The 114,968-nt window shown below is 40.2% G+C and overlaps 2 protein-coding genes across 5 annotated transcripts in view; both read right to left on the minus strand.

The window, feature by feature from the left end:
- LOC141512228 (uncharacterized) overlaps positions 1–21,394 on the minus strand; it is a 46,378-nt gene extending 24,984 nt beyond the window's left edge. Inside the window, exons 1-3 of one of the 3 annotated variants that reach the window (XR_012475434.1) lie at positions 21,330–21,394; positions 15,651–15,701; positions 13,986–14,281 (exon numbers count right to left, since the gene is read on the minus strand). Coding sequence is in view for 1 of the 3 variants with exons in the window: in XM_074221071.1 (XP_074077172.1) it covers positions 5,235–6,697; positions 9,212–9,245 (1,497 nt within the window). In the remaining 2 variants the exon portion in view is untranslated. The other 2 variants (XM_074221071.1, XR_012475435.1) reach the window with 2 other exon arrangements.
- Positions 21,395–25,802: 4,408 nt separating this feature from the next.
- On the minus strand, positions 25,803–89,008 carry LOC141511981 (uncharacterized). 2 transcript variants are annotated; one of them, XM_074220922.1, is made up of 5 exons: positions 88,976–89,008; positions 81,406–81,532; positions 79,223–80,369; positions 30,958–31,372; positions 25,803–30,792 (listed from the first exon to the last, which is right to left on the minus strand). In XM_074220922.1, the coding sequence occupies exons 1-5, from the start codon at positions 89,006–89,008 to the stop codon at positions 29,926–29,928; spliced, it is 2,589 nt and encodes an 862-aa protein (XP_074077023.1). In that variant the 3' UTR covers positions 25,803–29,925. The 2 variants fall into 2 exon arrangements, with proteins under 2 accessions (XP_074077023.1, XP_074077026.1); XM_074220925.1 differs by lacking the exons at positions 79,223–80,369; positions 81,406–81,532; positions 88,976–89,008 and adding exons at positions 42,003–42,128; positions 50,684–50,776 and having other exon boundaries at positions 25,812–31,720.
- Between the last annotated feature and the right edge of the window lie 25,960 nt (positions 89,009–114,968).

Genomic DNA, 114,968 nt, shown 5'->3' on the forward strand with positions numbered 1-114,968 from the left:
TCTTTGCATCACAGATTTGCCATTTCCCAACTGGGAGATTGGGTAGGCAGCAGAAATTTGATTTATGCTTGCAAAGTCATTGATTTGGGATAGATGGATGCCCAGCAAGAGATGGAAGACATAAATTGCCTTTCCAGAAGGAGATGAAAGGATCATGATAAGAGGAAGTTCTCACTCTTTTCTTATCTGAGACTGGAGATCAGGGTGCAGGAAGTGGAAATTTTCCTGGCAGTGCAGGGAGAAGTCATCTTGGGGAAAAAAGAAATGAGCTTAGCTCCTTGCTGCCTTTTTTCAGGAGACATGCAGCAGAAGAAAGGTGCTCAAGATCAGAAGAAAGTCTGGCTCCACTTTTCTTTTAACTTGGTATTTTGGGGGCAGCTAGGTGGCAGAGTGGATAGAGTACTGGCCCTGGAGTCAGGAGGACCTGAGTTCAAATCCAGCCTAAGACACTTGATAACTACCTAGCTGTGTGACCTTGGGCAAGTCACTTAACCCCATTTGTCTTGCAAAAGACAAAAAAAGAAAAAAAACCCCTTGGTATTTTGATGGCTCCACTGATTGAGTTATTGCAAATCTGCCTTATTACCAGGTGGCCATGAATGGGCTATAGTTTTGGGGGATTGAAAGCTCCCTATACACCAGTCTTTAGCTTTGGGTGCTTGATTCTTTTGTTCTTATAATTTTCTGATTACAAAAGCTATGGTGATTAGACCCTTGAAAGACACCAAGGTGGGACTACATTAAATGACTTTAGACCTCAATCTATTAGCTCCTAAAACTGACTGCTTATTCTACCAATTTTTAAAATAGCTCTGTGTACATTATTAATCCTTAGGAGCTTCTGAACATGCCAACATCCTTCATCCAAGATGACCCTTTTAATTTGGATGATGCAAGACAGTCTAATAAGATGAGTAGGACACAAGAAGCTTCTAAAAGGGAAATGAATGACATGTTCACCATCATACCCTGAAACTTCTGGTGCTTTTCAAAAATAGATTGTGATTTTGCTGGAGGCTCAAATCTCTGGTTTTATATTTTGCTCCTTCTGCTTACCCAATGGTTACCTGCTAGAAGGACTTGGTTCTCAGGAAAACCATTTACCCTGTTCACAGATGACTCTGTCCACTATGAAAAACATACCTAAGGAGACCTCACTGGTTATTAATCCCATAACAAATGACATCCTGAGAAAAAGGGGTTCTGGCAGCCCTCTCATAAGAGGTATGAGGAAGAGATCCTCTGTAGTTATTCCAGGGTAATTACCATGGATCTGGCTGAGTGATCTGGGGTTGGAGATGCTATAAAGAACAAAAAAGCAAGATTGAGAAATGAAAAATGTTTATGTAGCATGAGGATACAGGAGTAGAGTTGCAAGTGCTTCCCCTTTGTTATGTGGATATTTGTCTACTGAATGGGACAGAAAAAGAACATGATAAAAATAAGCTTGAGAAGAAATGCAGTTCCTGATAAAAGTCCTTACTTTCAAGACCAACAAGAGAACTCCCCCCCCCCCACTCAGGTAAATGTAGTAAGAAGACCTACTTGAAGGCAGAGTAGTGAGATAAAAATGACTGTTGTGTCTACCTCACATCTCTCAGACTGGCCAATATGACCAGAAATGATAATGATCATTGCTGGAAGGGATGTGGTAAATCTGGGACAAAAATACATTGTTGGTGGAGCTGTGAACTCATCCAACCTTTCTGGAGAGCAATTTGGGATTATGCCCAAAGGGTAACAAAGATGTGCATACCCCTTTGATCCAGCAATGCCACTATTGGGTCTATACCCTGAAGAGCTCATGAAAAAGGGTAAAAACATCACTTGTACAAAAATATTCATAGAAGCCCTCTTTGTGGTGGCAAAGAACTGGAAATCAAGTCAATGTCCTTCAATTGGGGGAATGGCTTAGAAAACTGTGTTATATGTATGTCATGGAACACTATTGTTCTATTAGAAACCAGGAGGGATGGGAATTCAGGGAAGTCTGGAGGGATTTGCATGAACTGAGGCTGAGTGAGATGAGCAGAACCAGAAAAACACTGTAAACCCTAACAGCAACATGGGGGCGATGAGCCACTTTGATGGACTTGCTCATTCCATCAGTGTGACAATCAGGGACAATTTGGGGCTGTCTGCGATGGAGAATATCATCCATATCCAGAGAAAGAACTGTAGAGTTTGAACAAAAAGCAAGGATTATTACCTTCATTTTTTTTTAAAGTGTCTTATGTACTACCTAATTTTGCTATCTCTAATATTTTTCTCCTCAAGGACAAGATTTTTCTCTGAATACATTCAATTTCTATCAATGTATAGCATGGAAACAATGTAAAGACTGTCAAACTACCTACTGTGGGGGGATGGGGAGGGAAGGGAGGGTGGCAGAAAAATTGTAAAATTCAAAACCTTACAAAAAATGACAGATAGAAACAGCAACATGGGGGCGATGATCAACCTTGATGGACTTGCTCATTCCATCAGTGCAACAACCAGGGACAATTTGGGGCTGTCTGTGATGGAGAATGCCATCTGTATCCAGAGAAAGAATTGTGGAATTTTAACAAAGACCAAAGACTATCACCTTCAAATTAGAAAAAAACCACATTATCTTATTATGTAATTTTGCTCTTACATTTTATGTTTCTTCCTTAAGGATAGGATTTCTCTCTCATCACATTCAACTGGGATCAATGTACAGCATGGAACCAATGTGAACACTAACAAATTGCCTTCTGGGGGGCGTGGGGGGAGGGAAGCAAGAATGGGGGGATGGTAAAACTCAAAATAAATAAAATCTTTCTTAAAAAAGATAGGCAGAAACTACTATTGTATCTAATTGGAAAACAAACAAAATATTAATTACAAATGAATGGGGAAAAGTATTTTTAAATGTAATTGGAAAAAATATTTTTCAATAACTGCTGTGCATGAGAGTCAGTTGTTTGCAAATTATTCTTTTAAGAGTTTTAGAGTATATATCTGACATATCACAAATTTAAGAGTTAAGGGAAAATGGGAAGTCTTTATGGATTGTTGAGGTCATACATGACAGAGGTGGAGTTTTTGTTTCATCTTATAAGTTGGAGTTGGGTCACTGCTCATGAAGACACCCTGGTTTAAGATAGGAGAAACCAAGAGGAGAGTAAGAGGTGATCAAAGGGAGACCGAAGCAGGAAAAAAAACTGAAGAGGGGGGAGCAGTTGCGAATAGAAGATACAAACTATATAGAGTGATAGAATCTAAATTATGCCCCGCAACTTTTCTGGGAACTATGAAGATCACAACAGAAATGTTGCTTTGCTGAGAGCGGGTCAACTGGAAAAATCCTGAGTCATCTAAAAGAGTTTACTGAAGCCGGACAATTCCTGCAGTTGCTGGAGCCTTATTAAAGAAGAGCTGCTGCTACTCTTGTTTTGTTATCATTTGTCCTTCTTTCTCAAGGAAGACCACATCAGGGAGGAGATGCCATGACACGCACATGAATTGGACTGGGGGGGAGGGGCTGGGCAAAGTTACCTGCCTTACTTTTTCCTCCAGTGCCATCTGGAACCAAAGGCCAGATATGGATCGGGATGACTAGCGATGGCCGTGGATACAGGGGGAGATCTTGATTTTTTAAAACCTGTCTTTCCCAAATTCCTCACAATTTGACCAAGAGGGATCCCTGAATTAGGTCGGCCCATGTAGCCTCTTGGCTTCTGCTTTGCTCAAGGAGTCCTGGAAAAATATAAACCGGATTGCCCTATTCTGGGCCAAGGTTCCATACTCTCAGGGACCCCACATAGACAGTAATGGAAAGTACGCTGAATGAGAATAATTGGGAAACAAATGAATGAGCTTTAAGAAGGAGTTTTCAAATTCTAGTAGTCTCTAATTGAGTGGTCCTAAAATAGTCCTATGCCAGTTAAGTCAGACACACATTTAGGACTGGCCCAAAAATCATTGCAAATATTTTTTGACATATCACACACTCTTGGGTATGAGAGACCTCACCAAAATTGTACCCCCATTCACGATCTTCCTTTTTCTGTGGCTTCTATAGCTTATGGTCTGCACATATAATAAAATATAGACATAATGTATAACAATATACCTCTCCTATATCCACATGTCTCCTTGTATAGTTCTTACACATATATGATGATGGATTCTGATTAGAGACATTCTCACATGTGATCTTCATGATATCCTAACAGGTAGTGAAAGAATTATCAACCTTTGTAGTCAGAGGAGGAAACCAAGGCACATTATGAAATGACTTTCTCAAGGTGTCATAGAGGGTGAGCCAGAATGTAAGATAAATCTTCTAAATTTGTGGCCAGGGTTGAATGAATTAGAATTCAGGCCTGCTGAATTAGACTACCTCTATTTCAGTCGCAAAGTTTCTTTTCCAACAATAAAGTTGCAATGACTATTCTCCCATATGCATAATATGCCTGGGGATTGTTTTTTCCATGTGGCTATCCAGGCTTTTGTTTTCAGCTCAAGAAGAATTTCCCACTTTCACTTTGCTATCAATCTTTCCTTTAGGGGCGGCTAGGTGGCGTAGTGGATAAAGCACCGGCCCTGGACTCAGGAGGACCTGGGTTCAAATACGGCCTCAGACACTTAATAATTACCTAGCTGTGTGGCCTTGGGCAAGCCACTTAACCCTGTTTGCCTTGCAAAAACCTAAAAAAAAATCTTTCCTTTATAATGAACTAACCTTCAACAAGGAATGAATTGCATCTGAAAGCTTTCCAGCATTAATGAACTGGTATTTGCCTTTAATATGATAGTACTTTCCGAGGAAGCTTCTGTTTCCTCTTACAAAAGGTAAAAAGTGTATTCCCTGTAAAAGGTTTTTCTTTTGGTTTTTGCAAGGCCAGTGACTTGTCCAAGGTCACACAGCTAGGTAATTATTAAATATCTGAGGCCAGATCTGGACTCAGGTCCTCTTGACTCCAGGGCCAGTGCTCTATCCACTGTCCCTTCTCTGTAAAAAGTTGTTATAGTAAATAATAGTTTAATTTTGACTAATAAAATATCATTTTTGAAGTTTGTCTATTATTGCCTGAAAGGAAAGTTGTACCTTTAATTTTAATAGCCCAGAACCAACATAGTTTATTGTTCTTTGTCTGTTTCGCTATTCGTAAGTTCCATGTTTATGAATACTTCTGTAGTCAAATATATTATAATTTTGACTGTATTGTCTTCACTGCATCAAGTCTACTCATAGTCCTTTGCACTTCTAGAGGTTCTCCCCAGTGAGAATGTTGATGTCGAATGAGATGTGACTTCCTATTAAAGGACTTGCCACACTCCTTACATTTATAAGGCTTCTCTCCAGTATGAACTTTGTTATGCTCAATAAGGGCTGAACTCCTATTGAAAGCCTTCCCACATTCCTTACACTGATAAGGCTTCTCTCCAGTGTGAATTCTCAGGTGTACAGTGAGGGCTGAGCTTTGGCTAAAGGCTTTCCCACATTCCTTGCATTCATAAGGTTTCTCTCCAGTGTGAATTCTCTGATGTTGAATGAGGTATGAATTCCAGTGGAAAGTCTTCCCACATTCCTTACATTGATAAGGTTTCTCTCCAGTATGAATACTTTTATGTACAATAAGAGCTGAGTTCTGACTGAAGGCTTTACCACATTCACTACATTTATAAGGTTTTTCTCCAGTATGAATTCTCTGATGTTGAATGAGAGGTGACTTCCAGTTGAAAGCCTTACCACATTCCTTACATTTGTAAAGTTTCTCTTCAGAGTGAATGCTCTGATGAGTAATAAGGGCTGAACTCTGGCTGAAGGCCTTCCCACATTCCTTACATTGATATGGTTTTTCTCCAGTATGAATTCTCTGATGTTGTATGAGACCTGACTTCCATTTGAAGGCCTTTCCACATTCTTTACATTGGTAGGGCTTCTCTTCAGTGTGAACTCTCTGATGTGCAATAAGAGCTGAGCTATGGCTGAAGGCTTTCCCACACCCCTTACATTCATAAGGTTTTTCTCCAGTGTGAATTCTCTGGTGTCCAATGAGGTAAGACTTCCAGTTGAAGGTCTTTCCACATTCCTTACATTCATAAGGTCTCTCTCCATTATGCATCCTTTCATGATGAATAAGGTATGAATACTGGGTAAAGGACTTTCCACAGTCCTTACATATATAAGGCTTCTTTCTGGTGTGAACTCTCTGGTCTTGGTCAAGTTGAGAGTATTCCTGGAAGTTCTTGCCACATTCCTCAAATCCCTCACATTTCTCTCCAGTGTGAATTCTCTGATGTTGTGTCATTCCTGCATTCTGGCTGAAGGTCTTTTCAAATTTCTCAGCATCCCAGGATTTCTCCACCCTATGTGGACTTGGGGGTTGAATCAGGGCTGAGAGATCTTCACCCTCATTCTCATTGCATGACTTGTCATATCTGTGGGTGCTCCTGTGGATTTTTTTGTTAATGTCAACACATTCATGGCCTCTGTGTCTATCAGGAATCAATTGCCTGAAATCACTTTGCTGGGAAATAAATTCCTTTGGAATCTCTCCTGCCAGGTTTTGCATTTGCTTCCATAGCCTGGTCTTTTGCATTGGATGATCCACAAAGGTTTTGTTCCTGAGAACATCTTCAAGGAGTCTTTCCACTAATGTCTCTTCTGGTCCTCCATCTTGCTTTTCAGTTGATTCCTGATTCCTGAGTTTAGTATCCTGAGCTGAAACAAAATGGAAACAAAAGTTGAATAAAGAGGGCTAGAAAGCTAGTTCTAGAGAAATTAATATCAAATTCTGTGCAAAGTTTATTCTCAATCCAACTGGTACCAGAATTAGGATTCCTCTACCTTATTCCTCCCCAGGCTACACTTGGGACTTCAACCTCTTCAATCCCAGATTTTACATTTTGCAAAATCTAATTCTAGGAATGTTATCCAGTTTTCTAAACTGCATCATTAAAGAGATGGACAGCAGTCACCCAATGTCAGAACTGGAAAGCATCATTCAGTTATGTCCTTCTCATTTGACAAATGAAGAAAGTGAGTCTCAGAGAAGTTATGGAACTTCCTGAAGTGTCTACAACAAGTGAGCTTGTGTGTATTTAAGCAGATCCACTCCAGAAGGCCTATCCTGCCCTATATGAAGGATGAATTCTTATAGATTCCCATAACTTCAGAATCCAGGATAGGGAGCTAGGTAGATCACCATTAGGTGATCAGGCCTGCTCAATTCTGGACTGAATATTTTATTGTCCTTCTAGAAGCTTAGCATTGGTACAAAGGGTTCTGGTTAGCACTGGCACTGTGGCCAAGGAAGGATCTGATAAAATATCTACACCTCTGCAGAATTATGGATCAATGACATAATGGGTCTGTGCAAGTGCCTGGTATGCAAACCCAAGGCAGCAAAGCCAAGTGTAACCTCAGGAAGCTAATGTAGAAAGAGGTGACTTCAGCACATAAAAGGGAACATATTTTGCAAGAGAAGCTCAGAAAGAATGGGAATGGTATCACAGAGCACTTAAATAACATGGCCTATCTAGTGATGGAAGCCTTGACAGAAGGCCTGGGCTACCTGCTGGGATAGTTTTTGGTCATTATTGGTTTATCTTTTACTCTTCTAGGAAAGGTCTAGAGCAGGGGTTCTTAACCCAGGATCTTTGAACTTTCCAAAAGTAACCTTCAATAGAACTGATTTCTTTTGTAGTCTCTTGTATATTTTATTTTATGCATTTGAAAAGATCATTCCAAGAAAGGATCCATAGGATTTGCCAGGCTGCCCAAGGGGTCCACGAAACAAAAGTTCTAGAGGCTTTTTCCAAGGCTGGTAAGTCTGAGCAGGTCACCCTGGAATGTATCCCTTTCCTGAAGGAAGAATTCTAGAGAATCATTAATCTATACTTTGTCTTCCCTGTCTTGCTATGCCAAAATTTGAATCCTCTTCCTCTTCTTTCTGTCTCTTAATTCTGAGTCTACCAGACTAGGGAAGTAAGACCTGCTTTGCTGAACTGTGTGCAGAAAGATTCCTGTTTTCCAGAACCTTGTACAATCTGTGGTAGTGAGTGCCCTATATATGGCCATATATCCACTGAAAGTGACATGCTCCAGTCTTGCATACACTTTGGACTTTGATCACTATTGGTCATCTTCTTCATCCCCCTACCCTCTGCACACCTACCTGTACCATCCAATGTTTCAAAGATGGCCATACATAAGAGACCAACTGGGCTGCTCCATCTACTGGCTCTCAGCTGACTCCTAGCCTTTTCTACTTCAGACAAAGGGGTGCTTCTTACAGAATGTCCCAATGAATCACATGAATGTAGTTCTTCCTCTGCCTCCAACCAGGAGATGAGGCCTGGCTTGGGACCAGGAAGCCCTGCTCATGGCGGAGAACATGAGATAACTCTGTATATGCTGAAGGTGGAAGAAGATCAGCCAGGAGAGAGACAAGGTATGGTAGGAGTAATGACCAATACAAGGACCAGAGGGCTCTGACTCTGTGATCCTGACTCACAAAAACAGGTCCTTTCCCACCTGACAGGGTCTAAGTTCCCTCAGAAGCACCCCTTTCTTCTGGAACAGTACTCACAATGCATCACCTAGCCCTTGTTCCTAGATTTCTGGTGTCCAGAAAGTTATCCCTTCCCTGGGTCTTAGTTTGCACAAATACAAAAATGATTTTTGCAGACCCTGAGGAACCTCAAACTGAGCTCCAGGAGACCAAAAACCTGCACCGTGTTTCTAAAGTGGCTGAATGAAGAGAGACAATATGATTCCCCTCAACATTCTCCTTAGCTGGTATTTCAGAAATCCAAGCTTAAGCCCCCTATCAGTTATTCCCCTGCAGTGTAACCTTGGCTCAGTCACTTGCTCATTTTTGGGTCAGTTTCTTCCACTTAAAATGAAGGGGTTACAGTAAATGACCTTTAGCGGTTCTTCAAACATCAATGTTATGTAATATTATAGTTTGTAGGGAAGTATTTTATTTCCCTTTCCCTGAAACAAGAAGGATCCTCTCTTCTATGGACATCTCTACAGGTGTGTCTTTGGGAATGTCCCTGACCAAGAAGAGCCCAGTGGAGGTGAAGACAGACCCTGTCTCGGAGGTTAAATGACAAGAGTTTCTGCTTTCAGAAGACCCTCAGGTGAGTGAATGAAGGGGTCCTACAGATCTGTGCTCCACATCCAGGGCAGCCTCGAATTCACAGGGGAATGTAGAGGGAACAACCTTACCAAGAGAGACCAGATTCCTATAATTCTCCAGCATCACATCTCTGTAGAACTTCCTCTGAGTAGCACCCAAACATCCCCATTCATCCCAGATGAAGTCCAAGGCCACATCCCTGAATGTCACTGCTTCCTGAAACACCAAACATTCCTGCTGGTCCAGGTGTCATATGCTTATAGAGTCCCAGGGGGGAAAAGAAGCAAACATTTGTATTCAATAAAGAGCCTAGAATGGATGAAAAAAATAGATGTGAAAGTCTTCTAAAGAAAGGGGAAGCAAATTATAAACAAGATAGATGGAGAGGGGACTGCTCAGTCCTGGCAAGTCAGAAGAACCTGGACCATAGGAAGAGGTCTAGCTCAATCCCCCCCAATGTACAGATGAGAAAACTGAGGTATGAGGAAGGTATCTGGATTGTGCCAAGTGACTCAGGAAATACACAACAGAGCCAGGATTCTGACCCAACTCCTCAGAGTCCAAATTCAGCCTGTGACACTTACTGACCTATTGGTGGACATGGAGCAAGTGATTCCCCCTCTGGCTTCAGTTTTCAGACCAAACTGAGAGAGTAGGACCTTATAACCTCCAAGCCATTTCCCTCATTACCAAATCCATGGAAGAGGCCTCAGAGGTCATGCTCAGCCTGAGGGCATCCTGCTAGTCTCCTCCCTGAGTGCCAAAAGCAAGAGCCTCAGGATGGCAGCCTGGTCATGGGAACCAGGGCGTCCTAGGAAGAGAGGAAACCCCAACTCACCTCTCCTAGTACCAATCGATCCCTGGTGGAGGCTTCATCCTCAGGTTTCCCATCTGGGATGCAGTCAAGAGACATCAGGCCTGTGGGGAGAGAGAGTATAAACTCTGAAGAAAGGTACTTTTTAGTCTCTGAACCAATTAGGTGAGAAATCCCCTGACACCAGCAAGAAGTATTTTATCACCAGGGAGCAGATATATGGGTGTGGATAAACACACACACACACACACACACACACACACTTAGACACTTGCACTTAGAGGAGACAGCTCTGAAATCTCCTAAGGTCAGAAAGCTCTGGAAAGAGGTTGGGGATGAAGTTACAGATTAGGGAATCATCTGCAGATAAGGGATAACTGAGACATAGAAAGGAGGGAGATCCCAAAGGGAGAAATGTAGAGCAGGAATTCTTCACATTTTTCTGTCTTAGGGCCCCTGGGAAGTCAGTCTCATGAAGCCTATGAGCCCCTTCTGAGAAGCACAGTTTTAAATGTATGAAAAGAAATACAAAGAATTATAATGTAAACCAACTATACTGAAAGACAGTTATCAACCAAATCCATGGACTCCCAGGCTAGGAGCCCTGATATAAAGGAAAAAGTCTCCGACTGAGGCTTGAAGGCATCCTCCTTTGAAGAGTGGGACAAGCAGTCCAGAGCAGAAAGCCAGGGAGGCAAAATGAGTCCAGAGAACTGGATATGTGTCTCTGGGCCTCATTCACATTCCTGTGGATTTTCTTGTATTTATTCTGTTTTTTCCCAAAAGAGGAATAAATGAAGGGCTGTCTTCTAGCTGCTCAACAAATATGGTGAGGATGAGTGTTGGTGAGGGAGATGAAGGTCCTCTCACAAGAGAGATGACAGCTAAAATGAGTGAAGTTCTGAGATTGCCAGGTGACTAAACATTATACTTTTTTTGAAGCTCCCTCCACTCCCAGAGACCCAGGAGATCTTCAGTCTGGCTTTATTCACTGGCTCCTTCCCCATTGCTACAAGTATGCCCTGATCTCCCTCATCCTTAGATTATTAATTGTTCCTACCAACCTCTCATTAGATTGCTCTGTTACTCAGTCAAATTTCTAGAAGGGACCACTTGCCTTTCTTTAGACAAAAAAATTTTTTTTTTGCAAGGCAATGGGGTTAAGTGGCTTGCCCAAGGCCACACAGCTAGGCAATTATTAAGTGTCTGAGGCCAGATTTGAACCCAGGTACTCCTGATTCCAGGGCCAGTACTCTATCCACTGGGCCACCTAGCCACCCCCTCACTTGCCTTTCTTGCCTACATTTCCTCTCACTTACTTCATGATCCTTGGCAAACGTGGTTTCTGACCATAGCACGCACGTCTATCTAAAATCAAGCTCTGCCTAGATTCCTAAGTCTAGAGAACTCTCCCCACCCCCATCTCTGGGGGGAGAAGGGCAAGGGAATAAGCATGGATTAGGCACCTCTTTTGAGGCCAGGTGCTTTACAAATGTGATCTCTTTTGCTCTTCACAACAACCCTGGGAGGAAGGTACTCTTTTCATCCTCACTCACAATTTTTTTTAACAATGATATTTATCCTTTATTTTCTTTTTTTGCTGTCAATTAAGGAAACTGAGGCAAACTCAGATGAAGTGAATTGCCCAGAGTCACACAGCTATTAAATGTCTGAGTCTAGATTAACTCAGGTCTTTCTGATTGCAGTATCAAGGTTTTCCCCTCTACATCACCCTGCTGCTTATCCACAGGTTCTTGCAATGTCAAACCCTCCCATAGCCTAGATATTGTGTCATCCTTTGATTTCAGGGGTGATACTCTGCCTGGCTTTCCTTGTAACAGTAAGATCACTCCTAATGGATGAACCTATTCACAAATGTTTGTTTTATTTAAAATTTTGTTTTCTAATTTAAGGCAACGGGGTTAAGTGACTTGCCCAAGGCCACACAGCTAGGTAATTAAGTGTCTGAGGCTGGATTTGAACTCAGGTCCTCCTGACTCCAGGCCCGGTGCTCTATTGGGTGCTCTATCCAGTGTACCACCTCACCGCCCCTTCACAAATGTTTATTGTCCACTGGGAGCCCAGTAGAGGTTCAGAGGCCACAAAGCCAAAATGAGACAACCCCCTGCCCTCAAGACCCTTATCTTCCATTGAGGGACACATGATATCCAGTTACAAGTAGAAGCAATACAGACACAGGAGATGTCCAGTAAGAGGCAGAGGGCAGGGGCACTGATCACTGAGGATCTAGAAAGGTCCTTGGAGGGATGTAGCAGCTAAGAATAGCCTGGCACTTTCTGAGGAAGGCTGTCCTTGAATGACAGAGCCAGAAAGGGCACTCTAGAGTCTTCCGGGACCCCAGAGAGCTGCCAGCTTTCCTTGCATTTCTCCTGGATGCAGTGGGGAACCCCCGCAGGGGGTATTCTGTTGCACAAGGGGGGCATGAGGTGCTAGATTGGAGCTGACAAAGACTACAGAGATTTGCAGATGTCTGCAGGGTGGCGTCCATGTGAGCTGAGGAAATCAGCAGAGGTCTCCCCTCCTAGCATCCTGGAAACAGAGGTAACCCCTGCACCACCCCTCTCCCTTCCCCACCAAGGCCGTGGCCTGTGCCGACTTCTCTGTCTCCCCCTAAGGACTGCCTCCGCCTCTACGGGCCCAGCAACGAGGACCTCGGCCCCGCAGCAGCTCCTTTACCTGTGCAGCCCAGGGGTGCTAAGGCGCTGGCCCGGCCCTGTCCGAGGTGCTGAGCGAGGCCGGCCTGGCCCGGCCCTGTCCGAGGTGCTGAGCGAGGCCGGCCCTGGCCCGGCCCTGTCCGAGGTGCTGAGCGAGGCCGGCCCGGCCCGGCCCTGTCCGAGGTGCTGAAGCCTCCAGGCCCCGCGCGGATGCGGGGCTCCGGCAGCGCTGTCCCGCAGACACCTGTCCGCACCCTCGGCCCGGCCTTTCCCGGTTCCCGGAGGGCGCAGCTGCCGAGGGGCAGGAACCAAGGGTGCGCAGGAGGGAGGCGGCCGGGGGCCCGGCCGGGGGTCAGAGAGAGGAAACCCTGAGCAGGAGCCCGAGGCACAGGCCAAGCCCGGGCCCCCAGGGCCCCCAGACCCCCAGGCCCCCGGCCCCCAGAGAGAACGGAGAAGGACGCACCTGGCCCAGCTCCCTTCCCGACCGGGGAGCGTGGAGTCTTCCTCGGTGGAGACCTCGGGGAAGCGGACCTGCCCCAGGTGGTGGAGGGCGCATGCGCTGTCGGGTATCTGGGAGGAGGGGAGAGGAGGAGCACTTCCGCTGTGGGACCAGGGGTGGGGGGTGGGGCATGAAGGGCGATGGTCAGGCATCAGAGCAGTTTTTAGTTTTGTTTTTTTGCAAGGCAAAAGGGGTTAAGGCCACACCGCTAGGTCATTATGAAGTGTCTGAGGCCGGATTTGAACCCAGATCCTCCTGACTCCAGGGCCAGGGCTCCATGCACTGCGCCACCCAGCTGCCCCCATCACAGCATCTTCCAGGCATTTCTCCCCATCCTCAGATTCATGCCACGGGCCTCCAACCCTTCTGCTTCCCCTCCCCCCAGGCCTCAGTGCCCGTCGCTGGCCAGAGGCTTTCATGTAGGAGCCTGGATGTCCTCCTCCCCCGATGCCCAGCACCCCCCCCCCCCGGGCACCACTTCTTCCTTCCTTGTGAAAGTCAGACCCGGACGAGCCCTCGTCTTGACAGCCCGCACTTGGCAGCTAGTCACGTTCTCATCAACCAGCGCAGCCTACTGCCTGCCAGTCACCATCCTGGTCCCTGGCAATACCAACAGGAAAAGCACTTCCACTGGGTTCAGAGCATGAAGCTTTAGAACGAAAAGCACCCCTTTGGACACAATGGCCCAAGGCTCACTAAAGCTGGAAATCATCACCCAAAGCCATCACCCAAGTTGGTTAGCAGGGAGTGAGGTGGACACAAAGAAAGCAAAACCAGAGTACTCTAATTACAATGACCTTTCAGGAGGCAAAAGATGAAAGAGCAGTCAGTGGTGAAGACCCCAACTTAAATGCTGGTACACAGGGGCCCAAAACTTAAGCAAAAAGCATAAGAACCAGAAGGCCTAATAGATAAACCTTATATGTATCCCTGAGACTTGGTAAGATGAATCCATAATTGAATTTGGCTTTGGATGAGGATTCTTTTCTCAAATGAAAGAAAGCCGTGAAAGAGGAGTAAGGATGTGAAACTGTGTTTATTCATGTGAAGAAGTCTTGGAAACTGAAGTGGGGAGCATGGTCAGTAGGTAGGAAGAAACAGAAGAAATTTTGTTTTGAGGTTTATACCAGAGATGCTTGGATATAAAGAGCTTGAGAGGGAGGGCACAAACCTGCCAAGAGAAATGACACAGGAAGGTTCAAATTGACATCACAAAAGAACAGTATCTATAACATTCTGACTTGCCTTGAACAATGAAATTGTTCAAAAGGTGGAAGGAATATTCTATTCTGGACTGGATCATTATAACCAAGGAAGAATTAGCTACTGCAATGCAAATGATGGGGAACCAGGGAAGTGGTCATTCCTTCCTTGGGTATGTAAAGAAAACAGAAAATCTGATTCATCCAATCATAAAAGGTTTCCTAAATGGCCACCTTCCTCTTGTGGCAAAAGATTTATATTCATCCCAATCTGAGTAAGGATTTTATTCACCCATTGTTATGGGGTTTTAGGAAAACTTTCTCTGATTCATCACACTTTATGATTATATTCCGTGATGTCTGTGATTATTCAAGAAAATAAGAATAAAGTTTATTTGGAGCAACAAAGGTACAAAATGAAAATAATTATCAAGAAAAGGGGTCTAGAATCTCCAGTTGTGGAGAAGAATTCCATTTCCCTTCCCTTGCAGTCAGAAATAGATCATGTCATACCAACTCTTGTGTCCTTTATTTTGAGAGGGCTACTAAATTATTTAATTAAAGGAATCCTGACTATACTTTACCTAGACGCCAGCAACATCTTAATAAAATTTCTTATAGTGCTTTCATATTCATTTGGAGAGATGGAGATGTTTGAACCCAGTGATAATACCATGACACCCAACTTTATGAGGCATCATTAATAGTTAATATGAATTATGGAGTGTCCCATGGGATCTTTGCTAGGCCCTGCTCTGTTTTAATATTTTATCACTGAAATGGACATTCAAAGATAACATAAAGATAAGAGGGACAGCTAACATGTTATTTGTCAGGTTTAAAACATGTTGTTTGCAGGGTTTAGACAATGTCTGAAATGATTTCATAGACTAGAGCTGTGGGGCTGGGACATGCATGGAGGGCCTTGTATATACTGCCACATGGAGTCTTGGGGAGGTTGCTTCTGGAAATATGAAATGACCTGTAATTGAGGGATCTTGCTCTAGGATTCCATGGATATCCAGACATTCTGTGATTGTTTCCTATTCATTTACTGCATAGAGAAGAAAAAACTTTTAGTTGGCTGCTGAGCCAGGACTGAGTGTGTATAAGGAAGGTCCATCCAAATCAAGGTCTCTTTTTCCTTCCTGCTACTCATTAGAGGTAAGGATGACTCTCTGAGCTGAAGAATGCATTTCCTCCTATCTCCCCATCCCCTCATGGTTGGCTTAAAAGTACATGGGCTCAGGGGTGGCTAGGTGGCGCAATGGATAGAGCACCTGCCCTGGAGTCAGGAGGACCTGAGTTCAAATCTGACCTCAGACACTTAATAATTACTTAGCTTTGTGGCCTTGCGCAAGTCACTTAACCCCATTGCCTTGCAAAAACCTAAAAAAAAAGAAAGGAACCACTAGTAAATACATGACCTCAAATGCTTATACCCAAATCCCAAATGTTTAGACAGCAAGTGAGAGGAATCAAAGGTCCTATCAGAAGGAGGCCTGAGATTTAGTGAAATTAAACCACTGAATTGACTCTAGCTCTGAATAAATATTGAAACTGAAAAAATAGGGTAGATTTGTTGTCCTTACATCTCCATTTTAGAGACAAGTTCCATCTGACTGTGGCTGATCATATCAATACAAGCTCAGAATTGTACCCTAAGTCAGGTAGAAATAGTCCATGTGAGTATTTGGGTGGATTATCTACATTTGCACAGCTAACATTTCTTTTGAGCTATTTCAGTTTTGCTTTGCTCATGTAGCACAGTGACTTCTTTCATGCAGGTACGTCATGTTAATTGTTTTTTTGGCAGTGTCTTCCATGTCAATAAAAAAAAAACAATTTTCAAGTTCTTCAGAGAGACCCTGGAGAGAATTGTATCCCTTTGTCTGACCTCCATGTAAGCCCCTGCTTTGTGTGAATTCTTCATAAAACAATCTTTTTAGCAAGTATGTGTTTGCTATTTGAGTAAGTAACATGGCCAGCCCATTGTGCTCTTTGCAGTAGAGTTTGAATGCTTGGCAGTTGATTCAAGAAAGAACCTCAGTGTCTGGTATTTTCTCCTTCCTGGTAATATTCAGAATCTTCCTAAGACACTTCAAATGGAAGAGACTGTTTCCTGGCATGGCACTGGTAGACTCTCCAGATTTCACAGGCATCAAACAATGAGGTCAGCACTAGGGCTCTATAGACCTTCAGTTTGGTAGTCAGTCTAACACCTCTTCTTTCCCACAATTTTCTTTGGAGACTCCTAAGCACTGAGCTTGCTCTGGCAATTACAACTTCATTATCAACGTGTACATCCAGGAGAGTTTACTTTCAAGGTAAGTGAATTTATTCACAATACTCAGACTTTCTTCATTTCCTGTAAGCTATGGCTCCATAAATGAATGATGTGTCCTGACCTGTGGATCACCTGTGTTTCCTCAGTGGTAATTGTTAGGTCAATGTCTGCACAAGTAGCAATCAATCTATACTTTGTTCCATCTCGGTTTCAGAGGCTGCATTATCCTCCGCACAAAACCATGCACCAGTTCTCCCTCCATTTTAGTGGCACCTTTTCAAGTTAAATCAAGTTACGATTAGTGTTTGTAGCTGCCTTTGATGTAGTATTCATTCTCATTGAAGTTGGCTGAGAACATTACTGAAAACATTGTGCTAAAAATCATGGGAGCAAACAGCTAGCTGCTGGTGACTGGGAAAGTGAGAGAGCATCATCCTTTATCTAGAACCCAGGAAAGCATGCTATCATGAATTTGATGTACAATTCTGCTGAACTTCTCTAGGCAATCAAATTTTTTTTTTTTGGCTTTTGTAAGGCAATGGAGTTACGTGACTTGCCCAAGTTCACACAGCTAGGTAATTAATAAGTGTCTGAGACTGGATTTGAACTCAGGACCTCCTGACTCCAGGGCATTTTTCACATTCACTGTGCCACCTAGTTGCCCCCCAGCAATCAAATTTTGATATAACTTTCCGTAAGCCCTCATGACTGACAGTATCAAATTTCTTGTTCCAGTTTAATGCTCTGTTCCTGGAATTTCTCTTGGAGTTGTTGGGCAACCAATACCATATAAACTGTTCCTGACCTTTTCTGAAACTATACTGGCTTTTAGATAGATAACCAGCTTCCTGATGAAGAATCAGCCTATTAAGAAGTACTCTGGCAAGAATCTTGCCAGTAATGACTAAGAGGGAGAGATGCCACCCTCCTCTCCTTTATCTATTTCTTGATACACTCCCACTATAGTGTGCCATTCCTAAAATGTGACTTCCACAACTACAGAGATAATATGATCTGTTTCCTTTACCATTTTAGTGATGGTCCCTTTGGAAATAGACAATGATCAGCATTTTTATTTGCTGTATATCTTAATGAAACTGAAATAATATCAAATATATTACATATGTGAGAGTGGCATATATAGATGTATAATTTATATGTTATAACATTATGCTGATTATCATGCTTGTCTTACTTAATAACTGAATTTTCTTACTTTTTGTATGATGCTAGTCACTTCCCATTGTCGATCATTATTTCCTGACAGCCCTGTAACCCAGACATCCAGCCTATTCCTTATGAATAAAGTACTCTCAGACCCAGATTCTTGTCTCAGGGGTATTTATTAGTCATGATTGACTATAGATGGGATGTTGAGAGCCTCTTCTGCAGAGCTTATAATCGTGTCCATGGGAACTGAGGTAGTCATTGACAGAGTGTTGAAAGACAAGAGACACAGGACAGAGTCTTGTGGGGGACAGGCTTATGCTTAATTGATGGGGGATAAATGATGATCTTTCTGTCTTTAGGGTCTCAGGTCAGATGGATTCAAGGACTATCTCTAGAAAGGTATTGCCCAAATCTCTATGTGCAATCCCTATTTCTCTGTAGAGCTCCAAACAGACTTCACATGAGCAACATAGAACTCCTCTGAGTTTCCCCAAGTTTCCCCAAGAAATGGGGAGTGGGGCAGCTAGGTGGTACAGTGGATAGAGCACCGGCCCTGGAATCAGGAGTACCTGAGTTCAAATCCAGCCTCAGACACTTAATTACCTAGCTGTGTGGCCTTGGACGAGCCATTTAACCCCACTGCCTTGCAAAACCCTAAAAAAAAAAAGAAAAAGAAATGGGGAGTGATTCCCCATTGCCTCTGAGATAAAATTCAAAGGCTGTTGACATTTAAAGCCCTCAATCAGACCCCAGACTCTTCCAGTGTGACTAATTTCAGATTACTTCCCTTCAAACAAGACAAATTAGTCAAACTGAACTGATTTTTACTAAAAATAGCATATTCCCTTTCTCTACTTTGTGTAGAAGAACCAGATGGTTCTGCCAACAAGCCTCATATTTACAAACTTTCTGTCCTGTGAATTTCCTGAGGTTGAAGGAGAGAGGACTGCAAACTGAAGTCTTTCCATATCTACAAGGTTTCTTTCCAGGATGAATTTTCTCTAGTACAATAAAGTTTGATTTGTGACTGAAAGCTGTCTCCCACATTCCTCACATTCAAAAGATTTGTCTTCAGTGTAAATTCTGATTTTCAATGAGGAGAGAATTTCACATTCTCACATGCATAAAGCTCCTCTCCAGTGTAATTTCTTCCGGCCTCAGACATTTAATAATTACCTAGCTGTGTGGTCTTGGGCAAGTCACTTAACCCCATTGCCTTGCAAAAACCTAAAAATAAATGTGACTTCAAACCAGTGTGATTTCTTTGCTGTGAAATGAGGTCTTACTTCCTTTTAAAGATCTCATTTTCCTTAGATTGAGAAAGTTTCTAATACAAACATTCTGTGTATAAATGAGGACTGAGCTGTGGTTGAAGTGTTTTCCACAGTATGAAAGAACACTTTTCTCTCTAGTCTGATTTCTCACACAATGAAAGCCTGCTTTTCCCCTGAAGGCTTTTATACATTCATTATATTAATAAGGTTTCTCTCCAATATGAAATTTCTGAAGTCAACAAGGTTCAACTTTCAGGTGCAGTCCTTCTCACATTCTTAGAGTCTCTCTATTATGCATTCTTTCAGGATTTACAAGGTATAAATAATTGCTGAAGACCTTACTACATTATTTAACATGTAAAAAGTTTCTCTGAGAAATTTCTGACAAAGTGGAAACCTTGAGATTCTTCACACACTAATTGTATTCACAAGATTCATTATGAATTTTATATTGAATATCACATATATTCTGATTTAGTCTTTCCAAATTCCTCAGGATTTCCCTCCCTTATATAGATTCTGCTATTGGATAAGAGTTGTAAAATAATTACCTTTATTATCATTATATGATCTCTTGGGTGTCTAGATGCCCTTCCAAATGTCAATATATTTGTGAGCCATTCTAAGTTTTCCTGTGATAGAAAATTACCTCAATTAATTTGTCTGGGAAACAAATTTCTTTGATATCTTCCCTTAAAATTTTTTTTATTAATTCTAACATCTCCCATAAATATGACTCTGAGTAATATCCTCATTGAGTTTTTCTATAAATGACTCTATTGATCTTACTCTGTTTTTTAGTGGTCTTCTGATTCTTGAGTTTAGTATCTGAAGTTAAAATAAACAGGGGATGAATATTTGGATGATAAGTCCTTACACTCTACTGAGACCAGATTATCCCTGTAGTTATGGAAGTCACATTTTAGGAATGGCACACCTTAGTGGGAGTGTACCAAGAAAGCAGTCCTAGTGAGGGGTCTTGAACTCATGCCGTATGAAAATGGCTTGAAGGTACTCAAGAAGATTCACAGGAGAGGTATTAATTGTCCTAAAGAACTTTCATAGCCACCAAATGGAAGGAAAACCTGAGTTTGAACCCCATCTCAGAGGCTGAGGGACTTTGTGATTCTGTGTTGTCACTTAAATGCCCTTAGTATCCATTTCCTTATCTATTAAGGAAGGGACTTGGACTCTGTGAGTGCAAAGGTCTCTTGCAACTGTAAGTCTTTGATCCCATAATTAAATTTCATTCTCCTTGGATCCCAATGACAAAACAAGGAACAATGCAAGAGAGTTCCCAATGAGCACATTTGGGTTTGATTCACAAAAAGATTTCCCAACAATTGATTCATCTATGAGAGAAATGGGCTTCCTGGGGAAGCTTATTGAAAGTGAATTTTTTGAGAGACCTTAAGTGACTTCATTTTGCTCCATATCCACCATCTTTTGTCCTTCATCTTCAAAAGAAGACCAAAATGACATTGTTATATTGGAATCAAGATACAATGTAGATGATTGATCAGAGCCACAAGAGCTCAGAAGGCTCCGCCATAGGTCAGGCACAAATAGTTCACAGGAACATTTGGAGTGGTGATGTCTTTACATTTGCATTTCTCATGTTTCTTTTGAGCTAATGCAATTCTGCTTTGTTAATAGAACATAGCGCCTTCTTTGATATAGGGATGTCATATTGGGAGATCCTTTGCCAGTATCTTCCATGCCTCACAATCAATTGCAAAGTTTTTCAGAGAGACCTTGAGTTTCCTTGCATTACTTCTTCTGACTATCATGTAAACTCCTACCTTATGTGAGATCGTCATAAAAGACTTTTATACTTTTAGGATCGAAACAATGTGGTCAGTCCATTGGAGTTGTGCTCTCTCTGGTAGTTTGAATGCTTAGCAGTTCAGTTCAAGAAAAGATCTCAGGGTCCCCTGATACCTTATCTTGTCAGGTGAGCTTTAGAATCTTCCTCAGACAATTCAAATGGAAGTGATTCAGTTTCCTGGCATGACAATGGTAGACTCTCCAGATTCCAGAGGTATACAACAATGAAGTCTGAATAATATCTCTGGAGAGCTTCAGTTTTGTTGTCAGTCTACCTCTTCTCTCCCACACTTTCCTATGGAGCCTCCTAAACACTAAGCTAACCTTTCTAGAGATGAACACATAGCTGATGAGGCTGACATAAAATATGTGGAGAGGAGATGGTACAGGATAGGCACAACTACTTAGCTCCTGTCATATGTAGAATTACCCATGGTTAAAGAAACTCAGAGTGCTTACCCTGGAGAAAAGACTCTGGAAAGACTTGACAGCTGTCAACCTTTCTGAATGGCTGTCCCATGAAGAAGGTATTAGACCTATAAAGGCAATTTGGTAGAGCATAAAGAACACTGAATTTAGTCAGAGGATTTTGGTTCAAATCTTGCCTCTGTTTCTCTGAACTTGGGCAAGTAATTTAACCTCTGGACCCAGGTTTCTCCCCCTGTAAACATTGGGGTTGGCTTCAAGATCTCCCAGCCTCCTGCTCTTCTAAACCTGATTTTTGGTTTCAGAGGACAGATCTTGGAGCAATGGACCACAAGTGACTAGGAGGTACATTTTGACTTGATGAAAGGACAAACTTCCCAGCAACTCCCTAAAAGTGGAATGGACTTCCTTGAAAGGTATCATAATATTGTCCTAGGAGGAGGCTGGGGCTTGGGAGGAAGCTCTCAAGAGTTAGGTTTGAATCTCATCTCTGCCAGGTGTGCACTTGAGCTAGTTACTGACCTTCTCTGAACTTAGAGAGCATCTGTAAACAGAGTTGAAAATAATTGTAGTGGGGCAGCTAGGTGGCGCAGTGGATAAAGCACCGGCCCTGGAGTCAGGAGTACCTAGGTTCAAATCTGGTCTTAGACACTTAATAATCACCTAGCTGTGTGGCCTTGGGCAAGCCACTTAACCCCATTTGCCTTGCAAAAACCTAAAAAAAAAATAATTGTAGTACCTACGTCTTATGTTGAAAAATCTTCAGTGGCTTCTTGATTTTAAGAATTTTAAGAATTAAGTCTTTTGTTATCACTCAAAACCCTTCACAATCTGACTCTAATCTACCTTTCTAGACAGAATCTTCACTTTATTTTCTAATCAAATCAATCCATACTTTTTTTTGCCCCAGCAAAACATTCCGTCTCCCAACTCAATTCTTTTGCATTGGCTAATCCCTCAGACCTGGAGTGTCCTATTGCCTCCCCTCCACCTTTAGGAGTCTTCTACCCATTTCATTGGGAACATCTAGGTAGCACAGTGGATAGAGCACTTGTGCTTGGAATCAAGATAACTCATCACCATGAATTCAAATCCAGCCTCAGATACTTATTAGCTGTATGACCCTGGGCGAGTCACTTAACAGTTTTCCTCAGTATAAAAAAATGAGCTAAAGAAGGAAATAGTCAACCACTCTAGTGGTATTTTCTTTGCCAAAATCCTAAGTCACAAATGAAATGGCTAAACAACAAACCATTTCACTTATAAGTTCCCAAGCAAAATGTAGACAATCACTTGTCAGACATAGTATAGAGGGGAATTCTTGATAGGAAATATATTCCATGTTTTTGAGCACACCACTGTTCTTTTAATCATTTTGATCTTCATAAAAGCAAGCTAAGGCTTGCAAAGAGTTTTTACAAAATCTTGTTTTATCCCACAACAATTCTGAGAAATTCATGCTGTTATTATCCCCATTTTACAGATGAGGAAACTGAAGCTGAGGTTGACTAGCCCCTAACTAGTGACTGCTGAGGCCTGATTCAAATTCAGGTCATTCTTAATTTCAAGTCCAGAATACCATCCATTGTGCTAACTTTCTCCCCCATCAAAACTAAATTAATAAAATTGATCTAGTAAGCATTATTAAGGCTTTTAAGACTTGACAGGCACTATGCTATACTGTGGGGTACAAAAACAAAAGATATAGTTCATGAGCCCCCAGAAGTTTATATTCTATTGTGGAGAAAATATATAGGCAGAACCCTAGTTTAAATAGCCTTTACCAAAGATTGTGGATATTGTTAATGGGCCCAGGATGGAAGTTGAGAAATTACCTTTAATGGGTGGCTTTCAGTTAATGAATTTGTCAAAGGCCCTAGGGCTAGGAAAGTTCCATCCTAGCTAGACTGACCTACAAGCCATCCCAAATCTTTAGCACTTCCTAGGAAAAAAAAAGACTTCATGGAAATTTGCCCCCCAAACATGGTCTTTCTCTCGTGTAGCCTCCAACACTCAATGAGAATACAAATATCCTTTGATTATCATATGTGTTTCATGATTAGAAACATTCTTATACAAGATTATCATAATTTTGAGTTAGCATAAGTATTATTATTATTTTTTTTTTAGTTTTTGCAAGGCAATGGGGTTAAGTGGCTTGCCCAAGGCCACACAGTTAGGTGATTATTAAGTGTCTGAGGCCAGATTTGAACTCAGGTCCTCCTGACTCCAGGGCCGGTGCTCTATCCACTGTGCCACCTAGCTGCCTCTAGCATAAGTATCATTAATCCCAGCTAACAGAAGAGGAAACAGACAATGAAATGACTTGCCTTAGGCTCTCCAGAAGCAGAACTCACATGTGTTCCTTCACAGAGTGACTGGGAAAGGAGGTCAGGCAAACACAGGGCAGGATGGCAGGGAGGCTCATCTGGCAAAATAGAGAAGCCAAAGGATTGAAAACAGGGTTGGGGTGCACTGGCCCTGAAGTCAGGAGGACCTGAGTTCAAATCCGACCTCAGACAATAGTTGTTGCCTAGCTGTGTGACCTTGGGCAAGTTATGTAGCACCATTGCTTTACGTAATTTTTTTTTTAAAAGAAGGTGAGTTGTGAGGACAGAGATTAACAGGAAACAGGTCATAGTCTTGGGAAGGAGACATGATGGGATAGTGATGGCAATGGGTCTTCAGTCATCTAGTGGAAGAGGTGGGGAACATTTGATTGGAATGCTGGGGGAAATTAGGTTAAATGAAACTTCTGACAAAAATACAACATAAATAATATATGTTTTCCTAAGTCACTATGCATCTCATAGGGATCTGTTTCTGAGTTTGACACTACATGGACCAAAACAAGTTCAAAGATCAGTAACCTTAACCAAAAAAATCATATTATAAAAAATACAAAACTGGGAGACAACTCAACCAAATACTAATAGAAATCAACAGACCATGAGGATAATTGTGATTATATAAGAACCATATTGAAGAAGGTATTAGGAAAGGATGTGGGGCTTTACACAAGACCTAGAACAGATTGACAAGATGTTTTATCATTGAAGTATTGGGACAGACTACTGTGACAGATGAAATAAGCTAACATTTATATGGTATCCACTTGGCTAAGTACTTTACAAGTGTCTCATTTCATTATCACAACTACCCATGGAGGTAGATACTATTATTACTCCCATTTTAATGTATTACAAATCATTCATTTTCATAATGCTCTCATTTGGTCATAAATTCTTCCCTTCCCCATAAATCTGACTAGAGGTTAAAGTATTCATTGCTCCTCAAACTTGTTTATGGTATTGCCCTTTATGTCTAAATCTGGTACCATTTTGACCTCATCTTGGTGTATGGTGTGAAACGTTGGTCTATGTCTTGGTTCTGTCATAAAATTTTCATTTCCCCCTGCAGTTTTATCTAATAGTGAGATCATATCCCAGAAGCTGGAGGCCTTGGGTTTAGCAAGCAGTAGATTGCTATAGTAATTTACACCTATCTAACATATTCCACTCTATTTCTTAGCCAGTACTACTAGTTTTGACAACTGCTGCTTTATAATTTAGTTTGAGATGACCTTTCTTCACATTTTTTCATTAATTTCCTTGATGTGCTTGACCTTTTGCACTTTCAGATGAATTGTTATTACTTTTGTAACTCTAAAAATACTTTTTGCTAGTTTAGTATAGCACTGAGAAGGTCAATTAATTTAGGTAGAATTGTCATTTTCATTATATGAGTTCTGCCTACCCATTGGTAACTGATATTTTTCAGTGTTTAGATTTGACTTTATTTCATGGAGTGTTTTGTAACTTTTCATACAGTTGCTCTGTTTCTCTTGGCAGTATTGCTCCTGTTTTACAGATGAAGAAATTGAGGTTAAAGTGACTAGCCTAGGATCACACAGCTAGTAAGTGACTGAGGCCAAATCAGAACTCAAATCTGTCTGACCCCAGGCCCCACACTGGGAAGAAGGACTTCAATGAAACTGAATTAAAAATCAAAGGAGGGGCAGCTAGGTGGTGCACAGGGCCTGGAGTCAGGAGGGCCTGAGTTCAAATCCGGCCTCAGACACTTGATAATTACCTAGTTGTGTGACCTTGGGCAAGCCACTTAACCCCATTTGCCTTGCAAAAACTTAAAAAAAAAATCAAAGAAAAACACATTCTGGTTACATACACAACTGACTAGGAGAATTCTTAAGATATATTTTTCTAAAAACTCTACATATGATTTAAAAGATCTCAATGAAATAAAAATCAAATAAGACTAAAAAGTATAGGCTGGATATTATATGAAAGGTCATATAAAAAACCAATTAGTCATTATATCCAAGGAATAGAGAGAATGCCTTCAAAATTGGCAAAAATGATAAAAAGTAAAGTAGAAATATTTATTTTAAATTTCACAACCATGAAGCAGAATGAATATATTATATAGAGTATATATATAAAAAATTAGAAGAAAGCATTGTAGATGAAATAATTTCTCCTATTTATTGCTTGATTTTCATATTGAGATATTAAAAAATTTAATATGGAATTTTCAAATCAGTTCTGAATCATTTTTGCCTTTGTCTTGTTCTATTCTGTGAGTATTAAAAACAACCAATGAATTCCTTCCTTTTATTTTTTTGTGGAGTGATAGAAGACCAATTCTGTTCCTAGTTTCCATCAAAATGTCATTTTTCCATTAAAAATGATCCCCAAGGGTGGCTAGGTGGCGCAGCACCAGCCCTGGAGTCAGGAGGACCTGAGTTCAAATGTGACCTTAGACACTTAATAATTACCTAGCTGTGTGGCCTTGGCAAGCCACTTAACCCCATTTGCCTTGCAAAAACCTAAAAAAAAAATGTTATTATTAACATTTGTTCCATTAAAGTAATTCAGTTGACTCTTCAACAGTTCATGTCACTTTTCTGCCCATCTTTGTTCACTTCCATTCAGATGTTTGTTCAATTATTGCCCAATGGTAGATCACATCTCAATTTCTATTTCTTTACCATAAAAGAAGGAGTTATTATAAATACTTTTTTACTTGAGTCTTTTCCCTCTTTGACTTAACATACATGCATACACTCTAGTGATATCATGAGTCAAAGGGTATTAGTCATTTTGGGGGTTCTATAGCTCCATCATCAGAGAATTAAGGTGCCTACAAGTATTAAGATACATGCTAAGTTAGGTTTTTAAAATTTAAATTAAAAATTAATATTCATTGTCTTTCCCTTTGACTCTCCTCCAGACTCTTGAAATTAATGCATAGTAGTCAAGAGAAATAATTTCCCCCAAATATTTGTCATTTCCATGAGAGTGATGTAAGAAATGAGGGTTGGGGGGAGGCTAGGTGGCGCAGTGGATAAAGCAGCGGCCCTGGAGTCAGGAGGACCTGGGTTCAAATCGGGTCTCAGACACTTGATAATTACTTAGCTGTGTGGCCTTGGGCAAGCCACTTAATTCCATTTGCCTTGCAAAAAAACCTTAAAAAAAAGAAATGAAGGTTGTAGGGAAAGGAAGGATGTATGAATTAATGTAAAGTAAGCAGAACCAGAACACTTTACAAATAAAAGTGATATTGTGAGGAAAAATAAGTCGAGAAAACTTAAGAACCTTGATCAGTGTGATGACCAACCATGTCTCCAGAGAATCAAAGATGATGCTACCAAACTCCTAGAAGAAGGACTTAGCATGCAGGAACATTGTCCCTGATTCATGTTTGTAAATTCCCTCCAACATTTAAGACTGTCATTTTCTTTTCCAGATAAGACTCTGAGGCAAACATAATTGAGTGACCTGTTCAGGGTCACACTGCTAACAAGTGTCTAAAGCCAAATTTGAACTCAGATCTTCCTAAGTTCCCAACGTTCTATTCATCACCTCATTTAGCTGCCCTTCTTAGCATCTTTATCAATCTGAAAATCTTTCTAATTATTAGTGATTTGGATTAGTGAATGAAGATTTGAAGCATTTTTTCATGTTTCTTTTTTTAAAAACACATCTTGAGGGGCAGCTAGGTGGTGTAGTGAATAGAACACCAGCCCTGGAGTCAGGAGGACCTGAGTTCAAATTTGAACTTAAGCATTTAATAATTACCTAACTGAATGACCTTAGGGAAGTCACTTAACCCCATTGCCTTGCAAAAAACAAATAAAACATGTCCATCCAAAGCTTTTGATCATTTTTCTGATGAATTGTTTCCCTTTTACATTTTAGATGCATTCATTTTTTCACATTAAAAATCCACTATTTTTTTCCCTTTAATTTTTTGTATTATGTTCTATATCCGTTTTTTGGTGACACTTTGGTTTGAATACAGGATTGATATACTCATTTTCTTTAATGTATAAGACACACATAATGTGTACAGGCTATTTTTAGGTAGGACAAGAAAATTTAAGTAACTTTCACTTTCTGCAAGGCCTCCTTCCTGGAATACTGGAAGAGACTTTGGAAAGAGATATGTGAACATAATTTTAACCAGAACACAGATTTAGAGTTGTAGAGAAATAGAAATAGAAATAACTGAGTTCAATTCCCTCATTTTAGACAGATACATAAACTGAGGCAGATAGACATTGTTCCTTACCTTCACACAGCTAGAGAGCATCTGAGGCAGGACTTGAACCAAAGTCATTCCAACTCTAAGCCTTGTTCCCTATTCATTATAACATACTGCTTTTATCTATGCTGTTCTGAATAACAATTTGAATGAAAAGTGATTAAATTATTCATGTCATTTAGAACACAGACTTTAGGGGGCGACTAGGTGGCACAGTGGATAAAGCACCAGCCCTGGAGTCAGGACTACCTGGGTTCAAATCCGGGCTCAGACACTTCATAATTACCCAGCTGTGTGGCCTTGGGCAAGCCACTGAACCCCATTTGCCTTGCAAAATCGTAAAAAAAAAAGAACACAGACTTTGCTATGACACGATCTGAGGGGAAACAATAATAATAAATTGACATTTACTTCTAACTTAATGCTTGCCAAGCACTTGACAAATATTGTCTCCTCTGATCTCATCAACTCTTGGCGGTAGGTCTCATTACTTTTATTTTGAAACAGATATCTCATTTATTGTTAATAAATGATTATAATTTATTATGACATTCAAAAATCAATTCAATTTTTAAAAATATCTTTGACATGCTTTATTTAAAAATTGCTGGTAAACCAATAATGACTCATTTTTTAAATAATGTTATTTTTCTCCCCAATTACATGAAAAAACAATTTTTTAACATGTTATTTTTTTTAAGGTTTTGAGTTCCAAATATTATCTGTCCTTCCCTCTCCTCAGTCCTCCCTGAGATAGTAAACAATCTGATATAGGTTAAACATGTGCAATCATTTAAAACATTTTCAAAATTGTCATTTTGTATAAGAAGACACAAACCAAAAAACAGAAATTAAGTGAAAAATAGTCTGCTTCAGTTCATATTCACACAACATATGTTTTTTCTTTGGATAGGGATGGTATTTTTCATCATGAGTCCTTTGGGATTGTCTTGGATCATTGTATGGCCGAGAAGAACTAAGTCATTCAGAATTTTTCAATGTGAAATACTACTGTTACTGTGTACAATGTTTATTTGGCTCTGTTCCCTTCACTTTGTATCAGTTCATGTAAGTCTTTTGAAACTTTTTTTGAAATCATTATGCTTGTCATTTGGTAGGTGCTATTGCTATTCCCATTTTGCAGATGAGGAAACTCAGGCAGGAATTAGTTAAGTGACTTGCCCAAAGTCACACAGCCAGTAAGTATCAGAGACTAAACAAACTCAGGTCTTGTGCATTCAGGGAAAGCCCTCTATCTCTTCTGTCACCCAGCAGGCTAAAAAAAAAAGAAATCATTACAAAAATAAATATTCAACAGATTCCAAAATATTTATCCCAAGACTTTTTGTGCCAGCTAAGATCATGAAACAATGTGAGTACCAATCAAATGGGGAATGTCTGAAGAAACTACGGGATAGGAATGCCATGGCATTTTAGAGGAGTCAGGAGAAACCATAGAATTTCAGAAAAAAATTCAATCCATTTACGGGGCTTTGTGCAGAGAATAAAATTTGCAATGTTTAATGAGACTTCTTGTACAGAAGATAGCTTCTCTTATTAAATTGATCCCTAAGTTTTAACTCTAGCAAGATTTTCCCAATATACACACAAGTATTAATTCCAGGTGAAGGCCTAACCGCAATGACTGCTTTTATAAGGTTTCTTTCTATTTTGTATATTTGATGTCTAGGAACCTCTGCCTTCCAAGGAAAGACAGGACCTCATTAAGCACATTCTTAAATATTCTCTCCACTGTAAATCCTTGCTATAAAGCAAGAGAAGATTTCAGGCTAAAGATTTTCCCAAATTGAGTGCATATAGGGGATATTCCCAAGGTGAACTGCCTGATGCCTAACAAGGTACTCCATTTGGATGCCTTTCCTTATCCATTATAGGGATGTGATTTCTCTGTCCTATGAATGTTCTGACAGGAAACGAGGAATAGCTTTAGCCTCGATGACTTTCCATGCTGATTGTATTAATGAGGTTTTTCCTTTAGAATGGATTCTTTGATGTCTTGTCAGAAGAGAATGTACATTAAAAGTTTACCACATTCCAGACATTTCTAAAATTTCTCTCCAAGGTGGACTCTCTGATGTTTAGCAAGATTTGAGCTCTGTGTGAAAGTCTTTCCACATTCATTACATTTATAAGGTTTATCTCCAGCATGAATTCTCTGGTGTTTAGCAAGATTTGAGCTCTGTGTGAAAGCCTTTCCACATTCATTACATTCAAAAGGTTTCTCTCCAGTGTGAATTCTCTGATGTTTAGAAAGATTGGAGCGCTGTGTGAAAGCCCTTCCACATTCATTACATTCATAAGGTTTCTCCCCAGCATGGATTCTCAGATGTTTAACAAGATTGGAATGCTGTGTGAAAGCTCTTCCACATTCATTACATTCATAAGGTTTTTCTCCAGTGTGGATTCTCTGATGTTCAGCAAATTTGGAGTAACATTTGACATTCTTTCCACACTGATTACATATATAAGATTGTTCTCCAGTCTGGATACTCTGAGACTTAGCAAGAGTAGATCGCTCTCTGAAATTCTTTCTATATTTATTACATTCATAAAGTTTCTCTCTAGTGTGGATTCTCTGATGTTTAATAAGGTTTGAATGTGCACTAAAAGCTTTTCCACATGAATGACAATCATAAGGCTTATCCCCAGCATGGATTCTCTGATGTTTAGAAAGATTTGAGCTCTGTGTGAAAGCCTTTCCACATTCATTACATTCATAAGGTTTCTCTCCAGTGTGAATTCTCTGATGTTTAGCAAGATTGGACTGCTGTGTGAAGGCCCTTCCACATACACTACATTCATAAGGTTTCTCTCCAGCATGAATTTTCTGATGTTTAACAAGATTGGAGTACTGTGTGAAAGCCCTTCCACATTCATTACATTCATAAGGTTTCTCTCCAGTGTGGATTCTCTGATGTTCAGCAAATTTGGAATAACATCGGAAATTCTTTCCACATTGATCACATATGTAAGATTGTTCCCCAGTGTAGGTTCTCTGATGTTTATCAGGAGGAGAACTCTCTCTTAAAGTGTTTGTATGTTTATCATATTCATAATTTTTCTCTCCAGTGTGAACTCTCTGATGTTTAGCAAGATTTGAGCTCTGTGTGAAAGCCTTTCCACATTCATTACATTCATAAGGCTTCTCTCCAGCGTGAATTCTCTGATGTTTAGCAAGATTGGAATGCTGGGTGAAAGCCTTTCCACATTCATTACATTCATAAGGTTTTTCTCCAGTGTGAATTCTCTGGTGTTTGGCAAGATTGGACTGCTGTGTGAAAGTTCTTCCACATTCATTACATCCATAAGGTTTCTCCCCAGCATGAATTTTCTGGTGTTTAACAAGATTGGAGTGTTGGGTGAAAGCCCTTCCACATTCATTACACTCATAAGGCTTCTCTCCAGTGTGGATTCTCTGATGCTCAGCAAATTTGGAGTAACATTGGAAATTCTTTCCACATTGATTACAAATGTAAGATTGTTCTCCAGTAAGGATCCTCTGAGGTTTGGCAAGAGTAGATCTTTCTCTAAACATCTTTCTGGGTTCATTACATTCATCAGATTTCTCTCCAGTGTGGATTCTATTATGTACCAAAAGGGAAGATTTATCACATTCATGACACTCATGAGGTTTCTCTTCAGTTTTTATTCTCTCATCTTCAGCATCACTGGAATTCATTCTCAAAGTCTTTGTAGGTGACCTGCCTGTATTCACAATGATTCTCTCCAGTGTGAATTCTCTCGTGTTTAGCAAAACCAGCCTGTCTTCAGTACAGTCTTTCCAAGAGGTCACTTTTCAGATTAGTACTCTTCTCCTCCGTCAACCCTGGTCTTTGCATCTGATGGAAACAAACAAACATGGACAATGTATAAATAAATCCACTTCTGTTGGCAGAATGTAAAAATGGTTTCCATTTCCCTAGTCAAAAAGAAGAATTTTCAAACTGAAGTGGAATCAATTATTTTAAGATGCTATTAGCTCACAGCAATAAGATAATTTAATCAATACATCATTTTACACAGAATCCAATCATATTGGATCTTCACAACAAATCTGAGACAAAGAGAATTTGAGGGTTAATAGACTTTACAACTCAGACGATGAGGTCTCAGACCATGACTGAGTGATCTGACTCAAATCCCTGCAGATGAGAACTCAAACCTGATGCCTAAGTGTATTCTGTCCACTACACTAGACAGATGGTCTCCATTTAACTCTCCAAGCTTGCTTTAAATGCATTTTTATGACAATTTTGTTCTGTTCAGTTAATCTCCATGCTTTTCTGCAGTGACCAATTTTGATTCTCTGTCATATGCTAATTCTTTGTAAGTTTCATGCTAATCTGAGAAATGAACTTACTCTTCTCAGTGGTCTTATAATAATGTTAAGATATGGTCACATTTTCTTTTAATCTATTCAGATTTCTAAATATGACAGTGAAATAAAATGATTATTTATTACCTGCATTAAATATTCATTTTATTTCACTATCATTTCTTTAAACACAATGAAAATTCCCAGGGAGTCCCTTATAATATTTTTGCAGACTTAAATAAGACCCTCATCATGAGTCCCAATCTTTTCTTTTTTGTATTTTCCCACTAGATTATATTATAGTATATCACTTTTTTTTTTTAGGTTTTTGCAAGGCAAATGGGGTTAAGTGGCTTACCCAAGGCCACACAGCTAGGTAATTATTAAGCGTCTGAGACCGGATTTGAACCAAGGTACTCCTGACTCCAGGGTTGGTGCTTTATCCACTATGCCACCTAGCTGCCCTGATATACCTTTATTTTTAAATTTTATTTCTGAATGCCTCTGTTCTCTAAATAAAAAACCCACAAATCTTTATAATAATCACAATCTTAAAAAAATCTTTTCATTTTCATATCTAAAATATAATTTCCAATTCTGGACTTTGAGTCCGCCATCATTCTGCTAGGAAGTGAAGAGCCTGGTATACTTAGTCCTCCCGCCTTGCTGTTGTTAGTTTTGTCCTTTGTTCTCAAAAAGGACCATGTCATCAGGAAGGTGATATCATGGCATGCACATGAACTGGATTTTAGTGAGAGGGGGCTATGCTAAGTCACTAGTCTCACTTTCTTCTCCAGAGTCGTTTGGGTCCAGTGCCAGATATAAATCAGGACTACTGGAACTGGTCTGGGATGTGAGGCAATTAAGATTAAGTGCCTTGCTCAGGGTTACAGAGCAAACAATTGTCAAATGTCTGAGGCTGGATTTGAATTCACTTCCTCCTGACTCCAGAGCTGGTGCTCTAGCCACTGTGCCACCAAGCTTCCCCTAATCCTTCTCACTTAAGGAATCAAGAAATTCTTAGGAGTTGGTGATGTGGAGGTGTGGCTAGGTGGTACAGTGGCTAGAGCACCAGCCCCAGAGTCAGAAGGACCTGAGTTCAAATTTAACCTCAGACAATAATTACCTAGCTGTGTGACCTTGGGCAAGTCACTTAATGCCATTGCCTTGCAAGGAAAAAAAAGAGAGTTGAGTAGTTATACAGAAATACTGAAAGTTCATAAGATCATAAACCTAAAAAGGGCTTAGGAGTTGGTGATGAGGGTCCAAGGGGTTTAAGCTAAAAATTCTTGAATATAACATTAGATAACTAATAGTGGATTTTGCAACAAATACAGTTTTCCAGTGGAAAATAAAACTTAATAAGAGATAAGCAGGAGAACTAAATTTTGCTAATGCTTGCCATACAAAATGAAATAATATCAATACTAAATATACGTACAGCAATTGGCATAGCATCCAGATTCTTACAGAACAAGTTAAATGAGTTACAGGAGAAAATAGATAATAAAACTATATTGGCAAGGAACCTAAACTGGCCCCTCTTTAAATTAGACTAATCTTACCACAAAGATAACAAAGAACTTAAGAAGATGAACAGAATTTTGGAAAAGTTAGATGTGACAGACCTCTGGAGAAAAATTTAATGGGAATAAAAAAATACCCTTTTTGTGTCTATAAAGGGTACCTTTCAAGACTGTTTTAGGGTTTAAAAACCTCACAAGCAAATGCAAAAAAAGCAGAAAGGTGAAATGGATCCTTTTCAGAACATAAAGAAATAAAAATTATATTCAATAAAGGATCATGGAGACATTGATTAAAGATTAGTTGCAAACGAAATAATCTTAAAGAATGAGTGAGTGAAAGAACAAATCATAGAAATAATAATTTCACTAAAGAGGATAATAATAATAATAATAATAATAATAATAATAATAATAATGATGATGATGATGAGAAAACATACCAAAATTTATGGGATGCAGCCAAACCAAATCTTAGGGATATTTTATATCTCAAAATGCTTACATCAATAAAATAGAGAAAGAACGGATAAATTAATTGGGCATGGAATTAAGAAAGCTAGAAAAAAATATTTAATCCCAACTTAAACACCAAATTGAAAATGCTGAATATCAAGAGATATTAATAAAATTGAAAATGAAGTAATAAAATTAGAAGATGGTTTTATAAAAAAAAACTCAGTAAGATAAACCATTAGATAATTTGAGTAAAAAATAAAGAAATCCGAATTACCAGTATCAAAAATGAAAAGGTATCAAATCTATATAGTCACATGAAAATTTCTTTAAATCATCATTGGATAGAGAAATGCAAATTAAAACAACATTATGATAACATCTTATATCTATCAGATGGCTAAAATGATAGAAAGGGAAAATGAAAGATGTTGGACAGGATGTGGAAAAATCAGGACATTAGTATTCTCTTGATGAAATTGTAAAGTGATACAACCATTTTGGAAAGAAATCTGGAATTATGCCTAAAGAGTTATAAAACTGTATGTACCCTTTGACTCAGCAAAACAACCATTAGGCCCATTTCTCAAGATGATCAAGACAAAAGAAAAATAACCTATTTATAATATAAATATAAATATTTTTGATACTGTCTCTGTGATTGAAGGAACAAGAATTGTGGAGAATCCCTTCAGTTGGGGAATGTCTACATAAATTGTGTTATATCTCTGTGATGGAATAAGATTGTGCTATAAGAAATAATGAGGGTTGATTGCAGAAAAACATGAAAAGGCTTCCATCAAATAATGAAAAGTAGAGTGAACAAAACTAAGAGAACCTCGTACATAGTAACATCAATATTCTTCAAAGAATAACTGTGAATAACCAAGTTATTCTGAGTATTATAAATATTCACATCAACTATAAAGAACCTATGAAGCAAAATGCTATTTACTTCCAGAGAAAGAGCTGACAAACAGAAGTATGCAGTTTGATTTTACATAATTTATTGCATATATCAAAGGTGGTTTTCTCTAGTGTGCAGTGGGGAGGGAGGAAAGGAAACAGTGCAGACCCCAAAATGTCACACAAAATTTTTTTTAATGAAAAGGGTCAATTTATCACAAATGGGAAGGGAATTAAAGCAATTATTAGGAGCTATTTTGCCCAAGTACATGCCAACAAATCTAATCATCAAAGAGAAAATAGGTAAATATTTACAAAAAAATGTAAATTGTCAAAATGAACAGAAAAGGAAACAGAATGCTGAGCTTACTTTCTCTTAGAAAAAATAAGTTGAAACTTTGGGAAGATAACCCAGTAAAGGCAGGGATTCCACTCCAAATACCTTAAATAATGGCTCTAACCAGCTTCCAGAGGGGCAGAATCCACAAAAAGACTGAGTGAAACAATGCTCCAGTCCAAGACAACCTGATATATGTACAGAATGGTCTGTTGCATCAGAGTGAGAAAGGAGTGCAAAGTAGTGGGGGCTGTGCTGGAACAAACTGGGACCAGCAATTCAGAAGTAAGAAATTGGGCAACTGGGTCAGTGGTAGGATGGGGTTTCCAGACCTCTCAGCCTAGAGATTCCCAAGGACAACTTGGAAGATGGGGAGGAAATGGCTATTGCACCAGGGTGGGATTGGAGCACAGTTCGGCACAGGCCTCAACAATGCAGACCTGATCCCAAAAGACCAAGAGCAAGCCTCGGGCGCCCCTGAATCAGCAGTTGCAGCAGCTTTCAGAGCTCTCAGCCCACAGCTGGTAAATGTTATGTAAGAAAATAGTGTGAACTGAGTTAGCTGCTTGATGAAAGAGATATAAAAAATACTGAAGAAAATAACATCTTAAAAACCAGACTGTGGAGCTCTGTCCTCTACCCCTGGAACAGGACACTGGGGTACTGACCACATTCAGATCCTGAACCCAGTCTAGGCCCCCCAGAGAACAGCAGGACCCCCCACCTCAGCCCCATGGCAGAGGAGGGCGCTTATGGTCATTCACAGACCAGGAGGGAGGACAGAGCTTCACACACTGAGACCCTTGTGGGAGTGTCCCAAAAGCTCAGGAAGCACCCCAAAACCAGGCTCAGGCTGGGAAAATGAGCAAGCAGAGAAACAAGAGGAAGACTATTGAGAAATATTTTGCATATGAGCCTGCATATGAGAAGGATCAAAATACTCAGTCTGAAGATGAGGAAGCACAAGCTTCTTGCATCTAAAGATGCCAAGAAAAACAGAAATTGGACTCAGGCTATGACAGAGCTCAAAAAAGACTGAAAATCAAATGAGGGAGTTGGAAGAAAAACTGGGAAAAGAAATGAGAGAGATGCAGGAAAAACATGAAAATGAAGTCAGCAGCTTAGTCAAGGAAATCCAAAAAAATGCTGAAGAAAATAGCATGCTAAAACCAGCTTAGGTCAAATGGATAAAACAGTTCAAAAAGTTATTGAGGAGAAGAATGCTTTAAAAAGCAAAATTGGCCAGATGGAAAAAGAGATAAGAAAACTCTCTTGAGGAGAACAAATCCTTGAACTCAGGTAGATTGATGAATTTACCAGAAATCAGAACTCATTACTTCAAAACCAAAAAAAAATGAAAAATTAGAAGAAAATGTGAAACATCTCATTGAAAAAACAACTGATATGGAAAACAGACTTAGGAAAGATAATTTAAAAATTATTGGAATACCTGAAAGTCATGATCAGGAAAAGAGCCTTGACATCATTTTCAAAGAATTACTACAGGAAAACTGCCCTGATATCCTAGAAGCAGAGGGCAAAATAGAAATGGAGAGAATCCCCCAAGAAAGAGATCCCAAAAAAACCAACCCCTAGGAATATTATAGCCAAATTCCAGGACTCCCAAGTCAAAGAGAAAACATTACAAACAGCCAGAAGAACACAGTTCAAATATTGTGGAACTGCAGTCAGGATCACACAGGACTTAGCAGCAACTACATTAAAAGCTTGTAGGGCTTGGAATATAATATACCAGAAGGCAAAAGAGCTTAGAATGCAGCCAAGAATCAACTACCCAGCAAGGCTGAATGTCCTCTTCCAAGGGAAAAAATGGACTTTCAATGAACCAGGGGAATTTCAAATGTTCCTTTTGGAATGTCCAGAGCTGAACAGAAGGTTTGATATTCAGATACAGGACTCAGGTGAAGCATGGAGATGGAGGAGAGGGGGAGAATATGAGGGACTTAATGAGGATGAACTGCATGTATTCCTGCATAGAAAAATGACACTGATAATACTCATATGAACCTTCTCAGTTAATAGAGCAGGTAGAAGGAGCTTTTATAGTTGAAGCACAGGAGAAAGCTGAATTTGAAGATAAAATATGGAGTAAAAATGGAGTCAATAGAAAAAAAGGAAATGTAATGGGAGGAAGAAAAAGGAGACAGGGAATAGGCCAAGATATTTCATAAAATAAGATTTTTCTTTATTACAATGAGCTACCTCAATGATATGGAAGGGGGGAAAGCAAGGGGGAATGAGGGAATCTTCGCTCTCATCAGAGGTGGCTAGGAGAGGAAACAGCATATATACTCAATGGGGTATAGACATCTGGAGTAAGAAGGAGGGGGGAGCAGGGGGAAGGGGTGGGGATGGGAATAAAGGAGGACAGGATGGACCATGGGGGGAGAGTGGTCAGATATAACACATTTTCTTTTTAACTTCTTGCAAGGGGCTGGGATTAGATGGCCTGTCTGGGACCATAGGGCCAGGTGGATGCTGGGCCTAAGGGGTGGTATATGGGGGCTCAGGGTCTCTTGGCCCCAGGGCCAGGGATCTGTCTGCTGTGCCACTCAGCTACCCTACAGCAGTGTCAGAGTGAAAGGAGAAAATATAGTACATGGTAGTGGAGAAATACTAAAGGAGGGAGTTGCAATCAGCAATGGCAATGGTGGAAAAATATGGAAGTAACTTTTATAATGGACCTAACATAAAGAATGTGATCCACCTGCGACAGAGTTGTTGGTGTTGGAACAAAGAGTCAAGCACATTTTTTATTATTATCATTTTGGGGGGGGTGCAGGGCAAATGGGGCTGGGTGGCCTGCCTGGGGCCACATAGCAGGGTGATCATTGGGTGTCTGAGGCCGGATTTGGACCCCAGTGCTCCTGGCTCAAGGGCCAATGCTCTTTCCACCACCCAGCCACCCCTACCATTATTACTATTTTATTTTATTTGGGGTCTTTTTTTTCTTTTTTTTGGTTTTCGCAGGGCAGTGGGGATCAGGTGGCTTGCATGTCACACGGCTGAGTGATTGTTGGGTGTATGGGGCTGGATGTGGGCTTGGGTGCTCATGGCTCCAGGGCTGGTGCTCGATCCATTGCACCACCTGGCCATACCTACAAATTATTACTATTATTTTTTTTGTTTTAATTTTTTTTCCTCTCCCCTTTACTTTATTGCTCAAGCGAGTCTATATTTATGGGGGGGAGGGGGTATTTTGTTTACTCTTAAACAAGAATATTTTATTAATGTATAAAAATTATTTGTACAAAATGAAAATAAATATTAAATAAAAAATAAAAAACATTAAAAGAAAATAATTTCTTAAATTATAGAATTCGGCAAAGGGAAGCTAATGACTTTGTGAGAATTCAAGAAACCATAAAACAAAACCAAAATAATGAAAAGCTAGAAGAAAATGCGAAATATCTCACTGGAAAAACAAGTGATCTGGGAAACAGGTCCAAGAGAGATAATTTAAAAATTATTGAGGGGGCACCAGCCTTGGAGTCAGAAGGACCTGAGTTAAAAATTTGATCTCAGACACTTAACAATTATCTAGCTGTGTGATCTTGGGCAAGTCACTTAACCCCATTGCTTTACAAAAAGGCCAGAAAAAAATTATTGGACTACCTGAAATCCAGGATCAAAAAAGAGTCTAGACTCCAGTTTTGGATAGTTCTATAGTAAGATTTTAGTTTCAGTCTCCTCCTTCTGGTAAAGTTAGTGAAGAACTGATCAAGGAGCTTTGTCTGGATAACTGTACCCCAATCCCACCCTGATTCTGTCCTAACTTGTCCTTCTTTCTATGGAAGTTCATTCAATAAAGCGACTCTTGTGGTTCAAAAAAAAAAGGAGGAGACTAATGGAATTCAAAACCTCTAGATAGGTTTTTGGAAATTTGGCTAGAGAGGGATTGATTTTAACCTGTGGTATACAATCAGTGGTTTCCATATTGATTGATGTTGGTCTGTTGAGAACATTATGGAATTGCTCATTCCATCTTTCCAGGACCATGTTCTACTCATTAATCAATATGGTTCCATCAGCACTGAGTAGCTGAGATTATTGTAGGGTTTTGGTCCATAAATAACCTTCAGTGCATCAGCAAAAATACATGGGACTGTTACTATCAGTGTGAAACTTTTTTGTTTTTAGGTTTTTGGCAAGGCAAATGGGGTTAAGTGGTTTGCCCAAGGCCACACAGCTAGGTAATTATTAAGTGTCTGAGACTGGATTTGAACCCAGGTCCTCCTGACTCCAAGGCCGGTGCTTTATCCATTTCGCCACCTAGCCGCCCTGTGAAACTTTTTTTCATCTATCTTCTTACTAAGACTCTTAGATCTCTCAAAGATTCACTTGCAGGGCAGCTAGGTGGTGCAGTGGATAGAGCACCTGCCCTGGAGTCAGGAGGACCGGAGTTCAAATCCAGTCTCAGACACTTAATAATTACCTATCTGTGTGGCCTTGGGCAAGCTACTTAACCCCATTGCCTTGCAAAAACCTAAAAAAAAAAAGTAAATAAAAATTATTTTATACTTATCAATTTGTAATTTTAAATTTAGTTTTCAAAATTACAAGAATAAACTTTTATAATTTATAGTATTAGAGTCTAATGTAAATATTAAATTTGGAACTTTGGGGGGGGGACATTATTAATGTCACTACTGTAAATACTTCATACATACTTTAAAAGAATTTCTGAGTATCAGATCAAATGACCAATGGGGATCACAATATACTTTTTGCAGTGGTTGGTGAAAAGGATTCTAAGAAAAAAGAATTAGGAAGCCCCTGCTCTGCTCCGGTATTGCAGTTGTTCATTGCACTGAACAGTGTTGTATTCACAGGAACTATTCTCCTAGTTCTGCTCACCACTCTCTAAATCACTTCAAATCAATCTTCCCAAATTTCTCTGGAACTGAGCCTTTCATCATCTCTTCTGAAACAATAAAGTTCTATTATCTTCTTGGACCATCACTTCATCAGTCATTGGCCAATTCATGGGCATTACCTTTCTTTCTTTACCCCCTTCAACAATAAAATTAGTATCTATAATTTTTCTTTGTGCCAATATGCCTTTTTTTTTCTTCGATCTCTTTAGTTTATAGGTCTGCATGTAGCTTTCACTGATTTAAAGTGAATGATTTGGGGGGCATAATTCCAAACTGTTTAACAGAAAGACATCCTTCAATTTTTTTTTTTTAGGTTTTTGCAAGCCAAATGGGGTTAAGTGGCTTGCCCAAGGCCACACAGCTAGGTAATTATTAAGTGTCTGAGACCGGATTTGAACCCAGGTACTCCTGACTCCAGGGCCAGTGCTTTATCCACTATACCACCTAGCTGCCCCTGGATTCTTATTTCTAATGCAAAGTGCTATCATTGCCATTTTTAGTGGGAGAATTTATCTTATTTATTCTTATTTATGACAATTAACTTTCTTTTCTCCATCATGTCCTCTTATTGTCTATCCTCTACACTGTTGTCTTTATCTTTAGAAGGAAAAAGCTGGTAGATGGGGGGGGATGGGATCAACACTGGTCATCTGTAATTGAAATGGCATGATTCCCATCATTCATCAGACCTTAACTTCTTCTGATCCCAGATCCAGATAATTGGCTATAACATTTTCTTAAGAATCCCTTATTTTTAAAATTTCTCCTAGCTAAAGAAACTTCTCAGGATGATCCCCCAGGAGACAACCAGGTGACCTAGTAAACAGGAATTCTAGGAGTCAGGGAGACTTGAGATCAAATTCAGGCTCAAACACCATCTAGCTGTGTGACAATGGGAAAATCAGAGTCCTTCTTTGTCTCAGTTTTCCTGTAAAATAAGGGTAATGATATCACCTGGTGTTGTTATGCAAATCAAATGAAATAATATTCATAAAGCCACTTAACCCCATTAGCCTTGCAAAAAAAATGTAAAAAAAGAAGACATATTGAAGGCTAGATGAATTCTAATGAGGAAGGAGTCACTTCGGGAAGTGGAAAGTGGGGGAAGTTCCTTTCTTGCTGAAAAGCTGTATAATCAGTTTTCAGAGATTTTGCAGATAAAATTGAGGTTCAGGTAGAGGTCAGGCTACATGTAACCTTGGAGACAAGTTCAAAGTGGAAGATTCTATAATATTAGTTTGATCTTTCACTTGAAACTACCTAGAAACTACGTAGTAAAAACAAATTTAGGAGCAACAAAGGAAACTTGCAGCTTCCTATAACTTAATACAAAGACTTTAAGAAACAATGTGGCATTTATTTGGCCCTTTATATAGTCGGTAGAATCTTATAAATCAGTAGCCTCATTATATTATCTTTTTAGTTCATCCATTACACATAAAACAATTCAAAGCTGAAACATAATTCTAATAAAAAATTGAGGAAAATGAGGAAAATAGAATAGAAGAAATAGAATAGAGGAAAATTTTATGAAAACTATGTAACAAAAAGAGAACCCAATCTCTTAAAGATCAGTACTTTTGACTTTCAAAGAACTGATAAATTCTCAAAGCCCTGCACACCACGTCAGAATTAAGACACACACCTAAGATGGCAGAATTGATTTCTAGAGGGAGAACTCCTTACCTAGAGATAGCAGGTTCTGGGAATTCTCTGCCACGACATTCTTGTAGAGCTCTGTCTGAGAATGGTCCAAGAGGGTCTCTCTTCCTGGGTAAAGTCCACAATCACATCTTTGAATGCCACCAGTTCCTAAATCATGAAAAGTCATACGACTTAAATGCTAAAAAGACGTCAGAATACATCTATTCTCAATCAATTGACAAGAGAAAACTGAAACAGAGAAAATGGATTTGCTCATAGGTCATACCTATTATGAAACCCAGAATCAACACTTAAAACTATTCATAGTTATGAGAAGTTGAAAAATCGTTTTAATCATTTCAGTTAGAAAAAAATTGGGAAATGTCTTACTATGAAAAGCTTCTCACTAGAGAATCAGGGAGATGATCTGGGTAGAAAAAAAGAAAAAGTGACATGAAATTACTTTCTCATTTGATCTGTCATTTAGGTGTTATGTAAAGAACATTCTATTAAGAATTTGTGAAAGCTACCAAGTATTGTGTGTTGTGGGGAATAAAATAATCCTCTGATCAACAAAGGGAAAATAAAAAAAGGAATAATATAAATTCCCAGAAGAAAGAAATTCTTAGCTAGATGAAAAATGAAGAGGAGTTTTATATATTAATTCCATTCTGGACTAAAAGGAGTGGCATGAGACTGTTTCCAACCAAATGTAGAATTATTGTTATGTGAAGGAGGGACTTGAGGTGACTCTGGATAAAACATCTTATGTCTTTGCCGTATTAATGGCATATATTCCTTAGTTTTCATATTTATTTATAGAAAAAAAACAAGAGTACTGTAGAGGGGGAAAGGAGCATACTTTCATTTATGAAAAAAGTACAATATTTTATTGACTGGGTTAGTTTAAACTAATTCATGAGAAAGATATTGACAGTTTATTTATGAAAAATAAACTAAACATAGATCTTGATCTCTGGAACATGGGAGAATGAGTCAAGAGAATGAGTTAAGTGAATGAGTTAAGAGACAACTAATATGTGACATGGGGAGAAACTGAGAGATCTGAAAATACTCTGGTTCCTAGAAGGGGTCATCTATTTCTCCAATATGCTCCAAGTTGAAGATATGTTTGGCCAATGTGCTGGTATCTTATTTTTTCCTATTTTCATCAAATATGGTTCACTTTATCTGATGTTCTATAGCTGGGAGCAATTTTCTATCATATGGATAAAATTATCTTTTTACTTTGTCAACATTTGGCTTTCTTCTTTAAACATCTACTTTATGCTCTATTTATTACCCATATTTCTTTTTTTTTTAAGTTTTTGCAAGGCAATGGGGTTAAGTGGCTTGCCCAAGGCCACACAGCTAGGTAATTATTAAGTGTCTGAGACCGGATTTGAACTCAGGTACTTCTGACTAACTTCTCCCTAACTTTTTGCAAAAGGCAAAAAAAAAAAGGCAGAAAGGAAAGATCCCCGACTCCAAATCCAAAGGTACAACAATATCCACAACTCAGGAGAGGCAGAGGCAATTTATGCTCGAAAACCACAAAAGGAAAGGGTTATGGTAGAGAAAGGAAGTCCTTTTGAAGAAGAGGTTGGACATGGAGGTTTTGCAGGCTGTTCTGCAGGAATAGTTGAATAAAAGTCAGGTTTGTGTCAGTTTGAGTTGCACGGCTCAACAAAGACAGCCAGTGGACATTAGAAGAAGAGTAGGGAAGCAAGCAAGACTTTTGACTCAGATTTCTGAGATTGGCTTCTCTTGACAAATAGGCTTATTCTGTATTTCCTACATCTGTATAGTTAAGATAACTCAATGAAAACAGCCTTAGGAGTATTTTCACATCCATCATTTGCAATGCAAGAAAGTCAAAATAGGATATTCTGTAGTATAAACTGTTCCAGGAAACAGCCAACCCCTCCACCTGACCCTACCTCCCCACTCCCCCAATTTCTTATAAAGAAACTCCTAATGTAGAAACTGGGTGAATGGGTTGTTGCACTAGATAAGCCCGGAGTCCTAACAGGGATCTTTTTCTTTTTTTTGTTTTTTTTTTTCAGGGATCTTTTTCAATGAACTTTTACCCCATCCCCACTCCTCTCTAGACCTGTAAAAATCACTGCTCCCTCCCTGAATGGTGTGAACTCTACATGAGTTGGAAAGTCACCCTCCGATCAAAGTCAGTAACCTTGCCACTTCATGGTGCAATTACCTGGTGATTCCCATCACCTCCCACAGTCTACAATCATAGTCTTCATTTTATCGTTTTTATTCACAGTGTGAACTCTCATTATAAGGCCATCCTTTGATTGAGAAATGATTCTCTAATTCAATCCTAACAGAAGCTATTCTAAATCTCTTTGTAAGCCTCCCTCCTCCAATCCTCAACACCATAAGGATGGGGACATGATTTCCGACTGCCACAGCTCCTCATTTCCCTCTTGGCTCCACTCCTTTGGAAATTCTCAGACTAACTTCTCCCCAGGCTCCAGTGTATAGTATCTTCAACTGGCTTTTGAGTTCCTTTTTCATCAGAAAAAAATAATTTGAGGGTAAGTGATGTTTTCCTATTTTTGTCTTTGAATCCCCAACCCATAGAAGCATATCTGGCATACAGAATATTATGGATCACCCATACATACTCTTAGGGGCAGTTAGGTAGTGCCATAGTGAAGAGTACTGTACCTGAAGTCAGGCAGAATCATCTTCCTTCCATCTGCCCTCAGACAATTACTTCCTTGTGTGAACTTGAGCAACTCATTTCCCATGTTTGCCTCACTTTCCTCATCTGTTAACTGAACTAGAGAAGGAAATGGCAAACTGCTCACTTCACTATCTTTGCCAAGAAAGCCACAATGAGGTCCTGAAGAATGAGACATGACTGAACAATGATAGAAAACTCTCCTGTGATTTGCATGAAGTGATGCTGAGTGAGACGAGCAGCACCAGAAGAACACTGTACACGCTACCAACAATGCTGACCAACCTTGATGGACTCGCTCATTCCATCAGTGCAACAATCAGGCACAATTTTGGGCTAACTGCAATGGAGAATTCCATCTGTATCTGGAGAAAGAACTGTGGAGTTTGGACAAAGATGAAAGACTATTACCCTCAATTTAGAAAAAAATATCTTATTACGTAATTTTGCTCTCTCTCATACGTTATTTTTCTTCCTTAAAGATATGATTTCTCTCTCATCACATTCAACTGAGATCAATGTATACCATGGAAACAATGTAAAGACTAACAGACTACTTTCTGGGGGGGTGGAAGGGAAGGAAGCAAGAATGGGGGGGAAATTGTAAAACTCAAAATAAATACAATCTTTCTAAAAAAAGAAAAAAGAAAACTCTCCTGTGAGGATGTTGCCTCCTTCTGGAACTGCCTCTGCTCTCAGCTCAGCACATCATTCTTTCCTCACACTGTGGCCTCTCCCACCTGGCTTCCTTAATCCTGTCTAGGGTAGCAGTGACTCTGTGGCCCCTCAGGCTCCCAGTCTGGGCAGACTCCCAGAATGCTAACTGTCTTGCTTAGTGGCTCTCTGGTCAAGGCCTGGGAGTTTCACCTGTACAACTTCTCTCAAAGAGAAGACCCATCTCCCCCACTCCCCCAGCCTTGACCTACTTCCATGGTCTGGTGCCTCCAGACTCTACTCAGTCCCCACCATCCCTCAGACCAGCCCTTGAACCTCCTTTCTGCAATAACCTGCACTGTCTCCCTCTGGCCTCTAGGAACAGATACAAAATCCTCTGCTTGGCATTCAAGGCCTAAGTGACCTATTCCTACCTACTTTTCTAGTCTTAGAATTTAGGAACTCATGCCACAGTCTTCAATCCTGGCCCACTTGTCTCCTGATTGTTCCACAAACAAGACAGGATCTCTTGACTCTGGGCTTCTCCCTGAGTTGGTCCCTAGGCCTGGTATGCTCAAGTTACTGCCCTGGCTTGTAGGCAGGGACAACTTTTTGCCTCTTTTTGTAGTTGCACAGCTTAGCATAGGACCTGATTCATAGCAGAGCCTTAATAATTGTTTACTGATTGATTTGTCCTCACAACAACCTAGAGGTGTTATTATCATCCCATTCTTTACAGATGGGGAAACTGAGACAGACAGAGGTTAAGTGACTTTCCCAGGATTACTCTCTCTCTATTTATTGAGTTACCTAGTTGCTTATAATATTCATAAAGAGTAAATAGAAGTTAGTCTCATAGAGGAAGGTACTATGGAGCTTTTGAGCCTATTGTTTTTTTAGGTTTTTGCAAGGCAATGGGGTTGAGTGACTTGCCCAAGGTCACACAGCTAGGTCATTATTATGTATCTGAGGCCAGATTTGAACTCAGGGACTCCTGACTCCAGGAGCTGTATCCACTGCACCATCTAGCCGCCCCCGAGCCTATTTTTGAAGGAAGCCAAGGATTCTTTATTTTTAAAATTTGTGATGAATTTAAGTAATGCTTCCCCTCCCCCAAAACATATCTAGAAACAAAGAAGACAAACTGGATTATTTATAGATGAAATAATGAATCATGCTTACGTTCCACTGATTTTAGAAAGCACAGAATAAAGACAGTTTAAAAGACTTGTGATGACAAATGTCATCCACAACTGGAGAAAAGAACTGTGGAATCTAAATTCAGACCAAAGGAGACGCTTTTTAACCTTTTTAAATTGGTTTTTGTTTTTCCTTCTTGTGGTTTCCCCTTTCATTCTGAGTCTTCTTTCCCAGTATGACCAATATGGAAATATGTGTCAACATGACTGTGCAATGGATCGCCTATATCAGATTACTTGGTATCCTAGGGGGGGGAAGGGAAAGGTGGAAAGAGAAAACTTAACAGAAAATGAATGTTGAAAATTATCTCTGCATATATTAGAAAAGTAAATACTTTTTAAAAAAAGAACAGGATAATTTGAACATGCCCTTTCCAAGCTCTTTGACTTGTCAAACTTTTCCAGAATCATTCTGTTCCCTTCGTTTTTTTGTTTTGTTTTTGTTTCTTTAGGTTTTTGCAAGGCAATGGGGTTTAGCCCTTTGCTCAAGGCCACACAGCTAGGTCATTATTAAGTGTCTGAAGCCTGATTTGAACTCAGGTCCTCCTGACTCCAGGGCTGGTGCTCTATCCCCTGGCCACCTAGCCACCCCCTCAGTCTGATACATTTTTGGAAAAGACTAGAAAGGAAGAGTGGATTAGGTTATGACAAGCTTTGGATGCCAATCAGAGCACATTGTGTTTAAACTTGCATGCAATAAGGAACTGGTAGAAATTATTTTGTGTTTGTTTGTGTGTGTGTGTGTGTGTGACACATGATTAGACAGACCTGCACTTTAGGAAAATCACTTTAGTGACTGAATGGAGAATGAATTGGAAATAGATGATATGATCCCATTTTACCACAAGCTATTAATCAGCTTCTGATTTCACTGGGGAAGTGGTTGTTTGTAATTATTAACAATACACATTTAGGCAGTCAGCTAATCTACGCATGTTCGAGAACAATTAAACAGTAAAGTTTTTCCTCTAAAAGACCTCACACTATAAATTACACAATTCTAAATTTCCTCTAAGTCCACTTGCTTAATCATAGCTAACTCCAAGCCCTTGTCCCTTTCTTCCCATTGAGCAAGGGGTCAAACCCAGGATGACAGAGCAAACTATCATTTCATTGCCCCTCAGGCTTCTATCACCCCCCTTATTGCCCAATGTGGGGGAATGGCTCTGAGCCCTTGACTGATGAATGGCCTAGGTCCCTTGCTAAATTCTCCAAGGAGTTAGGTATCCCCTGGCCCAAACCTTCTCTTCTAGCTCCTTAAATATAGTAACAGGATGCCCCCAGTGCCACTGTGCCTGGGAGTGGGAAGCAAAGCAGCCAAAGGCTCCCTCTTGGCAGGGTTTATCAGACACTCACCAATTTGTCTCAGTTTCATTCTTTAGAAATCCCAGTTGAGACTCAGTTCCTAATCTAACCCAGTGACTGGGTCTACTGGAAAAGAATAGTTTCCAGAACATTCACTGGAGCCACGGTGAAGAGGTCCCTTTGAAATCCTGTTCACCACTCCCACTGCTGCCAAGCTCTGGGAAGTGGAGTCCTGGATTGACTTGGTATTAGTACCACTCACTTGGGACCATGGAGCCCACAGATGACATGACCTTGAAAATCAAACAGCTGACATCTGAGGTAGACTGATGTCCCCAAGACCCATTAGGCTGAGAAAAAGTTGAAATCTGCTGGAGAACGCTGACCCAAGACACCGGATGTGGGCTAATGTTTGCAGTTATACCATCTCTGCACTAAGACTTCCTTTCTCCTTGATACTGTCCACCTCATTAGTATTTCCTAGAAGTAGCAATTTTTTCTAAATATACTTAAGCTTTAAATTGTAGTGAATGATAAGTCTTTGCTAGTTATGGACAAATTTCTGGGACTATAATATGTTTTTGGTTTTGATTACCAGCATGGTTATCTGAATTGTCATAAAGCAATAATAGAAATACTATGTGTGGCAGTCTGAGAACTGATCTGTGTCTACTAAGGGGATATGAGTATGACCTCTGGACTCTATTTCCCCCTTGTGTCATTTCCAAACTGGAAAAGGAAAATTGCCCACCTGGTGATTCTTCAGTCTTGTCTTTAACACCCTGTGACAACATATATGGCTTTCAGATAAGGCCCATGCCTGTAATCAAACAGCCAAAGGGAGTATTTCCCCTTGTCATATGATAAACATGTTCCTCTTTTTCCTTTTATAGCAAATTTCTATAATCAAGAAATTTTATAAATCTATGTCAAATTTGTATTGTTAGCCCTATAAAACCCTGGAAGAAGGGGGTTTCTCAGATCAGGTGAGAGAGCAGAAGTGCTATTCACTAAAGAGAACTGGGTCCCTTTAATAAATGGCTATTGACCATGTAAAAATGTACAGAATTTATTGTTCTTTAGTTCCTTGTGATTTCTCAATCATGTTTACGTTTTTATGTTTTTCTTGAATCCTATATCTGAATATCAAATTTTCTGTTCAGCTTTGTATCAGAAATGCTTAAAATTTTCTATTTCATTTTGATTGATAGAATTCTACATAATTTTGTAGGGTAGATTTTCCTTGTCTGTCATCTTAGATCCTTTGCCCTCTAGAATATCACATTCCACACTCTATTCCTCTAGAGTAGTTGCTGCTAATCTTGGATGATCCTGACTCTGGTTTCAGGGTACCTGAATTCTTCCTTTTTGGCTGCTTACAACATTTTGTCCTTAAGCTGACTATTCTGGATTTTGGCAATAATATTCCCTGAAGGTTTCATTTTGAAGTTTCCTTCAGGAGGTGACCTGTGGATTCTGTCAATTTCTACTTAATCTAAAATACTGGGGTAGTTTTCCTTTAGTTTCTAGAAATATGTCTGGGCACTTTTGTCATTGTCCATGGAGTTCAGGTAGGACGATGATTCTTAAATTCACTCTCCTGGATATATTTTTCTGGCTAGTTATTTTTCCCCCATGAGATATCTGACCCATTCTTTCATTCATTTTTTGTGTCTTTTAATTTCTTTTTTAATATCATTCATCATCTCACAGCTATTATGTTTCTATTTGGCCATTTTTAAAAGTTATTTTCTTCAGAAACTTTTTTGCATATCACATTTTTTTCACTTTTTTTGTTTGCCCCATGGTTTGATTTGGGGTTTTTTTTTGGCCTCATTTTGCCTGTTTCTCTCATTATCTAGGGTTTCTATTCCAGCTGCGCTTCCTTGGAGGGTTTATGGTAAGCACTGTCCAGTCATCGCCTTCTCCTGTGTTTGGGTCTTGAACTTCCCTGGCCCTAATGCAGCTACTTATGATCAGGATCTTTTTTTGTTTTAAAATGTTCTGGTCAAGGGGGCAGCTGGGTGCCCTCCTGGAGTCGGGAGGGGCTGAGTTGGGGTCGGTCCGTGACGCGGAATACTTGCATCTGTGTGACCTTGGGCAAGTTACTTCCCTCCCGGCCTGGCTTCCCTCTCCAAAACAAAGCAACATGCAATCTCCCAGTCCTCTGGGGCGTGCTCATGGGCCCTGGCATCGGTGCCGGCGGCGGCACTTCCCGGGAGTGCCCATACGTCCGAGGCTGGCCCCCGCGCTCGCCCCTGCTCCGATGCCAGGAGGTGCACGCCCGTCTCTCAGGACTGGCCCCCTCTGCCCCTCGGGGCGCCTGCGGCAGAACTTTCCGGACCCCCCTTTCCCACCTGCTCCCAAGTCTGGGGGCCCGGCTTGATTTCAGCCAAGTTTCTTGGCGGGGGCCCATCCTCAGTCTCCTCTACGGGCCCAGTTAGCTTGGGGGGCCCTGGGGGGCCCTGGGCCGCTCTCCGGCCCCTCTGGGCGGGTCCGGCCCTCGAGGCCGCGGGCGGCGGAGGGGTGCCGCTAGGCCCCCAGGCGGGGCCACTGCCCGGGCCTGGCCTTCGGGACCCCCGTGTCTGCCCGCCGTGCCCAGATTCTTTCCTACACCATTGCTGGGGGAGAAGGGCACATTGTGTGCCCCAAACTGGGATCAGCTCGAACAGCCGGCAGTGTGGACGAGGCCCCCCTAAACAGAGCACCCCCAAACGAGCGAGTCCTGACCCCCCCCCCGGCGTTACCTTCCGGGGGCCCGAGGAGGAGGGGGAGGGGCGGGGCCTGGCCGCGTGGGGGGCCCAGGAAGTCGGGAGGGGAGGCGCGTTCCCGGGGGTCCGGCCCGCGGGGCTCCTTACCGGCCGCGCTGCTTCTCGGGGGGCCCCCGCGCAGCGATGCAGGAAGCGGGGGGCGGGCGGGAGACCGCGCTCTGCGCGGGGGGGCGTGGCAGCCAGAGGGCGTGGCTTGCGAGGCGCCCCTCCCCCAGGATGGGCCCGAGCACCGCGGGGGAGGGGCTCCTCCCTCCGCTCCCCCGGATGGCCCCGCGCGGGGGGTCCTGGGGGCGGCCGGGGCGCCGGATCCATGTGGTCACGGGACTTCCGGCCGGGCGCCCCGCCCCCGAGCCCGCCTGCGCCCTGTCTCCCGGCCTGCCCGAGGGCCCCCGCCCGCGTGTCCGCGCGTCCGCGTGTCCGCTGCCCGAGGGCCCTCTGCCCGCGTGTCCGCGTGTCCGCTGCCCGAGGGCCCTCTGCCCGCGTGTCCGCTGCCCGAGGGTCCCCTGCCCGCGTGCCCGCGCGGGGGCAGGGAGGGCACGGGACCACCCGGGGGGCATCGCCGAGGCTCCGCGCTGGCCTCGGGGCCCCTGCAGCAAGATGGAGGCGAGCAGGAGAGGCTGGCAGCACCGCATGCCCAGCCTGCGCCCCCTGCGTCCTCCCTCCCGCGGGAGGCCGGGGTCGAAGATCCCGCCCAGAAGGAGAAGGAAAAACGTTTGTTCCCGGATCGGCTCCTCCACCTCGGCCTCGGCGGGCACCTGGGCTCGGCGCGTCGGAGCGGGCTCTGCCCCATTCATGCAAGCCGACATGAGCAAACTCGCCATTTCGCCATGCCCACAACTAATGGGCATCCCCAGGGTTCCCAGTTCTTTCACACCAAAGAGAGCTGCTGTAAATATTTTAGACACATACACACACACACACACATATATGTATTATATGTATATATATATATATATATATATATATGTTCAAATGATATCTCAAGGTTCTTTAAATTAGCATTTCCCCAATCAATAGTTATTTAGAGCAGTCTTTATTTCACTAGAAATTGTTTTATTTTGGGTTTTTTTTAATCAGAAAAACTACCTGTTCACATTCTTTGGGGAACAACTTCTATTCTTAGAGATTTTCCAAAATGTTTTTATGTATTTGTGATATGGGAGAACTCTATCTGAGAGACTATCCTTAATATTTTTCCACCAATTTTCTGCTCTCTTTCTGATTTTGGCCTCATTAGTTTTATTTGTATAAAATCTTTCTAATTGAAGGTAAGAATTTTCCATCGTACACCACTGCCCTCTATTTTCCATAAATTGTTCACTTATATGTCTGAGAAGTTAATGTTCCATGTTTTTCTCATTTTCCTGTAATAATTCTGTATCCGGGTCATGTATCCATTTTGACTTTACCATGGTAAATGGTATCAAGACACAGGCTAGGCACACTTTCTGCTAATACTGCTTTCCAGTATTCCCAACAGTATTTTGTTTTCAATTTGTTTTGAATGCTTATCCCCAAATATTTTTTTTTTTTGATTTTGCAAGGCAAATGGTGTTAAGTGGCTTGCCCAAGGCCACACAGCTAGGTAATCATGAAGTGTCTGAGACCGGATTTGAACCCAGGTACTCCTGACTCCAGGGCGGTGCTTTATCCACCTAGCCACCCCCTTTATCCCCAAATCTTCAGTCTTTTTCCTGGTCAAATATAAGATTACTATATTTATTTGCTGTTGGAGGTTTTATAGCTATTCTGTTCCACTGATAATTTTGATGACTTCTAGTTTATAAGATCTGGTGCTGCTAAACCTTTTACATTTTAGAAAATAATTAACAATGATGTTCTTTATCTTTTGTCCTTCCAAATGAATTTTGTTAATTTTTCTAATTCAGTAGGGTAAACTTTTTGTAATTTAATTGGGATGGCATTGAATGTACAAATTAATTTATTAATTCATTGTCATTTTTATTATAATTGGTCCTGCCACCACATGAACAATATTTCTTCAATTATTTAATTCTGATTTTATTTGTATAGCTTTTTACAATTTTATTTATATAATTCCTGAGATTGTTTTGGCAGGATTTTTTTTTTTACTATCTAGAGTTATTTTATTTTTTTATTTTTATTTATTTTTAGATTTTTTTCCAAGGCAATGGGATTAAGTGGCTTGCCCAAGGCCTCACAGCTAGGTAATTATTAAGTGTATGAGGCCAGATTTGAACTGAAGTACTCCTGACTCCAGGGCCAGTGCCCTATCCACTGTGCCACCTAGCCACCCTATCTAGTTATTTTAAATGGGGTTTCTCTTATTATCTCTTCTTGCAATTTAGTTTGTGACATAAAGGCAGATAATTTATGTGGATTACTTTAAATACTGCTACTTTGCCAAAATTATTAGTTCTTGCAATTAATTTTTTAGTTACTTCTTTGAGTTTTCTCAGTATGTCATCATGTTGTCTGCAAATAGAGATGGTTTTATTACTTCATTCCATATTCAGATTCCTTTTATTTCTTTTTCTTTTCTTACTGTTATTGCTAGGATTTCCAATATAATTTTGAATAATATTGGTGACAGTGGGGATCCTTGTTTGATCTTATTGGGAAGGCCTCTAGCTTATCTGAATTACAAATAATTTTGCTGATGGTTTTAGATATTTTTATCAATTTAAGGAAAAACCCATTCATACTAATATTTTCATGTGTTTTTAATAGAAAAGAATGTGGTACTATATTGAAAGCTTTTTATTCATCTTTTGATTTTTTGGTAATTGGGATGACATAATCATGATTTTTAAAACTTATTATTGATATAATCTTTATAGTTTTCCCTTTTCATTATGTTAAACTTTCTGCATTCTTGGTGTAAATCTTACTTAGTCATATGTATACAATTTGTAATATATTGTGATCTTTTAGATATAATTTTATTTTAGATTTTTTGCATTTATATTCATTAATCAAATTTGTGTACAATTTTCTCTATTTTTATCCTTCCGGGTTTCCACATCAGGAACATATTTGCTATATAAGAGGGATTGGGTAGGATCCCTTCATTGCCTAATATTCAGAGAGTTCATTTATTACTATATTTAGTTGTTCTTTAAATATTTGACAGAATATTCTTATAAAACCATCTGGTCCTGGTGCTTTTTTCTTAGGAAATTCATTTTTGATCTGTTCAATTGCTTTTTCTAAAACAGATCTATTTAGATATTCTATTCCCTCTTCTGTGAATTTAGGAAATTTATATTTTTGTAAATATTCCTCCATTTCACATTCACTTAAATTTAGTGAGTTGATTGACATATAATTGGACAAAGTACCTCCTTATAATGGTTCTATTTCATCTTCAATAGTGGTATATTCATCCTTTTCATTTTTTTTACATTAGTGGTCTGGTTTTCTCTTTTTTTAAAATCAAATTAACCAAATGTTTCTCTATTTCATTTTTAAAAATAATTGCGGGCGGCTAGAGCACCGGCCTTGGAGTCAGGAGTCCCTGGGTTCAAATCCGACCTCAGACACTTAGTAATATAATGACCTAGCCGTGTGGCCTTGGGCAAGCCACTTAACCCCATTGCCTTGAAAAATCTAAAAAAAAAAAATAATAATAACTGCTATTTGTGAATTTCTCTCCATCTGATTTTACTCACTGTTGTCCTTCTCAGCCTCATTTTACCCCTTAGCTTCTTCTTCATCCTCCTATTATTTATTCTACCCATCCCTTTAAGAGTTCCTTCTCTAACCATCTCTCCCCACCTCCTAATCTTAATCTCCACACCCATATACAATTCCCTTCCCTACACTATCCTACAGTTTTCTCACCTCTCTAAAAGTTCAAAAGTCTTCTAAATCTCTTCAGACATGTGTGCTGTTTTCTCTTCAGCAACATTATCAGTTCTCCACCACCACCTACTTCCTTTGAATTATTCCCTGTTTTGATGAAATTGCTTATTTTACTTGTTTCTACTCGATTTCGATTTTTAGAATCACCCTATCATATGCAACTCAATCCCAACCTTTCCTTCAAACTTCCTTAGGAATGATGACAGTTCTAAGAATTTTGATACCATTTTCCTCTATAAGTAAGCTTGGTGATGTTTTCAAATCATTCTGGGTATTATTTATTGTTTACTTCCTCTTCAGACTGAACTTCCTACCAGGACTGGGCCCTCTCTACATTCTGGAAGAAATGACCAAGATACTCTTCTGCTTTTCTGGGTTACTGAGATTTGTGTTTTTCTTTTTTTTTTCTTTTGGTTTTTGCAAGGCAATGTGGATCTACATAGCTAGGTAATTATTAAAGTGTCTGAGGCTGCATTTGAACTCAGGTCCTCCTGACTCCAGGGTCAGTGTTCAATCCACTAGGCTACCAACTGCCCCTGAGTTTTGTGGTTTTCACACAGCTTTTTCCAAAAAAGCTCATGCTTTCAGTGTCCCCAAGTGGTTTGACTTCTCTCTTCTTTCCCATCATAGATCTGAAAATTTCTGCCTTGTATTTGTTTGGGTGTGAGCAGTATATATATTTGGTAGAATATTACTGGACTCAGTCACCTTAAGCAGCTCAAAAACTATGCTGGTCAAGATGGAGGAATACAGACTCCTTTTTGCATGAGATTTTTTTCCTGATTATTCTGCAGGCTTCAGACTGAGCTGGAAACTGAACCTGAACTCAGCTCCTGGGGTCAGAACTACAGAGCTCATCCTTGCTTTGAATGTGCTCCTTACTTCATACCCATCCTAGACCCAGAACCTACCCACCCACCCCACCCTAGACCTGACACTTCTGGGATTCAGGTCCCTTCAATCTGCCATTGAAGGCCAACTTTCATGTGGATGGCCAACCCAGAATTGGACAATAAATGATAGGGCTGCCAGGTTCTTCCTGTTCCTGAAGATGGCACAAATGGAAAATGCTTTATGCTGACTTTGAGATCATTTTTGGCCTATTGAACAGTCCCTCCCTGCATTGCCTTTCTCAGGGGTCCTTTCTGTGGCTCCTCACACTGACCTGGGCTAGAACAAGGTATAACAGGGTTTCTTGGATTTCCCACTCAGAATTCAGACTGGAACCTGATCTCCAACTGTTTTTCTGTAGGTTGGAGTACTGAGATCTTGGTTCTGTTCCTTTTCCATTTTCTTTCTTAGAGGTTTGAAGGGCAGCTAAGGTGTCACAGTGGATAAAGCACTGGCCTTGAAGTCAGGAGGACAGGAGTTCAAATCCAGCCTCAGACACTTACTTACCACTTACTAGGTATGTGACCTTGGACAAGTCACGTAACCCTGCTTGCCTTGCATCCTGGGCCATCTCCAGTCAACCTAATTCCTATCTGGCCACTGGACCCAGACGACTCCAGAGGAGAAAGTGAGGCTGGTGACTTATAATATCTACACTCACTCAAATTCAATTCAAGTGCTTGTCATGATGCCACCTCCCTGATGTCTTGGTCTTCTTAGAAAACAAAAGACAAACATTATTAGAGGTTTGAAATGGTGACTTTTCTAGTCAGATCAAGTCTCTATTTTGAATTTAACATAGTAGGAGATGGAGACTGGGAGTCTAAATCTGATTTTTACCAAACTGCTTCCAGATTTCTCTGTTGTGCTTATTAAAAAAAGGAAATCCCCCCTCCTCATTTATATTCTTGGATTTATTCAATTCTGGGTTTTTTTCTTACTTTGTTCCCCCATCTTGTATGAACTGGTTGGACAGAAATGAGTAGAACCATGAGAACCAGCTACAATGTATATTATACAAACTCAATAACTACATTAACATTGATGAAGAGACCAAAGCAAATAGCCCTCTGAATAACTGTTCAGAACAGTTTCTCTGAGATCAGATCATGAGAGAGACTTCCCTCTTCAGTGAGGCCCAGGGCAGAATGTTCTTTCCATTAGCCAATGTGACCTGGGATTGGATTTGCTGACTCAGTTGTTTGTCTTTCACTAGAGAGGATTCCATCTGGAGGGAGAGGGATAGTTTATCTCCTCTCTGGTACAAAGACAACATGAATCAAAGCCATAAAAGGTAGGTAGACAAGAAGGCCTTCCCTAGAGCACAAATGTTACATCAGACATTTTAGAATATTCCCAATAAATTTAATAGATGTGGGAAAGCACTTAACCAACATTTATTTTTTGTTCTGACCATCAAACAAATCTTAATGGAAAACCTAAAAAAAAAAAAAAGAAAAAGTGAAATTTTGGGGGCAGCTAGGTGGCGTAGTGGATAAAGCACCGGCCCTGGAGTCAGGAGTAACTGGGTTCAAATCCAGTCTCAGATACTTAATAATTACCTAGCTGTGTGGCCTTGGGCAAGCCACTTAACCCCATTTGCCTTGCAAAAACCAAAAAAAAAAAATCTTAATGGAGAAGAGCCTCCCCATACATGGAATCACCGTGGGAAGGTTTTAGTCTTTTTTATTTAGATTTATTTTTATTAAAGATATTATTTGAGTTTTACATTTTCCCCCAATCTTGCTTCCCCCCCCCCAGAGAACACTCTGTCAGTCTTTACTTTGTTTCCATGTTGTACCTTGATCCAAATTGGATGTGATGAGAGAGAAATCATATCCTTAAAGAGAAGAGAAGTCTAAGAGGTAACAAGATCAGACAATAAGCTATCTGTTTTTATTTTCTAAATTAAAGGGAATAGTCCTTGCACTTTGTTCAAACTCCACAGCTCCTTATCTGGATACAGATGGTACTCTCCTTTGCAGACAGCCCAAAATTGTTCCTGATTGTTGCCCTGATGGAATGAGCAAGTCCTTCAAGGTTGAGCATCACTCCCATGTTGCTGTTAGGGTGTACGGTGTTTTTCTGGTTCTGTTCATCTCACTCAGCATCAGTTCATGCAAATCCCTCCAGGTTTCCCTGAATTCCCGTCCCTCCTGGTTTCTAATAGAACAATAGTGTTCCATGACATACATATACCACAGTTTGCTAAGCCATTCCCCAATTGAAAGACATTTACTGGATTTCCAATTCTTTGCCACCACAAACAGGGCTGCTATAAATATTTTTATACAAGTAATGTTTTTACCCTTTTTCCTCATCTCTTCAGGGTATAGCCCCAGTAGTGGTATTGCTGGGTCAAAGGGTATGCATATTTTTGTTGCTCTTTGGGCATAGTTCCAGATAGCTCTCCAGAAGGGTTGGATGAGTTCACGGCTCCACCAACAATGGAATAGTGTCCCAGATTTCCCACATCCCTTCCAACAATGATCATTATCCTTCCTGGTCATACTGGCCAATCTGAGAGGTGTGAGGTGGTACCTCAGAGAAGCTTTAATTTGCATTTCTCTAAGAATTAATGATTTAGAGCATTTTTTCATATGGCTATAGATTACTTTGATCTCATCTATAAATTGCCTTTGCATATCCTTTGACCATTTGTCAATTGGGGAGTGGCTTTTTGTTTTAAAAATATGACTCAGTTCTCTGTATATTTTAGAAATGAGTCCTTTGTCAGAATCATTAATTGTAAAGATTGTTTCCCAATTTACTACTTTTCTTTTGATCTTGGTTACATTGCTTTTATCTGTGCAAAAACTTTTTAATTTAATATAATCGCAATCATCTAATTGGATTTTGGTAATGTTCTCCAACTCTTCCTTAGTCATAAACTGCTCCCCTTTCCATAGATCTGACAGGTAGACTAGTCCTTGATCTTCTAATTTGCTTATAGTATTGTTTTTTATGTCTAAGTCCTGTAACCATTTGGATCTTATCTTGGTAAAGGGTGTGAGGTGTTGGTCTAATCTAAGTTTCTTCCATACTAACTTCCAATTATCACAGCAGTTTTTATCAAAGAGGGAGTTTTTATCCCAATGGCCAGACTCTTTGGGTTTATCAAACAGCAGATTACTATAATCATCTCCTGCTTTTACACCTAGTCTGTTCCACTGGTTCACCACTCTATTTTTTAGCCAATACCAAACAGTTTTGATGACTGATGCTTTATAATATAATTTTAGATCAGGTAGGGCTAAGCCCCCTTCTTTTTTTCATTAAGCTCCTGGCAATTCTTGACTTTTTATTTCTCCATATGAATTTACTTACAATTTTTTCTAACTCGTTAAAGTAATTTTTTGGAATTTTGATTGGTAGGGCACTAAACAGATAGTTTAGTTTTGGTAGAATTGTCATTTTTATTATATTAGCTCGACCTATCCATGAGCAGTTGATATTTGCCCAGTTATTTAAATCTGATTTAATTTGTGTGAGCAGTGTTTTATAATTGTTTTCAAAAAGATTCTGAGTCTGTCTTGGCAAATAGACTCCCAAATATTTTATATTGTCTGAAGTTACTTTGAATGGGATTTTTCTTTCTAGCTCAGGAAGGTTTTAGTCTTGAACCTCTTTCTGACACCTAGAAAGTGCCCCCTTTGGACTTGCCTCATTTCTGGGATGTTGGTGAAAAACCGAACCATGGATTCTAAGGGGAGCTGTTGTAGATACATGGTGCACATTTTCTCTTGAAGCTTATTTAGACCCTGTGGGAAACCGGGAGTGCATTGTTTGAACCTAACCTTATGTAGTCTAAAGTCTGCCCTTATTGGATACTTTAAGACCAGTTTTATTGCTTCATTGGGACACACAGCCCATGCAGGGACTGTGTCGAGAGGGAGCTAGGGTTGTCTTAGATTCACCTTTGGAGCAATCTGCATTTGGGAGCCACCGTAGCTGACCACAGGGCTCTAGTTTCCTTGGTTCTAGGTTTGAGCTCCATGGGATGTAAAACTTATTAAATGTTTCAAGATCTGGCTCTGATTTTGGCTCTAGCCTCTACTGAAGGACTTCATTAGCTTCCTTCTAAAACCTAATATCTTAGAAGTAGATCTAGGGGTGCCTAGGTGGTGCACCAGCCCTGGAGTCAGGAGTCCCTGGGTTCAAATCCGGCCTCAGACACTTAATAATCACCTAGCTATGTGGCCTTGGGCAAGCCACTTAACTCTGTTTGCCTTGCAAAAACCTAAAAAAAACCCCCAAAAACCCCCTAAAAAAAAATATATATATATATATATATATATATATATATATATATATATATATATATATATACTACTAGATCTACTTTTTTTTTTTAGGTTTTTGCAAGGCAATGGGGTTAAGTGGCTTGCCCAAAGCCATACAGCTAGGTCATTATTAAGTGTCTGAGGCCGGATTTGAACCCAGGGACCCCTGAATCCAGAACCAGCACTCTATCCACTGGGCCACCTAGCCGCCCGTAGAAGTAGATCTATAAGAGTGTGTGTGTGAGGGGCAGCTAGGTGGCATAGTGGATAAAGCACCGGCCCCGGAGTCAGGAGTACCTGGGTTCAAATCTGCCCTCAGACACTTAATGATGACCTAGCTGTATGGCTTTGGGCAAGCCACTTAACCCCATTTGCCTTGCAAAAACCTAAAAAAAAAGTGTGTGTGTGTGTGAGCGTGCCTGGATTTGTGTGTGTGAAGATGTGTATTTCTGGACTTAGTGGTTCCTAAATTGTCTCCTGGTTTCTTTTTCCATTCTTGGAAGCCTGGGTGTTTCCTAATGTACTAGATTATGAATAGAAAAATGGTGGCTCAGTGACAGATACCTTTGGAATGTGAGTCCTGCTCCTCTATACTTAGCCTACCAGCTTGTACATAATAGGTGCTTAATAAATGTTTACTGGTTGATTGTTGAATGAACAAGATTGAGTTCCCAGTTCCAGAGCATTAGAGGCATTCTCTTATTTTCTGCACTCCAAGATCTGACAGTACCCATAATAGTCAAGGAAGAAAACCCATTGGGAACCAAGACTTGGATCTGTTGAGACAAAGCCAGCTCAAAGGCACCCCTTCAGTATACATTATTTCAAATTTTAGAATTTAATAATATTTGTTTTATAATAATCATGTTCAGTGGTCAGGCAAGTCTGACCATCAGATCAAAATAAAAATAGCTTTGTAACCTTACTTGGAAAGAAGTCTACTGGTTTACTCTCTCTGTCTTCGTCCCCTGCAACCGAGATCACTCGACTGTCTGAGGGGCATAGATTCCAACCCTTGCCACTGGATCTCTCCTGATCCCCACCCTCCACTTCAGCCTGGAGAGATCTGTTACCCACTTCAACCCTTTAGAACCGGAAACCCTTCGTCACCAACTTCTTTTCCAGAGTCCATAACTTTAGATGACCTTGACCAAAACAAGGTCCCAAAACTCTTCCTAGGTAAATTCCCAAAGAACTGCAGGATCCTCCAGACTTTTCTCAAAAAGTACAATGTGTCCAGTTAAAAACTGAACACTTTTTACCCATTGTAATCATACTCTCTCATTACTTAATTTACAGTTTCACAACCTCCAGACCAAAAGGGGACTTCAGTTTCTAAGGTTTCAATTACATCACCCTGTAGGAAATAGTTTTCTTTTTTTAAAAAAAAGCAAGAGGATTTAAGTGACTTGCCTAAGGTCACACAGCTAGGAAATTATTTAGAGTCTGAGTCTGGATTTGAACTCAGGTGCTCCTGACTCCATGGCCTGTGCTCTATCCACTGCACCACCTAGCTGCTCCAGGAAATAGTTTTTGAATGAGCACATTTTATACTATGGTTTCCCCCCAAATTCCAAATATGAGAAAAGTTAAAAGCAGAATAAGAATATAAACAAAGCTATAGACTTAAAACAGAAAAGAAAATAGCCAGTGAAATAATATCGATGCATTTTGTAATAATCCGCCTTCTGTCCATCTGACACTGAGCTGTTTCCATTAGGACCCACATTCTGATCCTTTCAGCTCCTAAATCTAGATCCTTAAAACCACATTTTCAATGTATTTTGAATTGCAGTTGGATCTACCTGTAAAGAGTCAAACATCCCAATTATCCTCCCTGATGAGAGGTCACCTCTGACTCTAAATGAGGCCATCTTGTAGTTGAGATCCGGAGAAATCCAATCCAATTCATTCTCAATTCACAGTTACAGAAGACAGAGACAATCTCGATTTTCCCAAGGGAAATTTGTTGTCAGCAGCCCAGACTAGTGGCCCCTCTACTTTCAATTCAGCTTTTGACCTTGTTTTTCTTTAATCTTTATGCTCCAGAGGAGGAGCAGTGAGTCCCAGAGAAGAGAGAGAAAGGATGAGCGGCTAGGCATTGCAGTGGATAAAGCACCCGCCTTGGAGGCAGGAGTACCTGGGTTCAAATCTGGCCTCAGACACTGAATAATGACCTAGGTGTGTGGTCTTGGGCAAGCCACTTAACCCTATTTGCCTTGCAAAAACCTAAAAAAACAAAAACAAAAAAAAGAGAGAGAAAGGGAAGGAGGTGGTGGAAGGATGAAGGAAGAGGAACTTTCAAGATGACTAGTCTGCTGGATGGTGGCCCACGTGGAATAGGAGCCTGACCCTGGCCCTGGGTGTGACTGGAATAAAGCGTCCATCTTTTTTTTTTGTACAAATGATGTTTTTTTTATACATTACTAAAATATTCTTGTTTAAGAGTAAACATAATATCCCCTCCCCCCAAAAAATACAGGCCCTCATAGCAATAAAGTAAAGAGGAAAGAATTAAAATTAAAATAAAAAAATAATAATAGGGGCAGCTAGATGGCGCCGTGGACAATGCACCGGCCCTGGAGGCAGGACCACCTGAGCTCAAATCCAGCCCCAGACACCCCACAATCACCCAGCTGTGTGACCCTGGGCTAGTCACCCCAACCCCATTGCCCTGCAAAAAACAAAACAAAACAAAATAAAATAATAATAATAATAATAGGGGCGACCAGGTAGCACAGTGGACAGAGCACTGGCCCAGGAGTCAGGAGTTCCTGGGTTCAAATCCAGCAACAGACACACAACAATCAACCAGCTGTGCGGCCCTGGGCAAGCCACCCAACCTCATTTGCCCCACAAACCCCACTAATAATTAACAATAATATAACAATGATAGGAAATGTGCTTCAGTCTGTGTTCCAATACCGCCAGCTCTGTCATGGGTGGATCACATTCTTTAGGATAAATCCATCAATCTTATGCAATATTGGGCCAAGGAGATATAGACCCAGAACAAATTGGAAACTGAATAACCTCATTTTATTTTGTTTTTTGTTTTTTTTAGGTTTTTGCAAGGCAAATGGGGTTAAGTGGCTTGCCCAAGGCCACACAGCTTGGCAATTATTAAGTGTCTGAGACCGGATTTGAACCCAGGTACTCCTGGCTCCAAGGCCGGTGCCTTATCCACTACACCACCTAGCTGCCCCATAACCTCATTTTAGAGAATGAGTGGACCAAAAAACAAATTATAGAAAGAATTAGCCATTTTATCCTAGATAATGTTAATAATGAAACAACATACCAAAACCTATGGGATTCATTCAAAGTGACTCTCGGGATATATTATAGCTCTAAATGCTTACATGAATAAATTGGAGAAAGAGGAAATCAATGAACTGAACATGCAACTAAAAAAATGAGAGAAAGAACAAATTAAAAATCCCCAATTAAATATCAAATTAGAAATTCTAAAAATTAAAAGAGAAATTAATAAAATTGAAAGCAAAAAACTATTGAATTGATAAATAAAACCAAAAGTTGGTATTATGAAAAAAAACAATAAAATTGATAAACCTCTGGTCAATTTGATTAAAAAAAAGAAAGAAGAAAACCAAATTGCTAGTATCATAAATGACAAAGGTGAACTCACCACCAATGAGGAGGAAATTAAAGTAATAATTTGAAATTATTTTGCCCAACTCTATGCCAATAAATTTGATAATCTAAATGAAATGGATGAATATTTACAAAAATATAAGTTGCCCAGGTTAAATGAAGAAGAGATTAAATACCTAAACCACCCTATCTCAGAAAAAGAAATTCAAGTCATCATTGAACTCCCTAAGAAAAAATCCCCAGGGCCTGATGGATTCACAAGTGAATTCTACCAAACATTTAAGGAACAATTGGTTCCAATTCTATATAAACCCTTTGGAAAAATAGGGAAAGATGGAACTCTGCCTAACTCTTTCTATGAAACCAATATGGTACTGTTACCTAAACCAGGAAGAGTTAAAACAGAAAGAAAATTATAGACCTATTTCCCTGATGAATATAGATGCAAAAATCCTAAATAAAATCTTAGCAAAACAATTACAAGTTATCACTAGGATAATACATTATGATCAAGTAGGATTTATTCCAGGAATGCAGGGTTGGTTCAATATTAGGAAAATTATTAGTATACTCAATTATATCAGAAATCATATGATCATATCAATAGATGCTGAAAAAGCTTTTGACAAAATACAGCATCCGTTCCTACTAAAAACACTAGGGAGTGTAGGAATAAATGGACTGTTCCTTAAAATAATTAGCAGTATCTATCTGAAACCATCAACAAGCATTATATTCAATGGGGAGAGGCTAGAGGCATTCCCAATAAGATTGGGGTGAAACAAGGGTGCCCATTATCACCACTACTATTCAATATTGTATAAGAAATCTTAGCATCAGCAATTAGAGAAGAAAAGGAAATTGAAGGAATTAAAATTGAGAAGGAAGAGACAAAACTCTCACTCTTTGCAGATGACATGATGATCTACCTAGAGAATCCCAAGAAATCATCCAAAAAACTATTGGAAACAATTAGCAATTTTAGCAAAGTTGCAGGTTACAAAACAAACCCTCATGAATCCTCAACTTTTCTATATATGTCTAGCAAGATACAGCAGGAAGAGCTAGTAAGAGAAATCCCATTCAAAGTAACCTCAGACAATATAAAATACTTGGGAGTCTATTTGCCAAGACAGACTCAGAATCTTTTTGAAAACAATTATAAAACACTTCTCACACAAACTAAATCAGATTTAAATACCTGGGCAAATATCAACTGCTCATGGATAGGTAGAGCTAATATAATAAAAATGACAATTCTACCAAAACTAAACTATCTGTTTAGTGCCCTACCAATCAAAATTCCAAAAAATTACTTTAATGAGTTAGAAAAAATTGTAAGTAAATTCATATGGAGAAATAAAAAGTCAAGAACTGCCAGGAGGTTAATGAAAAAAAGTGCAAAAGAAGGTGGCTTAGCCCTACCTGATCTAAAATTATATTATAAAGCATCAGTCATCAAAACTGTTCGGTATTGGCTAAGAAATAGAGTGGTGGACCAGTGGAATAGACTAGGTGTAAAAGCAGGAGATGATTATGGTAATCTGATGTTTGATAAACCCAAAGGGTCTGGCCATTGGGATAAAAACTCTCTCTTTGATAAAAAACTGTTGGGATAATTGCAAGTTAGTATGAAAGAAACTTAGATTAGACCAACACCTCACACCCTTTACCAAGATAAGATCCAAATGGCTACAGAAATTAGACATAAAAAAACAATACTATAAGCAAATTAGAAGATCAAGGACTAGTCTACCTGTCAGATCTATGGAAAGGGGAGCAGTTTATGACTAAGGAAGAGTTGGAGAACATCACCAAAAACCAATTAGATGATTTCGATTACATTAAATTAAAAAGCTTTTGCAGATAAAACCACTGTAACCAGGATCAAAAGAAATGTAGTAAATTGGGAAGCAATCTTTACAACTAATGATTCTGACAAAGGACTCATTTCTAAAATATACAGAGAACTGAGTGGTATTTTTAAAACAAAAAGCCATTCCTCAATTGACAAATGGTCAAAGGATATGCAAAGGCAATTTACAGATAAGGAGATCAAAGCAATTCATAGCCATATGAAAAAATGCTCTAAATCATTAATTATTAGAGAAATGCAAATTAAAGCTTCTCTGAGGTACCACCTCACACCTCTCAGATTGGCCAATATGACCAGAAAGGATAACGATCATTGTTGGAAGGGTTGTGGGAAATCTGGGACACTATTACACTGTTGGTGGAGCTGTGAACTCATCCAACCCTTCTGGAGAGCTATTTGGAACTATGCCTAAAGGGCAACACAAATGTGCATACCCTTTGACCCAGCAATACCACTACTGGGTCTATGTACTGAAAAGATGATGAAAAAGGGTAAAAACATTACTTGTACAAAAATATTCACAGCAGGGCTGTTTGTGGTGGCAAAGAACTGAAAATCAAGTAAATGTACTTCAATTGGGGAATGGTTTAGCAAACTGTGGTATATGTACGTCATGGAACACTATTGTTCTATTAGAAACCAGGAGGGATGGGATTTCAGGGAAGCCTGAAGGGATTTGCATGAACTGATGCTGAGTGAGATGAGCAGAACCAGAAAAACACTGTATACCCTAACAGTAACATGGGGGTGATGATCAACCTTGAAGGACTCACTCATTCCATCAGTGCAACAATCGGGAACAATTCTGGGCTGTCTCTAAAGGAGAGTGCCATCTGTATCCAGATAAGGAGATGTGGAGTTTGAACAAAGTTCAAGGACTATTCCCTTTAATTTAGAAAAAAACAAACATCTTATTGTCTGATCTTGTTACTTCTTAGACTTCTTATCTCTTCTTTAAGAATATGATTTCTCTCTCATCACATTCAATTTGGATCAAGGTACAACATGGAAACAAAGTAAAGACTGACAGATTGCTTTCTGTGGGGGGGGTGAGAGGAGGGAAGTAAGATTGGGGGGGGAAATTGTAAAACTCAAATAATATCTTTAATAAAAATAAGTTTCATAAAAAAATATAAATCCATCAAAAAAGCTACTTCCATATTTTTCCACCATTGTCATTGATGATCACAACTCCCTCCATTCGTACTTTCCCACTACCCCACTCCTTTCACTCTGTCCCTCTTCTAAAATGTGCTGTACAATAGCTGAGAGGCACAGCAGACTGATCACTGGCCCTGGGGTCAAGAGGCCCGGAGCCCACATACCACCCCTAAGGCCCAGCAACCACCTGGCCCTGTGGTCCCGGACAGGCCACCCAATCGCAGCCCCTTGCATGAAGTAAAAAAGAAAATGTGTTATATCTGACCACTCTCCCATCTTGGTCCATCCTGTCCTCCATCACTCATATCCACCCCCCTTTCCCCCTGTTCCCTTTCTCTCCTTTTTTTTTTTTTTTTTTAGTTTTTGCAAGGCAAGGGGGTTAAGTGGCTTGGTCAAGGCCACACAGGTAGGTAATTATCAAGTGTCTGAGGCAGGATTTGAACCCAGGTACTCCTGACTCCAGGGCCGGTGCTCTATCCACTGCTCCACCTAGCCTCCCCCTTCTCTCCTTCTTACTCTAGATGTCTATACCCCATTGAGTATATATGCTGTTTCCTCTCCTAGCCAACTCTAATGAGAGTTGAAGGTTCCCTCATTCCCCCTCACCTTACCCCCTTCCATATCATTGCAATAGCTCATTTAATAAAAAAAAAATCTTATTATATGAAATATCTTAGCCTATTCCACCTCTTTCTCTTACTCTCATTACATTTCCCTTTTAGCCATTGACTCCATTTTTACAATATATTAATCTCCAAATTCAGCTCTCTCCGGTGCTTCATCTATAAAAGGTCCTTCTAGGGGGCGGTTAGGTGGCACAGTGGATAAAGCACCGGCCCTGGAGTCAGGAGTACCTGGGTTCAAATCCAGTTTCAGACATTGGATAATTACCTAGCTGTGTGGCCTTGGGCAAGCCACTTAACCCCATTTGCCTTGCAAAAACCTAAATAAAATAAAATAAGGGGCAGCTAGGTGGCGCAGTGGATAAAGCACCGGCCCTGGAGTCAGGAGTACCTGGGTTCAAATCCGGTCTCAGACACTTAATAATTACCTAGCTATGTGTTCTTGGGCAAGCCACTTAACCCCATTTGCCTTGCAAAATAAAAAAACCTAGAAAAAAAATAAAAAATATAAAATAAAATGTCCTTCTACTTGCTCTATTAAATGAGAAGTTTCTTATGAATATTATCAGTATCATTTTTCTATGCAGGAATACATGCAGTCCCTCATATTTTACCCTTCTCCTCCACTCTATACTTCACCTGAGTCCTGTATTTGAAGGTCAAACCTTCTGTTCAGCTCTGGCCATTCCAACAGGAACATTTGAAATTCCTGTTTCATTGAAAGTCCATCTTTTTCCCTGGAAGAGGATGTTCAGTTTTGCTGGGTAGTCAATTCTCAGTTGCATTCCAAGCTCTTTTGCCTTCTGGAATATTATATTCCAAGCCCTACAAGCCCTTACTGTAGATGCTGCTAAGTCCCATGTGAGCCTGACTGCAGCTCCACAATATTTGAAATGTGTCCTTCTGGCTGCTTGTAATATTTTCTCTCTGACTTGGAAGAGTTCTGGAACTTGGCTATAATATTCCTGGGGGTTGTTTTTTTTTTTGGATCTTTTTCCAGGGAAGACCGGTGGATTCTCTAAATTTCTATTTTGCCCTCTGCTTCTAGGATATCTGGGCAATTTTTCTGTAGGAATTCTTTAAAAATGAGGTCAAGGGTCTTTTCCTGATCATGACTTTCAGGTATCCCAATAATTTTTAAATCTTTCCTAAATCTGTTTTCCATATCAGTTGTATTTTCAATGAGATATTTCATATTTTCTTCTAATTTTTCATTCTTTTGGATTTGAAGTATTGTGTCTTGACTTCTCATAAAGTCAGCAGCTTCCTTTAGTTCCATTCTACATCTGAAGTATTTGTTTTCCTCAGAGAGCTCTTATCTTAAAGAGTCCATCTTGAGGCCTCAGCGATTGGATAGGCTGGGACTCCTGGGACTAAGATGACTATTCCAAATTAGGCTGGCTGGAAGGAGGAACTCTAGGAACCAAGATCTCTCTGCATCTCTGGATTAGAGATCACATTGCCTTCTTCCTTTGCAGCTGAGATATCTTGGCCTTCTGGAAAACATCTAGTCCTTCTTTGTGGATGGGTCCCAGGTAGGTCAGATACAGCTCTCTGGGTTTCTGCTGGCTACCCTTACCCTTGGGACTCATCTTCCTCTTCTGACCATGTGCTGTGTCCTCCAGGTCCATCTGGATCAGTCCTCCTTCCCAGGCCTGGCTATTAGGCAAGGTCCACAATGGAGACCTTTGGCAGACCTTGATCCTTCCCAAATCTCTAGGGCTATCCTTCCCATGCCTACCATTGGCTCACCTTTCCCTAAAATTCAAACTTTTAACACAGGAGCTCAGGAATCCTGTCTCCCTCTTGTCCAGCTTATGGTTAAAGAGTCAGTTACTCTGCCTTTAGATCTGCTCTCCTATAAGGATCTACAAGTTCTGCCTTCTTGCCCCCAATACCCCAGATTGGATGCAGGCATCAAAGCTCCTGGGCACCATTATCTGGCTTCCACAACTCTTGGTCTGGTTTCCATCAAATCCCAGGTCCCGACTCCCTAGCTCCAACCTTCTTAGAGGAATTCTAAGCCTCTGCTCTACCAGAGAGTCTATGGAGCCCTCTCTGGCTCTTAGGTAGATCTCAGGACCCAGTCATCCTGCTTTATCAGGCTCAGTGTTCCTCTGGAGCCCTTCTGGGTTTCCAGCATCCCTGACCTTCCTGCCAGGAGCCTCACAGACCCTTCCTCAGCTCCCTTTCCCCAGGATCCTGCTGCCCTGACCCTTGTGCTTTCAGAGCTCTCCAACCCCTCCCAGGGGATTTTGTCTCTCAGTTTCAGGTTTCACTTGATCATTCCTGGGAACTCCATCCCAGATCCTTCTCCATTCGTCTTCTCTACCTCCAGGATCAAGATGTCAGCTTGTTTTGTGTGTGTGTGTGTGTGTGTGTGTGTGTGTGTGTGTGTGCGCATGTGTGCACATTCATGCATTGGGGACAGAAGGCCAGTGAGAAGGAGAGCTCTAACTCAGGAACCATTGAGGCTCTGTGGTCTCAGCCCACCTGGGATCCCAAAGGCTTTTTTGCTTCCAATCTTTCTGTAGAAGGATGGAAGAGATTAGTTTTCCTGTAGAGACCATTTTCATTTACAAAACTGACCCTGCCTGTTGCCTACCTCCCTCTGTAGATTGGGGGTCTCTCCCCCTGAGGACAAAGCAAGGGTCTTTGTCATTCCTGTGAGACCTCACTTTCTCTTATTCCATGCACACAAGGAAGATAAGACAAAGCCAAAGTCTGTCCTCCCCTTTGAGATTCTTTTCCCTCCCTAACTCAATCTGCACAGACTGGAACCAGAGAAAAAGACCCAGAGACCCTCATCTCAGGTGAGTGCAGTCCATTCACGTGTGAATACAAGAGGGCCAAGGAAGTTTCCTCATGTTAGAGGTTGATTATCTTTTTACAATCCTCTCAGCCAAGCAGAGTCCTGGCTCTGCTCATTTCCTTCTGCTTCAGGTCACATAAGTAGTTTTGTTTCTTTTTTTTTTAAGGTGGTCCATATAATAATTGTGTTTAATATATTTCCATATTGGTCATGTTTTAAAAGAAGAATTAAAACCAAGGAGAAAAATATGAGAAAGTAAAAACATAAAAGAAATTTAAAAAAGTAAACATAGTAAGCTTTGGTTTACATTTAGAGTCCATACTTTTTTTCTGGATGTAGATGGCATCCATCATAGTTAATCATCTCACATTGTAGCTGTTACTATATACAGTGCTCTTCTGGTTCTGCTCACTTTACTCAGCATCAGTTCATGCAAGTCTTTCCATGCTTCTCTGAAGTCTGGCCACTCATGATTTCTTACAGAATAATAGTATTCGAGGGGCAGCTAGATGGCACAGTGAATAGAGCACCGGCCCTGGAGTCAGGAGTACCTGAGTTCAAATCCAGCCACAGACACTAAACAATTATCTAGCTGTGTGGCTTTGGGCAAGCCACTTAACCTCAATGCCTGGCAAAAACCTAAAAAAAAAAAAGAATACCAGTACTCTATAATATTCAAATGTCACATTTAGTTGTCATTCCTTAACTGATAGACACCCCTCAATTTCCAGTTCTTTGCCATTATAAAAAGAGTTGCTGAAAATATTTTTATACATGCTAAGTCTTTTTTTAGTGGTCTCTTTGGGATACAGACCTAGTAGCGGTGTTGCTGGATCAAAGGGTCTGCACAGTCTCATAACTCTTTGGCATATTCCCAAATTATTTTCCAGAATGATTGGATCAATTCACAACTCTACCAACAATGCTTTGGTGTTCCAGTTTGCCCACATTCTCTTCTACATTGGCTAAAATGAAACAAAAGGAAAATGATCGATCTAATAGATGTGAGGTCATACTTCAGAGTTGTTTTAATTTGCATTTCTCTGATCAATAATGATTTGGAGCATTTTTTTTTTAGATTTTTCAAGACAATGGGGTTAAGTGGCTTGCCTAATACTGCATGGCTAAGTAATTATTAAGTGTCTAAGGTCAGATTTGAACCCAGGTACTCCTGACTCCAGGGTCGGTGCTCTGTTCACTGTGCCACCTAGCCACCCATGGAGCATTTTTTTTATAGTTTTTATTTCTTCATCTGAAACCTGCTTGTTTGTATCCTTTGACCATTTATCAACTGGAGAATGACTTCTATTCTTCTAAATTTGACTCACTTCTCTCTATTTTTTAGAAATGAGTCTTGATGGGTCTCTGTTAGTCACTCCGTTTGCTATTTCTAAAATCCAAGTCATTAAACATTTAGTAAGTGACTTCTCTGTATCAGCTACTGTTCTGTGAATACATTCAACTCTTTCATCAAGGGAAAAAAAATAGTCCCTACCCTCAAGGAGCTTGTGGTTTAATGAGGGAGATAACATGCAAATCACAATATCCAAACAAGCTCTCTCCAGTGTGTGTAGGAGGCACCCTGAGTGGGGGTTTGGGAGAAGAGGAAAAACTGTGGAAGGTGAGATTTTAGATGAAATGTGAAGGAAGCCAGGAGGCTTCGGGGAGGAGAGGTGACCTTCCAAGCATTAAAGATGACCATTAAAAAGACTCAGAGTCAGGGGATGGAAGGTCTTGGTCAAGGTGGGATTTTAGTGGTGACTTGAAGTCATCCAAGAGGCAGAAATGAGGAGGGAGAGAATTCTAGCCAAGTTGGAAATCCTGGGAAAATATTTGAGCCTCAAGATAATTTTTTTTTTTTTTGCAGTTGTAACCAGTTGACCAATGTCATTGGATTGGAGAGTCAAAAATGGAAAGTAAAGTGATGTCTAAGTCAGGATGGGCACTGAAAATGCAGGGAGGTAGATTTGATCCTTGTGATAGGGGGACACTGAAGTTCATTGAGTGGGCTAGAGATGTGGCATCACTTTGTTAGCTAAATGGGGAATATTTTGAAGCTGATTAAACCAGCAGGCTATTGTAATAGTCCTGGAATGGGTAATGAGGGCCTGCACCATTGTGGGTGCAGGATCAGCAGAGAAGGGGATCCATTAATGACATGGGTAATACTGGCAATAGCTTAGATAAAGGGGATGAGAGAGAGGATGACCTACAAGGATTCAGGAGATTGGTGCTGTCCTCTCCAGCAACAAGAAAAGTGGAGGGGAAAGATGATGAGTTCCATATTGAATTTAAGATTATCTTCACACATCTGCCCAAGATGTCTGAAAGGAAGTTGAGAGGAGATGTAGCTCAGTTTCAATGGCCTCAATTAAGAGGAAAAACATTTATATCAGAGTGTTTGGGAAGTCAGTGGTCAATAAACATTTTAGTACTTACTTAAGAAAGCCAGGGAGTCAAATACAGAAAAAGAAAGACAGTCCCCAAACTCACAGGGCTTACAATCCAATTGAGGAAGATAACTCAGAACATGAAGCTAAGAGCAAATTGGGAGGAGAATACACTCTTGGACCCAGTGGAGAATTCAGAGTCCCAGAGCAGTTCTTTAATCAGGTAGAGACAAGTTAGAGTACAGAGGCTGATGAGATGTTATAGAATAAAAAGCTTTTCTTGGTCATAAGCTTCTTCGGGTATGACGGACAAGTCTGATAGAGAAACTCCAAGGTAGTGAAGTCAGGTGAGAAACGAGAAGATGGTAGATCTGAGCTCTTTGCTTAAAAGAAGGTTTACAGTTTATGGCATCATCCCATGGTGAAGGATGGAGAAGGAAAGATGGTTGGAACAACTAGTGATGGGAGTAAGGTAGAGATTGAATTAGAGATCCATCATCAGTCAATAAAGGAACTACCTTCCTAAGAATACTATGCAGTGAAGAATTGTGACTCCTGAAACCCTAGAGAAAAAGAAAAGTATGTTAAGTTCTAGAGAATCTCAAAAACAGGGAAAAATCAATGAATTCTTAAATTGCTCAGAAATTCAGTAGTCATAACAAAGGAAATTAAAGTGGAAATATGGATTACAAATAAGAGTATAAATCAAAGAAATCAAAATGATGTAAGAAAAGAGAATTTATCCACATTATAGAGAATAATAATAATAATAATAAAACCAAGTAGTAGAATTATTGGATGGGGGGGTGAGATATAGGAGTCAAGGGTGACAGCTAAGCCTGAGAGACTCCAAAATAATTGATCCTTTGAAAATTTGAATCATATTATTCTACTAGAAATGGAAGAAAATAAAAGGAAAGCGCATCGGAGACCAAGTGCATCAGCCTTACAGGTGTCCTTATTGAGTAGGTTAGAACAATAAATGACCTCTCACTGGGATCAAAACAATTACAGACATGGCTACCCTCGTGTTAATCATCTATTTCGGAAATCATTCTCTACTCCTGATCCCCAAAGTTCTAGAGGTCTCATGATGATGATGTTTTTGTCATTCATTCTCAAAGAAGAGCATGACATCAGAGAGGTGATGCCATGATAAGCATATGAATCAGATTTTGGATGACAGGAGATGACCCAGGATATGAGGGTAACAGGGTTAGGTGACTTGCCCAAAGTCAAACAGCTTGTATCAAGTTCTGAGACTGGAATTGAACTCCTGTCCTCCTGTTTCCCAGACCAGTGTTCTATCCACTACCCCGAGGTCCAAGAGTTTATTTAAAGAATTTATTCCTAGGGGTGGCTAGGTGGTGCAGTGAATAGAGCACCGGCCCTGGAGTCAGGAGGGCCTGAGTTCAAATTCCGCCTCAGACACTTAATAATTACCTAGCTGTGTGGCCTTGGGCAAGCCACTTGACCCTACTGCCTTGCAAAAAAAACAAACTAAAAAATTTATTCATAATGTTAAATTGACTCAATCTCCTCCCCAAGTTAATAAAATAATACATATATATACATATATTCTCCGTTATAGTTACTCATTTCTATATAACTAAATATGAAATTTAAAGAATAGGTGCTATTAACAAGGGAAAGCAATCACAAAGCATAGATTGATGTTTTGTATAGGATAAACTATACTTGGTTTCTCTTCAATTTAGCAATAGATAAATTTTTTCAATTGGCTACAAATACCCTCATATTGCCCAGTTGAGCCCAGAGAGTGAGTCCTCTCTTTTGAGTTCCTTTTAACTTACATGAACTAATGATGAGTGAAGTAAGCAGAATCTGAACATTAAACACACCAACAGTAACATTTGGTGACCATCAACAATGATGGACTTGTTCATTTCAGTAGCACAATAAATTGAAGACAATTCTAGACAATTTGTGATAGAAAATATCATTCATATCCAGGGAACTGTGGACTTCAAATTCAGACTAAAGCTTTTATCTTGAATTTTTAAAAGTTGTCTTGGATATTATGTTTTTTTCCTTCTCTAATGCTTTTTCCCCGTTTGGGTTTGATTCTTCTTTCACAGCATGATTAATATGGACCTCAGTTTAACATAGTTATACATATATAGCCTATGTTAGATTGCTTTCTATCTGTGGGAAGAGGGATGTAAGGGAGGGAGAAAAATGTAAAACTCAAAATAATGCAAAAAATGATTGTTGAAAATTACTGTTGTATGTAGTTGGAAAAATAAATAAAATATGAAAATGAGTCTTCTTCATGCTTTTGTCTGGATTTTAAGTTTGGAAACTTAGGGATATTTTAGGAAATTAGCTAGATAAGTGGTTTTTCTCATTCAATTTTGGAGTCAATTTTACTGATTCTATCTTGTCTAAGCTCTCCCTGAAGTCTATTTTATCTGAAAAATCTCCAAAAACTGCTCATGCAGCTTTTTTCTTGAAGATGGGCAGTAAAGGGAGCCTTCATTCTGTCAAAACAATCACATCCTCTTTGGGATAGGTCTAGAATTCGAGAACAAAGGGCATCAAGAATTTAGAAAGCTCTGGGTGGCTAGGTGGTGCAGTGGATAAAGCACCAGCCCTGGAGTCAGGAGTTCCTGGGTTCAAATCCGGTCTCAGAGATGTAATAATGACCTAGCTGTGTGGTCTTGGGCAAGCCACTTAACCCCATTTGCCTTGCAAAAAAAAAATTTAGAAAGCTCTTGTTAATAAATGAAAATTGGTAGCTCCCTGCTCCTACTCTTGTCTAGTCTAGCAGGTTTATCCTTATTCTTCTTTCAGTCTTCCCTTGAATCCCAGTACAGGTGATGTGGGGAAAGGAGGAAAGGAAGAAGCATTTATATATACTAAGTAATTTACAAATATTTGATTACAGCTAGGTGGGCAGTGGCTAGAGTGCCATTCCTGAAGTCAGGAGGACCCAAGGTCAAATCCAACCTCAAACACTTAATACCTTTTAGCTGTGCGACCTTCAGTGAGTTACTTTACCTTATTTGCCTTCTATCCAGGGCCATCTCCAGTTGTCCTGATTCATATCTGGCCACTAGACTCAGAGGGCTCTGCAGGAGTGAAGCTGGTGGCTTAGCACAGACCCCCCCTCACTCAAATTAATTCCCATGAATGTTATGTCATCACAAAGGTAGAATCAATAGGACTTTCCAAAAGGTTTAGTTGGGGATGAGGAGATGAGTGGGTGGACGAGCAGGTGAAATGTAAAGAAATGACATCTGGGTTATCAGGGTGGTTTCCTGAACAATAAAAGGAGGGAGGGGGAAGACAACCTAGGAGAACCAGGAAAGTATTGTCACCAAAACCTAAAGAGAAGAGAGTATCAAGGAAAAGAGGACAAAGAAAGGGGATGCACATGAAATAAGAAAAGACAATAAATAAAATAGACAAATTTGGGGGGGGGACCACTCAATGTAGCAAGTAGAGAATTACTGGTAACTTTATGAGAGCAGTTTCAGCTGAACAGTGATGTCAGAAGTTGGTGAGCCCCCATGTAGATGAGAGTAAGACAGTAGCCTCTAGGTATTTAGCCAAGAATAGAAGGAAAAATATAAGTTAATATCTAGTAGGAATGAAAGGACCATGTGAGACTTCTGATGGCAACAGAGGAGTCAATAGGCAAGGAGAGATTGTCATCTGCAAGAGTGAAAACTTTTTTTTTAATCATTTTGTATTCTACTTTCTTTGGTTTCTTTTTCGTTTCTTATTAAGCTTAACACTTCTAATAGTGAATAATAGTGGTGATAATGGACATGTTTGTTTAGACTGATCTTATAGGAAATGCCACACATTTATCCAATGATAATGCTTGCTGATTTTACATATAGTGCTAATCACTTTAAGGCAAACTATTTATTCTTATATTCTCTACTGTTTAAAAGGAATAGGTCCTATACTTTTTTTTAAAGATTTTGAGTTTTGAGTTTTACGATTTTTCTCCCAATGTTAAGTCCCCCCTCCCCCACGGAAAGCAATCTGTCAGTCTTTATTTTGTTTCCATGTTGTACATTGATCCAAATTGAGTGTGATGAGGGTGCTATACTTTTTGTCGAGGGCTTCAGCCTTGTGGAATAATCATGACTTTGGTTAATTTTGTTTTTGATTTGGTCACGTACATTGATTATATTCCTGCCTACCCAGTATAAAGCCTGAGGTATTATCCTAGTAATAACTCGTTGCAATCATTAAGGAGATCGCTCTATTATTTTGAGTCTTACTGGTTTGGATATAAGTACCATATTGATGTCATGAAAGGAACTTCACTTTTTCTTTTAAAGCAAGATGTTATTTTGAGTTTTACAATTTTCTACCCATTCTTGCTTTCCTCCCTCCACCCCCAACAGAAGGCAGTTGTTTCTCTTTACATGGCTTCCATGGTATACATTGATCTAAGTTGAATGTAAGGAAAGAAATCATATCCTTAAGAAAATAAAGTATGAGATAGCAAAATCACATAAATAAAGGGTTTCCCTCCCCCACCAAATGAAGGTAATAAATCTTTAGTATTTGTTCAAACTCCAGTTGTTTCTCTGAATACAGATGGTATTCTCCATTGCAGACAGCCCCAAACTTTCCCCAATTGTTGCACTGATGGAATGAGCAAGGCCATCTAGGTTGATCATCAACCCCATGCTGTTTGGGTGTAAAATGTTTTTTTCTGGTTCTGCTCATCTTGCTCAGCATCAGTTCATACAAATCCCTCCAGGCTTCCGTAAATTCACATCCTTCCTGGTTTCTAATAGAACAAGTGTTCCATGACCTACATATACCTCAGTTTGTTAAGCCATTCCCCAATTGAAGGACATTCACTTAATTTCCAATTCTTAGCCACCACAAACAGGGATGCTATCCTTCATTTATTTTTTAAAATATTTTATATAGAATTGAATTTTTGGCAGAATTCACTTGTAAATCCATCTGGCTAAAAACAAAATACTTTCAAAAAAATTGAAAAACAAAAAAGTACTATTTTATTTCTTCTGTTAATCTGGGCAATTTACATTTGTCAATAATCATCCATTTCACTTAGTGAGAGTTAACTCTTCATTTCTGTTTCTGGCAATTTAGTTTTAGTTTTAAAAAATTGGATTAAACAAAGTTTTAACTATTTTAATTTATTTTTTCATAAAACCAACTTGGTTTTATTTATTAAGCCAATAGTTTTTTTACTTTTCAATTTTTTATAATTTTGGGACAGCTAGGTAGTGCACTGAATAGAGTACTAGTCCTGGAGTCAGAAAGACCCTGAGTTCAAATCTGACCTCAGACATATAACAATTGCCTAGCAACCTAAAATCTCCATTGCCTTAAATAAATTAAATTTGAATTTTTTCCTCCTTTTAATTTTCAGAATTTCTAATTTGGTATTTAATTTGTTTTTATAATTTTTTAGTTCCATGCACATTTTGTTGATTTCCTCTTTATTTTATTATTATAAGCATTTAGAGAAAAAAAGGGGGCAGTTTCCTGTCCTACACCATAGGAAACACCAGGTACAACTTGGGGGATCAGCCGGGGGACCTCTGCCAGAGGTGAGCACATGAAGCCCAGCCCTCAGAGCACACAAGGAGCAGCATGGCCCAGGCAGCCCAGCAACAGGAAACAGGTGGAGCCGGTAAGCCAGAGTCCCCAGGCCTGAGTGCTGAGCCTAGAGAGGGGAGTAGAGAGACTGCCAAGCTCTGTCCTCTGTCCCTAGAACAGGACTTTGGGGTTCTGATCACATTCAGATCCTGATACTTGGCCTGTGATCCCAAGAAGGATCAAAACACTCAGTCTGAAGATGAGTAAGCACAAGCTCCTGCATCTAAAGACTCCAAGAAAAAACAGAAATTGGGTTCAGGCTATGATAGAGCTCAAAAAAGACTTTGAAAATCAAGTAAGGGAGGGGAAGCTAGATGGCACAGTGGATAAAGCACTGGCCCTGGAGTCAGGAGTACCTGGGTTCAAGTCCCATCTCAGACACTTAATAATTACATAGCTATGTGGCCTTGGGCAAGCCACTTAACCCCATTTGCCTTGCAAAAACCTAAAAAAAAAAAAAAAAAAGAAGCTCATAGGGCTTGGAATTTAATATTCCAGAAGGCAAAAGAGCTTAGAATGAATGTATTCCTGTATAAAAAAAGATACTGGTAATACTCATATGAACCTTCTCATCTAATTGAGCAGGTAGAAGGAGCTTTTATAGATGAAGCACGGGACAAAGCTGAATTTGAAGATATAATATATGGTAAAAATGGAATCAATAGATGAAAGGGAAATGCAATGGGAGAAAGAAAAAGGAGAGGGGGGAATAGGCCAAGATATTTCATATAATAAGATTTTTCTTTATTACAATGAGCTACTGCAATGATATGGAAGGGGGAAAGCAAGGGGGGAATGAGGGAATCTTCGCTCTCATCAGAGGTGGCTAGGAGAGGAAAGAGCATATATACTCAATGGGGTATAGGCATCCGGAGTGAGAAGGGGGGAGACAGGGGGAAGGGGGGGATGTGAGTCATGGAGGAGAGGATGGACCATGGGGGGAGAGTGGCCAGATATAACACATTTTCTTTTTTTACTTCTTGCAAGGGGCTGAGATTGGAAGGCCTGTCTGGGACCATAGGGCCAGGTGGATTCTGGGCCTAAGGGGTGGTATGGGGTCTCAGGGCCTCTTGGCCCCAGGGCCAGGGATCTGTCTGCTGCACCACTCAGCGACCCTACAGCAGAGTCAGAGTGAAAGGAGAGAGAAAATATAGTACATGGTAGTGGAGAAATACGAAAGGAGGGAGTTGTGATCAGCAATGGCAATGGTGGAAAAATATGGAAGTAACTTTTGTGATGGACTTATCCTAAAGAATGTGATCCACCCATGACAGAGCTGGTGGTGTTGGAACACAAACTGAAGCACATTTTTTATTATTATAATTATTGGGGGGGGGTTTGCAGGGCAAATGGGGGGGGGGGATAAGACCTGATTTGTCTGAAGGCATTACCACTTTGACATCCACAAGGTTGCTCCACTGTGTGGATTCATTGATGTGAAGCTAAACTGGAGCTTTGAGTGAAAGTCTTTCCACTTTGATTATATTCCAAAGATTTCTTTCTAATGTGCATCTTCTGATGTGAACGAAGATGGCTCCTCTGTGTAAAAACTTTTCCACATTGATCACATTGATAAGGATTCTCTCCAGTGTGAATTCTCTGATGTATGTTAAGACTGTAGCTTGCTCTGAAAGCTTTTCCACAGTGCTTACATTCATAAGGTTTCTCCCCAGTGTGGATTCTCTGATGTTCAGCAAAACTGGAGCTCTCTCTGAAAGTCTTTCCACATTGATTGCATTGATAAGGTTTCTCTCCGGTGTGGATTCTCTGATGTACAGCTAGAGTGATACCCTTTCTGAAAACCTTTCCACATTGTTTACATTGAAAAGTTTTGTCATTAGCATGGATTTTCTGATGTCTAGCAAGATGAGTCTTCCATATAAAAGTCTTTCCACATTGATTACATCCATAAGCCTTCTCTCCATTGTGGATTCTTTGATGTGCAACAAGCCAGGAGATTCTTGTGAAAGTCTTCCTACATTCATTACATTTATAAAAAAAATTTCCAGTATCACTCTTCTGAGGCCTATCAAGATCTGTGTTCTCACCACAAGTTTTTTCATATTCAGCAAATCTTTTCATTTCAAGGTGACATCTAGGAATGTAAGAAAGAGATGAGTAATGGGAAGAGTTTCCTTCACATTTGTTAAATTTATCAGACTCCTTTCCAATGTGAATATGCTGATGAGTAAGGAGTTGAGAGTTCTGACACAAGGTCTTCTCACCATTATTACATACCGAAAGCATCTGACGAGTATCATTTGTCTGATGTCTAATAAAGTCTGAACTTGAGCTGAAAGTCATTTCCCAGTGATAACCTGAATACATTGGCATGTCAAGGGGCTTCTCCTGGGACTGAAAAACCTCTACCTGTTCAGTGAAGCATTTGCTATAATCACTATCCTGAAAACAGTCATTCCCAGAAGTTATTTTCTTACAATGATTTAGGATTTCACATTGTCCGAATCTCTTGCCAATTTCATCAGATTCCCAGTCATTCTTTGAATTTTGATCTGCCTTGCTATTAGAAGCCTGCATTTCTCTCAAAATGAAGTTACAGAGACCATCACTCATGAATCTTTGCAGATCACCTTTTGCAACAAAAATTCCCAGCTTTCTGGTTATTTCATTTACTTCGAACTCAGTCTCTACATCTGAAAAAATCACAATTAAACATATATATATATATATATATATATATATATATATATATATATATATATACACATATATATACACACACACACACACAAATATAAATAGCAATGATTTAGGATTTAAAAAGCTCATGATCTTCTCATTACCAACTTAATGATAAGGCAAGACTTTGTGGATATGCTTTTGCAACAAACACTGGCATTATATAGGCAATGTTTTTTCCTAAGGAGAATAGAAGATCGGGTCATGAAAGTGATAAAAGAGATGTTCACCACAGAGTACTGGACCAAACAAAGATTTCTTTACCCCAAGCTAAACATTCACTCTCAGTCAAAGCAGCAGCCACAAGGTAAGATGAGGACCAGATGGATTGTCAACAGATTAGTGACCCTTCATGGGAGACCAGATTGTTGCTAAGCTGGAGGGAAAGCTATGCCAACAGACCTGTTGCAATATTCAAGTGGAACCAGAGTATGCAGCTGCCAGAGTTGTATCCTTTAGCCTCACATGGACTCATCTGGGCGAGAACACTTGGAAATGTCCAAAGTGGTTGGATGAAAATGACAAAAAAAGGAAAATGTTCCAGAACTTAACAATGAGTTACTTCATCCATGTCTAAGCCAACAAAACTTGATCCAAAGTTAAGAGCCAGCAAAACTTTGAGAGATTCAAGACTGTGGGCTCAGGAAGAACGCAGATGAAATTCAGGTTGGTATGGATACTAAGAATCCAACAATTTGATGATGCCCTCAAGGCTATTTAGGAGCCAAAGATCGACATTGCATCTCAGTGCTGAGAAGGGCCACATTGATTAGTAATAAGGATATGATCCTGGAAAGATGGGCTAAATACTTCCACAGTGTTCTCAACAGGTTATTATCAACTACTGATAAAGTCACTGACCATTTACCTCAGGATGTATTCTCAGTCTCAGAAGCAATATTGAGCAACTGAGTATGAATCTGTTCTCTGCAGCTTGTACCATTTTGAAGTGATAATTAACACCAAGGACAGGAAGAAAATGGTTCTTACCCAGGGAGAGAAAATTCTGGAAATTCTCCAGCATGACCTCCTTGTACAGCTCTTTCTGAGATTGGTTTAAGAGGCACCACTCCCCCTCTGTGAAGTCCACAACCACATCCTTGAATGTCACCAATTCCTAAAACATCAAAAGTCACATTTCGAGAATTTATCTAGTTCAACCCTCATCAAATTACAGGAGGAAACTGAAGCACAGAAGGAATTTGCCTGAAATTCATGTAACTTTAATGTTTATTAGTGCCAAAATCAATACTTGAAAGCAGGAAACAAATGTTGTGAAAAGTATTTTACAACTGAAGTAAGAATCATATTGAAATAATAAAAGCTAGGGGCAGCTAGGTGGCACAGTGGATAGAGCACCCACCCTGAAGTCAGGAGGATCTGAGTTCAAATTCAGCCTCAGACACCTAGCTGTGTGGCCTTGGGCAAGCCATTTAACCCCATTTGCCTTGAAATAAGAACAAACCTAAAAAAAAGAAATAGAAGCTGGAGAAATATCTTACTATGGAATTATAGGGAGAATTTAGGAGAAAAAGGTCGTATAAAATTCTTCACCACCAGAAGTGACATAAATGGTACTGTTTTGTTTTTTCTTTTTTGTTTTGTAATTTGCAAGTGATTTGCCCAAGGTGACATAGCTAGGTTAAGTGTCTTGAGGCCAGATTTGAACTCAGGTCCCTCTAGACTCCAGGGCTAGTGGCTCAATCCACTGCACCACCTAGCTGCCCCCCATAATAAAATTCTATTAAGGTTTTGTGAAAAGTTGATAAGTACTGCGGTATTCTGGGAAAGAAAACATTAACAGTTATCACTGTGGAGAGAGGTAAGAAATTATCAAATAAAATTTCCTAAAAGTCTGAAATAAAAGAAAGAAATATTATTTACAATCTGGCCTCCACTGAGTCCTCTTAACTGTTTTTAGCCAAGTATTTTTAAGCTGAGGGTTTTTTTTAGTTTTTTGCAAGGCAATGGGGTTAAGTGGCTTGCCTGAGGCCACACAGCTATGTCATTATGAAGTGTCTGAGGCTGGATTTGAACTCAGGGACTCCTGACTCCAGGGCCAGTGCTGTATCCACTGCACCACCTAGCCACCCCAACAAAAAATATTTTTAAGTTGTGTTCATAGTAGCAAAAAACTGGAAATTGAGGGGATACACATCAATTGGGGAATGGTTGGACAAATTATGGTATATGAGTGTAATGGAACACTTGTTCTATAAGAGATCATGAGGGATGGGACTTCAGAGTAGCCTTACTGCATGAACCCACGTTGAATGAAGTGGGCAGAACTAGAAGAACCCTATACACAAAAGCAGCAATAGTGGGTGAAGATGAGTTATGATGGACTTACTCTTCTCAGCAGTCCAATAATCAGAGACAATTCTAAAGACTTGGGAAGGAAAATGCCATCCATATCCACAGAAGGAACCATGGAGAACAAAGGGTATTCTCTTCAATTTTTGAAAATTGTCATGCATTGTTTTTCCCTATTTCCTTTTGATTCTTCTTTCACAATATGATTAACATAGATATATACAATAACATTTATTAGATTTCTCTCCAACAGAGAGAGAGGGGAAGGGAGGGAGAAAAATGTGAAACTCAAAACCTGTCAAAAGGTGATTTTTGAAGAAAGAAAAACTTTAAATAAAAATTTTAAAAAAGATGATTGTTAAAAAACTATCTTTGCATGTAGTTGGAAAAATAAATAAAACACTTTTTAAAAAGAGGGCTTGTAAGTCATTTTTTCAACAGTCTGAAAAAAATAATAAAATAAAGGCCCTGGAGGATCTCAGAGTGAGGCAGATCTGAGGTCTACTTTCTAAGTGAAGTCTGGGGATATTTGATAAAGGGCCATTGAGTCAGAACTCTGCTTCACTTTCTGGTTGAGAAATTTTCTATTCCCATATTTCATTCATTTTACTATTTAATTATAGAGAAACAAGAGATATTAAGTAGGGAAAGGAAGGTTCTTTCATTCAGTAAAAATGTAATGTTTTAGGGGCAGCTAGGTGGTGCAGTGGATAGGCACCACCCCTAGAGTCAGGAGGTCCTGAGTTCAAATCCAGCCTCAGACACTTAATAACTGCCTAGCTGTGACCTTGGCCAAGTTACTTAACCCCATTGCCTTAAATATTTTAAAAGCACTTTTTGGGCAGCTAGATGGCACAGTGGATAAAGCACCGGCCCTGGAGTCAGGAGTACCTGGGTTCAAATCTGGTCTGGGACACTTAATAATTACCTAGCTGTGTGGCTTTGGGCAAGCCACTTATCCCCATTTGCCTTGCAAAAAGCCTAAAAAAAAAAAAGCACTTGAAACTAATGTATAGCAAAGTCATTGACAACTTATTTCTGGAAATAATTATTTCAACATGTTCCTAGAACTATAGAGTGGCCATATCTGCAAATCCTTTCACACATGGGAGTGTTCATCTATTTTTCAACTCTGTTACATGGAGAACATGTTTTTGGCCAAAGGATTTAGTATTTGATGCTCTTCCATTTCTTTCAGAGCAAAGAATTTTTTCTTTTCCTAATTTTTTTTTTAGCTTCTAAAGAATTAAAAAATTCTTAGGAGTGGCTAGGTAGCACAGTGGATAGAGCACCGGCCCTGGAGTCAGGAGTACCTGAGTTCAAATCCCGCCTCAGACACTTATTGCCTAGCTGGGTGGCCTTGGGCAGGCCACCTAACCCCATTTGCCTTGCAAAAACCTAAAAATAAAATAAATTCCTTTTTAGCACCCACTTAGCCATTATTCATTACTGCATTCTATTTATTCAGTGTGAACAATGGCTCTAGAAAGGCTAGTTTCTTTTGTTGCATGTTTTCAGCACTTTATTGTAAAATACGGCTTCCATATTTGGTCCTAGACTGTGTCATTGCCTGGCTTTTGCAGATTGTCAGCGGTTTCTACAAACCTTCAATTTCCCCATTTAATTTTTGCTCAATTGGAAAAACCTCATCTACTGCAGCCCTAACTTGCTCTTAACAGAAACACTTCCACATCTTTCCTTCTCCATCTCCTTACATTTTCTCTTCATCAGTAGGGATGCGGGCCATGTTCTCCAAACCTCCACATAGAGACTCAGTCCCAATCTTCTCTGTCTGCCCTGCTTTGGCTCTTCCAGTAGCTCTTGCTCCCATGCCCCAGGGGCCTCTGCAAAAATCTCTTCCTTTTGGGTATAGTCTTCCCCTTGAAAAAGTGGCCTCCCTGAGGATAGGCTTTTAACACAGGGCCTGATTTTATATATACAGGGGGTTAATAAATGCTATTGATTACCAACTACCCAAACACTTGCACCTCATTTTCCACCACCCCAAAATTCCTCTACTTTCAGTCTTCTTCTAGCTTACTTCCTTGTCACCTCCTCTGATCCAAAGACACTGGCCTTCTCTTTACGGCTGGAGATGCTCCATCTCTAGGCTCCAGGTGTTTTCTCTGGCTCCCAAAGTGCCTGGGCTTCTCTGTCTCCTCATTTTGACCTCCTGAGCCTCTTCAAATCTCTACAAAACCCCACCTTTCACAGGAAGTCTTTCCTAGCTCCTCTTCCTTCTGAGACCTTTCTGCTTTAAGTCATGTGCATACATGTGTGTCTGCTCTCTTCCCATCCAACTGAGTTATTTGGGCTCTTTTTTCATCACCCCAACATTCTGTACACAGTAGGCATTTAATAAATGTTAATTGAAAAACTGCTCGTACTCTTTCCTTCTCAAAAGCACTTCATGTAATCTTCCTGTAACTTCAGTCTTCTATTTCATGTATGTTGACATTTGTTGAGACCCCAGCTGAGATTTTTTGGCAAAGATAGCGGAGTGGCTTACCGTGTCCTTCTTCAGCTCATTACAGATGAAGAAAAAATGTTGGAAAGTGCAGTGACTTACCCAGTGTCGACCTAATGAGCTAGTGTCCAAGATCAGATATAATCTCATGTAGATAAATCTTCCTGTTCCTGAAGACCAGTGCTCTCTCCACTGGGCCACCTGACTGCACTCCCCCCCCCCCCCCCCTTACTCCTTAACCCTTTATCGGACTGGCTTTCATCCTCTCTCCTGAAAGTGTTCTCTCCAAACTTATCATTATACTCACTAATTGGTCAATCAAGGCAAATCAGCCCTGATCCTATTTGACCTTTCTTTCTCATTCAACACTTTTGACCTCCATCTTCTACAAGAAGCCTGTCTTGGTCCACTTTCTCCTTATATGTTTTTTCTGAGTAGGAAAAAAGGTGTTATAACTGGATGGTGGAGTGGATAGATCAGGGACCCTGAAGTCAGTAGGACCTGAGTTCAAATATGGCTTCAGACATTTGACACGATTTAGATACTTTGAGCTGTGTCAACCTTGGCAAACCACTTAACCCCAATTGTCTCACAAGACAAAACATTGCTTAAGTGCTGAGCCTGTGCCAGACACAAGGACCTTACAAATCTGATCTCATCTGATCCCCCAATTAATGTCATCTAGATCCACCTGTCTCCATTGTATAGTAGAGAATTGGAAAATCTCTTGGAGTATGAGGCCGAATAGAAACAAATGTTATCCTAAATCCTAAATGCAGGCCAAGAACTCTAATCCATTATATCTCCCAGCTTCTGAGTATGCATGTATCTTTGTATGTATGTATGAAATTATTTACAAATTATTTTTTATTTTCAGTTCTTGGAATCTCCAGAGACTAAGTTCCTTGGTTCATACCAGATGCCTAATGAAACTTGCTGACTTGTGTATTTGACTAAACCCATTGAATCATGACCTACTGGAGGGCAAGGCTTTTTAGGGTCCACAGCCTTTAGGACAGCCTGTAAATGAGAAAAGCTTGTTGAATAACCATGATCCTGGGGATCCTGGGCATTGGAACCATTCTCTGAATTTTTGCATTCCAAGCCCAAACTCCCTGGTATTCAAGGCAGGGGTTCTATTCTGAATAAAGACTCGCTCTGTTGGGGTGGCTTGGTGGAGCAGTGGATAAAGCACCAGCCCTGGAGTCAGGAGTACCTGGGTTCAAATCCGGTCTCAGACACAATAATTACCTAGCTGCGTGGCCTTGGGCAAGCCACTTAACCCCATTTGCCTTGCAAAAAACAAAAAAAACCCCAACCTATAAAAAACAAGATAAAAAAAGACTAGCTCTGTTGAGACTGAATTAGATCAAACATGTAACATGATATTCCAGGGGGAATTTTCCCAAGTTTCTTGAATCACATTATTACTTTCTTTAGGCAATTTTTATACTCAAGCTTCAAAGATTTCTTGACCTTGCCCCCAAAAAAGCCTCAAAAGTACAAATATCTTAAGTCCCCAAAGAACTTCTAAGATAAGAAGACTTTGCATGGTTTTTGTTGTACTTTCCCAATAGCAAGCTGCTATTATAATTATTGATTTTAAAGTAAAGTATCTTACATTCATGTTTTTTCTTGTTATCCTTTGTTGTTGTGAGATAGTGGGGTTAAGTGACTTCGCCAAGGTGACACAAGTAGCAAGTATGTGAGGTTGGATTTGTTCTCAGGTTCTCCTGACTTCAGGTTCAATGCTTTATGCACTGCACCCACCTTACTGCCCCATATATTTATATATATATATATATATATATATATATATATATATATATATATATATATATATATATACGTATATATATATATATACGTATATATATATATATATATATATATATATATATATATATTGTGCTTTGGTTTTGGTTTTGGTTTTTGCAAGGCAATGGGGTTAAATGACTTGCCAAAGGTCATACATTAAGGTAATTTATAAGTGAGGCTGGATTTGAACTCGGTTCTTCCTGACTCCAAGGCTGCTGCTCTATCCATTATACCACCTGGGTGCCCCCCATATATATTTAAACTATATTACCACATATTCTATCACAATTAAAGGAATATTATTAGCATATAAAACAAACTTCTTGCCAATCAAATGACATCAATTTAGGTGAATGCAATTCTGAATTCTTACAAAGAAACTTCATCCATTTCTCAGCTTGCTAATCTAACCTGATTGCATTCAGCTACCAGGACAGTCATGTACATCTAGTGATGCTGGATTCTTCTCTTCATCATTTGTAAACATAGTACTTTTGGTTCTTAAGATATGAGGCTTTCATAGAGAAAATGGGGAGTGGTTCCCAAAGTGAATTTGTGAGAAAATATCATTGACTCTATTTGATGCTAACTAGCTGTCTTCATGGACTCGGTGTCCCCTTCCGTACCTGAGTTCCCCCAATCACTTTGAGAAAACTCAGACTCACTTCCTGACCTTTGTTCTAAATCTTAAGGAAGCACAAAGGACTCAGCAAATGGATCAACTTTCTGACTAATTAAGCAGAGTTTCTTTGGACTGGTGTCCTTAGCACTGAACAAGACTTTTGTAATGGACCTTTCTAATTCTAAATTCACATTTTTCTTTTGCTAAAAATGTTCCTCTCTAGGGGCCGCTAGGTGGCTCAGTGGATAGAGTACCTGCCCTGGAGTGAGGAGTTCAAATCTGACCTCAGACACTTAATAATTATCTAGCTGTGTGGCCTTGGGCAAGCCACTTTAACCCCATTTGCCTTGCAAAAACCTAAAAAAAAAATGTACCTTTCCCTATCTATGCCCCCAATCCTGAACCTACCCAATGAAGTTGTCCTTCATTCTCAGAAGGCCATGCTCTTGGGGCGGTCATGCCATGATAAATAAATGAACTGGATTGAGTGAGGGGGTATTGTGCTAAGTCCCCAGCCTCACTTTCTCCTCTAGAGCCAGGTGGGTCCAGTGGCCAGATATAAATCAGGATGACTAGAGATGGTCCTGAATGCAGTTCAAGGTCACACAGCTAATAAAAGTCAAGTGTCTGAGGCTAGATTCAAACTGCTATCCTTGACTCCAAAGCCAGTGCTCCATCCACTGTGCCATCACCTTTTTTGTAAGCCTGCCTTCAAGCCCTAGTGTAGGTCATGGGGAGCAGTTAGGTGATGCAATGGATAGAGTAAGGGCCCTGGGGTCAGGAGGACCTGAGTTCAAATCCAACCTCAGACACTCAATAAAATTACCTAGCTGTGTGACCTTGGGCAAGTCACTTTGCCTTGCAAAGAACAAAAAGTGTAGGTCTTGGAGCTCAGGAGGAGAGAATATGACTATGTCATCTGGAGAACTGGAAGACTCCTGTCATCACCTGCTCAGAGTCTATCACAACTGAACTGTGAACTCCTGGAGGGTAGGGACTGGTATTATTTAAATCCCATCCTCAGTAGGTTAGCACAGTGCTCAGCCTAGAGGAGTCACTTTCTAAATATTTGAGTTGATTTAAGAAATAGCAAAAGAGGGGTGGCTAGGTGGTGGCAGTGGATAAAGCACCTAGCTGTGTGGCCTTGGGCAAGTCACTTAACCCCACTACCTCACAACAACCTAAAAGAAATAGCAAAAGACAGGGATTCAGAGACCTGGGAAGATAGTGTGTGACTTGAGGCAGAAGGAAAACAGTAGAACCAGGATGACATACATCTAATAGAAGGAAGCCTCCACCTTTGCTGATGCTGGTCAGGTCCATGGATGGACTACACTCACCTGGGAAGGGAGTCTCTGGGTCCCAGGGGCCATTCTCTCTGGTTCTAGACTCTCTCCTTGGAAGGTCCTCAGCAAACTGACCTAGGAGGGATGATGATGAGGAGGATGTTTGTCCTTTGTTCAGGAAGAAGACCATGGCACCAGGGAGGTGATGCCATGACGGGCATATGAACTGGCTTTGAGTGAGGGGGCTGTGTCAAGTCAGGAGTGTCACTTTGTCCTCCAGAGGTCCAGTACCAAGGTAAGGATCAGGAAGACTAGAGATGGCCTGAAATGCCTTTTCAAAGGTACTTATCTAAGCTCCCCATCGCATCCTACAAGGCCTAGGGGCCCACCCCTATTTTTCCCTTTGGATCACAGAGGCCTGACCTAAATGGCTCACCCAAAGAATTTTCAAATGAGATCCAAGGTCACTCAGATAGTGTCAAATAAGTGAGGTATATTTGAACTCAGGTCCTCCTGACTCCAGAACTGAAGACTGAAGAAATTGTAAAGGAAAAGGAAGAAGCCTCAGCGAAAACATGAATCATCATGAGGATTCAAATGAGGCTTTTTATAAGCTAAGTTACATGTGACAGAGAAATCCTTCCTATAAATATTGCCATCTTCTATTTCTCTTAGATCATAAAACTCCAAGAGGAGGTAGATACATAATCTCATACTTCCTTCACTGTCACAGTAGTGGAACCTATTTGGTCAAAGGTAGTCTCTCATTTTATCAGCCTAAGAAAGGAGATGACATTGTCTTTGCCTTCTCTTCCTAATCTGCATGCTGATCTCCCAGGAATGATCCTGAGTGAGCTCAGAGCAGATACAAAGGCCCCACCCTCAGGGTAAAGACCCCACCGGAGGAGTAGAGGCAGAGTCAGATTGGGAAGGGAACTTGGTCAGAAAAGGAAGAAGACTGGCCATCTCTTCTACCTCTTCCTCTTGGGCTTCCTCCCCTTTCCCATCTTCCTACTGAGACCCATGAGGCAGAAAGGACTTGGGGTCCCAGATGGGAAGAGACCAGACAGTCTTCAAAAGCCCCAGACCCCTCCCTCCATCTGATTCTTTGGGTGAGCCATTTAGGTCAGGCCTCTGTGATCCCAAAGGGAAAAATGGGGGTGGGCCCCTAGGCCTTGTAGGATCGGATGGGGAGCCTAGATAAGTAGCATGGGCAGCCCCCTGAGTCAGGACTCAAAGGATACTCACCAATAGAAGATGGGGTTCCATGGAAAGGACAGCCAGTTAATGTGGGGTGCAGGGAGGGGCCATTGTTCAGATGTCTCACTCTCAAAATGTAGCCACTGATTTGTTTCTTGGGTTCAGTTCTACCCCGGGATGAAATGAGACTCAGATTTGGGAATGGAGGTTTTGGAAAGAAAATAGAGAAGTTATAGCATATTAAGAAAGTAATTTTAAAGTTAAAAAGAGGTCACACGGACTGCAGATTGAATAGGCCAAGCCAGCAGAAAGGAGTTGAGGAGGAGGATGGAAAGTAAAAGAGCATGAGCCCATTCCTGGATCTCTTTAAATTCTCTCCCAGAGCCCATGGAAGGGGGGGGGCTAGGTGACCCTAGTGCCTCATTGGAGATTTTGCTTTTTGGGGAGGGGTCTCTTTTGGGTGGTCTTCCAGAGCCGGTGCCCCCGGGCTGCCCCACCAGAAAAAAAAGCAGTCCAAATCAGGTGGAAGGTCAGGCCCTCAGGTGGGGCCTAAATTAGATGATAAAGGAAGAAAGAAGGACTTTACAACACAAACTAAAGATTTACAAAGTTTGTCTCCAACTGAAGTCTTCACTGCCAGGCTCCAACCAAGAAGACCAGGAGGTGTCAGCTCTTAGGATTTCTCCTTTAAACTGATGCAGGGGATAGATGGCGAGAATTGTGGATGTAGAAACTCGGTGGAGATGTAGATTGACTAGAAGTAGAGAAGTGACTGTAACAGAAACAATTTGTAGTCTGCTCAAATTGGGTGGAGATCCCCATCACCACCGGTTCATTGTTTAAAGTAAAATGTGTGTCCTGAGCTCCTGGGCCTCACCTTCTACCGAATTCCTGGTCCAGTATAGGGGGAGTTCACCTTTTGCCCTCTGGATGAGAGACATAAAAACCAGGGTTGGACTCCCCCTAGAAGCGGGAGTCTTCTCTGACCATGGCCCAGACAACTCTGCTCGGTTTTCTTCTCTCTCTCTCTCTGTCTCTCTCTCTCTTTCTCTCTCTCACCTTTTAAATAAATTTTTGTCTTATTTTCTCCCTTAATTTCCCGAGTCTGAATGATTCCTCATGGCCAGCTGCAACAAAACTAACCTCCAAGAGGGTGCTCCTAATCCCAAGAGCCCAGCCGTGCCCTGCCAAGCCCACCTTCCCCAGTCTGCAAGGACAGGCTTTCCTCTGGGCCACAGCCACTCATCTCTGAGATTCCCTTCCCCTTGCCTCCCCACCCCATCTCCCTTTCCCTGCCTTGGACTCCAATGCTCCTCTGCAGAATCTGGTAAGAGTGAGGCCCTGATTGAGTCTGGGCTTATTGGAACTGTCGAAGTTAAGTTCTTTAACCTTATCTATCTGTTGTGTGGTACAGCCAGACCCCCCCCCCCCCAAAAAAAATCTACAGGTTGGGCTTTCACAATTAGACAAAGGCCATCCAGAGAAGGCAGGAATCTGATCCGGTTATTTCTAGAGGAGGCAGATAAATGGGATTTCCATACCCCCGAATAAGAAGTAAATTCCCTCTGGTGTTCAAAGTAACTTCATGGTCAAATGTAAATTGACTTGATTAAACCTGGTTTTAGCTAAACTCTGCTCAGAGGGATGAAAAGTCTGTATGGATAATCTCCCTGCTCCCCTCCACCCTGACCTCTCCTTCCTCCCAAGCACATTTCTTGGATCTCTCAGCCAGTCCCCTCTTCAGGTTTCTTCCCCCTCTGATTCCCCTTTCTTTGTAGCCTGGGTTCTGGTCTTTCTGAGACCTATTTAACTCCCCTCCAGTCTGAAAACCTTTCCCACCTTGGCCTATTCTTGGCCATTCATTTCTCCAGCCCCAACACTGAGGGGGCATTTCCTTCTGTCTTGTTTTCATTTCCCAGGAGTTCTCTCCCTTGAAGCCAGCTTGATCCTGCTGAGGAACTGAGGCCAGGAGCTCGGGACACCTGGGTCCCAGGCCATGTTACTGTTCACCTCATAAACTTTCTCTTTCTTACGCAAACCTCCACATCTTCCTCTTGCTTCCAGGTTTGGCTGTTACCTGCTACAACAAATGAAATTCAGCCATTGGGAGGCCCCACTATTTCTCTCTTCACTCATCAAAGCCTAGATTTGAATGGGTAGAGGAGGGGGGTAAAAGCAGGACCAGTGGGTCCTGGAGGCTGATGGGGATGTGTGGCGCAAATGCCACTTAAATAAATTTCGGAGATCTCTCAAGGTATGAAGAGAAGGCTTTATTCGTTTCTCGAGAAACGGGCCACAATCAGTTAGATTGAGACAAAAGCAAAAGGCCCAAGAAATCACTTTTATCCTGACTCGATCCCCCCCCCCCCCCAACTGACCCACCCTCCTTAATGAGGAGTGTGGTTTTACAACCTTAAACAGGAGAACTACCCTAGGGAAAGGGGCAGAGAATTCAAACAAAGCAAACTAATCTAGGGAAAAGAACATAAAATTCAAACCAAAACCAGATTATCTCTTTAGTCCCAGGAATGAAGGATTCTCCAGACATCAACAGATCAGGTGAGGTCGGTTGACTCTACAACAATATCCCAAAAGTTTGCTTTGTCAAGATGGGGCACAGAGCTAACCAGATTCTATCTGTAATATTTTACTGAAGAAATCTCAGAACCTTATGCCACTCAGGGAGAAAATCAGGAAGGAGGTCTGAGAAGGGTTGAGGTGGAGAACAAAACCCCAGAACAGGATCCTTAAGGATCCTTATGGTATTTTTTTTAACAAAAGGAAACAGCCCCCATGCTGCCAGACCTTATCTTGCTAAGGAAAGTGGTGGGTTGAGAAGGCTCGAAGACCAAAAAGGTTCCTGGATTGGGAAGTGGGACCTTAAGACCTAATTGATACTGGAGCAGCTACTAGCTTTTCTATCGCTTGGTTCTTTTTAACCACAATTGGAGAGTGTTATAAACGAATGAAAAGGAAAACCTGCTATGCCCCAACCCGCGGGACAGCAAAGTGGGGTGTTGAGGAGGACCCGGCCTGAAAAGGAATGGGTGAGAGTAAGGAGAGTGAGACCCAAGGATGGTGGATAAGGTCTGAGTTTATTTGAAAAAAGTACTTGCTTATATATTGTAGAGAAGGAACAAGGGGGTTAGCTTAGGGGTGGAGTTGGTATGCCTTGGCCTGAGAGAAGGGATAGTCTGTGGTCAGTTTGTTCTTGATAACGGAGGGTGAGGCCTCTTTCCTTTATCTTGGCCCTTGGTATGCCTGGAATTTTGTTTGCTCGTTTTATCTTATCTGACTTGGGGCTTCTTGGCTCCTGGTATGTCTGGAATCTGTGCATTTTATTCACAAACCTTGCAAGATACACCTTATAAGGCACAGGTACCTCACTCCTAGGCGTGGGCACGCCTTAGGCTCAGGAGTCAGGTAATTTATAGTCCTCAGAAACTCTTTCCCCTCTCTCTTGGATGTTCATAGGCTCTCAGAGTTTGAGTTACAATCTAAAAGGTCCGCCCATTCCATGATATGCCCCTAATATGATCCCCCCCACATCACAAGGCATGATATGCTAAAGAAACCCAATCATCACAGGGGGGGTGTGGATTAATATTTAATTACCTAATTATGCAAACTCAGTAGCATTATGTCAAGATCTCTAGGTCACTTTTTTTGTTAGGTGTTTTTTTTTTTTGCAAGGCAATGGGGTTAAGTGGCTTGCCCAAGGCCACACAGCTAGGTCATTGTTGTGTCTGAGGTCCTATTTGAACTCAGGTCCTCCTGACTCCAGGGCCGGTGCTCTATCCACTGCGCCACCTAGCCTCCCCTCTAGGTCACTCTTGACCCTTGGCTTTTGGTATCCCTGTTATGGAATTAGGAAGACACTTCCAGTCTTGTGATTGGCTGGGCCATTCCCCCTTCTGTAAGGCTCCCCTCCACACCCTGTGAAGACCAACACCCTACATTTCTCACAAAGAGAAAAGGCAAAATGTAGGGATGAAAAATAAGACTAAAAGAAAGTTCCTAAATAGCAAACAAGAGGTATCTACTCAAGATATTGTGGGAAACCTCTGGAAATGAGAGATTGGAAGTGACAACTTTAGAAAGGAAGAGGTCCATCTCAATTTAAGATTCTTTTTTTTTTTTTGGCAAAGTCTATTAAAGTTAAGTCAATGAAATTCATTTCCTGGATAAATCCCATGACAGGCGGAGGTTAGAAAGCAATAATGTAAGAAACAAGCACCATACCAAGAACTCAGAACCATCATGAGCGGACCAAAGCAGATCTTTTAATAAACTATCCTTAAGGGGCCGCTAGTTGGGGCAGCGGATAGAGCATCGGCCCTGGAGTCAGGAGGACCTAAGTTCAAATCCAGCTTCAGACACTTAATCATTACCTAGCTGTGTGGCCTTGGCTAAGCCACTTAACCCCATTTGCCTTGCAAAAAAAAACCCATCCTTAAGGAGGTGTGTCCATAGTAGAAGTGGGCACACAGGGCAAATGAAATCAGGGTCTTTTATCTCCTGTCTAGAAACACAAGTCCCTCCCTTGTCCCTGATTGGCTGGGTATTGCCAAGGTCAGAGGCCTCTCTAAAGTATCCACTAGTGGCTTCCAATTCCTTATCAAACCTCTCCTCCTCCACAATTTGGTAGTTAGGCTTTGAAAGGGATAACATCTATTTGTGAGCCTCCTGCTGGCACCGCTTCTTCACTAACTCACCTAATCTGCTAATTCTATGGTCTTTCTGTGGCCGTCCATCTCCCTTCCTCTCCTAGATCCCAGGAAGATGTAACTTAGCTTGATTATACCTGTAAGCCAACATCTCTCAGATTCTATCACTTTACCTTCTTTCCTTCTCTTTCCTAGTTGTTTCTCTGTAACATTTAAACGACTCTCCTCAGTTTCCCCATAACTAGTGTAGTAATCACTTATCACAATAAAACATGGGAAAGATAAACTGTTGGAAAGATGACCAAACTGGCAATCCACTTACCTCGTTTGGTTTGGGAGCATTTTTTGTGAGGGTCTCATGAGAATACTAACTGACAATAACAGCTGCCATTGATAGTGCACTTGATGGGCTGCTAAGTGTTTTAGAACTATCTTGTTTGAACCTCACAGGTGTCCTGGATGGCAGGTGTTATAAATGGCTGGAGAATACTTAGTCCACAGTGATTGAAATAGTTTTTTATCAAGATATCTTAAGAAAATGGAGAGCCTCTCTCATGGTGGGAGAGAGGGGCCAGGAAATCCCAATATACCAGCTCTTTTATGCACTTTGACTTTGTTCCTGCCCCCTCATGGCAACCATAGGCTGGGGTGACAGATCTAATGAATACATTGGTTCCTCTACATTTCCCCACATAAGGAAAGACCAATAGGACCGGATGGGGGGGCGGGGGGAGAGAGAGAGAGAGAGCGCGTGCGAGCCTTTCTGGGGAGTGAGGGCAAAAGGGGAAACCCTTCCCCCCTTACATGACCATGAAAGAAAGCTACCATGACTTCAATTCAGTTGAATTCTTTACTGAAGAAACATTGCAAATTCACCTCATCCATCTATTCATTTGACACTAGACTGAGTAAATTCAGAGGAGAATAGAGTCCTTAGGATCCATTTATATTTAATTCTTATTTTTTTTTTTTAGGTTTTTTGCAAGGCAATGGGGTTAAGTGGCTTGCCCAAGGCCACACAGCTAGGTAATTATTAGGTGTCTGAGGTTGGATTTGAACTCAGGTCCTCCTGACTCCAGGGCCAGTGCTCTATCTACTGTGCCACCTAGCCACCCTTCAATTCTTATCTTTACAGCTCCTAAACTTATAGCCTCAATGCCAAATTCGAATTCTATTTAGTCTGAAGATAGAATCTGAATGACAAATCCAATTATCAAATGGGAAATCTGACTTTCCATAAAATTTTGATTGGGAGAAAAGGCCCATCAAATCTGCTTTTATAGTTACAAGCAGTATATACAGTCCCAATATTCCCAAGTGTCTTTGCTGCCAATTCCATAAAGCACTGATCCCTTCCTACTTTCAGGGAGTCTTGTACTCACATGTTGTTTTGGCAGGCTTTCTGCTCGAAAGGGGAAGAGGGTAATTCCAGAGAAAGAAGTGGGAGGCATTGGGGGGGAGTCAAAAGTCGAGATGACTGGTGGGTGGGGCACACCTTATTGTTATTTGACTTTCATTCTCCGAGAAGACCTGGGTTTTTCAAGGAGGTGATGCTATGACATGCAACTGAATTGAACTGACAGGAATGTGTCTTGTGCAAGTCCCCTGCCTCATTTTCTCCTCCAGAGTTACCTGGGTCCAGTGGCCATTTGTGGATCGGGATGAGTGGAAATGATCCTGGAAGCCAGGCAATCAGGGTTAATTAACTTGCATTTGACAGCTAGTTAGTGTCAAATATCTTTGAAGTTAGGTTATTTAGTTTTTAATTAATTTTTACTTTATCTTTTCATGGCCTATTCTATTTCCCAGGTAGAACCCTCAAAGTGACCCCCAGAAATGCAGTTCAGAGAGGAGGTATTTATGGAACTAAAATATATTGACCTCATATCAAGAAACTGAAAAATGGGAGGAGTTAGATGTGTATATTGCCTTTAGCAATATAAATTACATGGTCAGTGCAGAGGGAACAATTTAAACATATTTTCCTGTTCAAATTTTCCTCTACTATATTCTCCATTAGCTCAAGTGAACAAATTCACAATTTTCATATAGACAAACAACCTTAAGTCAAATTCCTTTAGAGATTGGCTTTAAAGAGTGACATTACATAATTAACCATTCATTAGCAATTAAGTTAATTAAAATTATCAAAATCAAATGATTAAAATTGTTAAAAACCCATCAGACTTCCTTACACAAAATTCTTGATAAAGATTTATGACCAGATGGTTCTATCATTTTTTATGATTACAAGATTTTCTCTGTACTTCACAATTTTGTGAAATACATGACAGTCAAAAAATAAACAAACCCAAAAAAACTTTGGTTAGAGTAAGCAATAATAATAATACACAAGAGATTAAATTTTCTTAATTCATTAAATTTGTTTACACCGCCACTGTAAAACTCCCAATTATTGACGAATATTTCTTAACATTAGGACATTTATGAACATCACAATATCATAATCAAATTATATTTTTCAACTTAAAAACCTATCAAGTTGATATAATATATATTTTTAATATTGCACAGAAAATCAAATCAAATAGGGTTCTCTAATTAAAAATGTGATTATTTATGCAAAATGCCTTTAATTTCATGTAATCAAAATTATCCAGTTTGTTTTTTATCATGTTCTTTATCTCTTCTTTGGTCATAAACTGCTCCTCTTTCCATAAATCTGACAGGGAAACTATTCCTTGCTCTCCTAATTAGGTTATAATATTACATATATATATATATACATACATATATATGTGTATATATATATATATATATATATATATATATATATATTGGTTTTTGCATAGCAATGGGCAGTTAATTTGACTCATCCAAGGTCACACAGCTAGATAATTATTAAGTACCTGAAGCTGAGAATTATCTTTTATTCCAAAATCCTGAACCCATTTTGATTTTATCTTGTTACCCATTATGAGACGTTAGTCTAATCCTAGTTTCTGCCACACTATCTTCCAGTTTTCCCTGCAGTTTTTATCAAAGAGTGAGTTCTTATCCCAGAAGCTGAAATCTTAGGATTTATCAAACAGTAAATGATTATAGTCCTTTACTGCTTTCTCTTTTGCTTCCAATCTATTCCACTGATCCACCACTCTATTTCTTAGCCAATACTAGGGAGTTTTGATAACTGATGCTAATAATATAATTTTAGATCTGGTACTGCTAGGCCACCTTCCTTTGCATTTTTTTTTCATTATTTCCCCTGATATTCTTCACTTTTTGTTCCTCCATATGAATTTAAGTAATATTTTTTCTAGCTCACTAAAGTAAGTTTATGGAAGTTTGATAGGTATGGCACTAAACAAGCAATTTAATTTAAGTAGAATTGTCATTTTTATTATATTTTCTTAACTTAGCCATCAACAACTGATATTTGCCCCCATATTTAGATCTGATTTTATTTGTGTAAAAAAGTGTTTTATAGTTCTTTTTCACAATTTCTGAATCTGTCTTGACTGGTACACTCCCAAATATATATATATATATATATATATATATATATATATATATATATATATATATATATATATATAAATGCTGAGGATTTATGTGGGTTTATTTTATAACTTGTGACTTTCCTAAAGTTGCCAATTGTTTCTAGTAGTTTTTGAAATAGTCAATCAGTAATTAAATATTTAAACTTACCTATCATGCAAAATTTGTCTTTGTTATAACTGAGATATTCTTATTTTTAGCCCTTTAAACAACAGTCTACCTAAAAAAAAGTAAAAAATAGTCTAGCAACAAAATATTTTCAAGTTATGTTATCAATTCATTTTAAAATTTAAATTCAAAATGCAGATTTAAAAATATATCTAAATTTCATATAATTTGTCTCCAAATTCTAAATGTTCATAATATACCTTTTGAATCAACAGAACATTTTATACAAAATAATCCATAATTTGCAACCTTTAAAATGCCCAAGTAAACCTAAATATTTCTCTAATTCTTTAAACAAGCTTTCAATTTAGAATTGCAGGTAGCCTATAGAATTACTAAATGCCAGAGAGAAAAACTTTCAGTGTGAATGAGATAAAGAGAGATAAAAGGAGAGACAACTAAACAGGGAGAGGCTGCAGTCAGATTTTTAGAGCAAAGTTTAGATTTGATTTTTTTTAATTTTCTTTTTAATTCTCATTTTGTACAAATTTTTTTTACATTAATAAAATATTCTTGTTTAAGAGTAAACAAAATACCCCTCCCCCATGAATATAGACTTGCTTGGGCGATAAAGTAAAGGGGAGAGAAAAAAAATTAAAATTAAAAAAAAGAATAATAGTGATAATTATAGGTATGGCCAGGTGGCGCAATGGACGAAACACCAGCCCTGGAGCCACGAGCATCTGAACCCATGTCCAGCCCCCCACATCCAGCCCCGTAGACCCAACAATCACCCAGCTGTGTGACATGCAAGCCACCCGATCCCCACTGCCCTGCAAAAAACACAAAAGAAGAAAAAAAAAGACCCAAAATAAAATAAAATAGTAATAATAGTAGGGGTGGCTGGGTGGCAGACAGAGCATTGGCCCTTGAGTCAGGAGCACCCGGGGTCCAAGTCCGGCCTCAGACACCCAAAGATCACCCTGCTATGTGGCCCCAGGCAGGCCACACAGCCCTGTTTGCCCTGCACCCTCCCCCAAATAATAATAATAATAATAATAATAATAATAATAATGATAATGATAATAATGATAATAATGAAAAATGTGCTTCAGTCTTTGTTCCAACACCAACAACTCTGTCATGGGTGGATCACATTCTTTATGGTAAGTCCATCGCAAAAGTTACTTCCATATTTTTCCACCATTGCCATTGCTGATCGCAACTCCCTCCTTTCTTATTTCTCCACTACCATGTACTATATTTTTGACTCTGCTGTAGGGTCGCTGAGTGGCGCAGCAGACAGATCCCTGGTCCTGGGGCCAAGAAGCCCTGAGCCCCCATACCACTCCTTAGGCCCAGAATCCACCTGGCCCTATGGTCCTGGACAGGCCTTCCAATTCCAGCACCTTGCAAGAAGTAAAAAAGAAAATGTGTTATATCTGACCACTCTCCCCCCATGGTCCATCCTCTCCTCCTTTATTCACATCCCCATCCCTTCCCCCTGCTCCCCACCTTCTTACTCCAGATGTCTATACCCCATTGAATATCTTTGCTGTTTCTTCTCCTAGCCACCTCTGATGAGAGCAAAGGTTCCCTCATTCCCCCTTGCCTCTCCCCCTTCCATATCATTGCAATAGATCATTGTAATAATAAAAAAAAATCTTATATGAAATATCTTGGCCTATTCCCCCTCTCCTTTTTCTTTCTCCCATTCCATTTCCCTTTTTTTCTATTGACTCCATTTTTACACCATATTTTATCTTCGAATTCAGCTTTCTCCTGTGCTTCAAGTACAAAAGGTCCCTCTACCTGCTCTATTAACTGAGAAGGTTCATATGAATATTATCAGTATCATACATGCAGTTCATCCTCATTAAGTCCCTCATATTTCCCCCCTCTCCTCCAATCTCCATGCTTCACATGAGTCCTGTATCTGAAGATCAAACCTTCTGTTCAGCTCTGGCCATTCCAAAAGGAACATTTGAAATTTCCCTGGTTCATTGAAAGTCCATCTTTTTCCCTGGAAGAGGACATTCAGCCTTGCTGGGTAGTTGATTCTTGGCTGCATTCTAAGCTCTTTTGCCTTCTGGTATATTATATTCCAAGCCCTTCAAGCTTCCAATGTAGTTGCTGCTAAGTCCTGTGTGATCCTGACTGCAGCTCCATGATATTTGAACTGTGTCCTTCTGGCTGCTTGTAATATTTTCTCTTTGACTTGGGAGTTCTAGAACTTGGCTATAATATTCCTAGGGGTTGGTTTTTTGGGATCTCTTTTTCCGGGGGGATCAGTGAATTCTCTCCATTTCTAGTTTGCCCTCTGCTTCTAGAATATCAGGGCAATTTTCCTGTAGTAATTCTTTGATAATGATGTCAAAGCTCTTTTCCTGATCATGACTTTCAGGTATTCCAATAATTTTCAAATTATCTTTCCTAAGTCTGTTTTCCATATCAGTTGTTTTTTTCAATGAGATATTTCACATTGTCTTCTAATTTTTCATTTTTTTTGTTTTGAAGTATTGATTCCTGATTTCTGGTAAATTCATCAATCTCCCTGAATTCTATTCTTTGTCTGAAGGATTTGTTGTCCTCAAAGAGTTTTCTTATCTCTTTTTCCATCTGGCCAATTCTGCTTTTTAAAGCATTCTTCTCCTCAATAACTTTTTGAACTGTTTATTCATTTGACCTAAGCTGGTTTTTAGCATGCCATTTTCTTCAGCATTTTTTTGGATTTCCTTGACTAGGCTGCTGACTTCATTTTCATGTTTTTCCTGCATCTCTCTCCTTTCTTTTCCCAGTTTTCCAACTTCTTCATTTGATTTTCAAAGTCTTTTTTGAGCTCTGTCATAGCCTGATCCCAATTTCTGTTTTTCTTGGAGTCTTTAGATGCAGGAGTTTGTACCTCCTCATCTTTAGACTGAGTATTTTGATCCTTCTTGAGCTCATGAGCAAAATATTTCTCAATGGTCTTCCTCTTATTTCTCTGCTTGCTCATTTTCCCAGCCTGGGCCTGTTTTTGGGGTTCTTCCTGAGCTTTTGGGACCCTCCCACAAGGATCTCAGTGTGTGAGGCTCTGTCCTCCCTCCTGGTCTGTGAATAACCATATGCACTCCCGTCTGCCACGGGGCTGAGGTGGGGGGGCCCCTGCTGTTCTATGGGGGGGCCTAGACTGGGATCAGGATCTGAATGTGGTCAGAACCCCAGAGTTCTGTTCCAGGGGCAGAGGACAGAGCTCTGCAGTCTCTCTTCACTCCCCTCCCTAGGCTCAATGGGCTCATGCCCTGGAGGCTCCTGCTTACTGACTCAGCCTGCTTCTGTTTCCTGGATCAGGGCTGGGGGAAGACCAAGCTGCTTGCTGTGTGCCCTGAGGGCTGAGTTCCACATGCTCGCTTTGGCAGAGGTCCCCCGCTGTTCCCCCACTTTGTGCCCAGTGCTCCCCGGGGTGCAGCTCTGGAGATTCCCCCGCTGCTGTGAGCCGCAGCTCCCAGCACCCTGGGGCTGCCTCCTGGAGGCTGAAGTTCTTTGGCTCTGGTGGGCCACCCCTCTGGCGGGCCACCCCTCCGACCCAGGGAGCAGAGCCTTTCTGCTCTTTTCCAGGTTACCTTGAGTAGGAGAACTGCCTCAATGGGTCCCTTTGTGGGTTCTGTCTCTGGAAAGTTTAGTTAGAGTCCTTAGTTTCATGTTTTATCAGAGAGCGCCTAAGACTGGATCACTTCTTGTCACCATCTTGGCTCTGCCCCAGCCCCCTTCCTCTAGATTTGATTTTGATTGGGCCAGTTTTAAAAACAAGCTTGTCCATATCCATTTCTATCTTTACCAAGTAGAAGCAAAAAGGTATTGAAGAATGGAAATACAGAGACAGCATAGATCAAACAAAATGTATCTAGTAGCATATAAAGGAGTGAAAGATAACAGGGTGTAGGTAACATAGGAGGGCAAGGCAGGACAATACCTGAAAATGGTCTTGATAAAGAGTTACAGAAAGAGGGGAAGTTTTAAAAGCTCATAAAGGCTGTGGGGAAGAACTTTTAAATTCCTTTGTTTTGCTATTCTCCAAAAGTTTGCACTGTTTCTTCCAATGGCTTGGTTTCTTGCAATAATGACAAACCCTTATTACTTGATTTTGAGGCTGGCTATTAGTGACAGGGGAATTTTGGATTGGAGCTATTAACTCCTTGGGCTACATGGTGTGCATACCTTTGCTTTCTTTCATTAAAACTCCCTTTTCTACTGTAGGTCCTCCATTAACTGCTGCTAAAGTTTGTGCTTCCTGAGCAGCTAGTTCAGCTATGACTTGGAGATGCTTGGTTCACCATTCTGGCCAGGTAATTTTAATATTCTGGGACAGAGGAGATTGAAGATTTTAACAAATTAAGACAGAAACTGAGTCTGCCCACCTCCTCCTTACTGATCAAACTGTAGATGAGAATTAGAATCAAAAGTCTCTGCTAAACAATAAAAAAATTGAAATACAGTTTCAGCTTGTTTTTGAACAATTGTTTTGATCTTTGAAAAATCCACTACTTGGGGAAATGCAAATGTGATAACCTCTATTAAAGCATCCCTAAAGCTTTTGCATCCTCTGTTTTTGTTGATCTGTTTAAAATACCCAATCTGTGTCCTGAAACTCCTCAAATGAAGTTTTCACTTTGTCTTTCCCTTTCCAACTAAAGCTATGGTTAACTGACAAATGTCTGGGATCCCTGGGTGATAGGATTGCAAAGTAATTTAAATTTCATCACTAAAGCCTATTGGATCTGGTCCAATAAGGAAGGGAAATCTTTTTTCAAAGCCTGTAATTGTCCTCTGTCCCATGACCTGAAATGATACTGTGGGACAGTATAAAGTTAAATATCAGATGTAACCTGTCCTCCTTCATCTGCAATGGATTTATCTGAGGGCATGATCTATTTGTCACCTTTAAAGGATAGATCCTGACAGGGTCAGGATTTAGGATCTTATCTGGAGATGGGGTAGCCTCATTAGAAACAAGATCTCTCAGGGCAAGAGAAGAAGGAGAGAGTAGCAGAGACATAAGAAGGAGATGGAATAGAAAAACAGGAGGCAGTACAATGGGATTCATTGGGAAATAGGAAGAAGAGATGGAACAAGGAGAAGATAAAATTGAAAAAGCAGGAAGGAGAGGAAATCATGGAATAAGGAGATTAAATAGGAGAATAAGAGTGAATGGGCAGAAACTGAGTAGAAGAAGAAATAGAACTATCCAAAGTATGTGATCTAGGAATACAAAAAAATTGAAGAAAAAAGAGAAGAGGTAATGGAAGGATTGGGGACATAAGGAATTGAAACAGAAGAGGAAAGGGAAGAGTTTGGAGAACAAAGAGAAGAGGTAAGAGCAATTAATATTGGAGAGATAAAGAGATGAAACAAAAGAGGAACAGAAAGATATTGGAGGACAAATAAAGTTCACAGTGAGATTAATATTTGGATAATGTGAAGGAGTTGAGACAGAGGTAGAAATGGAAGAGATTGATGAACAAAGAGAAAAGGGAATACTACTGGATTAAGGATGAGGGGAAAGAGGAGGAGAAAGTGAGGGATTAGAATTAAGAGAAAGGAGAAGAGAAAGAAGAAGCAGATGAACAAGGAGGAGAAGAAATTGAATAAGAGTGAGTGGAAGGAGAAATAAGAGTGAAGATGACTTTCAGCAGGGGTGGGGACAGAGAGGCAAAAGTTTCCTTAAATCTAGGTAGGGTAGGGGGCAGCTTGGTGGCACAGTGGATAGAGCACCAGCCCTGGAGTCAGGAGGACCTGAATTCAAATCCGACCTCAGACACTTAATTATCTTGCTGTGTGGCCTTGGGCAAGCCACTTAACCCCATTGCCTTGCAAAAACCTAAAAAAAAAAATCTAGGTAGGGTAGGGTCAATGGGAACAGATGGCAATGAGGTTTTCCTAGAAGGAGTAGGACTCCTAGTAGAGTAGGACTCAGGTTTGCAATTGTGATGGATCAACTAAAACCTAAAAACTAAAAGAAGCAGGAAGAAAAGGTAAAGAAGACAATGAATAAGAGACAGAATGAAGGAGGTAGACTAGCTGGAGCTTTTGGAGAAGGGAAAAGGGTGGGGTTTGAAAGCTGCAGCAGCTCAGTAGGGGGAAGGAATGGGATGGAAACCAGAGAAGAAAATTAAAACAAAAGCAGAAGGGAGGTTTTGAGAAATAGTTACCTTTTCAAAGGGAGGGGTGGTTGAAAGAGAAGAAATCTTTTTTTTGGAGCCTTGCATGAAGAAATTTCAACTTTTTGCTCTCTTTGTATGATCTCACTAAACCAGTGATGATGGAAACATAACCACCCATTCCTCATTAGAATCTTATTACTTGTTTAATTTTGTTTTAAGATAGTTCAATTTAGGGGCAGCTAGGTGGCGCAGTGGATAGAGCAGTGGCCCTGGGGTCAGGAGTGCCTGAGTTCAAATCCAAACTTGGACACTTAATAATTCATATAGAAAGCGGGCGTGCTTTCTACTCCAACCCTGGATTTAGATTGTCTCATGATCAGATACAACGAACAATTAAACACCAAAAACTATACACAAAACCACATACCAAAAGACACAATAAGATACTAAGCAACAAAACACATAACAGACACTGGACAAATTCCTTGTACTTCACCAAAAATATGCCAGAGATCTAACCCGGAAGCCACTTCCCCACAGTGATCTAGGGATCACTTAGGTCTAGGGATAAGTCCTCAGCACCTACCCAGCCACTTAAAACTAGGCAATTCGCACCAGCCTTTGAGAAACTCCAAAACCAGGCGTAAAATCCCAGAGAAACATCAGCTTCAAAAATAAAAAAAAATGTTAAAAACTAGAATAATTTGAATTGAAAAGTAAAAAACTCACCTTCAGCTAAGTCACTCTATTGAGTCAGGCCTAAAATCTGTTCTGGTTTTCTAGGGATCCTTTCTTGTAGTGTTGACTGGACAGAAAGTCTATTCCCTTTCAAGTCAAGATTATCTAAATCCACTTAAAACATCAATTTGAAATAGAGTTGGGATTTTAAAAGTTACAGATCCCTTTTCTCCCAAGGAGCACATCTACCTATAGAGTAAGGACCTGATTTACAGACCTCTTTCTTTCCAAGGGACATGTCTGGGACAAAACAGAGGCCTGTCCCTCATCAAGATTCCCATCCATCTGGGTCCACAGTGGCACCATTATTATTAAACATAATTTCTCAGGCTAAAAATGAAATTTAAAAAAGCTGGTTTTATCCATGAAGTTTTATTCTCTAGGATCTTACTGAATGCATGGGTGGTAGCACTAAATATACTAAGCAAGAACTTAATGAGGACATGATATTTATAGAAATTTCACAATGGATTGTAAGATTTTGCTGACCAACCAATCAGGTTATACTTGGTACATAAAGGTGCCATTGATTACTTTATGATTCATTAACCCATCCATACCATAAAGTAACCCATACCATAAGGTATCTTCTATGACAGAACTGTCAAAGATTCAGTTAGCAACAAGACTACCATCTCCTCTTCTGACTTGATTTTTTATGTTGTTAACTGATATAATAGAGACATATAAAACAATGTCTTAAGTAAAGAATTTATTCAGCTATTTATAGAGATAACCTGACCACTTTCCTGCCATCTCAAGATAGAATGTTTACACAACTGTGAAGGCTCAAACTTGCAAATGCAATTAGAGGACTAGACTGTTTCACACAAGCAGAGCAGGACTTCATATTTCTGAGTGGAGAGACACAGTCTTTGTAGAGGGCAGAGGCTAACATTTGACTTACAAACTTCCGTTAGAGAGTGATAAAACAATTTTTGAATAGAAATATAAAATTAAAGAGTATCAGACTTAGACAACTTTACTGGTACTAAAAAATTTGCTATATGTCTTCCAACCTAACTTATATAAGGATCTTCTTAGATAAAATAAATTTGACAGTTTAAATTACACAATCACTCCCCCATTCTGTGCAAGGATTTTGCCAGCATTTTACAGCACTGATACTCTTGCAATAGGGTCAGCCCTTCTATTACATCCCTCCCTGCAAAACCCTCAAAGTGAGCCCAATAACTCAGGTCAGAGATGAGGAAGTTAAGGCCTTGCAGAAGAAATAACTCCAAGGAGTAATCTGTTCAGGCTGGATCAGGAATCCATTATTTTGTTGATAAGACTTGCCTAGTACCTGGGGAAGTCCTTTTCAGGAAGAGACAAGGTACTTTAGTAAAAGTTTATTGGCCTCATTGGCCTCATCATTTTCAAGAACCTGAAAACTGAGATGAGTGTATATTGCTTTGAGCCAATGTAAGGTATATGATCAGTGCAGAGGGAACAATTTCATTAATTATAAAACATATTTTCCCCATCCAAATTTCTTCTATTATTTCCTCCTGTAACTCAAATGAACAAATTCACAATTTTTTACAACCTTTAGTCAAATTCCTTTCAAATGAAGGCTTTAACATCACATAGTTAACCCATTCATTAGCAATTAAATTAATTAAAATTACTGAATCAGGTGGTTTAAAGTTTGAAGGACTTACATTTACTTGAAGAGATAATAAAAATCAGATATCTTGGACTAAATTTCACTTAAAAATGAGACCAAGATAAATTATACCTAGATTTCCCAGTTATTTTGGAAATTCAATTTATAATCTTTTTACAAATCAGATAACTTGGTTTAAAAAAGCTTTCAAATGACAAGTTACCTAATATAATGATAGTAACTTTCAATTTAGCATTTTTACACAAGAGCTATAATAGCAAAATAACATACTCTACTTTTAAAGACATTGTTTTCCTTAGACACTTAATAATTACCTAACTGTGTGGCCTTGGCCAAGCCACGTAACCCCATTTGCCTTGCAAAAAAAAAACCCCTAAAAAAAAGAATTCCTGGTGTCTCATTCCCTCATTTGCAAATACTCAAAAACCTCTAGGAGTTATCCACTGGCCTACATTAATGTTGAAATGCCCTAATAAAGCTGGCCACCCCGAGGAAGCTTTACTGTTTTAAATTTCTAGGATTATCCATCCAATTAAGATGGGTCAGGGAAAATCCAATAGGGATCATAACATTAAGGTCAGATAAGATGTTTGTGATCAATACCACAATTTTTAAATTCTCCAGTATTTGGTTTATTTGAAAATCTGGCCTTTGTTAATAATTCTAGCTGTTACCTTTACCTGTTTTTCTTAATATTATAATGTTTAGAATACTCAAAATACCACAAGCAAAATTGTGCCTACCGAAAGCTGAAAATTGTCTTAATTTTAGTTGATTGTTTCTTGTCCTTCATTATCAAAGAAGACCAAAATGACATCACTCTACTTGAGGCAAATTACAGTGTGCATGACTGTGACTGATCAGACCAACATGAGCTCAGAATGCTCCATCACAGATTGGGCACAAATAGTCCATGTGAACAACTGATGTGGGTACTCAAAACTTACAGATGTCACATTTCCTTTGAGATGCTTCCATTCTGCCTTTTTTTTTTAGGATTTTGCAAGGCAAATGGGTTTAAGTGGCTTGGCCAAGGCCACACAGCTAGGTAATTATTAAGTGTCTGAGGCCAGATTGGAACTCAGGTACTCCTGACTCCAGGGCCAGTGCTTTATCCACTGCACCACCTAGCCGCCCCTATTCTGCCTTTTTCATAGGGTATAACACCCTCACTGATAAGGGCACACCATGATGGATAGTCCCATGCCAGTGTCTCCATGCTGCACAATCAATTCTAACCTCTTAAGAGAGACCTTTGGAGATCTGGTATCACTTCCTCTGACCCCCTTGTGAGCTCTTGCTCTGTTTGAGTTCTCCATAAAATAGTTTTTTTGGAAAGCATTTGTCTGGCATTTGAACATTCTAACTATGATGTCAAGCCCATCATGATTGTACTTTCTGTAGTAATGTTGGAATGTTAGGCAGTTTAGCTTGAGAAAGAATCTCAGTTTCTGCTATCTTCTCCTGCCAGCTGATCTTCAGAATCTTCCTAAGATAATTTAAATGGAAGCGATTCAGTTTCCTGACATGGCACGGACAGATTGTCCAGGTTTTCAAGGGCATATAGCCATGAGGCCAGCACAATGTCGCTGTAGACCTCCAGTTTGGTAATCAATCCAATACCTCTTCTCTCCCACACTTTCTTTCAGAGCCTCCCAAATACTCATATGTGCTTCCTTGTAAAGGACACTGCCAAGGTAAATGAACTTCTCTACAGTACTCAAAACTTCTCTGTTTGCTGTAATATGGATAGAGTGGGTTTTGCTCATTTGAGCCAGAACACTTATAAAAACAAAGACTGGTTTAATGAAATACTGGGGAAATACAGAAATTGCTAAAATAAAAATTGAGAATTCCACAGGTTATACCAGCAGGATAGTTCATCCATTTATTTTTTTTATTTTATTTTTTATTTTTTAGATTTTGGCTCAGTAAGAAGGCAGATGAAATTCAAATTTATGCAGACTGTAACAAGCCAAAATGCTTTTATGATGCCCTGAAGGCTATTTATGGACCAAAGGCCTATGGTGTATGTCATCTACTCAGTGCTGATGGTTCCACATTGATTAAAGATCCTAGAGAATTGGGCTGAACACAGCTAAGTAAGTATTATGTCTGAGGTCTGATTTGAACTCAGGTCCTCCAGACTCCAGGGCAGGTATTCTATCTACTGTGCCACCTAATTGCCCCCTGACATTTATGTTCCTTAATATCCCCCTTGGTGGGATAACTTTTGGGGGTTCCAGTGTAATGGAACCCCAACATCTGCCTTTGGTAAGATAGCTTTGATATTCTGCTCCAGATGGTTTCTGTCTATATAACAATGGGAGGCACCCATTTAGATAATGCTAGACCAGGAGAAAAGGAAATATATTAATGATTTGACATGGCTAGCACAGCGGGAAAAATGAATCAGTCATTGGCATACTATTTTTCTTTATTATTGCCTCTGTTAAAATAGGATTGTGTATGAAAGTTAGAACTTTATCATTGATAACATTTCTGAATCTGTATAATGGCATTTTTTTTAAAGTTTCCAATACTAGAATCAACCTCAAGAATGAAATGGAAATTAAAGAAAAGATTGAAAAGACACTTTCCTTCTGGGACTCAGTTTCCTTAGCTCAGAAATAAAAGGCATGACTTCAGGACAGTTTTCTAGCTGTTGTACCTATTGGAAAACAGAAATGGAAGAGAAGGCAGGATCAAGAAGAGAGATAGAAGTTTCAAAAAATACATTTATGAAAAGAGATGAAATAAAAGGATCTCTAAGCCTATAGTAAAATTAACTAAGGAAAAAATATACTTGGAAATTTAGAGGCTTATTTTTTTTTAATTTTTTTTCTAAGGTTTTTTTGGGAGCCAGGGTCTCTAAGCTGCTTGACACAGTAGCTGCAAAAAGACTCAAGGCGGCCACACTGCCTGATGGAACAACATTTCCTTCTTCAATGTATATAGGGATTCCATGTATACCAATATTTGTAGGACTAATATTGATTGCAAAACTTACTCATCCTAATAGTGGAATGACTATAAAGGAAGGATTTCAGAGAAATTCCTTGAATAAAATAGATTGTGAACTCTGTCCAAATTTAGCAGGATTGCCTCTCCCTGGGGCATACAAAAGGTTTCAACATTATGAAATCTCTGGAAAACCCAACACTGGGAATTCCAGGGAGACGTCAGAATATATATATATATATGGGGAAAACAGATACAAGATAGTTTAGGTAGAATTGCTGTGAAATCAACAGTTTTGCCCCCCTTATCATACACAGGAATATATGAAAGATGGTGAAAGAATAGTCAGTATAGGTGACCGATATGTGAACTCTAACAGCCTTAGTTTATTGGGAAAGATTAAGAAGTCATAGAAACCGTGGCGTCTATCAACAAGGGCTGAAAGGAAGATTTGTTACTGAAGGAGTCAATGGACAGGTGGACAAACATAACTGCCCTTACTGTAGGTTGTCAAGGGAGTGTATTGAAAAATATTACATATGCGGCATAGAAACATAAAAAACATTCCATTAAGCAAATTGTATCAGAAGATTATTATTAGGAGAGACCCCACTTAATGCAGCAACAAACTAGGCAACAGACAGGGTAAGGTCATCATGGTCTGAGCAGGGACAAGAAAATTAACTACATGATTGATAATGAAACTTGTAACCACATGAACTACATGAGTAAACTTGTAACCATATGAACTATATGATTGATAATGAAAATTGTAAACTTTTGTAACCAAGGAAATGATCTTAGCTTGCTTGCTATAAAAATAAATCTGAGCAGCAAACAGTCAGTCAACCTGCTCCTGCCTTTAACCTCTGTATTAACTCAACTCATTTCGCCAACTCCATCCCTCCTGTCAGGTTCCAAGGACCCTGCACAGGCTGGACCCCCACAGGTTTTTGCAAGGCAAATGGGGTTAAGTGGCTTGCCCAAGACCACACAGCTAGGTAATTATTAAGTGTTTGAGGTCAGATTTGAACTCAGGTACTCCTGACTCCAGGGCCGGTGCTCTATCCACTGTGCCACCTAGCCGCCCCTAGAGGTTTATTTTTGAATGTAATAGTCTGTAAATGTCTAGCAAAGGCATCTTCAGAACAAGCTAAGAAGGATCCTTACTGACATCTCCATTGTCCAGTGAAATATGTACCTGAGTTAGAGAAGAGAACCAAACTGTTCAGGACTGGACCTGGAACAAATTCTGACTCAGACTTTCTACAAGTCCCAATGCAGGGTTAGCTTTAGGGAATCAGGGTCTTGATGATGAGGGGCGGTTATTCAGAGAGCAAAGATGAATTAATCAGGTACATACAGATTGGTCTAGGTCAGGCATTTGTTGTCTTGTTTGTCTTGGGCCTAGGGGCAGGGATTTGTGAACAAGGTCCTTTCAGAGGTCCAATGAGTTCATCAAACTCACTAGTATCAAAAATAAAGTGGCTGAATATACCACAAAGGAATATGAAATGCAAACAATTTGAAGGAGATATTTTGCCCAACTTTGTGAACAATAATTTAACAAATTAATTAAAATCACAGAATACTGACAAACCTATAAATCGCCTCTAATAGCAGAAGAGGAAATAGAATCCCTAAGTAGACCTATTTTAGAAAAAGAAATCGAACAGACCATCAATGAGCTCCTTAGTAAGAATGCATGTATTTGTGTTGGTTAGTCCAGATGTATTGGTGTACTTAGTGGGTTGGCAAGTTGTCTGCTCTTCCTTTTTTCCATTCTTTTGTTTCCAGAGCCTCCCTACCTGTTTCTCTGTGAACTAGATGATTAATAAATCCTTTTTGATTTGACTCAATCCTTCAGAATGTGAACTTCCTGAGGAGTTGTTGTCCTGTGCTTTTGCAACTGCACCCAAAGGTTGACTAGGGGTGGGGAGATCCTAGAGATATCTGTGATTCTTTTTCATTTTTTCCCCCATTGTTTTGTCCTTCATTCTCAAAGAAGACCATGACATCAGGGAAGTGCTACCAAGACAAGCATGTGAATTGGAGTTGAGTGAGGACTGCTCCAGAGCACTCTGGGTCCAGTGGCCAGGTATAGATCAGGATGACTGGATATTACCCTGGATGGGAAGCAATCAGGGTTAAGTGACTTGGCCAAGGTCACATAGGTCATAAGTATCTGAAGCTGAAATTGAACTCTGGTCCTCCTGACTCTAAGGCCAATGTGTCACAGAGCTCTCTGACCAAGGAAGGCAAGAATAAAAATAAACTTTATTACAAAAGTTACCACAAGTGAGTTAGTAGTCTTTGGAGTTGATTAGCTAAGTTTTTCTATAGAAATTAAGAGAATCTTTCAGAAAAGACAAAGGAGAGGTAATAGTTATGTCAACTAGACTGAAACTGGCCTCTAGGAGCTTTCCACTTGTTCAGCACCATGGAGAGGGAGAGGCAGGCCTTTCTCAAAGAGCCCTTGGGGGAGGGACCAAGTGGAGTTGGGGGCAGGACTGGGAGGTACCAGGGAGGGACTAAAGAGTGGCTTAATGAATGAAAGAAGTTTGTATTCCAGCCTTGTCTGAGGTTGCAGAATTTTAGAATCATTAACACTTAAATTAATCTTAAGCTTCTTAACCTAAGGCGTCAGTTTGATTGGTAGTTTAGGGTCTTTATTAACCAAAGGGAGCCTTAAGGAATTGCTGTATAACTAGGGGATCCCGGTGAGAGAACTTGGAGACATCACATTCAATAAGAATAAAGACTAGATGAATACAAAATCAATATAGAAATAGGGAAGATCTAAGAATTTTAAAGGATTAACTATTTAATAGAGTGCCTATTAGCTTAGATCCCTTCCTTGTTTATAGGGGGTTTACTTGTAAGGAATGCTACAGGAAAAGGGCCAGTGCGTTATCCACTGTGCCACCTTGCTGCTCCACCTAAATATATAATCTGAATGAAAAATCCAGTTATCAAATAGAAAGCCATTTGACTTTCCATAAAATTTTATTGGGGAGAAAATCCAATCAAATGTGCCTTTACAGTTACAAAACAGTATACACAATCCCAACTGGCTTCTCTGCCAACACCTCAAAGCACTGGTCCCTTCCTATTTTCAGGAAGTCTTTTACTCACGCTTTGTCTTGGCAGGCTTTCTGCTCAGAAGGGGGTAATTCCAGAGCAGGGAGTGGGAAGCCTTGGGGAGGAAGCAAATTTAGAGATGGCTGGTGGGTGGGGTCTGCAGTGGTCCAGCCTCCTCCGGGTTCTTGGAACCTGACAGGAGGGATAGAGTCGGCGAAATGAGTTGAGTCAACACAGGGTTAAAGGCAGGAGCAGGTTGACTGTCAGCTGCTTGGATTTATTTTTTTAGTCTCAGAATCATATCAAACAAGCAAGCTAAAATCATTTCCTTGGTTACAAAAGTGTACAATTTTCTTCATTAATCACATAGTTCATAGGGTTCCGAGTCTGATCATGTAGTGGTTCCAAGTGTGATGATCAGTCATGTAGTTAACTTTCTTGTCCCTGCTCAGACCGTGATGACCTCAACCTGCCTGTTGCCTAGTTTGTTGCTGCACAGGAAAGTGTGGTGTGGCCGCCTTGTGCCGCAACTGTGTCAAACAGCTTAGAGACCCTGGCTCCCAACAGGGCTCCACCTTACTGTTATTTGTCTCTCATTCTCAGAGAAGACCTGGACAACTCGGAGGTGAGGCTATGAGGTGCAAGTGAATTGAATTCACATGAGGGTGTGCTTTGTAAAGTCCCCAGCCTCACTTTCTCCTCCAGAGCCATCTGGGTCCAGTGGTCAGATGTGGATCTGGTTGACTGGACATGGTCCTGGATGTGAGGCAGTCAGGGGGAAGTGACTTGCATCTGACAGCTAGTTAGTGCCAAATACCTGAGGCTGGATTCGAACTGCCATCCTCCTTTCTCCAAGTCCAGTGCACTATGCACTGCTCCACCCAGCTGCCCTGAAGATTAAATAGCCCAGTCTTGAAGACTGAATACATTAAAAAACAAATCATAGGAACAATAATTTCATTAAAGACATTGACAATAAGGGGTAGCTAGATGGCTCAGTGTACAGAGCACCGGCCCTGGAGTCAGGAGGACCTGAGTTCAAATCTGACCTCAGACTCTTAATGATTGCTGTGTGGCCTTGGGCAAGCCACTTAACCCCATTGCCTTGCAAAAACCTAAAAACAAAACCAACCCTCCCCCAACAAAATATAAGGAATCATTTTGCCCAATTATATAAACAAATAAATCCAACAATTTAAATGAAATGAAATAATATTTAGGTTTTGCAAGGCAATGGGGTTAAATGATTTGCCCAAGAGCACACAGCTAGGTAATGATTAAGAGTCTGAGGTCAAATTTGAACTCAGGTCCTCCTGATTCCAGTGCTGGTGCTCTATCCACTGCACCACCTAGTTGCCCCAAAATAATATTTAGAAAAATATTAGAGTGAAAGGAGAGAGAAAATATAGTACATAGTAGTGGAGAAATACAAAAGGAGGAAGTTGTGATCAGCAATGGCAAAGGTGGAAAAATATGGAAGTAACTTTTGTGATGGATTTATCAATCATAAAGAACATGATCCACCCGCGACAGAGTTGGTGGTGTTGGAACACAAACTGAAGCACATTTTTTATTATTATTATTTTTGGGGGGGGATGCAGGGCCAGGTTATTGATGGTGTGATAAATATTTCTTGAATTAACTTGACTGTGTCCTCAGGCCAATAGAATTTGGGCCAGTTTCTTGGTTATAAATGGCTGGAGAATACTTAGTCCAGAGTGATAGATGGTTTTTATTAAGAGATCTTAAAATGGCGCATGTCTCCCCTGGTGGGAGAGAGGCACGGGGAAATCCCAATTTACAGGCTCTTTTATGCACTCTGAAAGGCTTCGCTCCTGCCCCTTCATGCCAACCACAGGCTGGGTCACAAACCTAATTGATACATTGGTTCCTCTACACCCCCCCATTATACTAATGAGCAAGAACAGATGAGCTCTGTGAGCACGAAAGGAGAAGGTGAAGACTAGGTTCCTCTAGGCCAATTAAGGACTAGTTTCTTCCCA

This window comes from Macrotis lagotis, chromosome 1, assembly GCF_037893015.1.
Source record: "Macrotis lagotis isolate mMagLag1 chromosome 1, bilby.v1.9.chrom.fasta, whole genome shotgun sequence".
In the NCBI taxonomy this organism is placed as follows: domain Eukaryota; kingdom Metazoa; phylum Chordata; class Mammalia; order Peramelemorphia; family Peramelidae; genus Macrotis; species Macrotis lagotis.

Coding starts and splice junctions, on each gene's coding strand:
- LOC141511981 (XM_074220922.1), bottom strand. CDS start 89,008: ATGGCCCCTGGGACCCAGAGACTCCCTTCCCAG. Junction 81,533..88,975: donor CCCAGAGACTCCCTTCCCAG/GTGAGTGTAGTC, acceptor TTGATGTTTTAG/GAATTGGTGACATTCAAGGA. Junction 80,370..81,405: donor CCAGAATTTTCTCTCCCTGG/GTAAGAACCATT, acceptor TGATTTTTTCAG/ATGTAGAGACTGAGTTCGAA.